The sequence below is a fragment of the Delphinus delphis genome, chromosome 10 (assembly GCF_949987515.2).
Source record: "Delphinus delphis chromosome 10, mDelDel1.2, whole genome shotgun sequence".
Taxonomy (NCBI): domain Eukaryota; kingdom Metazoa; phylum Chordata; class Mammalia; order Artiodactyla; family Delphinidae; genus Delphinus; species Delphinus delphis.
The window spans coordinates 33,827,721-33,970,218 of NC_082692.2; the positions used below are offsets into that span (position 1 = coordinate 33,827,721).

The window sequence follows — 142,498 nt, forward strand, 5'->3', positions numbered from 1 at the left end:
CCCCTGTCATTGTCACTGCCATCCTGACGGGTTGCAAGTTCCCTGCTTCAGTCAACTCTGGAGGAAAACCAGCCAGAGACAGTCCACGTGGGGGGTCAGCGCAATGCAGTCGGGAGGTGCAAGGAGGCCAGCCAGCCCTGTCACCAACCCTCCACCTGCCTCTCTTTTCCTGAAGCCTGCAATTTGGAGATAATAGTAATAATAACACCGCACATTTGGAGAGACCTCTTGTTAGCATTTCAATTCAATTCTGCAAATATTTACTGTGTGCTGACCACGTGAGGAGCCTTCACATCGATTACCTTCTCCTAACTGGCCAACCCCTCCCCTTGGCCCTGGCACACACGTGCATCCACACGCAAACCCATGTGTGTACGTGTGTGCACATGCACACGTGCACACGCACGCAGGTGTGAGCACAGGCACCTATCACATACATGAAGGGCTGCCGCTTGCCCTCTCCCTCCTCTCTCAGCCTTCATATACGTTTTACCCTTAATTTAGGACATTCGCCTTAAACTCTAAGACTCTCAGCAGGCTGGGACCCTGACCTCCTAAGTCACTCTGCAGAGGGTGGCTGGGCAGGATGGTAGGAAGGCACTGAGCTGGGTGATTAGCACATGGACTTGAGAGTCAACCAGCCCCAGTTCAGATCCCTTCTCTGCTGCTTAGCAGTTCAGTGTCTCCGGATGAGTTGCTTAATCTTTTTGTGCCTCAGCTTCCTTATCTGTAAGATGGGGAGGATGATAGTAGCCACCTCATAGGGTCATGGAGGAGTAACAGGACAGCACACCTGGCCGGTGCACCAGGGGTGATGGTGATGATGGTATGATGACAGATGTGTCACCTGGTCTAGTGGAGAGCTGATTCCTCAGATAATGACATCTGAGTATCATTGTGAGGGATCCCAGCTAAAATATATTTTCCCTTATCAGTCTGCGATCAATGCCACTATCAGTATTTTGGGTTAAGGTATTTATCCTTTATTTAACTATGCCTGGAATTCAATAGCTTATCATCATCAAGTGAATGAGTTTAGCAGATCCCTTATAATTTGACTCTAGTTATGGGATGGTGCCCCTTTCCTTCTTTAGAAAACATCTCTTTTTAAATTAAATTAATTTATTTTCGGCTGCACTGGGTCTTCATTGCTGCGCGTGGGCTTTTCTCTAGTTGTAGTGAGCGGGGGCTACTCTTTGCTGCGGTGCGCGGGCTACTTATTGTGGTGGCTTCTCTTGTTGCAGCGCGCGGGCTCTAGGGTGTGCGGGCTTCACTAGTTGTGGCTCGCGGACTCTAGAGTGCAGGCTCAGTAGTTGTGGCCACAGCATGTGGGATCTTCCCAGACACGGGCTAGAACCCGTGTCCCCTGCGTTGGTAGGCAAATTCTTAAACACTGCGAAACCAGGGAAGCCTGAAAACATCTATTTTTCTGTGCTTTTCTGTGCTTCCTATGTGCTGAGTGTCAAAGACACAAAGGTGAATAAGACACAGAACCTGCTCCCAAGAAGCTCCCTGCCTAGAGGTGGAACACACCATGGCAGCCAGTGAGAAGAGCTATGATGGCCGTAAACGCAGGAGTTGAGGTTGGGGGTGTGCTGGTTCCAGGAGATGGAGCGGAATGAGTCTGGGAGGAAATGAGTGCTCAGTCTCCCAAGGTGATGGTGGACATTCCCGGCTGAAGGGCAGTGGGACTTTGTAGACAGGGCCATGCTGGGGGGAGAGGAGCGGGGGCAAGACCATGGTGGGGACAAACTGCATCTACTCCGAAGTTTTCCAGAGGCCTCTCTGCTGCCCTGCATTCTCCACTCCATCCTGAAGTAGACAGTGAAGAAGCAGCTGGCTTCCTTTTAGGGACCTCGTGTATTGAAAAATACACCTCTTTTAAACATGAGACTCAGGGCTTCCCTGGTGGCACAGTGGTTAGGAATCCGCCTGCCAATGCAGGGGACACGGGTTCGAGCCCTGGTCTGGAAAGATCCCACATGCCGCAGAGCAGCTAAACCTGTGCACCACAACTACTGAGCCTGCGCTCTAGAGCCCGCGAACCACAACTCCTGAGCCCGCGAGCCACAACTACGGAAGCCTGCGTGCCTAGAGCTCATGCTCTGCAACAAGAGAATCCATGACAGTGAGAAGCCTAGGCACCGCAACAAGGAGTGGCCCCCGCTCACCACAACTAGAGAAAAGCCCGCACACAGCTACGAAGACCCAATGCAGCCAAAAAGAAATACATAAATAAATTTTTAAAAATAAAATAAACATAAGACTCTCCAGGAACAGTGAGATGATCCGGCCATGAGAGGTTTGCTGGGCTGATGGGGAAGGGCGATGGCTGTCAGATGATGTCCTGCTCACTGGGGCACATCCCACCTCCAGGTTAAAATTGTGTCTCTCTTTTTCTGCCGTTTGGATACTTTGGAGTAAATGCTCATGTGCTATGACTCCCCTGTCGCCCCCGTTGGTGCAGCCCTTACCAGTTGGCACCAGCTGGCTGCATGGTTCGTTCACCTGTGCTGTTGTAGTGCTCCTTGTAACAACCAGTGTAGCGTTCCCTTTATTTTCCTGAGGTTCAGAGAGGTGACGTGCTTTCTGGCAACAGCAGAGCTGGGCTTCCACCTCCATGACCGTGTTCCTGGCCTGCCCTTGTTGTGTTTCCATTATATGCATCTCAGCCCCAGGACCCAAGAATAGCTGCGATGCCCGAGGAGAAAGAGGTTTTACAAGAGAGGCAAGTCCAGAAGCCCACCCCACCATCCTTCTACCCTGCGCCATCCTCCCTCTCTGGGTTACTTGCCTCCAATGCTCCAGTTTTCCCCAGTTTAACCCTTCTTCTGTTAAAAATAATCCTCTTATTGATGTACAATACACATAGAGACGTACATAAATCATAAATGTAGAGCTTGATGAATTTTGCAAAGCCAACACAGCCATGGAACCAACACTCAGAGGAAGAAACAGAACATTTACTAACACCTTGGAACATCCCATGGTTCCCGTTGCCAGTTACTGCCCACCCACTGCCCCCCAAAAGTAACCACTCTTCTGTATGAGCTTCTAATACCATAGATTTGTTTTGCCTGCTTTAGAATTTGATATAGATGGAATCATTCGATATGTAAACTTTTTGCTTCTTCCTCCTTTCACTGAATATTATGTTTAGGAGATTCACTTACATTGTTGCGTGTATTTATAACACATTCTTTCTCATTCTTTTGTAGTATTCCATCGCTTGAATATACGTCAATTTATTCTGCATTCTAAAACTGTTGAGGTTTGGGACTTTCCTGGTGGCACAGTGCTTAAGAATCCGCCTGCCCATGCAGGGGACACGGGTTGGAGCCCTGGTCCGGGAAGATCCCACATGCCGCAGAGCAAGTAAGCCCATAGGCCAAAACCACTGAGCCTGCGCTCTAGAGCTCGCAAGCCACAACTACTGAGCCTGCGTGCCGCAACTACTGCAGCCTGAGCACTTAGAGCCCATGCTCCGCAACAAAGAGAAGTCACCGCAGTGAGAAGCCTGTGCGCCGCAACAAAGAGTAGTCCCCGCTCGCCGCAACTAGAGAAAGCCCACGCGTGCAGCAACAAAGGCCCAACATTGCTATGAACATTTGCCGGCAAGTAGAATTTCTGGGTCATAGAGAGTGCATGTGTTCAGTTTTATCAGATAATGCCAACGGTTCTCAGTAATTGATGAACCGATTTCTACTCCCACCAGCAATGCATCATAGTTCCATTTGCTCCACATCCTCATCAACACTTTATATTCTCTTTTTCTTTTAACCACTTTGCTGGATGTATGGTGGTGCTGCATTGCGCTTTTTTTTTTTGTGTAAATTTATTTATTCATTTATTTGGCTGCGTTGGGTCTTTGTTGCTGTGCGCAGGCTTTCTCTAGTTGCAGCAAGCGGGGGCTACTCTTCGTTGTGGTGCACAGGCTCTAGGCACTCAGGCTGCAGTAGTTGTGGCTCGCGGGCTCAGTAGTTGTGGCTTGTGGGCTCTGGAGCGCAGGCTCAGCAGCTGTGGTCCACAGGCTTAGTTGCTCTGTGACATGTGGGATCTTCCCAGCCCAGAGCTCGAACCTGTGTGCCCTGCATTGGCAGGCAGATTCTTAACCGCTGTGACACCAGGGAAGCCCAAGATTCATTTTTAAAACATGGGCTAGCACCATCTTGACCTTTGACCTCATCCACTCCCAAATGAAAGATCTACTTTAATGCAAAAGGGCTTTTGTGTCCAAATGTGTCCTTTGACAGCTAAATTCAGAAGCAGCCCTCTGGGTCCCTGTGCAGTGTCCAAGGCAGAGCTCTCAGTGTGTGAGGTCCTGAAATCTGCCTGGCCCACGTCTTCCTGGGAAGTGGTCTGGCACAGAAGGAAAATGAGGCAGAGGGATGAAGCAGCTCCCTTCACCTTTCAGCTGGGATTCTACGACCCACCAAACTCCAGTGACAGGATCTAATGATGCCCTGTGGAGTTCTGACTCTGGTGTTTCCGTTCAGAATTTGAGGACTTCCTGTTTCCTCTGCCCACATTTAGTCACTCAACAGACGTTTGGTTGCCTACTCTAGTCACTGGTCACTGGAGTTTCAGCCAGGGAGAAAACAGACAGCAAATCATGCCCTCATGGACCTCCTTTCTGATGGAGAAAGGCCATTAGAATAGAAATAAGTAAAATGCATAAAGAAAAGTATGAAGGAAGATAATCACGTTATGGAGAAAAATAAAGCAAGACAGAAGGAGAGTAAGTGCTAGGTGGTGTTTTTGGAACACAGGGATGGGGGTTATCCAGCAGAAGCTGCAACCATTGTGGTCTGTAGGCCAGGAGCTGGAGCCATGGAGGAGATGTGGCTGGAGACACAAGAGGGGATAAAAATACTCCAGCTTTTCTCTTCTTCCTGCCCTCCAGTCTCCTGCCAGTGCCTCCTATTGGCTGAACCTGGCCAGCAGCCAGCTGATACAGGAGCTGGTAAGAGCAGTCTAGGGGAGCAGCCCCCTGAGATAGAGAGCAGAGCAGGAGAGAGAAGAACTGGACCTGAAAATGGACCTTCCAACAATGAGACACTAAATGGCTAAAATGAAACACACTCACTAAATGGCTAAAATGAAACGGATGGACCCTACCAAATGTTGACAAGGATGGGGAGCAACTGAAACTCTCACCTTGCAGATGGTGTGTAAGATGGTAAAACCAGCTTGGAAAATTGTTCCAAAATTGTTCCAAATACTGAAGTTGTATATACACCTTCTCTCTGACCTAGCAGTTCTATTCCTAGGGACATACCTAAAGAGAAGTGAGCATCCTCGTCCACAAGGACTTGTACTAGATAGAATGTTCATGTCAGCACTGTCAGTAATAGCCCAAACACTGGAAAGAACCGGTCCGAATATCCACCAACAGGAAAAAGGATTAAATTGTGGTAAAATCATCCAATGGAATAGGCATTATAATTAAAAATTAACTACTGGGCTTCCCTGGTGGCGCAGTGGTTGAGAGTCTGCCTGCCGATGCAGGGGACACGGGTTCGTGCCCTGGTCCGGGGAGATCCCACATGTCTCAGAGCGGCTGGGCCCGTGAGCCATGGCCGCTAAGCCTGCGTGTCCAGAGCCTGTGCTCCACAACGGGAGAGGCCACAGGAGTGAGAGGCCCGTGTACCGCAAAAAAAAAATTAACTACTGCTACATGCAACAACATGGATGAATCTTCAAGACACTACATTGAGTGAAAGAAGCCAGACACAAAAGAGAATGTACCCTGGGATTCCATTTATATAAAGTACAGAGACGGGCAAAACTAATCTATGGTGATAAGGGATCCAAAAAATGTTGCCTGGGGGAAGGAGGATTGGCTGGAAAGGGGCACCAGGGAAACTGTCTGGGATTATGGAAAAGTTCTCTACCTCGACCTGGGGTGTTGATAACTCATTTATATTGGACAAAACTTATCAACCGCACACTTAAGATCTATGTGTTTTTCACTCTATGAAAATTATACCTCCATAAAGGAAGAAAATGCAAAAATAAACCAAAAAACCCCTTAGACCATCGTCTCCCCTCGTCTGCCTCCAGCCGAGCTAGGGCTCCTCACAGGGCTGGGACGGCCGTTTCATCTCTCAGCTGTCAGCCATCTGCAGCCTCTCCCAGCTCTCCCCATCCTGCACACAACAGCAGACCCATCTTTCTAAATCAGCAGTGGGGGTGGGGGTGGGGGTGGGGGTGGGGGGAGCACGCTTGGAGCCCAAAGATCCCAGTTTAAATCTCAGCTCCACGTCTTTCCAGCCGTGTCATCTGGCTGAGCCACAGTGCTTCTTTAAATCTTTCGTTGCCATCTGAAAAATGCGATGACATCACCTTCAGAGGATTGTTGGGAAGATGAAAATGAGGTAGTATCTGGGAAAGAGCTTCAGAAACTGAGGAATCCGGCACCCATAGGGTGTTACTCATACCGCTCCACTGCTTAGGCGCTTTCAGTGGCTGTTGCCTAGCAGCCGAGGCTGGATCACTGTCCCAATTCCTCACTCCCCGCAAAGGGGTTCTACAGCCACACCCTCTGTGACGCAACTCTACTTTCCCACCACCGTGAGGGTGGGCTTGGTCATCTGACTTGCTTTGGCCAATGGCATGTCAGTGGATGTGGCCAGGGTATAGGAATAAAAATGTGGGGTGGGCTTCCCTGGTGGCGCAGTGGTTGGGAGTCCGCCTGCCGATGCAGGGGACACGGGTTCGTGCCCCAGTCCGGGAAGATCCCACATGCCGCGGAGCGGCTGGGCCCGTGAGCCATGGCCGCTGAGCCTGCGCGTCCAGAGCCTGTGCTCCGCAACGGGAGAGGCCACAGCAGTGAGAGGCCCGCGTATTGAAAAAAAAAAAAAAAAAATGTGGGGTTAGGTTTGGTCTCTTGAATTCCTGTGATGGCCATGCTGGTCCAAGGAGACTATGGAGTCGTCTTGAGCCCCACCCACAATTTGTGAGTGAGAGAAACAAAGACTTCTTGATGTAAACCATGAGTGTTCATGTTCATGTGATTTGCTAGGCAGCATTACTGTGGTGATGGCTGACGAACACAGCCTCAAGGTCATCTCCAAGCGGGTCTCCATTCACCTACCTCTCCAGGCCCATTTCCAACAACTCGGGTCCAGTCAAACCAGTCTATCCAACATCCCTTGAAACTTAGCATTCCCTCTCATTCCCATTTGCCTAACTTAATGTTTTATTTTCCATCTCCATCCTTTCTGTTTCCTGAAGGCCAAAGTTTTTCTCCCTTCACTGTGCTAGTCTATATCAGTACCAGTCTGTACCAGCCATACCTATCCTTCAAAAGACAACTGAAGTACTACCTCCCCCCAGAAGCTTTCATTTGCCGCCCACCCTCAGCCCACATCAGCACAGCCTTCCTCTGCTGAGCTCCTGCAGCCCGGCCCTTCGCGGGATGCTGCGCACACTCTGACAAGCACCACCACTGGCTAAGTCTTTCCAAATGAATAGAGATGTCCTTCATCCGTCTGTGGCTTAGGAGTTTTCTGTTAAGCTGTGCTTGGGAAATACCTGTTGAATGAATGAAGCCATGAATCAACAATAGCCCCTGTGTAACTTGCTGCAGAACACCCCGCTTCCTGTGATTTGCAAGTCTAGCTTCAGGCCCAATCTAGCAGTTGCAACTGGGGTGGAGAAAAAGGCAATGAACATCAGCCATCCAGCAAGAGAGAGAGGGTATATCTGCCCCATGGGGTCAAGGGGAAGGGAAGGGCCAAAGCCTAACTCCACTTTTTTTTTTTTTTTTTTTTGTGGTACGCGGGCCTCTCACTGTTGTGGCCTCTCCCGTTGCGGAGCACAGGCTCCGGACGCGCCGGCTCAGCGGCCATGGCTCACGGGCCCAGCCGCTCCGCGGCGTGTGGGATCTTCCCGGACCGGGGCACGAACCCGCGTACCCTGCATCGGCAGGCGGACTCTCAACCACTGCGCTACCAGGGAAGCCCCTAGCTCCACTCTTATCCCTTCCCTGTCCCTATCCCATTCCTTTACCTGTCTCCATCTCTATCTCACTGAACAGCTATACTGACTTCCTATTCTGAGATGAAAACCATCATCTACAGCTGGAATCTCGATTGTCTTACTTATCTTGGTTTTGATCTTAGCGTGGGTGCCCAGTGCTTTGCATCTGTTGCTCAATAAATGTTTAATGCCCGAAGGAATGAATGACATGCTCTTTTCAAGTCTGATTGGAAAATGATTTTATATTCGGCAGTTTGGGGCCCAGTCTCCCTGAGTTTAGAAACATTTAAAAACTCCAACACCAACTATTTTGGGTTTGGGGTGATGACAGCAGAGAGCCCATTCTTCGGAAAGTTAAGGGGCCAACTGGTGGATATCTGTTGTTTGAAGGGGTCTTCCAAGACCAGGGGCCATCTGTTAGAAAGTCCCTCTCCAGAAATATCCCCCGTCTTCACACATCCACCTAATGACAAAACCTTTGGGTTAAAAAGTCCCTCTTTTAAAACTCAGACGCTCTCGATCTGTTTGCTCAAGGTCAAGCTCCCAGAGCAAGGCTGATGGCAGAGTGGGAGCCCCAGTCCAGGTCTAGAGACAGGCAATCAAAGGGCATAGGTTTCAAGACAAACATTCCACATTCTGCACTTTTATCTAAGACCCTGGGGCCAAGAGAGGTCCAGATACGGAAGGGTGGATTACCTTGAACCTCGCTGTAGAGTCCTAGGCCTGGGTCCACACGCCTTCGCGGTGCTGGGAAGGAGTAGGTGCGGGTGTAATCTTAGGTGGGAGAGACTTGCTTCTGGGGATTGGCTGTGAATGCTCTGTGGGGGGGGGTGGATGGGGGAGAAGGGAGTCCCGAACCGGGAGTCCAGGAGAGGAGTGTGGGGTACATGGGGCCCAAGAAAGAGTCTTGGCATCGCTGTGCTTCCAGCCCATTCTGCAAGCCTCCTAGGGCACAGGGCAGGGGTCCCCGGGATTCAACCTTCTCCGTGGGACGCAACCAGGCAGAAATAAAGGAGGAGGAGGCAAGTGTTGAATTAAGGCTTCATAACTCCCGGGGGCTGAACTGAGTGCTCTGTGGGGCCCACCTGAGCCCCGCATCTTCAGGATTTATGCAGTTGCTGCGTCTCCTTGGCGCTCTGCCTCCTAACTCAAGTCATGGGATTATTTATTCCTGCTAGTGTTGGCTGAGAGGGCTGAAGTCAACTCCAGCTCACCCAGAGCCCACAGGGAGCAAGCCGGGGGCTGGGGACAGGGCAAGAGCGCAGTGCACGTGTGCAGACAGACAGACACACAGGCCAGAATGGCCCACAACCCTACCCCCCCGCTCAGCCACGCTGCAAGCCCCAAGCTAGACCCCTGTGCCCACCCCACGGGTGCTTAGGGAATTGCTGAGGTTATTTTAAGGTTGTTTCCATGTCCTTATCTCCCCGCCCCCATCCAACAAACAGTCAGACAGAAAAACAAACAGGCCGGGGCCTGGGCTGTTCTCACGGAGAGGCAGATCCCCTCCTCCCTTCCCCCACTCCCAGACTCTTCCCAATGAAATTCCTCCAGGCAGGGCCCCTATGCTTCTGTTCAGCTCATTGAGCTCACCGAAGGGGAGGACGCTGATGTCCATTTTGAAAAGCTGTTTCCCCCAATTGCTTCTCCTCCCTCGTTTTCCAGGAAGGCACTACCAGGGCCTTGGATAGGACGGGATGGGGCACTTGCTGGCCAGGTGAGCCCCGGCGCTTTCTGGCCATTTGGGTCCGACATCCCAAGTGGAGCGTTTAATTTTGCTGCAGGATAATTTGTGGCCCCGTACGAGATCCTCCCAGAAACACTCAATTCCAGCCTCTGCAGGGAAGGAAACATCACAAAGAGTAGGAAGAGATAAAGCAGGACATTAGGGGTCCATAAGGGGAGAGCGTGCCAGGCCCAGCTAGGGGTGGGGGGCTGGCAGGAACAGAACTGTAAGACTGACTTAGTCAACAAATGTTTATTACTCGGTGGTTACCACGGGCTAGGCACCGTGCTAGGCTCTGCAGAATACAGGTGAACCTGACAGCCTGGCCTGGGCCTCATGGAGCTTAAATTCTAGTTGGAGGAGAGAGAGAAGGCCGGGAGGGATGGATGGAGCAGGGTGAGGACGGACCAGGGAGATGAGACTGAAGTAGGGAGGTAGGACCTGAGGCAGAGCAGGGCTTGGAAGTTCTTATCAGTTCAGATTTTATTCTAACCAAAATGGGAGGGGCAGGAGAGAGATTCCTGGAGCCCACAGCCTTGTAGAGGGAGGAAGGGAACACCTGACATGGAGGTACCACAAGAGGTCTCCTATGAGCTGGGCTTCTGTGAGGGATGCAGTGTCCCACATAGGGGGTGGGGACCGGGGCTCTCCCTGGCAGTCTCAGTGAAGGGGCTCAAAGGCGGCCTGTAGGCCTGGTCAGGCTTCCTCCTTCCCTCCTCCCTCCTCCCCCCTCTCTTCTCTATTCACCAACCCCTACTCCCCCTTTCTTGCCTCTTCACTTCCCACCTTCTTTCCACACTCCCCATCTGGCCTTCCGGGTGCCAGGCAGCCTCTGTCTTCCCATCTGACTCTGGTTAGGGCCAAAGGAGTCCTGCATTTGGGCTTTGGGGCCCTTAGGTCAGCCATACAGCAAAGGCAGTCCAGGTCACAACCAAGACATGACCCCAAGCCTCCTGGGCCAGCTGGAGCCCCGGTCTGAGGAGACGAACACTCTCCTCCATCTGGAACGCCTGTGCCTCTGCCTAGTCCCACCCCCAGCTCAGGCCACAGCTCCTCCTTTATCCCCAGGGCAGGCTGGACATTCTCAGGACAGAGGTCTGAGCTGCAAGAGAGACCAAAGAGACCCATTGCACTATCAATCAATCCATCAATCAATTAACCAGACAGGCAGGGACAAAGCTCCAACTGAGAGGTTCACTAATCTGGAGAATTTGTGGATGTCTAATCAAAATGGAAACTCCGCTTTGCTCTGCGGGATAAAAGTGCCCTATAGGTGACCATTCGGCACCTTTTGTGTTTTGCCCTGGGGGTGGGGCAGGAGGCAGGGTCCTGTAGCTTGACGATCTGGGTTGGGGGCTAGTGAATGAGTAGGAAGTTGGGGGGTGTCTCTGTCTTTCTCCTCATTCATACCTGTCTTCTTCTAACACAGATGGTGGGAGGAGGGAGCCGTGAACTTCAGGCCAGGCCTTAAAAGTTGGTGGCTTGGGTTCAGCCCAGTGCCTGGAGGACCCAGAAGCCCTTTGGAGGGTAAGGTAAGTCCCACCCTGCTGCACGTCTACAACTGCATCCCTTCTAGAGCGGGAGGGGATCGTGGGGTCACCACAGTCCCCGGGGGCCCAGGAAGCGGCAAGAGGGACCAGCATCTGGAAGCAGAGTAGTGACCCAGGTGTCCCAGCGCTGCACCCTGAGCCTTTCTTGGACCCACACCGGAATCAGCTCCCCCCCTCCCCCACTGTCCAGAACAAAGCTGGCAGCGGCCACTCTATCAAAGCGCTCCGCAAAAGCCCTGAGGGGCCCTCGGCGCTTGGATCCGCTCCGGCCTGGGCCTGGGCCGCATCTCCAATACCTCCTCCTCCTCCCCACAGGCTCTCCTGTCCTCCCCTCCCCTCTCCCTGCGCGGAAGCGTCCGTTCGCGGTTTTCCGACGGTCCTGCTCCTCCCGCCCAGTGGCTAATCCCGCAGGTTGAGCAACTAGCCGGCTCCGGCGCCCCGGAGACTGCGGGTCCTCCCCCTTCCGCGCCTCGCAGTGCCACGGCCTTGAACTTCGCCTGCCTGGCGCCGACCCCTCTCGCTCACGCTGTCCTGCAGGGCTTTGCACCCCGCGTCCCGGAGCCCCGCGCCTAGACACCGGCCCGAGGACACGCGGCCGGGCCCTGCTCGTCCCCCAGGACGCGGGCGCAACGAGGTGCTCGGGAACCCCCAGACTCTCCAGGTTATAGGAAGGGGGCGTCTCCTCTCGCTCAAGCTCGGTAGCGAGACTGTGGGGAGAGAGGCGTCCCACGAGGGCCTGGGCCGACTGAAATGCTTGGGTTTCTCTGCCTTCTAAGCTCAGCGTCTTTGCGAGATTCTCGAAGGTCGGGATGTATTTGTGGAATGCGGTCGGAGGTGAGGGTGCTCGGAGGCACTCGTCCCAGAACCCGCGTGTGTGTGCGCGCGCGCGCACACACACACACACACCCTCCCCAGGCTACTCTTAACTCTTGGCAATCTCACTTTTCTCTCTCTCACGTGACTCCCAGTTTTGCCCCTCTTAGCAGCGTTTTTCCCAGTATGATTCCCGCTCCCCGTCCTCTCCCATTGGTCAGCACCTACTGCTTTCTTTGTCTGTCTGTCTGTCTCTCTCTCTCTGTCACCGTCTCTCTCCCTCACTGGGGGTGTTTATGTAATTGTTTTCCTGAGCTCCACGGCAGGCTCTCCTGCCGTCAAACTCTGCCATCCCCACTCGGCCTGTGTAATTTAAAGCTATAGTTAAATTATGACTTCTCCGGACCTGTTGTGGCACCTACGCCTGAGCCTAATTAAATGATCACATCCATTCTGAAGGCAGCTCTCTTCTCCCCTCCAACGTTAATTACAACATAAGAGGCTTTAATGGCCCGCCTCACCTCCAGCTCCTGGAAAGAAAGGTCAGGCGATTAATTTTCGTCATTAATCTTTTCCCAATGTGGACACTGTGCTGTCACCGGAGCCTATTAACCCCCCTTTGTTCCCCCTTCCAGCCTCCCTCGCCCCTCACCCCCTCCTCCCTGAGTGACTGCAAAGAAGGAAAATATTTAAGAATCACTTTGTCTCTCTGGCTTTTTTTTTTTTTACCCTTTTCCTGGAGACAGCTTCTCCTTGGGGGGCTTGAGGGTGGGATACAGGGAGAGGGGCACCAAGTTCATTACCCGGCGGCTTCAAACTGCAGGCCCTTCATGTCTAAAATGTTATGAGTCCAGGAGTCAGGCTGGGGAGCAGAGAGGCTGGGTCCGTGGCATTCCATCACTCCTGGTGGTGGTGGTGGGGAGGGGAGGGGAGGGCCAGGGCCTGCCATCCTTGTGCGGAGGGAGAGATGAAGATGGTGCTGTCACTGGTCCATCCCCCACTTGGATCCTCACAATAAAAAAGAACCAATAAGGAATGTGTTGACACCTGGGTTTTACAGTCTGGTGTAGACAAGTTTGCTCTGTGGTGATCTAGATTTTTTCCGCCATCACCTCCCCTTGTGCTTTGCCCCTTCCTCCCTCACCCTGCAGCTTCAGCCCCATTAAATGGAGGATAATCTAGATTTCTGCAGTTGCAGAGGGCTGAGCAATGGCCACCCCGTCTGGAGAAGCCAGTCCTAGACCCATCCCTCAGGAACTGGGTGTCCGCCAGCCCTGATGGTGGTCCTGGGCTCTGAGTAAGGGGGAGTGAGTGGGGAGGGGCAGCAGGGTGGGCTAGCAGATAGGGAAGGACGGAGGCGGCCCTGAGGGTGTGCTTTCCCAGAACCCCGAATCCCAGTAGCAGGCCAAAAGGAGGGAAAGAAGGAGGGTGAATAAGTTCTCTGCAGACGGCTTTTATTCCAATCCCAGAATTTATTTGAATTAAAGTCCTAATCCAGGGCTTCCCTGGTGGCGCAGCGGTTGAGAGTCCGCCTGCCGATGCAGGGCACGTGGGTTCGTGCCCCGGTCCGGGAAGATCCCACATGCCGCGGAGCGGCTGGGCCCGTGAGCCATGGCCGCTGAGCCTGCGCGTCCGAAGCCTGTGCTCCGCAACGGGAGAGGCCACAGCAGTGAGAGGCCCGCGTACTGCAAAACAACAACAACAACAAAAACGGTACTTAAAGTTCTAATCCAGAAGAGAGTCCCTGGGAAGTGGAGGGGTGAGGCTGGGCCAGGCAGGAACCCAAGAGGTACGGGCAGGTGTGAGCAGTTCACAGCCTGGTTGTGTCACTGCTCTCTGGAGGGCCCCACTCTGTCCCCTGAGAGAGCGTACCCGGGCCAGTGGCGGTGATGATTAGAAAGTGACAAAACTGGAGGGGTGGGGTTTGCGCGAAGGGCGGGGGCCCATGCACCTGAACTCATGAGCCCAGATTGGCCATATTCCTCGTCCCCTCATAATCAGTGCCCGGCCCACACATTCCACGCCAGCTCCCTGCAAGGCTCCCAGGCACGTTCACACCATCTGTCCAAAAAGACCAAATGACACACACTTTCCATATCTGAGGAGATTCAAGAATCCCCAGGGGTGGCTCTGCTTGAAACACAGACCCATCACCACAACGAAGGCTAAATTAGCCATCCCTCAAACCCCGGAAACCCAGGGCTGCAGTGATTTCTAGAACTTATGTTCCCCTAGGTAGAAAGATGCTAAGTGTGTGTGTGGGGGGGGGTTGGGATGTCGTGGGAACCTGAGACTCCCCAGCAGGGAGGAAAGGGCAGCTTGGCCCCAGCACACACTGACCCTAATGTTGGAGTTAGGAGAGGCCCCTTTGGGAATCCAGCCAGACTTGTGCAAGGCCTCCCAGTTCTGGACTGGGGCAAGCAGGAGGGGGGGAATCCAGTTTGCAAAAGGGACTTGGAAGACCCCACCAGTGACCAGAATTGTCTCGTGTCCAGCAAGGCTGGTGGTGTCCAAATCACTGGCTTTTAGAAAGAAGAAACTTCTAGGAAACTCGAGAAGAGTTGGCCAGGACCCAGGAGGCTTAGATTCCTCTGACAGAGGCCTTCTTTCTAGGAAAGTGTCCCCTCTCCCCTCCACCTCCCCAAACCTGGCTCCTCCTGGCATCAGCCACAAGGTGGGCACCTGCGTCTTCCTGTGGCCCAAGAGCAAATCCCCCCATCCGGAGTCAGCCTCTCCCCTGACACCCCCCCAGCTCCACCCCAAGGACATTGGGTACATCACGTCCACAGAGCCCTGCACAGCCGGATAATAATAATTAATAACAATTAGGAACAATAAGGAATCCCGGTGCCCAGTCAGCCCAATGTGCAGCCTCGGCTTTTTTCTTTCTTCCCTTTTTTTTTTTTTTTTTTACTTTAATGAAAACAATGATTTGACTTTGAAGAGAGTGACTTTTTTAAAGTGAAAGCTGGATTGAGTTCCTCATCCGCCCCCCTCCCCCCTTGCCGTCCCCCTTCCCTTCCGAGCTCCTCCTCCCATCTTGCCCCCCCATTTTTCTCTCTCCCCTTTTTCTTTTTCTTTTAATACTCTGCGTTCTATCATGCAAATCCCCTTTCAAATTATGAGAGTATTAGAGCCATCAACGGTAATGTCACCGCCACAAAATGAGAGTGGGGACTTAAGCACCTAACGAACAATGAAATGTGTGAGCCCTGGGACAGGACAATTAAGAACTGGGCTTAGCCAGCCAGGGAAATTTATTGCTATCAAATCCATATTTCTATTTTCCCCCTGAACAGTAACCTATTTGAATATGATTAAAGGGTTTCATTACGGCAGAGAGAAAGGCCCATGTCCTGCAGTTCCTGGTGAGCTCGCAAACACAGGCTTGGAGCCGGGATGCCCCTGTGAGGAGATGGGTGGGGGTCGGGGGGAGGAAAGGAGTGGAAGACCCAGGGGTCCAGAAAGTGAACATTAGGGGGCTGACTCCCTGTAGAGATGAGGCTGGCCGAGGAAGGGGTTGGCTGGAAAGGAGGTCTGAGACGCTTTGGTTCTCTGACTCTTTGCAGAAGGTGCTGGAAGGATCATGAGCAGATGGGGAAACTGAGGCACTGAAAGGTTGAGCCACTCAGTGATGGCCACTCAAATTAGTGATAATGGGGGAGCCGGGACTGGATCCAAAGCCAATGCTGGTCTCCCTCTGCTTCCTCCCTCCCTCCCCATCGCCCTCCTTCCATTCCCTCCTCCCTCTATGCGTTCCCCCGACCCCACCCAGTGATAAATGCTATAAAGATACACTAGAAACGTGAGCAGCCGTCCCGGCGGGGGAAGATTTACAGTCCATCCGGGTGAGGAGATGAGACCAGTCAGAGGAGGCCGAAAGCAGATGGAGGTGGTGGACGGCTCACCGTTAGGACGAGCCGTGATGATGCCGCGTCCTGAAGGGGTTCAGGATGGGTTCAGAGGGGCCGGTGTGGGCTGGAGTGGCTGCAAAAGGCTCTGCTCTAACACAAACAGATGGCAGAGAATTTTTCTCCCCTAGAAGTCTGCATATTATCATTCTTCTCCATGGCAGAAGCTTAATAAGATCCGGCCATCGCTCCTTCCTGCTTTCTCAGCTGCAGGAACCAAACCAGTGATGATCATTAACAATGATTCCAATAAAACCACGTGGCTCCTGTGCATTTGTGTATCGTTTTAGTTGTAGGGAGCTTTCACACCCCTCCTCTCATTCAATCCTCAAGACAATCCTTTAAAGGGGGCAGGGCCGATGAGTGAGATTCAGAGGTTAAATAACTTGTCCAAAGTCACACAGGTAACAAATGACAGAGCTGGAATTTGAACCCGGGACAGTCTGACTCTAACATCCATGCTCACATACATGTGATGAATGGCAGGCCTACAGCCATGCTCACACTTTGGTCCAGCAAGCTGCTGTCCACCCCACAACTTTGGCGGCTTCATTCTCGCTGGAATCCCTGAAGGAGAGGATGGTGGCCCAGCCAGACAGATCACCTGTATCAGCCTGGCAGTCAGAGGGTGATGGATGTCGTGGGAGATTGCCCCCATGGGAAGTGCACACTCATGCCAGCAAATGGAGAATCAGGCCAGATGGGAAAGAATTAAGTGCTGCATTGTGTGGTCCTGAGCTGGGAGGAGGCTGAGATCATGCAGGGAGCTCTTCTCCAGAGTGTGGACCTTGAGATGGTGGGATTTGCAGGTAGAGCCCTGGCCTTCTGGACGGGCCCTGGACTTGAAGGGGAGGCCTTGGAAGAAGTGGCCGGCAGGCTTTGAGGATCTGAGAAGGGACAGACTGAGTGGCGTGATGAGGGCGGAGGGCAGGGTTTAAGTTCAAGGCTGGATGTGTTCCTTGGCCCTTCTGGCCTTTCTGGTTCCCTGTCTCACTCCCCTGACACTTCCCCTGTCCCCGCTGGGAAACCCGACGTCTCATACCTGGCTCTTCCAGAGGCTGCTGTCTTGCACCCTGGGAAGCTGGATAAAGTGACATTACTAACACTTGGATCTGCCCTGTGCCATCGGGGGCCCATTCTCTGCCAACATATGCTGCCCTGGTACACCTGAAAATTGGGCTTCACCAGGGCAGGCGGGTGGCATACGGGGGGTGGGCCAAAGGTGGGAGAGGATCCCTTCTTGTACCTGGCAGCACTATGCCAAAGTCTCCTTTCCCTCCTTCCCTATCCAGTTTGTACTAACTTCCCCCATTCGCAAGCCCCCTCCCATTACACCCTTCAGAGTCGGTTCCTTCTTGCGTTCACTCCTCCATTACTCCTGCATCCATCCGTTCAACAAATATTTACCAAGCACACGCTGGGATATAAAGATGTTGGCCCCAGCATCCTTGTTTTCAAGAAGCTCATCATCTATTAGAGAGAGGGGGAGGCACACAGCAAAGAATAATGAGCACAGGATTGAGGGAGAGGTTCCAACTGGACACACACACCCTCTAACGGAGCAGGGCAGACATTGTCCCCACTCAAGAGGTGAGCAAACTGAGGTTCAGAGAGCTCAAGTGACGAGCCCAAGGTGGTGGCCAGTGTGAGAACCAAAACCTGGCCACCCGCTAAGCTATTTGCCATTTCTGTCTCTCTCTATTTCCTTCCTGTCCTGCCTTCCCTCAAATCATCTAATCTTAATATTCAGTCTTGGCCTCTGTTCCTCCACCCACACAAGGGTGTTGGTTAAACTAATAAGCCCATATACTGACCCACTGGGATCAACGCTGGTCATAGCAATGGAGCAGGGTCCTGGAGGTCCCCTGCTGGGCCAGGTGCTAACGTTTAGCTGCTGAATCTTGGGGAAGTCCAGTAAGTCCCAGGGCAGTGGCTAGGATGGTGGGGAGTTGGGTGTTCAATGGGCTAGGGGCAGTGACTATTGACTAACCAGTATGGAAATGTTAACAACCAGTACAGGCACACTGGTATATAGCACCCAGCTCTCAGCATTATGTCCATCCATCCATCCATCCATAAGCCCATTCCACCCCACCCTCACCCACTAGTATACATGCTAGAGCACTGTAAGGGAGAATCTAGGAAGTAGAAGACGAGCTTCCTTCTCTCTAGGAGCTTACACTTGAGTTGGGGAGCCAGGACAGACCCACTCAAATGTTCAGCAATAGCCCAAGAGGTGTCTCGGGGTGGCCCGGGATGGGCTGCCTAGCACCTAGTTCACGCCTAAACGGCTCAGAGCAGACGAAGAGTACGTGTGTAGATGAGGCCAGGGAGGCTGCCACAGCATGACACGCCTTTGAGCTGGAGCTTTGAGTAAATGAGGATAAATCTCGCGGCTCCACCAGCCTCTTGGGGATGTCACCTGCTCCTTTCTCCATCCCCAATGTGCACGTCTAAATACCGGTTTGCCGTGGGCCTTGCCCACAATCCACCTCAGAAACTAGAGAGTGGGGACCCAGAGATGCCGCTTGCTCCCACCTTGACCTCTCTCTGCAGCAGGCACATTGCCTCCTGAGGGGAAGGAGCCAGCCTGTGGTTGGATTCACAGCTCACCACCCCCCCCACCTCCCTTTTCTCCCCATCTCTTTCCTTCCTGGGGCTGTCAGTTTAATGGACAGGTGTTTAATTCCAGCCTGTCAGGTGCCTGGAAATGCCAGCATCACTGCACATCAGTTTGTGGAGCCTGATCTTAAAAGAACAGCGAGAAGCTGAACTCTGCTATCTGCAGCTCGGTCCTCTCTGTCTGTGTCTCCATCTTATCGGGCAATGTAGTTGCGCCTTGCTCACTGGTGTTTTCCTCTGGGGCAGCTGGGCTCACAGAGCCTGTCAAAAAACGCGAAAAGCTTCTCCAAGTGCCTCCAATGGAGATCGGATTCCCAAGCACTAGGTATCATCAATTATGTCCCTGGAACGCACTGGGCCTGCTTTTTAACTATTAAAATCATGTAGTAGTTAAAGCACACTGCTCCTGCAGCCCCGGGGCAGAGAGGCAGCTGTCAGCTTCTCCAGCCAGCTTCTCTCTTCTGTACCAGCCCTACTCAGGCACAAGCCAGGAACGGCATGAGCCTGGGAAATACATAGAGGCAGCCCCGGGAATCTGCCCAGAAGCTTGGACGTGAGGGTCAGAGCATGGTCTGGGGTTCACTGTCTTGCTAACTCCAGCAGGACTTGCCACCCAGCTCCTCTATCAGTCTTTGGGAGAGTCTCAGGGCTGGGGGGTAGGGACAGATCAGAGATCAGAAAGGAGAACCCAGCTGTGGCGGTTAGGGATGAAGCTTGGGGAACTGGGTCAGGACTGGGGCCCTCTGGGGCGTATCAACTACCACCAGAGGACAGCAATGAAAGCACTTGCGTAGCATCGCGGAGGGTCATCGGGCTCACTCTGGCACACGGCTTCCCTTCTTCCTTTCCTGCCCACCTATACCCACTCCCCTCCTCGCTTATCTATTTCTTTCTGCTTTGACACCTCCTACCTGTCCCCCTACCAGACCTCCACCCACCCACATACCCCAACAAGGCATCACGGTTCCTAACGAAATGGAACCACTGCCAGATGAAATATATTACTATTAAATACTTAATTCTTCTAGTGAGCAGAGAGCAGGCAGTATGAATACAATTATTAAAGAAAATTACTTTGGCTGATCAGATATTTCTGCATACTAATTTCTGACCCCTCTTCCCTCACTCCCGCTTCGCATCCCTCAGAGACCAGTACAGATAAAATTCCATCACAAATAGCTGATTACCGAGGCTTGCATTAAAAATCACATTTCCCCCCTGCCTCTCTCTTTTCTGTGCCTTCTCTATGCTGACGTCCTTGCTGGAGAAGCGGTATCCCTAGACACCAGCAGCCACTGGAAAATATCTAGGGAGACCCTATTCCCTCTTCCTCTTCCTCTCTCTCCACATTTTCTCCAATGTCAGCAGATCCACTATTCCAACCAGTTCCCTAAATGGACAGAAGACCCTGTAAGCTCAAGGGACCCTGCTCTCAGCTCCTCAAACATCTCATCACAGCCTCATCCTCCCATGTTCTGTGCTTAAGGACATGGCGGTGCTCCCCACCAACCAAGATGGCTGACTTTGTACTGAATGGGGACATCCCGCTCTTAGACAGGAACAGGAAGTGTGATCAGAGGCCCCGCCCCAAAGGGTAGGGACTTCCTAACTTCAGAGCTTTCTGATTGGCTGAGATGTAGGCTTCTTTGTAAACATCTGGGGAATACAGAGTGAGGCGATTCATTCATTCATGGCTAAAGTCAGCAAACTTTTATGTGTGTATAGATGTGTATATGTATCTCCAATGTCTAACTCAAAATTATACTTGAACTTTCAGTGCCTTGGTTTTCTTATCTGCAAAATGGTAATAATAGCAGTACCTACTTCATATGATTATTGTGAGGAGTAATGAGTTAATACACAAAAAGCACTCAGAATACTGCCTGGGATGTAATAAGTACCATATAAGGGTTAGCCATCATTACTATTATTGTTACTATTATTACTATTGATGCATATATAATTTAAAAATGTACTCCCCACCCACTCATGAATGACTCCTCCCGTAATTTCCTCATCAGGGGGAGTTTCTCCAAGCTTCTTTCCCAGATTCTCACTGGGCTTAACTAGGTTCTCAGTGCCTCCCAGATCCCACTCACAACCATCCCTCAGCCCCACACTGAGCACTGGCAGCAGAGCAATTATCAGGGTTCTGGCAATCAGGGGTGGTGAGGGGAGCATGCTAAAAATACACCCAATCCCCACAATCCCATAAACCTTCAATTTACCTGCTTTTATAAAAAGATGCTTCCTTAGGTGTCACCCGTGGAAGGTATAATTACAGCTTGGGAACGTTAATTCCCTTGCTCCTGATACATAGATCACTGCTCTGCAGGGCTCCTGTCCTCCCCAGAGCCTTGGGAGGGGAGATGGGCAGGCGGCCTGGAGGGAGTCAGGTAGGAGGCAATGCCAGGCCTGGAGACCTGCAGGGATGTGCCCTTAAACCAGATCACCTTGGTGGGACCAGTGGAGCTGGATGAGGCTTGGAGGGAGTGCCCTCTCATACCTGGCTACCCACAGGAACCCCCTGGGGGGCTGGGGCTGGAGGGGGAGGACACCCAGGACAGAGGCCCTGACAGCCTTGTGAGGAAGTGGGAGCCCTGCTCTATCCCCCTTCATCCCACCCCCTCTTCAGTCTTTTCTCAATACGACAGCCAGAGGGATCCTTGTGAAACCTTAGAATGAGTTCCCCATCTCGCTCAGTCATCACAGTGGCCTCAAGGTCCGACCCATCCCCCTTCCCTGCTGTATTTTTCTCCTCAGCACTTAACAGCACCTACTATTTTTCCTTTTTTGTTTTCTTTTAGTGTAGATCGCTCACTAAGATATAAATTCCATGAGGACAAAGATCTTTGTCTGTTTTGTTCACTGTTTTGTTCCCAGGGCCCAGGACAGCACGAGGCACATAGTAGGTGCTCATTGGGAGTTTGTGAATGAAGGTGATTCTTCAGGATTTCCAAGCAGAGGGAAGAGGAAGGGCAAAGCACAAAGGCATGGAAGAGGAAGGGCAAAGCACAAACGCATTTGGCAAACTTGAGTGTTTCTATATGTTTGCTGCACGGGAACACTCATGGAAAAGAGGAAGAGATGACAGCAAAGCTGGTGTGACATCTGTCTACAGAGAGGGCAAGTAGGAGAGAGGCAACATAAGTAGATTTGTGTTTCTGGAAGATCCTGGGGGCTGGTAGAGAGTGGATTACAGCTGAGCACGACTGGAGGCAGGATGACCAGGAAGGGGGCCCCTTTAGATTTGCAGGAGGGAGAGGATGAGGTCCTGGCCCAAAGCAGGGGTGCTGTGGATGGAGGTGAGTTTCTAAGAGAGACATAGGGGTTTGGAGTGAAAAGCAAGGTAGCAGGCTTCTTCCTCCTTCTCCAAAGCTGGTCTTTCTGGTCCCCAACCCTAGCCAGGCTGTCCCCAGGTCTGCCCCTGGGAGACCCTGGCCTTGCCTCTGGCCTCTGTCTAAATTCTGCTCATCCTTCAAAGCTCAACCCAATGCCTGCCTCTGGCTCCAAGTCCTCTGTGTCACACTGGTGTTCTCTGAATGAATGACTGGTTTTCCTCATCGGCCCACTTGTCATTGCCTGTCCCCAGTGACACGGACACATTTCACGAGGGCGTTTCTTGAGGGTAGGGATTGTGGCACTTCTACTGCAAGCCTAACAGAATTACACAGTGATTTAGAGCCTGGGACTTTTGTCTCTGGCTCTCTTGGGTTTAAATCCTGAGTTTCCCACTTTGTAGCTAATTGACTTATTTATTTATTTATTTTTTTGGCGCATTGGGTCTCTGTCGCTGCCTGCGGGTTTTCTCTAGTTGCAGCGAGCGGGGGCTACTCTTCGTTGCGGCGCCCGGGCTTCTCATTGCGGTGGCTTCTCTTGCTGTGGAGCACGATCTCTAGGTGCGAGGGCTTCAGTAGCTGCAGTGAGTGGGCTCAGTAGTTGTGGCGCACGGGCTTAGTTGCTCCGCGGCATGTGGGATCTTCCCGGACCAGGGCTCGAACCCGTGTCCCTTGCATTGGCAGGCGGATTCTTAACCACTGCGCCACCAGGGAAGTCCCGCTCATTGACTTTAGGTAAGTTGCTTCCCCATTTGTAAAATGGGAATAAAAATATTATCCCCTCACAGGATTGTCCTGAGGATGAACTGAGTTAAAGCATGAAATAGGGATGAGCATGACGTAAAGTGGCTTTACACGCTTCCGCAGCACCAACACGTCTCCTGTGTTGCACGTCACACACCTGCAAACATTTAGCCAAGTGCCTCATGATGATGGCTGATGCTCTGTCTTCCCCACTGGGAAGCACCTTGAGGCCAACAACCAGTAGAGCCCAGCACAATCCCTTGACATAGTCATAGCTGTTAGATACATATGTGCTGAATGAGTGGATGGTTCTAGTGTTAAACACTTAACACATTGAATTCAACTGAAACTAAGATGCCAAAGAAGAGAGAAACCTACTCAAGCCAGATGAAGCCTGGCTCTTCCCAGGAATTCTGGTCTCCTGTGGGGGCTTCCCTGGAAGGGTCTGTTTCATCACACCCGTTCCTAGAAGGGATAAGTAGATGTCCAAGCCTTGACCCCTCGGCTGGGGCCTTGGCCTAGGGCAGGGTGGACACAGCCTGTGGAGGAGTGACCTGACTGAGTCTGGAGGGAGGTCCTGGGGTGCCTGGCCTCCCACCCCGCCTCAGAATGGAGGATTCTGGGATCAGAGGCAGGGGTGGGGCTCAGCCTGCCAGACCCTCTGGGGAGCTGGCAGACCCGAGCCTCTGCGGAGCACTAGTCCCAAGGCTGTATATACACAGGGCCAGGAATGTTTATTTTTCCTTATTGACTTTCTCCAAATAAACCCCTGGCCAGCAGAAAGGGGCTCCCGGCCGCAGCTGTTTACCCAGTGTTTGTGATAAAGAGGCTTCGCCATAGCAACAGGTAGCAACGTGCAGCCCTTAGAACATGGCCGGGCCTTGCAACCGGGCTGTGTTTACTCAAAGGGGAAGAGAAGGAGGCAGAGGGAGGGACGATGGAAGGAAGGGAGGAAGGAAGGAAGGAAGGAAGGACGGAAGGGAAGAAAGAAGCAGGAGACTGGAGGCTGGGAAGTGAACTGAGGGGACACCAGGGAGGAAGCCCCGGAAGGAGTGTGGTAGGTTTCTGTCCTCAGCGAGGCTTCCGCTGAGAGTTCCTGGTGGGCCCAGAGGAGGGAAAGCCATCAAGTGACATGCAGGGAAGCGTGTGCCCCGCCGGGTGTGGGGTAGCTGTGAGCACAGTGCCTGTGCACAGGAGACGCCCAACGTGGGCTTGTGTGTCCTGGTGAAAATGTGGGTCTCGGTAATTATGTATTTAAGTTACCCTGTGTGTGTGGGTGTGTGTGTACACACGTGTCCTTTCGCACTGGGACAGGAGGGTGGATTTGTCTCCTAGGGCTGCCGTATTACCACAGACTCGGTGGCTTACAACAACAGGAAGTTATTCTCTCATGGTTCAGAAGACCAGATGTCTGAGATCAAGGCTGAGGCAAGCCTGGTTGTGTCTGGAGACTGAGGGAGCGTCTGCTCCATGCTGCTCTCCCAGCTTCTAGGAACTGCCAGCCATCCTTTGTGCTCCTCGGCTGTGGAGGCATCGCTCCAACCTCTCCTCCCCCTGTCACATGGGCTTCTCCCCGTGTGTCTCTGCGTCTGAGGTTGTTTCCATCTTATAAGGATGCCAGTCATTGGACTAAGGGTCCACCCTAATCCAATGTGACCTCATCTGATCTTGACTAATCTGCAAAGACCTTATTTTCAAATAAAATTATATTCACGGGTATGAGGGGTTTGGACTTGAACATGCCTTTCGGGGGACACAATTGTACCTATGACAGGGTGGCTGCACGAGGGCAGGGGCGGCTGTCAGTAAAGCTTGGGTGATAAACCCACATGCAAGACTCTTAGAAAGCGGGCAGCTCCCTCACGCCCTCACCATCCTTCCTCTGTACAAGGGAGGTGTGGGTCCGGGGAAGGGCGAGGGCGCGCTGTCTCATCCGGGTGAAGTCCTCAGGCGGTGGGGAGAGAAGGGGATGTGAGGCATCAGCAGTGGTGCCCGGGGCCTTGTCCCCATTTCAGTTGTGCAACTCTGGACACATTACTTCTTCCCCCAGTGCCTCTGTTTCCTCATCTGTCCAACAATACCCACCCCACAGAACTGTGAGAATCAGAAGGCTGTTGGCACGATGCCTGGCACACAGCAGGCACTACTCAAAGTCGGAGCCATCTTTGTTATTTTCACGGGCCTTGGCTTTGCCATTGGGGCCCATGGAAACCCGCTTGGGAATGCCCCCCAGGACTGTGTCCCCTCCTGCAGACGGCAGCCTCTGCTCCAAAAGTTGGCACAGTGACCCCAGCACCCAGGGGGTCACGATTGGATGTGGGCACCCCTGGTGGAGTCTGTGCCAGAGACCTGGCGGGGGCGGGGGCATCAGCAGGGATCTTCCAGAGAGACATGGGGCGCATCACCTAAGCACACAGACGCACACCTGCGCCCCTCCGCTCCTCGAGCGTCGGCACCAAGGGGACCCAGGCCAGCACCTGGGTGTGTGCAGGGAGTCGGTGACCGGGTTGAAAGCCCCCCCTGCCACACACACATATGCTCCCCCACAGAGACATGTGTGCACTCTCAGACACATCCATATACACCTCTCACACACACACTTTACGGACATACACACCTCACAGACACACAGACACACACACACACCCCTTGTGGACTTCCTCCCACAGGCAGGCACAGCCCCAGACTTCAGCCCCAGGGAGCCCATCCCCAGTCCCATAGGTCTGGAGAGTCCACACAGCACGTGGAAACCCACATCTATTGGTTCACACACATCTTTCTTGAACACCTACTAAGCTCCAGGCACTGTTCTAGTCACTGGAGAGACGGCAGGAGACACTCCAAGGAGATTTCACTCTAGTCAGTAAGAAAAATGAATAAGGAACTTATTTCGTGGATGAGAAGGAATTTACTGCTGTGGACAAAAACGAAGGCGGAAAAGAAGCCAGAGGAGGACGATCTTAAATGCGTCCTCTGCTCCCGCCTGGGGCTCCCTCTTTCCCCCCAGTGCCAGGGCGTGAGCCAGAGCCCCTCAGGCCTGCCCCTCTGCCCTGGGGATGGTGATCAGTGAGACAGTGCCCAGGGGCTCCGGCCTGCAGCCAGCATTCCACCCCTCCGCCACCCGGGGTGGGCTGCGCTCGCTGAGCTCCCCTGCTCTCTTAGCTGCAGCGTGTCATCTTCCTCATTACTATTCTAATCCTCATTACAGGGACCTGTCCTCGAGCTCAAACACAACAACCACGCAGGCTGTTATACAGCTCCGTGGGGAGACAGGGCGTTTTTCTGGAGCTGTTGGGGAGAACAGTCAGAGTGGCACGGGGAGGAAGAGTTGATGCCGTCTGGAGTTTCTTGCGGGGGGCGGGGGGGGCGTGCAGTCCCTTCCGGATGTCAACTCTTTCTCTCCTCTGTCCTCCCAGCTCCTATTATCATCCTTACCAACGAGCGCACAGCTAATTGTTTCCTGCGGGCTTGTGCCTGCCACCAGCTAAGCCAGGAGGACCTCAGAGCCCGGCCTGCCCTCTGCCTTCTTTATCTTTGCGGCTGCGCACCTGCAGCAGTGCTGGGCACACAGTCGGTGCTCCATAAATGCATGGCAGGAGAGGAACAAAAATAAATGCAGGATTTGGTGGGGGAGAAGCATGGCCTGTTGCCTTAGGCCTCTGACTGGGACAACAGGACATGGGAAGGACAAGAGACAAGAAGCGTCCCCTTTCCTGCCTCCAAGGACCTGTGCTCTTCTAGAATCATAGTCCTTGAGCTTCCGCTGTCACAGTGATTCCTGCTGAATGTGACCTCCTCCTTCCAGGGTTCTCATTTACAAGGCAAATGTCCTCCCTGGGAAAATGAACGTATTTTGTGACCAGAGAGTGATATTGAATGACCTTGGGCAAGTCCCTTGAATTTTTCTGGGCCTCAGTGTTCTGGTCTGTAAAATGGGGCTATTTCTCACGCCTACTTCAGGGTTGTTGTGACGATTAAATGAGTGACTCTTTAGAAAGCACTCAGCATGGTGCCGGCACACGGTGACTGCAGGCTGTCCTAGTGTGTGAATCAGGGGTGTTGCTCCGACAGCACACGTCACTGGGGTGGGGGGGCAGGAAGGAGGATTTTGCTAGATGCATCATTTCCCCCAGGGCTGGCCGGCCTTGACGTTGCCCAAGAGACTGGGCATCACAGCGGGGGCCCAAGGGACTTAGAACCTCAGGCAACTGGGTGGGCTCAGGCCCCTGGGAACAGAGCACTGGGAAGACAAGGGACAGGGTCAGCGTTGGGGTCCTGGGCTGGGGAGAGGGGCACCTGGGAGGGAGGAGCGGGAGGTGAGGGACAGGGGACTAGCAGGTTGACTCCCAGCCCCGAGCGATGAGCACAGGGGAGACAGCTAGAGAACAGAGCCCTCAGAAAGTTTCCAGCACAATCCTGCTAAAATTAGCCTTGTCTTGCATACGCAACTCTATATTTAAACCAGCGGGCTGTCAGAGCCGCGGCGCAGCCGGCACACGGCAGTGGGTTTGGGGCCCAGCGTGGATGAAGGGGTGCAGACGGCAGCCTTGGGCATGGACGAGGCATCCAGGGTGTGGGGCGAGGCCACCACCCACCCGCACCTGTTTGTGCAGAGTTGCACGGGGGTGCGTGAATGTGCGGTACACACGTGTTCTTCCCAAGCAGCGCGCCAGGCCTTCTGCCTCTTGTCCTGGCCTCAGGGGACAGACTGCAGCAGGACAGACAGACAGAAACAGTCAACGATGCAGGCGCATGCAGGAGAGACGGGGTGGAGGAGGCAGACAGGTGGAAAGAACGCTGTGGGAGAAGAAAAGGAGGAGAAAAGAGCCAGTGAACGAGGGATGGGGGTGGTGGCAGAATGACTGAGGGAGGGGGCGTCCAGAGCTCCAGGCGCAGCTTGACATCCGGGCAGCACACCTTGAGTCCAGGGGATGGAGGGGGCGGGGTCACAACGGGAGCTCAGCCTCCTCTGACCACCAAGCCCCTCCACTCTGAGGATGAGGGGACCCCAGCTGTCCCCTCCTTTCCCGCAGCCGAGCGCGCTGGCTGATAAGAAGCCAGTTTTACCTGAGGCCTGGAACATTAACTTTGACACCCAGGAATATTTCTGCATCTCTTCAGAGACCTTCTCGCTCAACCCCCGCCCTCAGCAGCCAGCCTCTTTAGAAGATTAAAACCGACTCTCCAGTTAAGCCTACCGATCCGGCGTGCTACAGGCCCCACAGAGGGGGTTTCATGTGTGGTCAAGTGTCTCCTTTATCCTGTGAGGCTGACCACTCACCCTTGCCCTACTGTTGTGTGTAGGTGTGTGTGCGTGTGCGTGTGCATGCCTGGGGCAGGTGTGCTGACCCAGGAGGCTCTCCCACCAGGTCCTTCCTGCAGTCCCCGTCTCCTCCGATTGCAGACCTCCAAGGAGACCCTGAGAGCAATCCGTCCCATCTTAGGCTATAGATGGGACAGCTGAGTCTCTGGGAAGGGGTGTGACTAGCCCAGGGTCGCATAGGGAGCTCACGACTGATCTGGGCCTGAACCCCGGTTCCCTACCTTTCCATGTATCCTTTGCCTTCTGCTGAGCTAAGTCCCCGTCATCCTTAGTGCATGCCTGGCTCAGACGTCGCCTACGCTCTGAGATCCAGCTCTGGCATTCCAGGTAGTGTGGCCAATGGGCTATTTTTCCTGTGACTGTCCTGGTTTTAGCAGGGAATGTTTCCACAACCAAGCCAGGATGGTTGGTCACCCTATTTCCAGTTCAGAACGATTCCTCCTCTTTCTACACTTATTGACCCACTGTCCCATTGTCTTAAGCACTCCACATGGGGATTTACCCATTTTACCTTCATAATAACCCTCTGAAGTAGATAAGATTATCCCCATTTTACAGATGAAAAAAGAAAGGCACAGAGAGGTGAAAAGGCAAACCCAGCCTAGAAGGGCAGAGCTAGGATTTGAACATGCATACTCCGGCCCCAGAGCCAGGGCTCTTAGCCACTAGGCTACCCAATCCTCTCTTGGAGGGCTCCTCTTGTGGTTGGTATAAAAGGTTGTCTCCCAAACTCTCAGCAGAACAAAAGCCGAGTCTCCTTAACCCCGCATAGTGCTGGGCACATGACATGCACTGAGCAAAATTTCGCTGACTGAATCCACGCCCGGCCTGCCCTCCCTCAGCTGGCACTAACTCCTTCCCTTTCTCCCCTACCCCGGGCTTCCGGCCTTCCGAGCCATCTTCCCTGCTCCTGTTTTGTGTCTTTCTGGCTCTCGAGCCCTCTCTTCCAGAGTCTTGAGAGAAACTACTTTCTCATGAGCCAGCAAAGGCCAGAAGAAATCCGCACACATGTTCTGAGCAGTTCCAGACTCAGTCTTTGGCCCGAGGCCACCGCAGACCCACCTCTGCGTGGCTCCAAGATGGGAGCATGCAGACTCCGGAAGCTGGACCCTGTTGGTGGCCTCTGGCTTCTGGGGCCTCTGCTCCAGCCACCCCGCTCCTGAGCAGCTGTAATCCCCAATGAGGGGTACGGGTGGTACAACTCTTGCGGTTTACTCTGTTTCCAGAAACCCTTAGTGAAATTACAGCTTTAATTAAATACAGCTGGCTGTATGTTAGACTCCATATAATTATTGTGTTATTATTATTATCACTTAGACAAAAGTTCAAACAAAGTTTATTGTAAATGCTGTTTGACAGAAACAACTAAAGGAGCTGAGGGCTATTGGCCCCCCTGAGTGACAGAGGGGAGTGGCCGCTGCTGCTTGGTAGGCAAAGGAGAGAAGGGGCCCTTTGGGGGATGCAGGTGTGCATGAAGGCAACTGGGGAGGGAGGGCCCTGGGCCAGGATCAGGCTGGGGAGCTGTGTGACCTTGGGCAAGTCCCTGTCCCATCTCTAGGCCTCGGTTCCCTTCCCCGGGACAGAAAAGTTTCATTTATCCTACAAGTGTTGCTTGAGACCTACTATGCGTCAGGCCCTGTTCCAGGTCCCAGAGCTCCGTGGTCAACAGAGAAACAAAATTCCTACCCTCATGGAGCGTACATTCTAGTGGAAGGGAGAGACAGTACATGAATGCATAAATAAATGTGTACTGTTACAGCAGGTAGCAACAAGTAACCTGAGGAAAAATAAAGCAGGGAAGGGGAGAGAAAGGGATATTGGAAGGACTGGGGGGGGTCACTATTTCAGGAAAGAACCCCACCCCACAAAGGGCTTGACCTTTGATCAGGGACCTGCATAAAGTGAAGGAGCGAGCTGTGAGAAAATGAGGGGGAAAAGCGCTCCCAGCAGAGGGGCCAGCACTAGCAAAGGCCCTAAGGCAGGAGTCTATTTGGTGTGTTCAAGGAATGACTAGAAGGCCTGAGTCCTTTGGAGCAGAGGAAGGGAAGAAAAAAGTGACGGGAGACGAGGTCCCAGGGAGAGTGGGGGACATGTAGGGCTGCTAGGCCTTAGGGGGCACTTTGGATTTTACTCAAACATGACACAAAACCATTGTGAGGTTAAGGGAAGGCAAGTGACAAATTAATTTGATTGGGATTTGATTCAAATTAAGATCACCAGGGCTCCTTCCAACTCTGACTCAACCTGACTACAAGGTCCGTTCTTGTGAAATAAACCACCTCAAAACTCAGTTGCTTAAAATGAAGATTTATTTTTTTATCTGTCATAGTTCCATGGGCTGACTGGGCTCAGTGGGACGGTTCTTGCTTGGGGTTAACTGTGGGGTTTAATCAGGTGGCAGCTGGGACTGGGGTCATCTGAAGACTGGACGGGGGGATGCCCAAGCTGTCTGGCATCTCAGCTGCGTGCTTGGCCAGACACATCTTTTCTTTCTCCTTGTGGCCACTCCATGTGGCTAGCTTGGGCTTCCTCACAGCATGGTGGGCTAAGGGGAGCTGGACTTCTTACATGTTGCCCGACAGTGAACCTATCAAGAGGCCCAGGCAAAAAAGCTTTTTCTGGCCTAGCCTTGGAAGTCACTTTTGCCATATACTATTGGTTACCCTGGGCTGTCCCAGATTTAATATGACAGGGATCTATGCAAGAGTATGAATGCAGAGGGACTTCCCTGGTGGCGCAGTGATTAAGAATCCGCCTGCCAATGCAGTGGACATGGGTTCGAGCCCTGGTCCGGGAAGATCCCACATGCTGCGGAGCAATGAAGCCCGTGCGCCACAACTACTGAGCCTGTGCTCTACAGCCCGTGAGCCACAACTACTGAAGCCCACACACGTAGAGCCTGTGCTCTGCAACAAGAGAAGCCACCGCAATGAGAAGCCTGCGCACTGCAACAAAGAGTAGCCCCCGCTCACTGCAGCTAGAGAAAGCCCGCGCACAGCAACGAAGACCCAATGCAGCCAATAAATAAATAAATTTATAAAAAAAAAAAAAAGAAGAGTATGAATGTAGACAAGCATCGTTAATTGAGATGCCATCTTTAGAGCCAAGCTGCCATAGTTTCCCACTAGAAAAGCCACAGAAATAATAATAGCTACTATTCATTGAGTGCTTTCTATGAATTAGGCACTGTTCTGGTTTCCATATTTTATCTCATTTCATCTTTCTATCAACCCTAAGAGGTGGGTTCTATTGTTAACCCCACTTTACAGATGAGGAAACTGTGGCATAGGTTCAGCATCTTGCCCAAGGTCACATAGCTACTGAGTAGGGAGCTTGGATTGAACCCAGGCTGTCAGGCTTCAACAGACCCAAGCTTCCTTGGTAGTCTGGAGAGAGACATTTCAAAATAGCTGGAGACAGAGGGACCGTCTCTGGTTTCCTGACTTCCCGTGTCCAGGGCATGGCAAGCATCTGATTGAACTGGTTCGCTGAAATGCACAGCACAAGAGGAACTTTTCCACGCGTGGAAGGAGAGGGCTCTCTGAGCCTGCTATCTGAACACCTCCGTGGCCCTTGCAATTGGTACAGAAAACCAAAGAATGTATAAAGCATTCTTGAACTTGAAGAATCTTCAATATCAGGCCTAAATTGTATGGTATAGAAATGGGAACTGAGGTCCAGAGAGAGGCAGTTACTCTGCAACACATCAGTGAGATTCGTAGCCCAGATTTCACCCCATGAACATACTGAGGGTCCTCACTGAGGGCTGGGCAGGGTGGAAACTACACATTATGGGGCAGAGCTGGAGTGGTGGTCCAGCATCTCTCTGCTCCAAACTCGGCTGTGTGGTGTGCATGGCCCTGTGTGTGACTAGTGTCAGAGGGCTGAGCTGGAGGGGGTGGGCATGAGCCTGGGCTCTAGGAAGGGGGCACAGTGCACCAGGAATCAGGGAAACTTAACCTGTGACTTCGAGCACTTCCAGCCCCAGGCACAAGGGGCGCTGTGGCGTCCAGTGATCTTCATTCTAGGGCCTGGGGCTTCTGCAGATCGGCTGGTAAGAGCAGGGAATGAAAGGGGTTGGGGGTCTGGCATTTCAAAATCCTCATGCTTCTAAGGATGGGGGCAGGTTGTTCCTGGCGGCCAGGCCTCCACTGGGCCTGCTGTTATCCTCCTTCCCGGGAGACGCCCAGCCCATCACCTGGCTCGGAGCACAGAGCAGGTTGCTAACTTCTGCTGACACTGGCAGGGGCAACCGCTCCCAGCCTGATACCTCATGGCAGCCACACTTGCACAAATCTTAATTGTTTAGTTTAAAGAATTGTGTTTTGACCGCGAGGGGATTTTGGCTGGAGCTCAAGAAGTGATAATGATATTTCGCTGCCAAGACGTCTCCTTGGCGCTCTGCGTGTTAATGTGCACTTCCAAGACGCTCCAATTAACTGCATCAGCTCTCGGGGAGAGAAAGGAGAGGGAGAGGAGGCAGGCAGGGGAGAAGGGGAGGAGAAGGCTAGTCATCAGGAGAAGGCAGACAGGCCCCCCCCTCCATCTTTTTATTAGCAAACAAATGGAGGGTGGGTGACAAAGTTCTTGAAGACAAGCTCCAGGTGAAGCGGTGTCTCACGCTGTGGAGGGGAGATACTGGATAAGACCAGGAGGGCCCTTAAGTCAGATGCCCCAGCCCAAGCAGAGGCTCTCCTGGCCTGGAGTTCCCAGGGGCGGGCTGGCGTCACGGGCCCCCCACCGCTGTCTCCCACCTTTATCGTTTCCTCCGCGCTGGCCCCTGCCTACATGCTGTCCTCTGCCCATTACTCAGAGGGAGAAGACAGAGCTGACACAGACCCCGACTCTGATCTAAGCCTGACCCCAGCCTCTCGCCATTCTCGCCTCCTCGCTCCTGTTCCCCCGCACTCTACACCCCCCCCAACTTCCAGCCTCACTATCTCTGCTGTTCCTTGAACTGAACGTGCCGGGTGTACTTTACACGGCAGAGACTGTGCGTTTGCTGTTCCCTCTGCTTAGAATGCTCTTCACCAAGATATCTGCTTGGCTTGCTTCCCTGCCTCCTGGAGGTTTTGACACAAATGTCACCTTCTCAGTGAGGGCATATTAAAAACTGCAAGATGTGCCCCATCACTCCCTGTCCCCTTTCCCAGCTTTGTTTCTGAAGCTTTTACCACCATCTCACATATGACTTACCCACTTTTAAATTTTATTATCTGCCTCCACCACTGGCACGTAACCTCGGAGGGGGCCGAGTTTTGTGTTTTGCTATATATTTCCGGCAAGTAGAACAGTACCTGGCATATGGGAGATGCTCAATTAATGTTTGTTGGTTGGTAACGGCATGAATGAACTCTGTGCTTACCATCGTGCCTTGTCCCAGCACGGTTCCCTACTCTGAATCCTAATGCCAACTCTAGGTCCACCCCTCCAGTTAGACCTGCCACTACATGAAACCTCCCCCCTAACTATTTCTTGACTCTCAAATCTCACTCTTACTCTCTGACCCCTGATTCAACTGCAGCCCTAGCCCTGCCCTTCACCTCTGTTCTTACCCTTGCCCCCATCAATCAAATCTTGACCCTTTCCCCATCCAGTCTGCGCCTTCTTAATTAAATGTCCTCAGCTCTTCCCGGAAGCCTCCGGCTCCCCTGTGCTTTGAGAACCCACTCCACCCTGGGCCTTGAAATAGGCCCTCCCGCTGGAAATCCCAACGGGAGGGGGCGAGGCACACCTCTCCAGGTGAACACCCCTGCACCCGCTCAAAGAGGGGATAGGGCTTCCCCACGATTGCTTCCACAAGGCCAAACTCCCAGGCATGCTCACTTGTTCAAAGAGCCATGGAGGACTCTGGGCAGGCAGCAACGCCTTCAGCCCTGCCTCAGGTCAGGAGTGGCTGTGGGAGGCTCTTCCTGGGTTACTTCACTTTCCCCTAGGGGTGAAAGGAGGAGGAGGGGGAGGGGGGAGGAAGGAGAGGAGGGGGAGGGGAGGGGAGGAGGGGAGGGGAGGAGGGGAGGGGGAGGGGGAGGGGAGGGGAGGAGGGGGGAGGGGAGGAGGGGGAGGGGAGGAGGGGGGAGGGGAGGAGGGGGGAGGGAGGAGGGGAGGGGGAGGGGAGGAGGGGAGGGGAGGGGAGGGGAGGGGAGGGGAGGGGAGGAGGGGAGGGGAGGGGAGGGGAGGAGGGGAGGGGAGGGGAGGGGAGGAGGAGAGGGGGAGGGGAGGAGGAGAGGGGGAGGGGAGGAGGAGAGGGGGAGGGGAGGAGGAGAGGGGGAGGGGAGGAGGAGAGGGGGAGGGGAGGAGGAGAGGGGGACGGGGAGGAGGAGAGGGGACGGGGAGGAGGGGGGAGGGAGGAGGGGAGGGGGAGGGGAGGGGGAGGGGAGGAGGGGAGGGGGAAGGAACTCCTTGGTCTTTCCCATCTCTGTTCCCAACTCAAGCACAAAAATGACCTTTCCACATGCTGAGGTGTGAGCTCACAACAGCCTCCCCCATCCCCTCTCACACACAGACTCACACTCTGCTCACTGCTCAGAAGCATCTAGAATCGCAAACACAGGCCGAACCTGCAGTGTATGTGAAAGCAAAGGCTTACTCTAAAGCAACATCTGCCCCCCCCCCACAGCCGTCCCAAAGTGGAAGGATGGGGGCAGCTGGCCGGAGGTGGGGGCCCAGAGGTTGCCCATCCAGAAGGAATGGGTGAGGGCTGAGGCCCCAGCGGGACTGGTCGGCATCCTCCACCCCCTCCCCCTCTCCTCCCCTCTCCTCCTCGCCTTCTTCCCCTCCCCCCTCCTCCCACTGCCTTCCCCCCTCTCCCAGTACCCATCAGGCCCCCGAGAGAGGGTCAGCTCCGCTGGCTCAAGTTACCAGAAGTTGAAGACAGGAAGATTTAGCGAGGGAGCCGGGACCAGCACAGTGTGCTGTTTGTCCGCCTTTGAAACCGGAGGCTGAGCGGCGGGGGTGGGGAGCGGGCGGGAGGCCTCGGACACTCGGGTGAATTATCGCTCCGTTCGGGTTCTGACTTCCAAGGCTCTGGCCGCCCTCCCCCGGCCCCAGCTCCTGTTTCTCCAGGTGCCGGGGTGTTTTCCTACGTGTTAATTTGCCCCAGTTGACGCGCCCATTCTTGGCCCCCGGCCCCCCAAGGGGAAACCAGCCCACCCTGGGGTGGGTCAGGGGGGCCTGGGGGGCGGGGAGAGCTGGGAGGTGCGGCCCGAGTCTTGCCCTGGGCTGAGAGGAACAGGAGACAGGATGGGAGGTGCGTGTTTGGGGGTGGGTGGGTGTCAGCTCACAGACGCTCCATTGCCCTCTCCACACCCGGCACCCCCTCCCCACGGCCCCAGGAAGGTCCCGGTGGGCCTGCGCACTCACAGCGACCCCTGCTGGCCCCTCAGCCACCTCCAGGAAGTTCGCCAGGGCTTCCCCTCCCTGGAAAAGAGCCCCGTCGAGAATGCTGTGAGGTGCTTTTGGCTTCCCAGACATCCTGTCTCTGCGTCTTCCCTAAGACATCATGAGGTCAGTCTAGCTCCTACGTTCATGATTTTTAGAGATGACATTTTAGACACAGGGAAACTGAGGCTCTGAGAGACTAAGCGACTTGCTGAAGGCCACAGAGCTACTTAGAAGCAAGGTCAGGATTTGAACAGAGTTTTTCTGAGCCCAGTGTCCATGACCTTCCCCTTCATGCGTGTGGGAAGAGGGTGTGTGGAAAAGGAAGGAGAGAGGAGCACAGAAGGGGTTGGCATGGGATGATAAACCCATCCATGGGGCAGGAGAGGGGCCTAGCGGCAGGAAGGGCTCTCAGGGATGCCAGGGACCAGCCCGACCTAGCCCTTTGATCCCTGGCACTCCCCTCCCAGGCTGGAATGGGACCAGGGTCTGAAGTTGGGGCAAGAGTCTGCTGACACTCAGGGTGGCCCGTGTCGGGGTGGCCCACAGCTCCTACTGCCCCACCCTACAGGCCTGGGGCCCAGAGAGGGGGGTGAATTCCTATCGGGTCTGAGAGTGGGAGGCTGAGGATTAGAGAGGGGCTATTTCTGCTGCTAGAAGCTGGCAGTACAAAGGGTCTCCTGGTGACAGGGCCCCTTCCCCACTTCCCTTCCCAGGCTGGGCTGAACTGCATGGGAGAGGCACTTCTGACAGCTGTCCCCCTGGGCCTCTGCTCTCTCCCCCCCCCACCAGAGCCCCTCCTCACAGGACAGGCAGAGGGGCCAGGCCTCCGCCAGCCCAGGCCTCCGCCAGCCCAGGCTTCTCACTCCTAGTTTGCTGCCCCGTCCTGCTTCCCTCCTTCCCGGCTGCGGGGCCCCGCTCACCCCGCCTTCTCTCCCAAAGCTGAGCAGAACACCTCCATCCCACCTGCCCCTCCTCTTCTCTCCTCAGCTCCAGGGAGACTTTGGCCTATCAGGTGGGCTGTGGGAGGACTACAGGCAGGTAGGTCAAAGAGTGAGTAAGGGTCCCCTCCCTGCCCTGCCCAAGCGAAGGTGGCAAACCTCCAACCTCCTGAGCAGAGCTGTGTGACGGGCGATGCAAGGAGACAGACGCATTCAGAACTGGGGCGCTTAGACGTCCCATCAACCTCTCTGGCCGTCTTTCCCTTTTACCACCCCTCCTTTTACATGCCCCCCTGAAGCCAGAGCTCTGTTCCTACCCAAGACCAAACCTCACATGCCCCCACACCATCACCCTGCCCTTACCCTCCCAGGATTTCTAACTTTTGGGGTCCTGAATTCTTACCTTCTTCTCCTGGTGGAACCCCGGGGCTGAAGGGCAAGACGGGGTGTCGAAGGAGGCATGAGCAGGCTACAGGGAGGGTTTAAGCCCTTCTCACAGCCCTGCTCGCTAGCCGGGAACGTTGAAGCAAATCAGACCGTCCTGGATTTCAATGCATCTTTCACTGCTCACTAGTGTGGTCTTGGGCAAATGATTTAGCCTCTTTGGGCCATGTCTTTTCCTTTGGGAAAGATTCTAATCATTTTTTTTTTTTGCGGTACGCGGGCCTCTCACTGTTGTGGCCTCTCCCGTTGCGGAGCACAGGCTCCGGACGCGCAGGCTCAGCGGCCATGGCTCACGGGCCCAGCCGCTCCGCGGCATGTGGGATCTTCCCGGACTGGGGCACGAACCCGCGTCCCCTGCATCGGCAGGCGGACTCCCAACCACTGTGCCACCAGGGAAGCCCTCTAATCATTTTTTAATCCGTCCTCTGGAGCTGGTTGGGAGGACTAGCTGCACCTGGCCTGTAGTAGGTGTTTTAGAAATGAAGCTTTATTCCAGGCTTGTTGGTGAGTGAGTGTGTGTGTGTGTGTGTGTGCGTGGGGGTGAGGGTGTGCCTGGGGAGGGCAGAAGCGGGAGAGAAGGCCGAGGTGGCCAGATGGCAGGCAGCCTAGAGCAGGCTCAAAGAAAGCCCTGGCGCTGAGGCCTCTCAGAAAGTCTGGAAAGGTTCAGGGATGGATCAGGATGGTAACTAAATGGCCTGCAACGTCGTTACCGAGTTCCTGTCGTTGCCTTGGCTGTTGAGGGGTAATGGAGGGTAGACGAGGATTCATTTATTGATCCAGTGCAGAACTTTTGAACACCTTTTGTGTGCCAAGGCCAATGCTGGACCAATTGTGCTGAGGAGATCGTCACGTTTCCTGCCCTCATAGTGCTTACATTTTAGTGGAGTGACACAGACAAAAAGAAAATCAGGGCTTCCCTGGTGGCGCAGTGGTTAAGAATCCGCCTACCAATGCAGGGGACACAGATTCGAGCCCTGGGCTGGGAAGATCCATCCCGCATGCCACGGAGCAACTAAGCTCGTGCGCCACAACTACTGAGCCTGCACTCTAGAGCCCAAGAGCCACAACTACCGAGCCCGCGTGCCACAACTACTGGAGCCTGCACACCTAGAGCCCGTGCTCTGCACAACAAGAGAAGTCACTGCAATGAGAAGCCTGGGTACTGCAACGAAGAGTGGCCCCTGCTCACTGCAACTAGAGAAAGCCCGCGTGCAGCAACAAAGACCCAACTCAGCTATAAATAAATTAATTAATTAATTTAAAAAAAAAGAAAATCAATGGGTGCATAAAACAATTGCAAACGAATTGCAAGAAAATTTACAAAGGGCTAAGACATGTGGTCACCCAAAAGCATAGCATGGAAGTTGAACCTGCAGGATGAGAAGGAACTGAGGAAAGCACAGCAGGCAGAGGGACAGATCGTGCAGAGGAAATGGGAGCAGGGAAGAGAGCGGGGAATGAGAAGAGATGCAGGGGAGAGGCTGTCGAAAGGCCACACTGTGTATGTAGGATGCTGTCGGCCATGGTGAGGTATTGCAATTTCCTTGTATGTGCAGTTGGGGGCCGTTGGAAAGAGAAGGGTGACACCATTGGATTAATGCTCCTCTGAGAAGGGGTGCTGCTCTGAGAAGGGGTGGGTGAGGATGAGGGTGGGGGCAGGAGGTCAGTGAGGCTGAGCAGAGGTCAGGCTGGAGGGAAGATGGACTGGCCTCGTGGGTAGCAGTGAAAGTGGTGACAAAGGATGGATTTGACCCTGCAGGACTGGCTGATGGGTTGGAGAGGAGGGGTGAGGGTGAGGAGAAGGGAGAAATCAAGGAGGACGGCTGAGCTTTGGGCTCACTGGGAGATGTGAGCACCATTTTCTGAGTGGGAAAGCTTGGGGGAGGAGGTGTGGGAAGGCACACCAGAGCTCTGTTTTGGTTCTATTACATCTGAGATATCCGTGTGGATGGGAGGTGAACAGTTGGGGAAATGGATCGGGAGGGAAAGTTCTCTTAATCTATGTTTTCTCATCCGTAAACTCAGGGTAAGAAAAGCACATAGGCACAGAGGATGGGGGCAGCTCTTCCCTCTCTGAGGCCGAGCACCTTCACAGGGAGGATGCTGCAATGGTGACCACTCCGAGGATGTCTCCACAGGCTGGCTGTGAACAGAGGCCCAAGACACCTACAGAGCAGGAGCAGATACCAGGGGGGGTGTGAGAGCAATCAAGAACAGCTTCCAGGGCTTCCCTGGTGGCGCAGTGGTTGAGAGTCCGCCTGCCGATGCAGGGGACACGGGTTCGTGCCCCAGTCCGGGAAGATCCCACGTGCCGCGGAGCGGCTGGGCCCGTGAGCCATGGCCGCTGAGCCTGCGCGTCCGGAGCCTGTGCTCCGCAACGGGAGAGGCCACAGCAGTGAGAAGCCCGCGTACCGCAAAAAAAAAAAAAAAGAAAAAGAAAAAGAACAGCTTCCAGATGGGGTGACTGGGACTGAGTCTTGTTTTATTATTATTATTATTTTTAAAGTGTTTTCAGCCATTCTCTAATGTGGTTTAATTAATTAATTTATTTTTGCTGTGTTGGGTGTTCGTTTCTGTGCGAGGGCTTTCTCTACTTGTGGCAAGCGGGGGCCACTCTTCATCACGGTGCGTGGGCCCCTCACTATCGCGGCTTCTCTTGTTGTGGAGCACAGCCTCCAGACGCGCAGGCTCAGTAGTTGTGGCTCACGGGCCTAGCTGCTCCGTGGCATGTGGGATCCTCCCAGACCAGGGCTTGAACCCGTGTCCCCTGCATTAGCAGGCAGATTCTCAACCACTGCGCCACCGGGGAAGCCCTGTTTTGTTATTTTTAAACTTTTACTCCAGATGTTTCAAACATACATTAGACAGAATAGTGTAAGAGCCCCTCTGTATCCCATCACTCTGCCTCAACAACAAGAAATTCATGGCCAATTTTGTCCCATCTCTACCCATATTATGTCTGAGGCAAATCACAGACATACCACTTCAGCCATAAATATTTCTTATGTATCAAAAAAAGATACGGACTCTCCAAAAAGTAATTTTAATACCAATATCACGTAAAACATTAAAATTAGGTCTTTAACCCCAGTAGCAATAAGTAGCATCCCCATCTAGGTTATGGAAGCCACCCCACTCCATCCTACCCTCTCTGGGGTGGGAGAGGGGCCTGGGAGGGAAGAGGTACCCCCTTCTCAGTGCTTCAAGGTCCCAAAAGAAATGAGCTCAAAGGTGCCAGCCATGCCTCCAAATCTCATTGGGACAACGTATTTGTAGGTAATACACCCCAAGAAGCCGTCATGGCTTCACCAAGCCTGGCCTGGGCAGACTTTCTGGGAGTCCACTGTACCCCAATCTCTCCCAGGTCCTGTGCCACAGACGGCCCCTCAGATGGCCCTCAGCTCATTGAAGGACATCTTTCCTGCCCTGAGGGATGAGGCAGTCACCCACATCTTAATTCTTGTGATGAGCTCTGGGAAGAAGGATGTTAGGACCCTGAGTTAGGCAGAGGCATGGGCAGGAAGGGGCATCCTTCATACACCCCTGGGCCCCAAAACCCATGTCCAGGCCTCACAGAGCTGGGAGGAGGAAGGACCCTCACCTGAACACAACACACTCAAGGGCCCACTTGAGCAGGAAGCAAGGCTGAAGGCAGGAAATCTAGAGGGCTGTGATGAGCTCCCAGGGGGAGGGAGCCCTCCAGGGACCCCCGCTAGGCCCTGGGGACTTTAGGTACTGGCTTTCTCTTCTACTTCCTCATGCTAGAGTCTTCTGCTGCTTACCCCTTCCCTCCCCTAGAATCCACTAGACACTATTTTCCATTTTCTCTTTCAAGGATGCCCCATCTTCTCAAGGACCCCCTCCCCAACACAATGGACTTCTCAAGGACTGCCACCACAACGTATCCCTTCTCACCCCCAGAAGCTTTCCTCCCACCTGAGGTTCCTTCTTCCTTCTCCCATTGATATCGGCCACCTCGATGGTATTTCAAATCAGAGATCGAAGAGAAACTTACACACTAACTCTGAATTCAATCTGATTACAAGTAGGACCTGTATTTGTACAGTAATGTAGCTGGAATCCTAGCTTTGCATCTATTTCCGAGCAAACAAGCCGAGGAGGATTCAGGAATTTCTTTGGCAGCACCGTTGGGCTGGGGACCTCCAGCCTCTGCTGAGACATTTGTAGTGACAGGAGGCTCAGTGCCTCACAAGGCTGCCCATTCTGCTGCAAAATAATCCCGAATGACCAGAAATATTTTCCTTCTTTTGAACCACAACCGAGACTCCTGTTTTTGGTGTGTGTGTGTGTGTGTGTGTGTGTGTGTGCATGGAGGGGTCACTACTAAAGCACACAGCCAGTTTTCTTGGGAAAAGAAATTTTGTTGTCTTTATGCAAAGAGCTTCATAACCTGATTTCCTTTACCTGCCTGAGTTGCTGGTCTAAGAGCAGCATTGCACAGAGTTTATCTACGCAGATATTCCTCAGCCTCTGGGGCTGAGGGGCCTAGGGTTTGAAGAAGGGGAGGCGATGGAGAACACTGAGAACAGGAGGGAGGAGGAACATTCAGGATAAGGAGGTAGCCTGCACAAAGGTTTGCAGGGGTAAATGGAGGGAGGCAGGACGAGGCTGGGCCGGTATGAAAACCTTGGGGTTGGTGAAGGAAACCCAGATGTCCTCCATTCACAAAAATCCCCAGAAAAAGGGCTTTCCTTACTGGCAACCTTGGGCAAGTGACTTAATCTCTCAGAGCCTCAGTATCTTCGTCTGGAAAGTTGGTATAATATTGATAGCCACCTGCTAGACTTGTGGGGATTACATGAGACACACTGTGCAGTAGTGCCTGGTACATATTAAGTGTCAATACAATACAGCAATAATATATATAATACAATATTATATTACAAATAGTATACTATTATTTACTCTTTTCTGAGCCCCAATTCTCCTTCCAGCTTCAGAATCTGGGCTCCCTTTCAGCATCTGTTTAAGAAATCCATTCTTCCCACGTGTGTGGTTCTCCCTACTGCAGACAGCAGCCATCGCTGGGTGGGGCAGGGCAGAGGCTCCCCTGTCCATTACTCAGGGTTTCCAAGGCTCTGGCAGGGACTACCTCCCCCTCCTCCCCTCCAGGCAGCTCCCGGCTCCTGAGGGATGGGAAGTATGTTGGGAGAGGGAGGGTGTTATTGCACCCAGAGTCAGCATCCCAGAGCCAGGCCCTGGGGCTCAGTATGCTGGCTGCACTGGGCACCTGCACCAGCCTCCCCCTCTTCCCAGCACTACAGGGGTCCTGATGGCTGGGCAGTCAGGCAATCTATGTGCTAGCCCGGGCTCTTGCACAAACGTGCTGTGTGACGTTGGGCAAATCCCTTCCCCTCTCTGAGCCTCAGTTTGCTCCTGTGATTTAAAAAAAGGAGAAAAGAATTACGATTCCATGATTTGATGTTAAGTTATTCAGATAGGAAAGGGGAAGGGGAAGTTAAGGAAACCAGGGATTTTAACCAATAGAGTCTAGTCACTGGTACTCAAGGCAAAGAGATTGGGGAGGATTATCTGAATAACTCTCCCCAATTACCAGGTCACCACAGGAATGGAGACCTAGTTTGACCAACTCCCAGGCTCGGGAACACAACCCTCTGCTTTTCCTCTCTGGTTCCAGCCAACCTCTTCCTGAGGATTTAACCCTGTTTACAGAAATGCGAATTTGCATGATGAAAATAACCGTAGCCGGACTGTGATTTTACTGAGCTTGGCACAAGGCTCGGAAAAAGCGGCTGCATAGCCAATTACTGGAATTTTTAAACACAAATAATATTTTATGGGATCAGTGGGCTGGCGCGGGGCCGCCGCACCCGGCGCGGCTCCTCCGCCCACAAACAAGCTCCGATTGTGCGGCGGGCGAGCGCGCCAGCCCGGGGCTGGGAGGTGGGGTGGGGGTCCGCGGGCGGGCCGGGGTCCGCGGGCGGGCAGGTGCAGCGCGGGGCTCGACAGCCCGGGCTCCGGCGGGTGGGGAGCGTCGGCGAGGCCCGGGCCGGGTGGGGAGCGCCAGGCGCCCAGCTCACCTGCAGCGCCGCGCCAGGAAGCGTTTAGCGCCAGAGGGCGCGCCGAGCGCTACGCTCCCCCGCCCGGCAGCCGCCCGCTGGGCCTGGCCCGAGCCCCGCGCCCTTGGCACGGCCGTGGCCGCCGCGCCGCCTCCGGAAGGCCGGCTTCCCGGAACGGCCCGAGGGCGGCGGGGAATCCGCGCCGAGGCCCTGGAGCCACCCCTCGCCTTCCCGATCCCGCCCGAGGCGTGCTGGCGCGCTGGAGGCCGACGCCGGAGCCGCGGGCTGCGCGCGAGGCCAATGCCGGTCGATGGCACAGTCCAGGGCACCGGGACCTCCCTGCTGTCCCGCCACGGGTCCCCGTCCCTGCGCTCCCCGAGCCCGCAGGGCCTGGCCCGGGACCCCGGGAGGCTGGCCGTCCTGGCAGCCGCGCACTCCCTGCCCGGGTCTCGTCCCCCGTCGTCCGCCCGCCTTCCCCGCGGAGCGCCCGGCCCCAGCACGCAAGGGTTAAGAAGGGGCAGGTGTGTCGCCAGATGCCGCTCACCACCCCTCTCCCCGCAGTCCCGTCGGCCTCCCCCTCCTCCGCCCACCCGCTCAGAACCAAACAGTCCCAAATAAAAGTGCTATTGTTGCCTTTCCCCACCCCCGTCGCTGCCCCGCCACCTGGAGCGGAGCCCGGTCCCCTCTTCACCTGCCCCGGGGCCGGTCGGGGGGAGGGGAAGTGGGGCCTCCGAGCGGGGACTTCCGCTCCGTCTCAGCCTCCAGCTTCCCCTCCCCTAGTGCCCCCAGCACTGATCCCTAGGCCAGTGGCGGGCGCCGTGGCTTGGGGGGTGGGGGGCTCCTTGCTGCCTGAGAGCTGGGTTCGGGCCTCCCCGCGCCCCTCTCTCTAGCCCCTCATCCTCACTGGCTAGACCAGTGGCGGAGTGTGCAGAGCTGGAGACGAGTAGGCCCCGTCGAGACGCCCAGGACAGTGCCAGCCTCGCTCGGCAAATGGCAGCTGGCATTTTTAAAACATTATTTTAAAACATCCCTCGACAAGTCAGGGAAGGGGGTGTAAGAGTGATGACTCCCTTTTTACAGACCGAGAAGCGGAGGCACGCTGAGAGGAAGTGTCTCGCCCAAAGTCAGGAGGCTGGTCAGAACTCAGGTCTGTCGGCTCCCCTGGCACCGCGGGGCCTCGGGTGCTCATTTGAAGGATCCCAGAGACTCGCAGCCTGGCACGACCTCGGACTCACTGTAGGACCTTGGACTAGTTACTACCCCTCCCCAGGTTTCCTCCGTTCTTAAAACGATAGGGGTGGACTAGCGTGATTCCTGAATTCCCGTAACTCCAAGGGGCTGGCAGATCCCCCGGAGGTCTGGGGGCCCAAAGTGGGACCCCACGAGTGAACGAGGCAGCCGCGGCCTGTGCAGAGGGAAGAAAATGTTTCCCCGCTTGCTCCCCATCTCCGCCAGCCTCTCCCGCCCTGCCTCCATCCCTCCTGCCGGCCCCAGGGAGGCTGAACTACGAGGTTAAATAAATATCTGACGGTGACTCAAGGAAACGAGTCAAGACCGTTGCCGGGAGAAGAAACCCAGACCTCGGGGAAGATCCGCCCCCGAGTCCGAGCAGCCCCCGCCCCGCCCCTGAGGCGTGTGTGCGGAGCCCTGGCCCCCTCGGGCCTCGCCCAAGTGCCCCAGGATAGCCAGCCCCCTCCCCTCGACCTGCTCTTGCTTGGTGCTTTGGGACGGCTGGGGCTGGGGGCGTGCGCTCAGGGTTACCGTATTTCCTCTCTTTGCGCCCTCGGTTTTGAGAGCAGGTATTTTAACTTCTCCAAGTCACGGGAGAGTCTTTTCTGTACTGTGGAAAGTCGGGAGGCGTGAGATTTTGTTTTTGTTCTCTTAGCTCTCTCATAACCTCTCTCCTGATCTGCCGACCTGTCAGTCCTGTTTCCTGTCTCCACCTGAACGTGTAGCAGGCATCTCGAACAAAACTTGTCCAACTTTGAAATTCTGATCTTCTCCCCCCAGACCTGCTCCTTTCTGTCTTCTCCATCTCCGAAAAGGGCAACTTCATCTTTCCAGTTGCTCAGAAAGAAAATCTTAGAGTTATTTTCAACCCCTCTCTTTTTCTGTCATCATTCATCCAAATGCTTTAGGGAATCTTGTTCACTTTGCCTTCAAAATATGTCCAGATTCTGCTACCCTTCACCACTTCCCCATTTACCCCCCTGTTCCGACCCACCATCTTCTCTTGCCTGGAATATTACAACACCTCTTAACTTGTCACTCTGCATCCCTTGTCCTCCTTAGTCTGTTCTCAACAGAGCAGCCAGGGTTATCTTTTTAAAACCAAAGTCAGATCCTGTCCCTCTTCTGCTCAAAAACCTAATGGCTGCACATCTCACTCAGAGAAAAGGGTCCTTCCAAGACCCTAGATGATCTGATCACCACTCTGCCCTTCCCTCCCACTCCTCTCCCCCTCACTCTACTCCAGTCACACTGGCCTTCTCACTGTTCTACAGGCAGGACAGCACACTTCTGCCTCAGGGCCTTTGCACTTACTATTCCCTTTGCCTGGAATAATCTTTTCCCAGATTCCTATAGTGCTTTCTTGCTCACTTTGTTAAGGCTTTTTCTACCTCCCACCAATACACACAGCCTCCCCATCTCCCTTCCTCTGCTTTACACATCTCAGTAACTTTTATCACCATCTAACATATGCTACATATTTACCTGCTAATTTGTTTGTCTATCTCCTCCCACTAGATTGTAGACGCTGTGAAGGCAGAGGCTTTTTAAAGAGTCTCCGCCTGAGAACAGAGCTTCACACATAGTGGGCACTCAGTAAATATTTGTTGAATGAATGAATAAATGAAGGAATGACCTAGTCATCTTCCTTTCCTGGGCCTTCCTTTTCTCACCTGCACAAGTGAGTTGGATCCAGTGAAAGTCCCCTCAGCTTTGAGAGTCCTGTGGGGGACTCCAGCTGGGCCTGGGGGATGCCGGTGTATATCCCCATGAGGAATGGAGGACTGGTGGTTTAGAGGGGCTGAAGGTGGGCTGAGGAGGGTTCTGAAGGATCTTCAGAAATCTGAAATTGTCACCTTTCCTGATACTTGAGGAGTCAGGAGAGGTGAGAGGTGAGGGGTGTGCTAATCAATCATTAATTCGTTCAGGCCAAATAGGCTTCAAATGCCTTTACACAAGGGTGCCCAGGGCAGAGGCGCTGCTGTAGAGGGGAGAAGGGAGCGGTACCCAAGATTAGCCTTTGATGGCTGAGCTGAGCTCCTGATAGGTAGTGGGAGTCCAAGATGAATAAGACTCAGTTCTCTCTCTGGGGAAGCTCAGACTAGTATCTAATAATTTTTAATATATATAAAAATTTATTTATTTATTTTTGGCTGCGTTCGGTCTTCACTGCTGCGTGGGCTTTCTCTAGTTGTGGTGAGCGGGCACTATTCTTTGTTGCGGTGCACGGGCTTCTCATTGTGGTGGCTTCTCTTTGTTGCAGAGCATGGGCTCTAGGCGCGTGGGCTTCAGTAGTTGTGGCACGCGGGCTCTAGAGCGCAGGCTCAGGAGTTGTGGCACACGAGCTTAGTGGCTCTGCGGCATGTGGGATCTTCCGGGACCAGGGCTCGAACCACGTCCCCTGCATTGTCAGGCGGATTCTTTTTTTTTTTTCAGGCGGATTCTTAACCACTGCACCACCAGGGAAGTCCCAGTATCTAATAATTTTTAAGCAATGATTGATGTGTTATAATCAGGAAACTTATTTGGGGGGCAGGAAGGGAAATGATCCCAACTCTTCCCACGGTGGAGGGGATGTCAAAGGAGGCCTTCTGGAGGAGGCAACACACCTGAGCAAGATTTGAAAGATAAAGAAAGGAGAGCAGGGCTTTTGTCGAGGGCATGACTGTAGTGCCAGTACTTCCTGATCATGGGAGTGATGTGGTAAGGACGCTATGATTTGGGAAGGTGAGAGTGAGGGGTAGAAAGGGGAACCAAGCTGTCAACTTGCTCTGTGCATGTGCCACCAGTGCAAGGCAGAGGAGGCTTATGCTACGGAGGTTGCAGCCTAGTCCAGGGGGCCCACTCATTCATTCAAGAAGCATCCCTGAAGGTACCCCATGTGTCCAGCCTGGGGCAAGACCCTGTAGGAGGCAGGGACATGCAGAGTGAGACCCGGGCCAGTGGTCAGGACACTAGGGCCATCAACAGCTCTGGTCCAGGTTGGCTGTGTGACCCTGGGTGAGCCTGGAACCTCTCTGAGCTTTAGTTCTCCCAACTGTGGAGGCAATAGATAATTCCACCTGCACCACATGACTCATGGATTACACTGAGGGTCAAATGAGATAATCTCACCATATGCACTTAAAAGTGTATGACAGAGGGACAAGAATTAACACAAAGCAAGGTCTCAGTCCTTCAAGAGCTTGGAGTATGGTCTCTGTAGCTTAGAACCCCCTCCCTTGGTCTCCCAACTTTCCATTTCAGTCTGGATCTTGGAGCCCCTTGGGACTGGCTGACTCCCTCCCTAGCCTTGCACTTGAGTTGGCTTCCTTCCTGACCCCAGGACTTCCAAAGGAGGTCTCCCCCTCGTGGCACTTCCTGGAATAACAGAACAGGTCTCTGAGCAAGAAGCGATGGGGCCAGACTAACCACAAAAAGGGAGCGGGAAGAGCCCAGAAGAGGAAGAACCTGACGACTGGGGAAAGGAACAGGGCAAACGTGCAAAGGAAGTAAAGCCTGAAACAGAATGTTACACTGGAAGGGGCCTGGGACCTCCTCCCACACCCCATTTTACAGATGAGGGAACGGAGGTTTGGGGAAAGGGAAGTTAGAGGCAGGACCATGACTCAGGTGTCCATACACCCCATTCCATTACACCAAGTACCACATGCATTTATACAACTCATGAACAGTGTACATTGCGAATTCCCTCTACATCTGGCAGCACCCCCCTGAGGGCCTCAGGCTATGTAGCAGTCTCTCCCAGGGCAAAGATTGCCAAATGCCAAAGACCCTGCAGCCGGAGTGGCTGGTATAACCTCAGAGTTAATATATTGTAGATCCAGAGATCAGAGATAGATAACTCGCCTGGATTTTTTTCTTTTTATTGGGCTATGGGTATAGGGATAAGGATGGGGACACAATTAAATCCACATCTAAATGACCAACTCAGCCTGCGGGTGTGTGTGTGTGTGTGTGTGTGTGTGTGTGTGTGTGTGTGTGTGTGTGTGTTGCACTTGCAAGCATGGAGTGCTTTATCCAAAAAAATGTTTAAACCTACATCCTCTAATTTAGTTCTTGCTGCTATTATTAGCCCACTTTAGAGATGAGAACAATGAGCCACCAAAGGACCAAGTGATTTGTCAAGGTCAAGAACATTAGGGAAGGACCAATGTGGTGCATACAGAAGGCACCGATAGATGCCATCACTCGCCCGTGAGACGGCCTCGTTATTATTGAGCGGATTTCAGGAGGAATGCTTCCCAGCCTGCAGTCCTCTCCTACCACAGAGGAGGTTTCTGGCTTCCTCGGATCCTGGCAGCCTGGATGGGCCTCTGGCTTTACGTTTAAGGTAAGGGGTGAGGTGGGGGATGGGCACAAAGGATGCAGCAGCAGAAGAGGGGCTGCCTGCCTGCACTGAGCTGGGGCGCTTTCAAAATAGCTTCATTTGGCTCATTGGCTGGCTGAGGGGAGGCCTCGCTTTCTGATCGCCCCAGGGATCGGAAAGCAAAGGTGGGCTCGAGGGCCACCGTGAAAATGTACTAGGATCCAGGAGAAGACCCTGTTGCTGTGTCCCGTTGCTATGGCAGCAGGGTGTTCAGTGGAGAGAGAAAATCCTGGGATTGGGCGTGGAGCACACTGGGTCCTGGGTTCAAGTGCTGTAGGACCCTGCATAGTGTAGAGCAGTGGCTGGGAATGGAGGCTCTGGAGCCAGGCTGCCTGGGTTCTCATCCCAGGGTCCCCACTTAATAGATCTCTGGCCTCGACTTCACCTCTCTGAGCCTGTTTTCTTATCAGCAAAATGGGGAATGATAGTTCCTACCCAAAGATTGTTGGAAGCATTAAATGTATGAATCACGTGGAGTACTTAGGAAATTGCCTGGCATATAGTAAGTGCTCAATAAACATAATCTATTACTAGGAAACACCCATCTGAGTTACAAGATCATCACCTGTGCAGTGAAAGGGGTTGTGTTAGATGAGTGATTTCCAGTTATGGGGGCCACAGCTCTCCGGGGAAGGTTTTTTTCCAAGAAGGGACAAAACTGTAGAAAATAAAACTTGGTACAACATTCTGTGGTGTGGCTTACAGAAGATTTGAATGTTTCCCTGAGGGCACAGTTTACAGAGTTGAGTCACGGGACTAGAGCATCCTTAGATTCCTGGACCCATTATTCTGTGGCTCTGGGGTTATCTTCTCAGTCTGGAGGGTGTAAAGTCCAGGATAGTCCCATGCTGGATGCCTGGGGACCCTGATCCCAAGCCTGGCAGCTTAAGCCTTGGTGCCCAGAGGGTATCTTGGGGTGAGTCCCAGGGAGCTGAGGGTCCTGGATTGTCCTGCATCCAGCCTGTCCTTGGGAGGGGGTGGATTTGGGGGATGAGGAAAGAGAGGCCTTCATAGAAGAAGGCAGGCAGGAAAAGCTCCTTGCCCGTCATGTTTACTGAACTGCACTGAATTATGACTAAATGCCAAGATCTGGCTTCAGGCAATTGCCCAAATCATTTAGGGGTTGACAGAGGAGGGCGAGAGGGGACATGGGGAGCTTGGGGGAGAATGTTCCTGTAATTCTTCAGTCTGAGGTACATTAAGCGGCCATAAGCCATGTCGAGAGCTTGAATTACATTAGAGAGATTATCCTGTTACAGTTCATAATCCTGGATAATATACCGTCTTGGAGCACACCTGCCCATGATAAATCTCACCCCATAATCGCCTGACCCTGGGGACCCAGGGAGGCTGGGGCAGCAGGTGAAGGCTAGCGTCATGGACACAGCCTTGGCAGGGGTACCTGTGAGACCTCCTGACTCATCCTTGTGCCCCCTCCCCCTGCCTCAGCCCAGAGGGAGTGGATGTAGCTGGGAGCTTCAAACTTCTCCATCTCCACTCAAGGCGTTTGGCTCCCTAGCGCCCCTCTAGCCTTAACCCCTACTCCATGAGCCCTCCTTCTGATCCGGCGGGGGACGACAGGCCCTCGGCATCCCTGTCTCCAGGCTCTCCTCTCCCTGAATGTCTTCCCCTTAATCTCTCCAAACCCAACTGGCATTTCATGGTCTGTGAAGACCCCACAGAGAACACACACTGACATCCCCTTTCGCTCCAGCTCATGGCACTGACCCACCCTGGTGAATGGGTGTGACCCCTGCCACCTACCTGTTTCTGAGCATCTGTCTCCCCAGCGAGAGCACAAGTACCACGGAACCAGGAACCATGACTACGGCCACAGCACTTAGCACAGAGAGGCTAGGTAACTTGTCCAAGTTCATGCAACTAGTTAGTGGCAGAATCAGGGTTTGAACCCCGCTTGCCTGGCTCCAGAGTCTCTGCTTTTGGCCATCAGGGAACACTGTCTCTCTAACCTGAAAGCTCTGTCCTGTGTCATGCGGAGGCCTGGCCCCTCTTTCCATGAGCTGCCACATCCTTACTAGGGTCTATTTGCCTTACACCGGGGACCCTCACGAGCCAGAGGGATGACTCTTGTGGTCGATCTTAGGGCGGGATGGCACCTGAGCCTCCTAGCTTCACCCCCAGCCTTTTCAAGTGGCCCCACCCCACCATGTGACCTCACTAACATCCCCATTAACTTGGCAGCCCTGTCCCAGTCCTAACACCCTCTCTTCTGCTGGTCATTGCTTGGCCCCCAGCTCCTGGCAGGCCTGGAAGTGTCTGGGAGCCTGCTACCTGTCCCTGCTCTCTCTCTGCATGACACCCCAAGCCCCTTCAGCCTCAGGTTCTGCTTTACTCCTCCCACCTCCCTTCCCCAGACACACATTCCACGTGTACCTCTACCTGAGGGAATGGGAAGGGCACCTTTCTGGGTCTCCTGGGGTTAGCTATGCTACAGGGGCTTCAGCTAATGCCAGTCACTCCGGGTCTCCTGAAAAGAAGCCACAGCTGCTGTAGAGCAAGTGCTAAGTGCCAAGCATCGGATTATGCTTTTCACCTGCATCTCTCATCTGCCCCAGGCCAGCTCTATGAGACAGGCACTATATAATTTCTATTTTATGTAATTTCTCCAGATGACAAAGTTGAGGCTTAGAGCAGTTAAAAATAGTGTCCTAGGTCAACACCCAGTAAAGGGCAGAGCTGGAATTCAAACCTACGCCTGCTGGTTCCAGAGTGCGTGCGCTTAACCCTTGATGCCACACTGCCTCTTTATGGTGAGCGCCAGACACCCTGGGCTGCCTCCCCAGCCCTATCCACACCCCCAGTCTCACCTTTCTCCATCGCTTCTCACCCCTGCAGGCATCTCTAGCACCTGCCTCCCTACCTTTCTCTTGCCAGGCTCCAGAACTCCCCTGCATTCCAAGTCACTCAGTGTGTCAACGATTCATCCCCTCTCTGGGTACCTCCACATCATTCATCCAGCGATGGAACATGACGGTTGGACCATCCACCCATCCATTCATTCCCATCATTCATTCATGGCATCCTGGAATGTCGGGGCTAGAAGGGGCTTTGGAGATTATCTGGTCCAGCGGCTTTTAAACCAGAATGCATTTTTCACAGAAAGCCTTCTGTGGAAGTTCTGTAGAGATCAATGAGGGTTGCGGGGTGTGTGTGTATGTGTGTGTTGGGAGGTTGGAGGTGGTCCAGAGCCCTGCCTTCTCACCCCCACCCCCCTGCTCTATACTCCCAGAGTGCAATTAGCCCAGGGCTGTGTCCAGACACCCCCAGTCCATAAGAACCTGTTGCTTTCAGTCACTAACCAAGGGATGGCTGGGCTCCTTGCTCTCCGTGGACCCTCAGGACCTCTCCTCTCCACATGAGCTCTCCAGCTGGACAACCAGACTTCTTACACAGCAGCTCAGAGCTCCCTGAAGCACACAAGTGGAAGATTCCAGGCCTTCTTAAGGCTAAAGCTCAGAAGTGGAATGACCTCACTTCTGCCGCACCCTCTTGGCTAAATTCAGGGGGAAAAGAAAGAAACTCCACCTCTTAGTGGAGGAGTGACAAAGAATTTGCAGTCCGCTTTAACCCACCGCCATCTGTGTGACCTGAGCAAGAAAATGACTGAACCTTCCCCATTTTCCATCTGTGTTCTCATCTGTGAAGAATAAATACATGGAATCCGTGGAAAGTACTTAGAACAGTGCCTGGCGCAGAGTAAGGACGCGCTACGTGTTAGCTGGTGCTGTTTTTACTTCTCACCCACGTGCCTAGCACCGTGCTGGGTAACTGGTGAGGCTGGGGGAGATCTACTAGAGTAAATGGCAACAACAGTTTATACTCCTGATAATCAATAATCTAGTTCATGAGATAAAATTAACACACGCCGAGATCAAAGTACTAATTCAAGGCACTGTGTAATTCAGGAGCCCATGAGAGGTACAGATAACATACTTGAGGAAGCTGGAGGACAAAGAGACTGGACATGGGGGCTGGGTGGCCAGTCAAGGCTTCAAGGAGGGAGGGGCCCCCCTGGAGGGGAGGGCAGTCCAATGGTTCAGCACAGACTCAGTCCAGCTCCCTGCTTTCAAATCTTAGCTCTGCCACTTTCTGGATGTGTCTCTGTGGTCTTGCAAGATGCTTAGCCTCTCTCTGTGGCAGTTTCCTTTCTGTACCATGTATCTATCTTCTAGGGCTCCAGTGAGGAGTAACTGATTTTTTTCCTATAAAGGGCAGCAGTGTCTGACATGGGATAGGTGCTCAGCAAGTTGAGTTAATCTCATCATCCCTCACGAGAGGAGACTTTGGCTTGGTGGCGAGAAGGGACAGAGGTCTCCAGGTGGATGGAAACAGTGACTGCATGTGTAAAGCGTGACTATGCCTGTGTCGTGCTCAGGGATGGAGAGAGAGCGCCTCTGCACGGGTGGAGACGTTTTGCGGCTGGGGAGGGGACTGGGGGTCGTGGGCAGCTGGGGCCAAGGCCGAGAAAAGGGCAGACTGTGGGAGCCTTCAAGCCCAGCTAGGGTAGTCTGGACTTGGTCCTTACAGCCTTCTAACAACGGAGGGCTGCCATCTGGGCTGTGTGCGAAAGGGCCCTCCAGCAGTGGTGTACAGGTGGATTAAAGACAGAGAGATGGCTTAGGAGACCATGGCCACAATTCAGGCATGAAATGGGCACGTCCTGGACTTGGGTGGAGGTGGAGGGAAAGGGAGGGACTGGCCGCCTGGAGAGGGAGTCACTGCAGTTCTGGGGAGCCCCTGCCTCCAGCCCATTCACCCACCACGCCCGGCTGCTGGCTTCTGCCCTGGCTTCCTCCCTTCCGGGCCGGGCTTGAAGGCTGCATTCAGGAAGGGGGAAGCACAGGGCCAGCTCGACCCCCCAGAGAAACGACTGGACCCCATCTGGCCTCACAGTGCGGACTTGGACCAAAAGGAGCAATTCTGGGAGGGGGAACCCAGCACTGGCTCTGTGTGTGTGTGTGTGAGAGAGAGAGAGAGAGAGAGAGAGAGAGATTGTGTGTGTGTAAGAGAGTGTGTATTTGTTGTCTCTCTGTGTGAGAGTGTGTGTATTTGTTGTGTATGCCTGTGTGTGAGAGAGACTGTGAGTGTATGACAAAGAGAGAAGAGGGAGGACCATATGTCTATTTTCTCTGGGAAACAGATGTCTCCTCAAGTGGGTGAGAGAGTCAGTAAGGCAAGAAGAGAAGTGGGGTTAGAGGATCAGCTCCACATGAGCAAATAAATTGTCCCACGCACAGGGCCCCTGTGTATGTCGATTTTTCAGATATTTTCCTTTTCTCGCTCTCTCTAAATCTTTCCTTTTCCAGTGTTTCTTCTTTCTCTCTCCCCAGGCTCGCACACCCACGCACAGCCGTAGGCGGTATTCCCTCCGTCTGGTGGCTCACATGGCGAGGAGCTGGGGATGCCCCCTTCCCTTGCTCAGGCTTCTCCTGGGCGGGGGCGGCGGTCAGAGCCCGACCAGCAGCGGGCTAGGGTAAGAGACCAGGTCATTTTCCCCATCTTGTCTCTGCCCAGCTTGCCTTGTGGCCGCACCCTTCCCTCCGCCTCTTCCCCAACAAACACTTAAGCACCAATGATGCGCAAGGCCCTGGTCCAGGCCCCGGGGGCCCAGGGGCCAGCCGATTCTGAAGTCCTGCTTGCCCAGCACCCTTGCCTTGGGAGAGGGGGATGGGAAGGGAACATCTCTTGCTTACTATCCAGGCATGACGTGCCAGAACGGAAATCCCCCTCTTCGCTCCTTTCTCTGGTTTGTCCTGGTGCTTCCCGGTTTGGTTCTCTGCTCTTCTACCGGCCTTCCTGGTGAAAAACGCAGAGACCTGGGTTTACATGCCAGCTCTGCCTCTTTCAAGCTGTGGGATCTGCAGCAAGAAGAGGCTTCACCTCTCTGGCCTCTGGATTTCCTCGTCCAGATTGTAACGTTTATTGCTGAGTTGTTGGGAGAATGAAATTAGAAAATGAGCCAGAGTGCCTAGCAAAGCCATTTTCTCCCTTTTTGGTCTTGTTTCTTTTTCCTTGTCCCTTTTCTTTTATTTATTTAGGAAAAATGTACTGAGCCTTCAATATTGCTGGAACTGTGGGACGGGGAGAGGGCGGGAGTCCTGGTATCCGCTCTCCAGGAAACAAGATTCCAGCCAGAGCCTGGCAGCCCATCCCTTGGCCTCTGCTTCCTCACAGCCCATCTTCATCCCTTGGGAAGTGGGGAGCACCGAGGGCTTCTGAGCAGGGCAGTGACACCTGTGCTTTAGGACGGGGACCCGGGGTTAGTGCCGAGAGATGCGGAGGAAGGGGGGCAGCCGACGGGGCACTGCCAAAGCCCTCCCGCCCCTGTCACTCCTCTTTCTCTCCATCTTCCCTTCTCCCTCCCTGTGACACTCTTCTCTCTCTCCCTCCCTCTCTCTTCTCCTCTCCCTCCATTCCTCTCTCCCCTTCGGCTCCCCCTGCGGCTTGCCAGCTGCCAGCAGATGACATCTCCTTTCATGTTTGGGGCTGAGCACGGCTTTGAATGTTCGTTTGATTCCGTTAAGATAATAGCTGGTTCACTGTCAGATGCAGACTGATCAGTTAAAACCTTAATCACTGCCTGTCTCCTCACATGGCTCTTACTTTTTAAGAGATTAATCCCCTCAGCCCTGCTCCAGCTCACATACGCCTTGGGGGAAAAGAAGGCAAGGTTTGTGCTATCCTTGTTATTATTATTGTTATTGTTGTCACTCATTACTCTGCACGGTAACTCCCTCCCTCTGTTCTTTCAACTGTTCCTTTCTTTCTCTTTTAACCCCCTTTGGGACCCCAATCTTCCCCCAGCTCACTTGTGTTCTCTCTCTCTCTCTCTCTCTCTCTCTCACACACACACACTCAGCTGTGGCTCTCCAGACAGAGTGTGAGCACGGGGACAGGACACGGTCCAGGCACACGCAGACCGGCGTGGCTGGAGGATGCAGCTCTGTGCCACGGGCAGAGCCCAATCTTTGGAGTCAGACAGACCTGCCCCACCCCTCCCTCAAGTATTCACATGCTATGTGACCTTGGAGAGGAGCCTCAGTTTCCTCATCTGTAAAATGGGCATGAGAACACTCCCTTTGGGGACGCTGTGAGCACTGAATACAAGAAAACATGTAGGGTACCCACAGCAGGGCCTGGCACAGGGCAGGGGTGCAGTGTCTTTCTCATTCTTCGTTCCTGCCTCCCCGATTCTACGGAAAGATCCTTCCCAGAGGTTGCTCTGTCCCTCCCAGAAGATGACGTCTCTTCTCTAGGCTCTTTTGCAGACGCTCCTCATGGGATCACCTGTCTCAGTCGACAGGTCTTACCCGGGATCCGAGAAGGAGATTCTGCTCGATGCCGACCCGTAAAGGGAATGTTAGGGACCCGAGGGGTCTGGCCTGCCCATCGTTGGTGTCATTCTGTCATTCCTTCACAGCAAGGCATTAGGAGTTTGGGGTCTGGAGGCAGAATGCCTGGGTTTGAATTGCTTGCTAGTTGGATACCTTGGATGAGTCCGGGACTCAGTTTCCTTTTCTAAAACAGGAGTAACGATAGCACTTAGCTCTTAGTGCCTGGCACAGTAAGTGCTATATAAGTGTTAGTCATGCCTGTTCGGTAAAGATGCCTGGGAGCGCTAAGGATGCAGAGTTGAACAGGACATGGTCCTGTTGCCAGGATGAGCCTGGCCTCGTGCAGAGGCTGACAAGTCAGCCGCAATTATGGTCCCATGTGGAGGACAAGTGGCCCAACCTCAGGGGTGAGGGGCAGCCTCCTGGCAGAAGTAGATGGTGAGCTCCATGGCGGTAGGACTTTGTTTTTCCCACTGCTGTGTCCCCAGTGCCTAGAATGGGGCCTGGCGCAGAGTAAGAGCTGTCAGTCTTTGCTGGATGGACAAGCGAAGAGCCAGCTGAGCTACTCCTAAAGGAAGAGTAGGTGACAGCCCTCCCCTCCCTGGGTCTCAGTCTTCTCATATGTGAAAAAAGGGCTTGGACTGGAGTCCAGAGGTCTTGCTGGCTCTCCTAGAAATCCATGCCCACTGACAGGGGTGGGCTGCGGATGAGGGTGATGAAGGTGGGGGTAGAGGTGGGGGATGGGAAGAATGAGGAGGATGGGGTAGTGGTGGAGGTGGGGATGGGGGATGGGCAAGTACAGGGGAGGCTGGTGGGTTCTGCTCCTGTTTAGAGACGGGGCTGGAAAGAGTTGGGGGCCTGAAACATCCTCCTCCACTTGCCGACACCAGCAGTAGGCGGCCTGGGGTTAATGGCATGACACTCCTGCGGCAGTCGGTCCGATGGGCTTGTGATGCCTTTTCTAATTTGGTGAGCGCTGAAGATTAGAAGGCAGGGAGAAGAGTTTTCCTCTCGCAGGTTATTATCCTGCCAACTCCCTGGGCGCCCAAGGGAGGGAGTCAGCGTGTTCCAGGAGAAAAGGAAGCAGGTCCTGGCATTCTGGATCGAGTGCCCCTGGGGAGCGGGGAGGGAGCCAAGGCTGGTGCAAATAAAATTGATGCTATTAATGGATCTGGTGCTGGTTGAAATGGGAGCAGCAGCTGTCTCAGCAGCAGCAGAACCGGTGGGAGGAGGGAAGGGGGCTTCTTGGAAGTAGAACTTACAGATGCTAAGCATCTTTGGCTTGAAGGGACCCCGGATTTGCCTTTTCCTGAAAAAGAGGGGCATCCTCACTGTGCGGGTCACATGGTCCTTCTCCCCCGACTCCGCCCCTCCTCAGTCTAGGCCAAGGGTCCGGAGGTCTGTGTTGAGGCCAATCCCAGTTCCTTGGGGAAAGACCAGTGCCTCCGGGTTGCAGGTCACATGGACGTGGATCTAGAGAATTCCATCACACACCTGGCTCTGCTCTCAGCTCACACTAGGGGAGGGAAAGGCAGGCTGGGGGTGAGGGGCTGGCCAGTCTGGACTCAGTAGAGGGCCCAGGATGGCCCTCCTGGCCAGAAAGAGCAGCCACTGAGGCCTGTGTCTGATGACTGAAGTCCCCCTTAGCCCATCCCAGCTGGGCTAAGGCTGAGTGGTGTCATGGAAGGGCGCCAGCCTGGAGGCCAGGAACGCTGAGTCCTAGCTCTCCCCTGACCCACTGACAAGCTGGGTGACCTCAGCCTGGAGACCACGTCTCTTCGGGCTTCGCTTTCCCCAACGTGCTGAGGCTCTGCACACGCTGTTGTTTTGGGTCCTGGCGGAGGCTGTGGCCTGCGTTAAAGTGTGCCTGCCCTTCAGGTCTCACATCAGTTCCTCTGGGAGCTTCTCTACTCAGTCACAGCTGAGACTTCTGGGCTTAGGGGACAGGGCAGCGGGGAAGGGAGCGGGGGTGGGGTGGGGCTGCCGTGGGAGGGACATAGCACAGGAGGAGCCTTGGGAAGGCAGGTGGGAGAGAAGCACAGTCCACGCTGCCCACTCGGCTGTCTGCCAGCCCCCTGGGTGAGGAGGGGTCCTCATCTGCCTGGTGGGCAGCCATGAAGGTCTGGCCAGTGGTGGCCTCATGAGGTGCCCTTTCCAGACCAGTGGAATACCTAATTATTAGACACCCCAAGTGAACCTTTCAAATATCCCCACATGTGACAAAATTATTGTCATAATAAATAATAATAATGGTTGGAAAATACCAGACAGTGAAAGTGTTCTTTCATTAAACCGTATATAAGCCTACCAAACAATAAGTAATAAATAACATGAATATTACACTACAGAAAAGATGAAAGTGATTAATACATTAAAATTATATTAACGGCTTTTTTTGGGGGGGAGAAGAAAACACTTGAAGAAAAGCTCCCCAAAGGGTGACGCTTCAAAGTTGCAGAGAATGATTTGCATAGAGAATGACAGGACCAAGTCTGTGACTTTGTAATCACTGCACATCATGGTTTATTTCTGAATCTACTGTTTAAACGCAGGGGTGTGTGGAACTCTGGGAACTGAGACGTCGGTGACTGAAGCCAGGCTAATGACCCTGAATTGTTACAAACTTACTCTGGAAGTGAAGAGTGTAGTGAGTCCTGTGTGCTCCAGGCTGACTGTATGCAGGAGAGTTCTTCAAAGGAACTACCCTGTACAATATTTATGAAAGAATAAGTAACAGAGATGCACTCATTTGAAGCTCATATCTATATCATTGAAACTCAACAGTAACCGCAGTAATTGCTAAGAACATAGCACAACAGAAGAATTTCTTTTTCCAAGGGAGCAATATTTTATCACTGACACAGAATTGCTGGCGCTTGGTGATAAGAAAAAAGCAGACCGACTTTTAGTCGATTTTATTATTGTTTTAAAGTTCTCTACACACAATGAACCTCTTCTTTCCCTGCACCTGAGGCAGACTGTTCCCTCTGCCCCCAACCTCGGTTCTCCACTGGGCTTTGCACATTCAAGCCCCTTATTCCAGAAATCTTGGCTCCAAACCCTTCCCAATCAGGGCAAGTTAAGAAAACAGAGGCAAATAGCAATACATGTTAATCACCATCATCGTTGTTATTTTTAAAAAGTAAAGAACCTAGCAAATTTCACAGGACCCATACCATGGTCTAAGCATTACGTTTAGTACGTCACATCCATTAGCTCATCTGAGCCTCACCATCATCTTGGGAGGTAGGTTTTATTAAGCCCATTTTATTGATGAGGAAACTGAGGCTTATGGGGATTGCATACTTCAGTTTACATAGATGGCAAGCGTCAGAGATGAATTCAAACTCCAAAGCCCACGCTCTTACCCTCTATGCAACGGACAATACAAGGCTTCATTTGATTACACATCCAATGAGTAAAGCCAGCAATGTTGCAGACACTCAGAGGACAGGGGGTCATTTTGAAAGGCTGAGGGGGTCAGAGAAGACTTCCTGGAGGAGGCTGCTCTTCATTTAGGCTTTTTTTTTTCTTTTTTTTTTTTTTTTTTGTTGTTTGTTTTTGCGGTACGTGGGCCTCTCACTGTTGTGGCCTCTCCCGTTGCGGAGCACAGGCTCCGGACGCGCAGGCTCAGCGGCCATGGCTCACGGGCCCAGCCGCTCCGCGGCATGTGGGATCTTCCCGGACCGGGGCACGAACCCGCGTCCCCTGCATCGGCAGGCGGACTCCCAACCACTGCGCCACCAGGGAAGCCCTTTTTTTTCATTTTTCATTTTAAAAAAATTTTTTGGCTGTGCTGTGCGGCTTGCGGGATCTTAGTTCCCTGACCAGAGATCGAACTGGAGCCCTCAGCAGTGAAAGCTTGGAGTCCTAACCACTGAACCACCAGGGAATTCCTTCCACTTATGCTTTAAAGCAGATTGCCCTCAGGAGCAACACCTTCCCTGCTCATCCAGGTAAAACATGCTTTGTCTTGGTGACTGGTCAGGACGGAGCTCCTAGTGCCATCCCAGGCCCAAATCTTTTCCTTCTCTCTGAAGACTCAGTCTCCCGCCCCTCTGTCTCCCAGTCAGTCTCGCTTCCTCCACCCCTCCTGCCTCTGGTTAACCCTTACCTGATTCTGCCCTGCATTGCACTCACTTGTAGACACCAAGCAATCCCTCCCGCCCCCCACCCCACACAGACAGAAGGGCTTTATTTCTATTTTATTTTATTTATCAAACACTTATTGAGTGCTTACTGTGTTCCAGGCCTCTTCTAGATAATTTCAAACATCAGCTATTAAATCCTCATCATAAGACTATGAGGTAGTTACGATTACTGCCTCCATTTTACAGATGGGGAAACTGAGGCACAGATATTCACTTACTAAATAGCAGTTGAGATTTAAACCCAGGCAGTCTGACAGCAAACTGTGTATTTAACTACCAAGGTAAGCTTTGAGAGTAGGAAGTGTTCCTTAGTCTTTTCTGCAGACTGGACAAACCTGGGCCTCAGGTCTTCTTCCTATAGTGTCAGATGATATGGAAATTTTCCTTTGAATGAATTGAACCAGGTGAGTCTGACACCTGGTTCCTGACACCGTGGGGGTCCAACTGGAAGCGGTGGTTCTCAGCTGGGGATGGTTTGTCTCCCTCCTCCTTGGGGACATTTGGCAATTTCTGGAGGCATCTGTGGGAAGAGGAGTGTGTGTGGGATGCCAGCACCTAGTGAGTAGAGGCCAGAGATGCTGCTAAACAGCCTGTAATGCACAGACCAGCCCCTGGGTCTCAGTTTTCTCATCTCTAAAGCAGGTTTTGGTCAGGGTCAACCAAGATAATGGCTAGGAAGGTAATTGTTATTGTGACCATTATGGGGCGGGACTTGGGGTGAATCCTGCAGGCTTAAGTCTGCCTGTTCCTGATCCCTGCAGGAGTTGCTGCTTGTGTTGGTGGTGGGTGGGGAGGGGGACAGACCTTGCTCCTCCCTCTCAGGAAAAGGGAAGGAGGGATGGGGAGTCCCACAGGTGTCCCAGGCCTGCAGGCCTTTAGGAACAGTAGGCAGAGGAGCCAGGGGTCCGGGAGGCGCTCAGAGGCCAGCAGCAAACCGAGCTCTGTCCCACCGGGGCCTGGAAGCCACTTCCCCAGACAGGGGCAATTATCACAATCAAACAGTTGACACCAATTACGCACCAGGCCGAGAGGCGATGGCGGCTGTGCGGCAGCCTCGACTTTGCATTTCTTAATGCGGACTGACAGACGCTGACCCTAGGGGGCACCGAGCTTGCCAGCTCTCAGCTGTTTCTGAGGCACCAATTTTGAGAGCCAAATTACTGCCAGGGCCCGCCCATTCGCAGCACAGACCTGCCTCTGGGAGGCAGAAGCATTCGCGCCTCCAGGGTCCCCATAATCGGCAGCAGCGCAGGGCTCACGGGGCTTGGCTGGAACTGCCCTTCCCGGGAGGGCTGAGGGCGCGCAGTGGGCCTGGTGTGCTGGGTCCTGAGGGAAGCGTCCACCAGGTCCCTGCCGCCCCACTTAGGGAACCCACCGAGCACCGTGGAGGGGGCGCTCAGCTTCACTCTGTGTGTCTACACTGTGAGGGCTCACTCTTCATCCCGCATCCCCTAGAGAGGAGAGAGCAGGAGGGTCTTTTAGGAAGTGGAGCTCTCCCCATCGGAAGCTGGTCCTGGACAGTTTCTTTTCTTTTGGGTGGCAGGGAGGGCGGGTATTAAGCAGTGCTTACCATGCTGTTGTGCTGGGCACACAGGAGTGTCAGCCATGCACCGAGGGGCTCGGCTACAGGCGGCAGAGGCCACAAACCCAGCCTGCAGGGTGAGGGTGTGAGGATGGACAGGCCTGCGTTCATGTCATGCTGTAGGTCAGTCAGGGACCTGTGGAGCTGTAGTTTTCTGACCTGTAAGGGCCTTCCAGTTTTAGGATTCCCCAAAGCAGGAGTTACCTCCTGATAAGGCCACAGGGAAGTCTGGGTCAGGATTCCTCGAACTTCAAGCATTGAGATGATCAGGGTAACATGCTTTCCCTCCGTTTACTTCCAACTTCATCCACCTCCCCCTTATGGGGTGCAAATTCCTGTTTGTCCCCCCACCTCTGCTCAGTCCCCCCACCTCTGCTCAGTCCCAGGCACTCCGGAAGACTACTGGGTGGTGAAGGAGAAATGAATCCAGTTCAGGGCTGGTCTTTTAAGTCCCCCGCTTTGACAAAGTAAGCCCTCTGCCCATCAGTGCCTCTCAGCCTCCCCAAGGCTGGTTGCCCTCTGTGCACCTGAGACACACAGTGCTAGGAGGCACTAGGCTCTGTGAGAGGGGGTGCCTGGCCGTCTAACATGTCTCCTCTTTGCCCCCAGACCCTCCCTGGGCCCCATGCCAGCCAACCATCAGGCCTGCCTGAAAGTCAAGGACTGCGATGGGAGGGGTGCCTTCAGGGGTAGGAAGACTCCCCATCCGTGCCCAGCGGCCTCTTTGCCACTGGGGTAGGAGGCGGATCACCTTACAAGAGGACCTTCCCAGGCGAAGAGTGCGCGTGCCCCCCAACCCCCAGAGTCCCCAACACGCCCCTTGAGCTTCCCACTACCCTCTCTGGACTGCCAGCCCAGTCTCTTAGATGCACATCCATCCTATTTTCCGATCTTGTGAAAAAGAACCCTTTTTGGAAAACCGAGCATTCCTCCCTCCCCCAACGGTGTTTGGACTTCCCCACTGTTCAAACGGAAAAACAGAGGATTCAGCAGGGGCAGGGCGCCACTGATGGGAGAACTCCAACTCGGCACATCAAGGGCACCTCCTGCGTGCTCGAGTAGGGTTCCGTCCTTGGGCTGGCCATCCTCTGCCCAGTCATGAGGATGGAGTAGCGCCAGGGTAACTGCCCTACTTCCGAGACGTGGCCTGGGGACCCCATTGAAGTCCCAGCGGCTCTCCTGGCCTGGGCGTCTGGGCTGAAAGCACAGTTTCCGCGCGGGTATCCGGGGCCACTCTCCTGAGTCCGGCTCAGACCCGGCGGCCCAGGGATCCCGATTCTAGGCCTTCAACTTGGAGCCGCCAGAGTCGAGTCGTTGGCGCTGGAGCATTCAGGGCTTTGCCCCGAGATCAGGGCAGCCGGGGCGTGGCGGCGTCCCCTCGGGCCCTCGCCGCCACATGCGCGTTCCGTCGGGCAGCCGCATTAGTCACCGTCCCCGCCTCGTGTGGCGCCCGGCCCAGGAGGCCGGGCCTGGGTGCCAAGCGGAAGCGGGTGAGATCCCGCCGTGCGCCGCCGGGAGGAAAGGAGCCCGAGCCCCTGTGCCGGGTGGGACACCCCGGCCACAGCGCGCCCGCCCCCAAAGCTGGGCGACATTAAACCCAGCGCGTGGCGATTCCCTGGGCCTCCGCGACGGCGGGCGACGCCCCTGACAAGGACCGGGAGTGTTTCTCTGGATATCGAGTCAGCAAGTGCATCGGCTTTAAAAGGCCAAGCGGGGTTCCTGGGGATTGAGGATCAGACACAGGGAGCCCTGTTCTCTCTGTCTCCGCCCTCTTTCCCACCCCAGGAACAAGAAAAAGAAAAATCTGTTGGAAGTGCACTTTTCCCCCCCACCACTCCACCCACCCCTTTCCTCTGCTTTCACCGACTTAAAAGAAAAATAAAATACATTCCAGGAACTGGGACGGCTGCGGAGCAAACTCAAACCAGAAAATGCTTAAAGATGTTTTAATGACTTAAACACAGGGCCGGTTTGTGTCTAAAAGTTTCCACATTAAAAAAAAAAATAGAAAAGAAAAAGAAAGAAAAGAAAATTCAATATTAAATATCCTTCCACCACCTCCTGGGCCCCTCCACCAGGCCCTCCTGGTTCCCCTCGCCTTCTGGGGGCTCCACGTCCCCATTTTCCTCTGCATCTTTGCCTTCAGCTGTGGGCTATTAGCACCCGGTGTGAACAGAGACCAGGCCCCTCTATAAACTTTATATTCACATTCCAAAAACGAAAAAACAAGGAAAAGGGAGAAAAACAACACCCTTAGGTACAGGCCCAAATGCTCCTGCGAGCTGAGGCCTTCCCCTCCCCCCAGGCTCAGGGTCGGAACTGTTAACTAGCAGCTGACAGATTTTTACAACACGAATTAGACCCTCGTTTGACTCAGGATTAGCTCTATCTTCCATCTCATTACTGCTCTGCCTTGTTGGAGCCCCCTTTCTTGGAGGTGGGGAGTTGCAGATAGGTCTTTGGGGTCCCGGTCAGAATTCTCGCTCTCTGAGCTGGGGTGGGATGGGATGAGAAGACAGGGAGACACAGGTAACTGGTGAGACTTGGCATCCTGGATGGGGCTGGGGGTGGCTAGCTGGAGGGCCTGAATGAGTTTCTTGAGGCATTTGTCAGGTGGAGTGAACCAGACACCTGCCTCGTGATACAGGTAAGTTATGTGGTGGTTAAGGCAGGTGCTGGCTTAGAGATTGATCTTCTCATTATTCCCAGGGATCACAAGCCTTGGGAACAACAATAGTGATTGCAATATTTACTGAGCACTTGCTATATGCCGTTTTGTATTTAATCCTCAAATTAAACCCATGATGTGGGCACTAGCGTTATTATGCCCATTTTACAGATGAGGATGCTGAGGCTTAGAGAGGGTAGGAAATTTACCCGAGGACCCCGCCAGTAAGTAGGAGAGTCAGGATTCAAATCTGGCACTGGACGAGTCTAGAGCCTGAGCCTTCAGGTCAAACTGCCTCTATTGCCAAGATCACAGTGGGTGCCTACTACGTAAACATCTATCTCTAATCGCTTTGTTTTCATTTCACTCACTAACTGAATTTTAGGAACTTTAAGCCTGAATTCCTGCTGGTAGAGTTCTGACCATCTCCTGTTATCTAGTGTGAGACGAAGACCAGCAATCATCCTCTCATCCTGGATCTACCTCTGGGATTCAAGAGCTCTGTTAGGATAGGATCCTGGTGGGGTGACTGGCTTCTCTCTTATTCTTCCTGGACCCAAAGAAGCACTTTACAGGGTGTAATTTCTAATGAAGGCAGTTAGGCATTTGCCAAGAGGCCTGGGGAGAGAGAGGGGCTTTCGTGTCACCAGGATGGAGAAGGGCTGGAGGAGCTGGAGCCCTGGGCAGCTGCCCAGATGTTTGGCCTCTGGGAGCTTGACTGCAGAGGTAGTTCCAGCTGTTTCCGCCGTCTTCTCCTCGTGAAGGTCAGCGCAGGGTGGGGAGAGGGGAGGGTGGTGGAGCTACTGGTGTCTGGACACAAAGGACACAGTGACACTTTAGTATTCTCAGCTCAAGGGCTCGTCATGGGAAAAGCTGCTTTATGGACACAGCTTACTACTCAAGGGTCAGCCCAGAGCAGAAAAATGTCTGGAGCCATTCAGAGTCTTTTTTTTTTTTTTTTTAGTGGAAATTTGAGGAAATTTTGAAGCATATGTAATACTTTGACTTTAAGTGCCTTAACAAAGTTAAATCACTTTGTCAGTTTAGGAATGTAAAAATGCTTTATGTATAACTTGGTTTGCTCATAAAATCTTCATTTGGGTGTATTTAGAAACACGAGGCCAGAGAAAGGAAAGTTGAAATTTGAGGAAAAACCTCCAACCCTCTGACATGGAGTGAGAAAACAAATAGAAGTTTCTTTATACATTTTGTTTGTCTCCTCGTGTGGTTAGGCACATGTGTGGTGCTGGAGGTTGGGGGTCAGAGACTGCCCCCCATATCTCAGGAGGGAGTCATCTAAGGAAGAGGGCAGGGAGAAGGAGAAACATACAGAGAACTGACAAGGGCAGCAGAGCCAGGGAGGCTGGAACTGAGTTTTCCTAGGGGTTTTGGAGGAGGAGGAGCATGGCTCTGTGCAAAGGGTAGGTCATTGCCCTCATGGCAAAGTCACCCCATTCCCAGCTGAGACTGAAGTTTCAATGTCTTCCTATCATATTAGTCCACCCCCGACAACGTTTTCTTCTTCTCCTAGTCTTCCTTTTTTCTAGTCTTCTTGCTACCCTCTGACTTCTAACCTTTTCCCCCTGGAGCAGAGTCTCCCTGAAGTTCTCCAAAAGCTCCCAAACTTGGTTCATTCCAAGCAACATTTATTAGGATCCTTCAGGGATAGGGACGTGAATTAGACCCTGTCTTTGTCCTTGGGTGCCAGGCGCAGGCCGAGTCAGAAGAGGATAACTGCTATTTATTGAGTACTTTCTATGTGCCAGGTACTGTATTAAGTGATATATGTATTACATTAACACAGTTAAACTCAAGAGTTGAGTCTCATTAAATCCATTTTACAGATAGTGAAACTGAGGCACAGATTGATTAAGTAACTTGCTCAAGGTCAACTGGGGTTTGAACTCAGACAGTCTGGGCTCCACATCTGTGCCCTTAACCATGCCAGTATCCCAAGGCCAGGGGTGTTCCCAGGATGCTTGATGACCACTGGGGATAGCACTGTCCCTGTCCTTGGGCATCTCAAAAGGCCTCTTTGAGGAGATGACCCCTGGGTGGCTGCAGAGACAAAGGAAATGGGATAGAACATTCCAGGCTGAAAGGATGGCAGAGAGAGGCATCACAGTATAAAGTCCAGTATCGCATGTCAGGAGATAAACCATTTTTGGAATTTCTAGAATGTAAATAAAGTGTGAGGTCAGAGCACACAGGGGAGGAGGCTGGGGAGACAGGTAGGAGAAGGACCAGACCATGGTGCGCGTGTCCCATGCTTGGAGTTGAAGGTATCTTCTGTAGGGGATGAACAGCCATCCAAGGGTTTATGCCAGGGAATGAGGCAAGAAATGTGCATTCTTTTTTTTTTTTTTTTTGGAAATGTGCATTCTTGATAGAATTATCTGGGGGAGGGGAACATTGTGGAGAAAGGACTGGATAGAGGTGAGACTGGAGGCATGAACACCAACTGGGAGTTGAATGGGGAATCTGAATAGACAACTTGACATTGGGAATGGAGAAATGGTTTGAACTAGAGGCAAGAACATTTCTTCTCCTTTCATTTACTTCTTATAGTCTGCCTTATTCCATTAAAGATTCTCAGCTAGACCTCTGACTTCCTAAATTCTTCCCAGAATGTTTCCTTATTTTTCCCCCACTAATTGCTCACCGCTGGGTAAGTTGGCCCGGTTCACATCACTCAGTTTCTTCTCTGAAAACTGGCCTATTTATTAGAGCGAGGTGACCATGCAAGCTGGTGGCTGAGTTCAGTCCTGATTCCCACCTGTTACACAACTATTAATAGCACTCCCTTTTACTCTGCAGTGTTCTGCTTTGAACTATGTGGTCAGCCTAGTTAAAGCACATACATGAAAAACAACTGCGACAAAGCCTTGAACCTAGATGGCATTAAATTATGTGTAGGTACATTCAAATGATCTTACTTGCTCAGTGATAACTCTGAGAAGTAGGCAGGATAAAGGTTATTGCCACTCCTTTTTTTTTCTTCCTTCCTTCCTCCCTCCCTCCTTCTTTTTCTCTCTTTCTTTCCTTATTTCTTGTTGTTGTTTAAGACACAAAGAAAAGGAAGTTCAAGTACATTAAATGACTTGCTGAAAGCACACATGTAGTAAGAAGTAGAGGTAGGGTTTGGATTTGAATCTTCTCATTCTGCTACACCACAGTTTCTCTTTTATGCTGTGGTAGATGAAAGATGGCCACATGCTCTTTGCAACCCTCCCATTCAAAGGTAGAGTCTAATCTCTTTCCTTGAATCTGGGTTGGTCTTAGTGATTTGCATAACCAGTAGAACGTGGGAGAAGTGACAAGGGTTGAGTGAGTAACAGAATTAGGTCCTGAGCCCAGGTTTCCTGACTCCTAGTTCAAAGCTCCCTTCACTTCCCCATGTCTCATCCCCAGTCTTCCCCTTTTCCTAGGGAGCATCTTCTCAGCCCTTCCACTCATCACTGATGCCCCGCACCCCTAACCAGCAACAGAAAGGAGTGGGGAGAGGCATGTCTTTCATCCACAAATACAGATCTGAAGATGGAAAAAGTTTAAGTTTCACAGCCCTGGAGAAAAAGAGAATCAGAGAGTGAATGCTGGGAAAACATGGGGGGAAGCAGCGTGGTGTGAGAGGGAGACCCTGGAGGATGTTTCAGTAGGTTAATAACCTAAGCTGTTGCCAAGTTGAAATTAGAAAGAGGAAGGCTCTGCCTTCCGAATGTGGAGGAGGGGGGCTAATCCTGTCCTTTGATAAATGGATCACATTCTAGCCAAATGAGATGCTCCGCCCCAGTGGCTGCAGTGGGACATTGGGCTGGGGAGGCGGGGGGTCGGTAGGGGGCCTCCGGAGCCCCAGCAATGAGGTTAAGACGCAGAACTGTGAGGCATGGGTACATTAGCGATGAAACTGCAGTCACTTTGGCGGCTCTTTATTAAATAACCTGCAATAGAGACGATGGGCAGAGGTACCAGGCTCAGTTTGGACTATTCACCTCCCCACCAGCCTTTCTGGAGACCTGTCCCCTCCCCCTGCCTTCCTGGGCCCTCTCTGATCATTCCCCAGCTCTGCCCTTTCCCCTTGTCACTCATTTCTTTGGTTCAGACCTGGACTGGTACGGCCTTAAGCAGCTGCAGCTTTCAGTGCCTCTGCATGTGTGATGCCTTTGAGGCTCCCAGGGAGAGTTCAGGGACTCTTCTCCCTACCTCTCCCTTCCCAGTGTCCTCCATCTCTGGGTAGCAGCCTGGAGTGAAGAAGTCACTTGCCTTTTGTACATTTCAGGAAGGGCCAGTGCTGGCTGGGTCTCCCCAAAGAGGGGGTGGCCTCCTGGGAGCCCCTGGGTATGCCAAATGTTCAACCACTCCCAGCTCTCCAGGGATGTATTTTTAAAAATCTCTTTAATTCATAGACTTTTACACCTCCAGAGGTCTCAGAGACAGGAACTGGCCCGTGCAAGCTTAAAACGAGCTCCCTTCCTCCCAATTACTCCCCCACCCCCACCTTCAAGTCTACCAAATGCTGAGTGAAAGGCCAGACATGATTTGGTGGAATGATTTTCTGAAAGGGAAGACAGCTCGAGGAGGTTAGGCAAAGCTCTTGAAACCTAGCTCAAATGATGCAAAGACAGTTTATCCCAATTCTCTCCATCTTTCATTGGGCAAAAAATTACTGAGCTTTTTATACATGCTGGGCAAAATCCTAGGCATTGGGGATTTACAGAGAAAGGGGATATAGCCCTGTTTCTCAAATCGCTCAGTTTGGTGGAGGAAACTAATGATAATAATTACGTGCTTATTAGAGCTGTGACAGAACACTTCATACATATCACAACATATGAATATGTGTAACATATGCATCATTTAATTCTCACAACAACCCTATGAAACCACTACTATTACTGTCTACCATTGAATAGTGAGAAAATGAGGCACAGAGAGGTTTTGGAACTTATTCAAGGTCACACAGCTAGTAAGTGGTAGAGCTGGGATTTGAACCCAGGCTGTTTGTCTCTAGCTCCAGAATTTGTGCTCTTAAAAACTAAATTACAGGGGCTTCCCTTGTGGCACAGTGGTTGGGAGTCCGCCTGCCGATGCAGGGGACACAGGTTCATGCCCCGGTCCGGGAAGATCCCACATGCCGCGGAGCGGCTGGGCCCGTGAGCCATGGCCACTGAGCCTGTGCGTCCGGAGCCTGTGCTCCGCAGCGGGAGAGGCCACGACAGTGAGAGGCCCGCGTACCGCAAAACAAAAAACAAAAAAAACTAAATCACAATTCAGTATAATTTTCATGGCAAGGGAGGGGAGGTGGCTAGTATTAGACCAGAAGGAGATGTTAAAGATAATCCAGACAAACCCAATACCAGCTGAGAAACTGAGGCTCTGAGAAGCTGAGTGACTTTCCCAACGTTAGCATTACTAAGTGGGTGTTGAACTCACACCACCCATTCTAATGGGCCTCTTTCCCTTCCTCTATTGCTGCCAGGAATCTGAGAGAGCTGCACCCAGCAGGGGAAGGACATTCTAGTAAAGGGGCCCGGCAGGGACCAAGATGGAGACCCAAGATCCTGGCAGGTTCTGGAAACAGCAAGTAGAGTGGGTGCGGCGGGAGCACCTGAACGTGGGGGCAGGGAAGGATGAGGGTGGAAAGGGGGGGTGGGGACAGATTGGAAAGGGCCAGGATATTTTGCTAAGGCAAAGGGGAGTTATGAAGGATGCCATGATCAAATGCACTTCACTTATGTTCTCTCTGGCCATTGTGTGGAGGGAAACAAGGAGACATCCAGAGGATTGGCTTGGGGGTGTCGCTGGGGATGCTCTGGTGTGAACAGGACATTCACAAAGGTGGTAAGAAGAGCAGGTAACAAGAACAAAAAGGGGGACATAGAAATTCCTCGTAGGTTAGAGCCCTAAGTTAAAATTTTCAAAAAGAAAGTTAAAGAGAAGAAAGTGTCAGGACGAGTTGAAAAGCCTTGGACTAATGGGGGTTTGCTAATAGATAAGAGCAAGAGTGAGAGCTTTCAACCTGTATCTTGCACTCATCTTCACAAGGAGAAGAATCTTTGGATCGAGGAGTGGAAGGTAAACAGTAGTAAGAGAGAGCAGAAGCTTGAGAAGGGCTAAGAGGCTGTGAGGCAGCACTTGGGCTCTCTAAGCAAATTCAAGTCTCCTGCGAGAGACCCAGGGAAAGAGCTCGACCAAGGCACGTCAGTATCCTTGGAGTGATCAGGGAGGATGGGGATTCCGCAAACCACTGACCAGTTGTCTGACACTGACCTCAGTTATGATTCCAGATAGGGTTCCTGAGGGCATGCTTGTGACAGTCTCCCTGGCTTCTGTCATAATTGTTCAAGCAACTTTAAAAAATAAGTTATATATAGTTTAACAAAAACAATACATGTGGATAGTTTAAAAAGTCAAGCAATGCTCCAAAGCTCACCACACAACCCAGCGGTCTCCTGTGCTTCACTCCCCATGCTGGTTACTTTCCAGGCTCACTAGAGGCACCATCCTCAAACCTTTTCGTTTTTTCTTTTAGCTTTTCAACATGTTCTGGTATTTACTTCTATATTTTAAAGTAACATGCCTATGATGCTGTCTCTTGATTCATTCCTTTTAGATTGTTTTGTAAACTTCACCCGGTGAACGGTTCAGAGCTCATGGAAGAGTGCACTTCTGACACGCCTTCCGGTGAGAGAGGGACACGTGGTTGTTTCTGGCCAATGAGAGTGCAAGAGGAAGTGATAAGTATCACTTTTGAGAAGGGAAAAGCTCAAATGCGCTTCTTTAGTCTCTGCCCTGCCGTGGGACTGAGGATGCCGTGTATGCCAGATGGGGTAGCTGCAAATTGGTAGAGCCACTCACTGAGTCTCTGAATGACCGAATGGAGCAGAACCCCTGACAGCCCACGTGAGAATAATGTGAGAAAGACATACACTTTTATTATGTTATGTCATTTAGATGTTGGAGTTGTTACTATAGAATAACTTCATCCAACCTGACTAATAGATAGCTTATGAGTTTAGCTCACTTCTACCCCTTCTCCAAAGCCTGCTAATGACATTTCAATTTTCAACAACTTTGCATGAGATATACCCTATTACATTTTTCTACTCTGTCACACTGTAATCGATCAGTCCCATTCTTCTTTTTTCTTGGAGAGAGATCTCCTGGAGCGCTTCAAACTTCTGCTGTAACATGGACTGAAGGCTCTCGAGATCTATACAATTGTTCTTCCCTGTATTCTGCATTCCATGTTGTCTTCTTTTCTGGTTTAATTTCTCTTTTGGGTGGAGCACATTTTCCAGTAGCTTTCTGACAAAGGGTCATTGGAAGATGTATTTTTTAGATTTTGTGTGTTTGGAAATGTCTTTTTGCCATCCACATACACGATCTGGGTATAAATTGGCTGGGTATAGAAGCCTAGGGTGAAAATAACCACGGCACAGACTACTAGCTATCCACCAAAATCTTGGGCACGCAGTTTGAGTGCGTTTTCCAGCTTCCTTTGCAATAAGGTTTGGTCGTGAGATTAAGTTCCCTTTAACGGAAATTAAAATTCCAGACCTGGCTCATTCAAACTCTCCTGTGTATGCTCTTCCATGCTTTTCTCCTTCCTGGCAAGATGGATGGAGGTGATGAAAATGAAATTCTATGGGTTTGCAAAGCCATGAGTTGAAAAGAATGTCAGTTCCTGAATAACCACCTAGAGAACTGTCCTGCCCTGAACAGTGCACCCAGGTATGTTACGTGAGCTAAAAATAAATATCTATTGTGTTAAAAATAAACACCTATTAAGCCAGTGAAATTTTAAGGTCTATTTGTTCTAACCTGCTAAGGTTAGTCCTTAGCAGTCTAACCTACTCTAATTAGTACAGAAATTGATTCTAGGAGTGGGGTGATGCCACTCGAAAAACGAAAATAGTGGCTTTGTCTAGGGGTAGGTGGTGAGGAAACACATAACAGGATGGAGAGAAGGAGATACCGCTTATGCTGGGACAAGAGCATTTGGTAAAACTGATACCAGAGATAATTTAATATCCTACTGAGACTGTACTTACAGTGGAAGAGGTTAGAAAAGACAGATGGGCTTTGTTGTCAGTTACTTACTTCACTTAGGTTGTCACCAGGCAGAGATGAGCTCAGGAAAGCAAGTAGAGACTAAAGTTTGAAGAAACAGTTTCTGGACCTAACAAAGGAGTTGATAAGACTAAATAAGTCTTTAAGTCACAAAGACCATGAAGTCATCTCAGTTAAACAAAGGAACTCGGGCTTCCCTGGTGGCGCAGTGGTTAAGAATCTGCCTGCCAATGCAGGGGACACGGGTTTGAGCCCTGGTCCGGGAAGATCCCACATGCCACGGAGCAACTAAGCCTGTGTGCCACAGCTACTGAGCCTGCACTCTAGAGCCCGCGAGCCACAACTACTGAGCCCGTGTGCTGCAACTACTGAAGCCTGCATGCCTAGAGCCTGTGCTCCGCAACAAGAGAAGCCACCACAATGAAAAGCCCGCACCCGCAACAAAGAGTAGCCCCCGCTCGCCGCAACTAGAGAAAGCCTGCGTGCAGCAGCAAAGACCCAATGCAGCCAAAAATAAAATAAAATAAGTAAACTTATAAAAAACAAACAAACAAACGGGAACTCATCCCTGCAGCGGGATAAAGTTAAGGACATTGTCTCTCTAATAAGCCTCTTGCTACAGATGGCTTTACAGTAGCTGGTATTAATTTGACAGCTAAATTGGCATAAGGACAAAGCAGCAAAAAACAAACAAATAGATTTAAGAACCATGTCTAGGAAACTTTGGATGTGGTTACAGCATATGTAACCAATGGGAAGCAGATAGATCAGAAATCTATTTGAAGGAAGAAATTACATTCCGAAGGAAACCATAAACATAGCCTAAAAAAACTTTACGACAACATTGGACTCCCAAGTTTCCATGAGCAACAAGTGGGCTGTGAAAGCAGTGGGACCCCAGAAAGGGGAATCCTCCCAATACCCACTTCAGGTGTGGACAGAGGAGATAACAGAGAATTTCCCAGAGGGACGATCAGGGGCTATGGAAGACAACGGACAGTGCCTCCAAGAGAGAAGGTACAGGCTCCCACGAAGTAATCACCTCCGTTGGCAAGGCTGGGGATCCCAGCAGGGTGCCACCATTGTTATGGACCAGGGACGGTCTGTGTTTCCCAATCTTAACTGCAATCATCCTATATATTGGGTGTGTGCAGGGTTGGAGTGTGGAGCACAGTTCCTAACTCTTTGGACCAAGAGAAATTCCATCAGACTTGTTAGAAAAGACTGCACGTCACCTCGAGGACCTGGACATGAAGCAGAATGCAGAGGCTGCATGGGGCTCTGCTTTGACTCCCTTGGAAGGGGACTGAGTGTGTCCTATGGGAGGCAAGAAGGCCACACATGCCACTGACTATGGAAGACTGCTAGCTGGGCACCCAAATCTGTTCTCTTCTCTCTGGGTACACAGATGGGCTTATATTTCCCAGTATCCCTTGTTGGGAGGTGTAGCCATGTAGCTAAATTCTCTCCAGTGGAATATGAATGGAAATGACGTGTGCCAGTTTCAGGCTTGGCCTGTGCAGACTTAACGTGTGCAACGTCGCATGTTCCTCCCTTTCTAACGGCTGGCTGCAGACAAGAGGGCTCCAGAGCAAGTGTCCTAACCTGGGGTTCATGGACCCAAAGGTCAAGGGGTTCTATGAACTTGGATGGGAAAAGTAGATCTTCATTTTCCCTATCTTTGAACTGAAATTTAGCATTTCTTCCTATGACGAATGCAGATGACAAACTACAGTAGTATTATCAGTACCTGCGATTTTGTCACCAGTAGAAATCACAGATAATTTCATATCATGTTACAGTTGTTGCAGATATCTCAAAATATCATTACAGTCATCACTACTAGGAAATTACGGTGCTTATTAGACCTGCCACTAGATTGCACATAATTGCAGCCTTCCTGTTGACAGACAGTCATGTAACACAAATGGCCGGTACTGAGCAGAGGAGGCATTCAGCCACCGAATGGGGAAGTCACATATTCTCACTGGTAAAGCAGAGATCTGTGCAGTCTTCTGGTAGTCCCTGCCTGCCATCGTTGGTCAGTTAATATGTGAAGGTAGGTGAGTGGTTTTCACTGTTTTTTTAAAGGTCTGCAAAACCAGATGATTCAAATAAGAATTCTTCACTTTCCTTAATATTGAGAGGTATGCAGACCACAAATGTCGTCAGCCTGCCCATTGATAAGGTTTTTTTAAAAATAAATGCAACTTTAAATCACCTGTGCTTTAATTGTACTGTCTTGTTAGCTATTGAATTAATATGGAAGCACATGTATTATTATATTACAGATTGTCTTTTTATATTTTGATAGCTATATGTCCATATAATTGGTTTGCTTTTTACTACTATGAGTTTTGTGTTACAGATTTAAAAATATTCTGAGAATGGGGCCACAGGCTTCACCAGACAGCCAAAGGGGACCAGGGCACAAAAAAGTTTGGGAGGGAGCCTGTGGTATGGCTGAGCCACAATGTGGAAGGAGCTTGGGTCCCATGAAAGAAAGCCTGCCCATTACCTGAACATCCATCCAGAACTATTATGTGAGCAAAAAATAAACTTCTGCTGTGTTAATTTGGGATTTGTTTTTACCAGAGCACATCCCACCTCAAGCAAAGACATTGGTCCATTGTAGCTTTTGTTGTTATTTTTGAGCAGTTCAGTGCCATATGGATATCGGTTCTTCTGTGTCATTTCTCTGCTTGGTGTAACCCTCACTCCTACTGTTAAAAATATATTTTTTACTTAATCTTTTTGTTCTGAAATTTCACTTGTGCCCTAGAGTGGCTCCATTAATTTTGCCAGGCCCTCAGTGGGCTTTTTTATTTTTTTAATTACTTTATTATTTAAAAAAAATTTTTGGCTGCACTGCATAGCATGTGGGATCTTAGTTCCCCGACCGGGGATCAAACCTGTGCCCCCTGCAGTGGAAGCATGGAGTCTTAACCACTGGACCGCCAGGGAAGTCCCCTCAGCAGGCCTTTTAAATGTGGCAACTTGTATCTTTCAATCTGGGAAATTTCGTTATCTCTTAGTCAGTGTTCTGGTTAGCTATAGCCTTGTAACAAATCACTCCCAAAACTTAGTGACCTAAAGCCACAGCAATCATTTTATAACCTCTGATAGATCTGGGAAAAGCTCAGCTAGGTAGTCCTCTCTCATGAGATTATAGTCCTATGGTAGCTGGAGCTGGAACAGTGGGGACTGAAGCATCTACAGCCTTACTGGGCGCCCCTCTCTCTTCTCAGGGTAGCCTATGTGATCTCTCCACATGGCCTTGCTTGGGCTTCCTGGCAGCATTGTGCCTTGGGGCAATAGGACGGCTTACCTGGTGGCTCAGGGCTCCAGGACAATTCTTCCAGCAGCAAAGCAGGAGGAGAATTGCCTTTGATGACCTAGCTTTAGATTTCACATAGGCTACCCTCCACTACATTATACTGGTAAATACAGTCACAAAAACCTTTCAAGATTCAAGGGTAAGAGAGTTAGACACCACCTCTTGACGGGGGCAAAGTTCTAGAAAAGTGTGTAGGATAGGAAATATTGCAGCCGTCTTTAGAAAATACAACCTGCTACAATTTCCTCTTCCTTTTATTTCTTTCATTAGATTTCTCCTAATAGTAAGTTTTGATCCTCTGGACTAATCCTTTAATTTTCTTATCTATTCTCTGTTATTATCCTTTACTTTATCTTTTTGTTCTACTTTCGAGGAGATTTCATTGACTTTTTCATCAACCCTACCACCGACTTTTACATTTTGACTGCCGTTTTTAATTTGTTCTTTTTTTTTTTAATACTGCATCCTGTTTTCGTCTCATGGATGTATCAATAATATCTTCTGTTATCTTTCTGAGGCTATAAATTATAATTTCTTTGAATTGTTCTGCTTTCTACCATTCCCTCTTTTCTTTATGAATTCCTTTCTCCCTCCCTCTTTTTTTTCTTTAATGTTTTCTCAAATACTCGATTAATCTTGGATGTTTCTGTTGGAAGCACAGTGGGCTTGTGGACTGGCATGTCTTGATCAGGTGGACAGGTGGCTGCTTTTACTGGGAGTTCCAAATCTAGTATCTGTTGGTCTTTTCTGTGGGGTCATTTGGTTTCACTGGAGAAGACTTCTTCCATCTCCCGTGTGGGAGCCCAGCCACTGGCATCCGGAGCTCAGTGGGGAAGTGTCTAGGGAGCTCTTTACCAGGCGGACTCTGGTTTGATTTTCTTGGGCCTTCTGACGTTCTCATTTTTGGAGTCTCCCTGCTTTACTTATTTCATAACTCCCTGACTCCGGAACAAACGTCAGGTCTCCTGCAGGGTTTGGGAGTTCCCTGGAGTGGTCTCACTACTCCTTTACACAGGGTTTCAAATAATCCCCATGTCTAGCCCTCTGCCTCACTTTGGTTTTCTGCTGTATCTGGTGGCTCCCATTTCTGAATGTTTCCTAGGTTTTCTGTAACCCATAGGTTTTCCTCTTCGTGATGCCTCCCGCAGATACTCAGTTAGACGCTCCTCCTCTTTGCTCGGTCCTGGGCCATTCTGCCATTTGCTTTGTTTCTTATGTGCTTCGGGGATTTAGATGTCTCCTAAGTCTACTGATGATGGAGTTGTGTTTCTGTTTCTTGCTTTCTTTTATATTTTGGGTGACATTCAAGAGGAGAAGGGGGGAAACCTGGAATCCCTCCCTGCCTCCAAGGTCACAGCAGGCTTCATGGATGAGTTCCCACAGGCCCCATGCTTAGAAGGGCCCTGTACTTGGTTTCATGCTCTTCTGTCACCATCTTGAAATTTGAACTTATTTTCATTTTGCACTGGGCCCTGCAAACTATGTAGCCAGTCCAGCCCATTGTGGATCTCCTAATCCACCTTCCATGCTGCCCAAGTGACTATTTTGAAACAGATACCGAGTCATGTCATATTCCTGCTCAAAAGACTTCGGTGGCCCCCAAACCTTCAGGATGAAGTCCAAATCCCCCAGTGTGGCATCTAAGCGACCGTGAGCACGAGTAGACCACCGTAGGGCTTAATAACTGGTCTCAGTTTCTATTTTTACCTCCCTACAGTGCAAAGAGGCCTCTGTAAGAGATAGGCTGGGGACTTCCCTGGCGGTCCAGTAGTTAAGACTTCATCTTCCAATGCAGGGGGTGTGGGTTCAATCCCTGGTCGGGGAGCTAAGATCCCACATGCCTCGGGGCCAAAAAACCAAAACATAAAACAGAAGCAATATTGTAACAAATTCAATAAAGACTTTAAAAGTGGTCCACGTCAAAAAAAAAAAAAAAAGGCAGACTGGAGCAGGCCACTCCCTTGTTCAAATCTGTTCACACTTAAAATACAGTGTGAGTCCTCCTTTGGGCTCTCAAAGCCTTCTCACCCTCTGATCTTGTCACACCCATCACCCCCTCGACTCCCCCACTGGCCTCCTTGCTATTCGTTCTGTCTGGAAAATCGTTCTCCCAGGAAACTGTACCCTCTCCCCTCATGCAGGTCCCCACTCAAATGTCACCTTCTCTGAGGGCTTCACAGATGACTCCAGCTAAAATGTACTTCTCAGGAATTCTCTGGTGGTCCAGGTTGGACTGTGCACTCTCACTGCTGAGAGTACGAGTTCAATCCCTGGCCAAAGATCCCACAAGCCGCGTGGCCAAAAAAAAAAAAAAAAAAAAAAGGTACCTTGCGTCATCCTCTCTCCCCTTACCTGGCTTTAATTTTGTTCATCATTGGCCATGCTAAAGTCACATTTGCTTATCTGTTAATTACCTGTCTTTCCCAATAGAACATAAGTCCCCAGAAGGTAGGACTTTTGCTTGTTCACTGTTTTATCCCCAGGACTTCACTCACTAAGTATTTGTTGAATAAAAAAAAAATTTTTTTTGGAATGGATACATTTCAAGAAACATGCAGTAATCCTCACCGCTGGGTAAAATGCACAGAGGTAGCAGGATCTCAGCAGGGGTGTGTTTGGGTTGAAAGAAGCTCTGGGTGGGCTTCCCTGGTGGCGCAGTGGTTGAGAATCCGCCTGCCGTAGCAGGGGACACCGGTTTGTGCCCCAGTCTGGGAGGATCCCGCGTGCCGCGGAGCGGCTGGGCCCGTGAGCCATGGCCGCTGAGCCTGCGCGTCCGGAGCCCGTGCTCCGCAACGGGAGAGGTCACAGCAGTGAGAGGCCCGCGTACCGCAAAAAAAAAAAAAAAAAAAAAAAGAAGCTCTGGGTGACTATGGCGTGGCAGGAGGGAAGGAGGGGGAACCTGACGGCACAGTACTCCGTGGGGTTGGAGCCATCTTCTCTGATATCCCAAGGGGCCAATTTAGGCATCCCCTTCCTTGGGGCTCAAGAAGATATGTCCCCTGTGCATAGGTCGTATGTTTACCTGTCCATTTCCTACTTGATTAGGAACACGCAGAGTAGAGGCTATTTCTTATTTACTTTTATTTTTCTAGATCCTAGGAAGACATCTGACACATAAGAGGTTCTCAATAAGTGTCAACCGATAGTGAATAGATAAAGCAATTCCAAGATCACAAATGGTATCAGGAGCAGAAGAAACCCCTGAGAGAAGTTATTCGACTGTTGAGAATTCTCCTAAGGCTGGGGCCGAATGACATGACTCTTTGCATGTCCCTTAAATGTGACTGCAGAGGCAGTCACATCCTTGCGAGAGTAAATTCAGATTGTCAGTTGGTGGGAGACATTGCAATGAGCAGAGTGATGGAAGATGAGGTCAGAAGTTGATGACAGTTGATGGTGGCTTGGACTAGGATGGTCCATGGTGGAGGCCACCAGATGTGACTGGATTTTGGATGTAGTTTGAAATTAGAGCCAATGTAATTTGCTGGTGAACTGCATTTGATGGGTAGAGCAAGAGGGGAGTGAGGGATAGCTCCAGAGTTTTTGGCCTGGACAACTTGTTGTTAAATGTCCACTTACAGAGAAAGGGGAGGACCAGGGTTGCAGAGCACAGTTCATTCAGAACATGGTACGTCCGAAGGGATGGCTGGGCATGTGAGCAGAGGTGTGAAGAGGGCAGCAGATATGAGGCAGGAAAAACAGGAACAAACTGTGGGCTGGAGATGTGTATTTGGGAGTCAATGTATAGATGGTATTCAAAACCATGAGACCACGTCAGATCACTGTACTGAGTTGAATAGCATCTCTCACCCCATTTATGTCCACCATGAACTGGGGGTGTGATCTTATTTGGAAATAGGGTTTCGAAGATTTAATCAATTTAAGATGAGGTAATTCTGGATTAGGATGGTGTCCTTTTAAGAAGGGGAAAATCTGGACACAGACACACATAGAGGGAAGACTCCATGTGAAGGTGGAGGCAGAGATTGGAATTTTGCTGTGAAAGCGAAGGATTGCATGCAACCACCAGAAAGTAGGAGAGGCTAGGGAAGAGTCTTCCCTAGAGCCCTTGGAGGGAGCATGGTGCCTGGATTTCAGACTTTTAGCCTCCAGAATTGTGAGAAAATACATCTCTGTTGTTTAAAGCCGCCCGGTTTAAGGTCCTTTGTTACTGCAGCCCCAGGAAACTACTACAATCACCAAGGATATGTGTGTAGGTTGCGGGCAAGGGACTCCCAAGGATGGAGCCCTGCGAAACTGACTCAAATGAGGTCAGGAAGAGGAAGGTGAACCTGCAAGAGACTGAAGAGGCACGGCCAGGGAGGCAGGAAGTCGAGCAGGAGAGCATGACGTTCTAGAGCAAATGTGGAGAAAGTATTTCAAGAAGATAGAAAACCCAAGATGCTCCAGATACACTGATAACAATGAGGACTGAGAACTGGTCATTGAACTTGGCCATGAGGAGGTCACTGGTGACCTTGACTTGCCCAGTTTTGGTGGAATGATTGATGTGAACTGGAGGACGGGAGAGGAGGAATCGCAGGTAGCAAGTAGATAATAACTACCATTGCCCTTGATTTTATAGCCAGCAAAGAGAATTTTCTCATCTCATCCTTATAGCAAAGCTATGAGATGTGCATCATTATTTATAGAAAGGGAAACCAAGGCTCAGTATCAGAGAATTTGTCCAAGGTCCCTGCCAGACAGGAAGTGTAGAAACCCAGACCTTCAGAAACAAAAATCCAAGCTATTCCCATACTTCCAAGTGGTAGTTGATCTGATAAATAAACTTGGAGAGGGTTGGGAAAAAAAAAACCCTAGCTTTTGCCTGTACCCAAACGGCTCCAGGGCCTTCCTGGGTGACACTTCCATTTAAAGAGACCTTTTCCCCAGCCCCTCACCTGGGCTGCACTCTCACCTGGCCTCTCCCCTCCTCCGGGTATCTTTGCCTGGTGGGGGAGGAGTTGCACAGGGATGGGAACCTTGCCCTAAATGGCTGGTCCGTTTCCCATTCTCCACTCTTGGTCCTCAGGTAGAGGCTGGGCACTCAAATGCCTCCTGGGGCTGGGCAGGTAATGGACAGCAGTAAGGTGGGCCCTGGACAGAACAATGGGGGAGTGGTTGAGGCTGAGGGTGAATCTGAGCATGAAGGCCCTACCTGAAGGTGTTCAAATTCAAGTTTCAAAACCTTGGAGTCCGCCAACGAACATAACCAGGCCTAAGTTTGATCCTGGGCCAGTGTGTGGACTCAGACGCCTTAAGTGCTCCCATCATACTTCTTTTACAGGATCTGGGATCCATCCTTCTACCCCAAGGCTCCCTGCCCTGATACAGATGGGTACCCAGAGCTCACCCACACGACTGAGGTCTAAAGGACACCAGACACGGGGTCTGGGGAGACACCCTCACTCTACAGTCTCTGTACAGATCTTCATCTTACAGGCCCTTCCAGGGCCTTCATCTGTATCCTCTCAGTCTTGCCGACTGTCAACCCCTTGCTGGCTAACTTCCGTCCGCCTCTCCAGAACCCCTTCTTGGCCACCTTGGGACGGTGATCTGTATGGGCTGCCTCAATGGCCCCCTTGCCTCTGGTTTCCTGTTGGGTGGGAAGCATGACTGAAGGTGTGAGGGAGGGAGCAGAGGGCAGAACACGTGTTGCCCTGCTGCTTTCCACCAAAGGTCACAGCTCTCCTCCGAGTGGCCTTCTTTGTCTGACTTTCCTTCCTCTCGCCTTTAAGAGGTGCTCACTGCTCTCTCCTTTTATAGCCCTGGATGCTGCACTATCCCTTGGGGTTTCCCTCCGCCTATCTATACCTTTGTAAATACTAGTCCCTTTGTGCTGAGTTGAATTGTGTCTCCCCCCTCCCAAATTCATGTCTACCTAGAATCTCAGAATGTGACCTTATCTGGAAAGAGGGTCTTTGTAGATGTAATTAGTTAAGATCATACTGATTTGGGGTGGGCCCTAACTCCAATGAGTGGTATCCTTCCTTATAAGAGGCCATGTGAAGACAACTAGGGAAGAAGCCCATGTGATGACGGAGGCAGAGCTTGGAGTGATGCAAGCCACGGAACGCCAAGGATTGCCCGCAACCACCAGAAGCTGGGAGAGGCACGTGAGAGTTTTCTCTGAGTCTCTAGAAAGAACCAACCTCGCCGACACCTTGGTTTCAGACATCTGGCTTCCAAAACTGGGAGAGAAGGAAATTTCTGTTGTTTTAGCATCCAGTTTGTGGTAATTCATTACAGAAACCCTAGTAAACAAGTACACACTTTATCAAACTTTCTTTCAATTCTCCAAACTTGAGTGTACCATCTGTTTCCTGTGAGGACCCTGCCTCTAGCTCACCTCATTTCCTTGGGGCTTTCCATTACCCTCAGTAAGCCCCAAGTCCTCACCTTGGCACCCAACCTCCCCAGTAGGGTTCCACGCTCTTTTTCCTCCCCTCTTATTGCCTGGTTCCCACGAATGTGAATCCCTGCCCCACCTGAGCTGGTCTTTCGGCTCCTGACCCTGCTTTGCAGTTGTCCTGGTTACCTTTTCTGGGTTCCTCCACTCAAATCTCATCCATCCTTAAGCCCAGCTCCACACTTTCTCCTCCAGCAGGAAGATTTCTGGACTCCCCAACCCGCAGAAATGGACCTTATTAGCTCTTGGTGCCGACACTCTTGGTCCAGCGTACACACCAGTGGGACCCACAGAGTGTCCTTTGTGAGCTTCTCTCCAGCTAGACTGCAAGTCCCAGGAGATCAGGGAGACTGGCACGTTCTTAGGGTCAGGTCCCATGGTGCGGGCACACGGTAATGCATCTGAGTGTTTCTGGAAAGGATGCTCCTAGTGTACCAGCAGGGGAAGAGGCAGAACCTTCCAGGCTCCAGGGAGAACCTGGGGTTCACAGCTCTTACCAGCTGGAACCCTTCTGTGACATCATAGTAGGGACAGGGGCCCTACTATGATGCATACCAAGTAGACTTCTGTGGAGTCAAAAAGACACTTCAGTAGGTGGGAAAAGAGAATTCCCCCTCTGTCCCCAGTTACATCTTTCCTCTCTTCCCCTCTCACTTTTCAGTTCCAGACTATATAACAGTGAGTCTGACTGATTCCCCTACTGGAGGTGTGTGTTGGGACAGAGGGTTTGGGGGTGTTCTAATCCTCCACCCTGAAGGTACCACGCTTCTCCTTGCCCTTTGCCCCCCATCCCTCCTCTGAAAGCTCCTCTGGCTCACTGCTATTCTGAGCCCTCAGTTCGCTCCCCGCCAGCTCTCAATTCCACTCTCTTTTCAGAGAGAATGAAGAGAAACTCTGTTGTAGAATCTGTCAAGTCCTCAATCCAGGAGGAAGAGAGCTTTCTTCAGAAAGAGGCAGAGTGAGTACTGTATTGAGGTAGGGAAGCACTGTGCCCGCATTAAAAAAAAAAAATTCTTCTAAGTCTCTTTTCAACTGATCTGCAATTTCCCCCTTTTAGGAAAGCCTGGCACCCCAAGGAGTCGAGATGGGAGGCAGAGGGCAGCCCGGGGGCTCTGCCCTGTCACTCATCAGGGAATAGGCTCTGCTTCTCTGTGCCCCACGCCTCTGACTCCTGCCTCTGTGGGTGCAGCCTGAGGACCAAGGCCGTGTTACACCCCCGGCCCCCTCCAGTCTCCCTAGCCTCTCAGGCGCTCCCCAACTTGTCATCAGGAAGGAAGCAGCTGCCTTCTCCGGGGATTGTCTCATTCAAATCTCAACTCTCCCGGAGTTGTCCAAAGCCCAAGGCCAAGGCTAAGTCCCAGCTGCTCTCTCGGGACAGGTCAAGAGCTTCCTGCAGTGCCACGCCACTACGCAGGCCGGTACCCATGGGCGTGTGGCCTCAGGGATTTCTTAGCCCATTCTCCAAGTGCTGGCCAGAGGAGCCCCTGCACACCTATATCCCACCGGGAGGGAGCCACTTCCCAAGCCAGGAAGCCATAGCCCCAGTGATGTCACTTGTGGAGGGTGGCAAACCCCAGTTCTCTCTACCATTCTGGTTTAAATAAAAATACATGTAGTCACTTATGGTCTTTCTCTTGTGTCTGCTGAAAGCATGGTAAGGATCTGTTTTAACTGAAAATATATTTTATCTTCTCATTCTACTCCCGATTGGGTTTTCCAGGGTCCTGATCTTCTGATTGAGGGTCTTGATGGTCTTTCAGTTATGGCTGCCTGTAACCCTGTGTATGCGGGACACTGTGACCCTTGGATTTTATTCTATAGTGTCCAGTTCCAGCGGGCCATGGAGTCAGGTCCACTTGAGTTCAATTTCCATAAACCTGATGATGGGATTTTGATTGGAACTGTATTGAATCTATAGATCTGTTGGTGAGAACTGATATCATTAAATTATGAATCTTCACATTCATGAACAGGGTATATCTCTCCATTTATTTAGGTCTTTAAATTCTCTCAATAATGTCTTATAGTTTCAGGGTAGAGGTCTTATACATTTTGCATTAGATTTATTCCTAGGCATTGGATGGTTTTTGTTGCTGTTGAAAATTTTATTCTTTATACAGAATTTTTCTAAATATCGGTGATGGGTAGTATAGGAAGGGGAGCCTCTGTAATACCTACTCTTAATTTTTTTTAAGAATAGCTTTACTGAGGTACAGTTCATATACTGCATTCACCCATTTAAAGCATACAATTCAATGGTTTTTAGTATATTCATAAATATGTGTAACCATCACAATCAACTTTAAAACATTTTATCACTTCAAAAAGAAACCTCAGGACTTCCCTGGTGGTCCAGGGGTTAAGACTCTGCGTTCCCAATGCAGGCGGCCTGGGTTCAATCCCTGGTCGGGGAATTAAATCCCACGTGCCGCAATGAAGATCCCACAGGCTGCAACTAAGACCCGGCTCAGCCAAACAAATAAATAAAAATAAATATTAAAAAAAACCCTCATGGGCTTCCCTGGTGGCGCAGTGGTTGAGAGTCCGCCTGCCGATGCAGGGGACGCGGGTTCGTGCCCCGGTGCAGGAGGATCCCACATGCCGCGGAGCGGCTGGGCCCCTGAGCTATGGCCGCTGAGCCTGCGCGTCCGGAGCCTGTGCTCCGCAACGGGAGAGGCCACAACAGTGAGAGGCCCGCGTACCGCAAAACAAAACAAAACCCCTCATACTCTTTAGCTATTTACCTGCCAACTGTATTCTTTTTATAATATTATTTTCTATTTTTTGTTGCTGGTATAGATTTATCTAAGTGTATCACTTGTATTCAGTGATGGCTAAGTACAAATATTAATTCTTGTAGTTTGTAGAGTGTTTTGGATTTTCTATGTATGACATGTCATCTATGAATAATAATATTTCAACTTTCCCTTTTCAGTTCTAAGTCTTTTATTTCTTTTTCTTGTCTCATCTTGGCTAGGACATCTAATACAATGTTGAATAGAACATTGTTGTGAATGGACATCTGTATCTTATACTGATCCAAAGGAGGAAACTTTCACTATTTTGTCTTTAAACACGATGATTGCTGTAAGGTTTTGTTTGTAGACAGTCTTTATCAGATTAAGGAAGTTCCCTATACATTTACTAAGTGTTTTTTTTTTTTTTATCATGGATTGGTCACCTGGTTTCAAATCCTGAATCTTCCACTTATTAGTCATTCTACTCTGAAGAAATCACTGACTTTCTCTGAGACACAGTTTCTCCATCTTAAATTGGGGGAAGGAATTCCTATCTTGAAGCTTCTTGTGGGGCTTCTTGCAGTCCAGTGGTTAAGACTCCATGCTTCCACTGCAGGGGGCATGGGTTTGATCCCTGGTTGGGGAACTAAGATCTCACATGCCAGTGGGTGTGGCAAAAAAAAAAAAAAAAAAACAACTTCTTGTGAAATTGAGAATATTTATGAAGAACACCCAACCCATAGTAGGTGCTCAATTAAATACCTAACATTACATTATATATTGTTTTATTTATCATCCTCCTGCCCACCCCCGCCCCATCCCATACATATGCCCCATGAAGTGTTGCTTTGCCTCTCTTATTCAGTGCTGTTTCCCTGGGGTTGAGAACAATGACTGGCATATAGAAATTGCTTCAGGAAAGAAAATTTTTGATTAACCAATGTCTATTTCCTCTTTTCTGGAAGCCTATGGCTATAAAGCATGGTTTTAGAGCCCAGAATTATATTTGTCCTTAGAGAATCACATAATTCTCTTGGGAATTTCCAAAGTTCAGTCCCAACTCTCCTTCTGGCTTTTAAAAAGTTCATATTTTCTGCTTCTAGATTATTTAATCAATTTCTGCAATCCCTTCTCCCTTAACTTGTTGTACATCAAGAAGAGCTTGGGCTTCCCTGGTGGCACAGTGGTTGGGAGTCCGCCTGCCGATGCAGGGGACACGGGGACACGGGTTCGTGCCCCGGTCCGGGAAGATCCCACATGCCGCGGGGGGGCTGGGCCCGTAGGCCACGGCCGCTGAGCCTGCGCGTGCGGAGCCTGTGCTCCACAACGGGAGAGGCCACAACAGTGAGAGGCCCGCATACCGCAAAAACAAAAAAAAAAGAGAATAGAGCTTGAGGATCAAGTCCCAGCATCCCCAGCTGCACTGCATGATGGTGGACAAGTCCCTCCCCCTCTGACCCCTGAGACCTTAGGGGTTTCCTCCAATAGTGGTTCCAACGAGGCTTGTGGCCTCACAAATTTCCTGAGAATCTGCTCTGCTTTATCCAAGTCTCTCCTAAGAGCAGCAAAGAAACCGGATCCAGGATGAGCCTTCTAAACCCTCAGCAAGTTCTGAACTCAGGGAGGTGGACAAGCACTTGCAGCCTGAGGGATGAAGGTTGGAACAAGGGCACCTCTGGACATTCCCCAATGCTGCTTGGCCGCAGTTGTATCAGGACTTCCTTTTCCCTGCTGGAATGCTTTCCCATTGCCACCAAATCCTATCCTCCAGATCAAGGTTTCTCAACAATGGTGCCATTGACATTGTGGACCAGATCATTCTTTGTTGTGAGGGCTGCCCTGTGTATGGGAGGATGTTTAGCAGCATCTCCGACCTCTACCTTCTAGATGCTAGGAGCACTGCCCACGCCACCTCACTGTGAGTTGTGACAACTAAAAATGTCTCCAGACAATGCCAATGGCCCTTGCTGAGAACCACTGCCCCAGATGATCTTTGTAAAGCCCCCCTTTCATCAGCCTCTCCCAGTTCAAACTGCCTCTTACTCAGTAGGCCTTTCCTGCCTCCCCCAACTTAAACTCATCCCCCTCTTCTCAGAACTCTGAGCAGCCCAAGCCAGAGCTGCCACCACCCCAGGTGAGAACAGTGTCTAACATCTATGGAGCACTTAGCCCATGCTGTTGCCCAGACTATCTGAAGGAATCCTCACAACAGACCCATGAGTAAATACATGTATGGTTCGCTCCATATTTCAGATACTGGAGCCCAGAGAGGTGAAGTCACTTGTCCAAGGTCACACAGCTGGTGAGTGGTGGATCTGGGATTCAAATTCGGACTCACAACGATCATAAACCACTCACTTTATGCCACTGGATATTCCTCATTTGTTTCTTATGTGTTCATCTGCCTCCAAATCCAACAGCAAACGCTTTGAGGGTAGGGACTAAACTACATTTGTGGATTTTCTGCTGTGCTCAGCACAGGGCAGGAGGGCCAAATACAACTTTAGTGATTGATCTCCTGCCGGTATGGAGTTTGACGCATTAGAAGGCACGAGTATGTGATAGAGACACAGATGTAGAGAACAAACGTATAGACACCAAGGGGGGAAAGGAGGGTGGGATGAACTGGGAGATTGGGATTGACATATATACACTACTATGTATAAAATAGATAACTAATGAGAACCTACTATATAACACAGGGAAATCTACTCAATGCTCTGTGACCTAAATGGGAAGGATATCCAAAAAAGAGGTGATATATGTATACGTATAGCTGATTCACTTTGTTGTACAGCAGAAACTAACACAACATTGAAAAGCAACGGTACTCCGATAAAAAAAAAAAAAGGCATGAGTATGTGGATGAGACTGAGGATTGGGAAGAAGAAACTTTCAATTTTAGGCTTAAATAAATATATTCACGAAATGCATTGAACAGAGATGCACATCTCAATGAATTTTCACAAACTAAACACATTGTGGAACCATATCAAGAATCAGAGCATCATCAGCTCAGACTCCTCCCTCATACTCCCTCCCATTCATCCGCTCCTGAAGTATCCACCATCTTGCCTTCTAATAACAAAGGTTCATTTTGCCTCTTTCTGTACTTTGAATGAGTGGGACCATGTATCCCTTTGTGTCTGGTTTGTTTTGCCCAGCATTGTTGAGAATCATCCATGGTGTTGTATGTAGCAATATTTCATTCTTTCTCTTTTCTCTAGAGTGTTCCATGTGTGACTATACCACAGTTTGTTTACTGTTAATGGACATTTGGAAGTTTCCAGTTTGGAGCTATTGTGAAGAGCGCTATGTGACATTAGTGTACGTGTCCTTTGGTGAACACAGTATGCATTTCTGTTGGGGCAAAGCTTACCTATGGAAGCGCTGGGCCATAGGTATGCATCATGCTTCAGCTGTAGTAGATACTGAAAGGTTCTCAAAGTTTTTTATATTTGGAGGTTTTTAAAGCGTAATTGATGTGCCCTTCCCCCACCCCGGGTGTTTTTCTGAAGAGATGGGAGGAGAGGAGTAGTACGACGACCTCCCTGGAATCTTCCAGATGACTACGCCTGTACTAAGAACTTTCTTTATAGGAAAATTATGTCAGAGATGAAAGGGACCATATAGATCTCAAGTCCAAGGCTTTCATTATGCACAGGGAAAAACTGAGGCTCAGAGACAAGGGTTGACTGGTCCAAGGTGGTGTGGCTCTAGCCTGGTCTAGAAGCCAAGTTTCTGGATTCTAGATCCTCATTTTGCTACCTGAGTACTTGAATAGACTGCTCATCTGGAAGGTGATGGGGTGGAACTAGATGCTGGATTGGACCCACCAGGATTATATGTGATGCGTGAGAGGTGGGGGTGGGGAGGTGGGACTGGGGACTTGTCTTGCCCCCTACATTTTCCTTGAGTCTGGGCTGAAGCCAAGGAAAACACAAGCCTGGCGGCTCCTCCCACCAGGGGAAGTCAAAGTGAGGGGCTTTACAATTAGAGCCTGTGAGCCTTCCACCTCACAGCCTCCTCCCCTCTCCCCTCTCCCCTCCGCAGTCCAGGGAGAGGATGGGGTGGGGGAGGGCTCTGCTGGCAGTAGGGGCAGGGGTTCCAAGGTCTGGAAACAAGATGGGCTTCCCCCTCAAAGGGCTCACAGTCTTCGGAAAAGCCAGACAGACTCTGGGCATAGAGCAAAACCCCACTTATTACGTACTGAAGTTCCATCCACTAGGAACCTGACCAGAGCCTTGAGCCAACTTCCAGCGGAAACGGCTAAGCCCACGAGACCAACAGCTGCAGCCTCAGTCCTTACCTGGCGCCCCAAACCCACCCCTATTCCTGCAGCCCTCAGACTTCCGCATCCAAGTCCCCGCCCCACGGTCCACATCCGCCCCGCCTGAAATTCACTTTCCATTTTCATTAAAGTAGTTTAAGCCAACCATCCGGAGGGAATAGAAGACGTCCCCCTACCTTGCCCCAACTTCTCTTATCTCATACCTCCTTCCCAGATCCAGAGGTCCCCACCAGGTAGATGAGACCTAAGGGAAGGATAAAAGAGAGGGGTTGTTTCTCTGTGCAAACTCTTTTGGCGTCCCCTCTTCCCTCCCCATCTGCCTTCCCTCCCTGGCTCCCGCGCCGGGCTGGGGCGCCAACTAAATCTGATCAAAATGCAATTGCCAAGTCGTTAAGGTATTTGAATTAAAAAAAAAAACTCCCGAGAAAGAAAGTATTTGATGGCTAATAATCTCATTTCAATATAATGGGACCTTCTTCTGCAGAGAGCAAGACAGGTTAAGAGATATAATTATGACTTTGCAAACTCTCTCCCAAGCGCGGGAGACGCACTGACAGGTCTGCGCGCGGCTGCGCCCGACTCCGCTCGCTCCGAGGGGAGACGCTTTGTCTGCAGGGCCCGTTAAAGAGACACGGTCCCTTTTCCCCCCTCGGCCTACATTACAATTTAACTGTCAGCCGCGTCTTCACCCCAGGATCGGCTCTGAGTCCCACGCGAGGATCGGGGGTGGGATGGAAGAGGAAAACCGGACTAGGGGGAGGGGGAAGGAGAACGAGGGCTGACCTGTCAAACGCTGGCCCCTGGAACTGCGAGCTGGGCTGTCAAACCCGCTCCCTTAGTGGTCTCTTTAAGGTCACATTTACACTGTAGGGTTCCGGTGCAGCAATGATTGGGCGGGGCGCTGGTCGTGGTGGTAATTCAGGAAGCTCAGATTTATCTACCGCCCGTCTCCAAAGTAGCCCTTTCTGAAGGACCCCAAAGGAACAGATTCCTTCCTGGCAGAATTGCTCGGTTTCAGATGGCGGAAAGAAACCGAATTCGGAAACTGGGGAGAGATGGCAGTGGTGCTGTTCATGCCTACCTTTCCCTTTTTCCTACACTCTAAACAAACTTTTTTCCTCCCCTTTACTATAACGGGAGAAAAATACTCATTTGAAGCCCAGATAGGAAATCCTTGAAGAAAGAGAGATTTTCTCGGTTTCACATCTCGACCCTTCAAGAAAGTGCGAGAAAGAACATCTCTAATTCGGTGTATACGTGTGTGCCGGGTGTGTGGGGAGGAGGCAAACGACCGGCCCAGCACAGTTAGAGTATTGATTGCAGTTCGGGTCAAGAGACCGGGGGAGAGTCAATGCCAGAAGCGCGAGAGGTGTTTGAGCCGCGGCAGCCAACGAGCTCAGCGGCACAGCGGCGCCGAGCGACCCGGGGCCCCGACTTGGACGTGTGGGCGAGCGTCTGTGCGAGCAAGTGCGCACGTGGGTGAGCACTGCTTCCAGGAGAGCTCTCCGCTCCCAACCCAGCCAATAGTTGGAGCCGGAAATCGAACGCAGGGACGCAGTAAAGACAGACCGACAGACTAACACGCCTGTCCAGAGAAAAGGAGCCAGGGCTAAAGGGGACCGGAAGCCCGTGGGGTCCCTGTCTTCGCTTGTCCGCGACTCTCTCAAAGCAGAAGGGAGATTTACCCTGGGTGTTTCCCGCCGATCTCGGCGCCGCCCAGTTTTGCGCTGAAAGAATTCGGAGGAAGCGGGTGCGCCACCACCTCTCCCCAACACTCCAGGCCCCTCGAAGAGTGGCCGGGGGGACGCCGGCCATGTGGCCGCGAGGCGTGAGGCTCCGGCGAATCCCTAGGCCACTATGATGGCGGGGCCGGTAGGCCCAGAGGCGCCGCGACCCCTTCTCGAGTTGATGAGGCCGTGGGGCCGGGATCCCAGGATTCCCTCCGATCCTCGCGCCCGGCCCCGAGGACTGTTCGCGACGCCTTGTCGCACATCAGCCACAGCGACTCCCTAGAGTCATTCGCGCGGCAGTAAAAATGAGGTTGGCACTGTCGTGTCCTGCGTGGACAGCACACCTGGCTGCGTATCCTTAAAGTGCGGCTTGTACGCAAGCGGGGTCACCCTCACTCGCCAGACAGCTCCCCCTGGCGGCCCGGGACGCAGATTTCCGAGGCCGCGGAGGACTTGGGGAGAACCAGGCCCCCGAGAAAGAGAGAAGCGATGCTCACCTGGTTGGTTCGGGCTGAGCACCCGCCCCAGCTTATGCTGCCCCTTCGGCTTTGTCGGGCCCGGGGGGGCCTTACCCTGCTGTGGCGACCCTAGCTTCTCCCGCCGCGCACCGTAGGATGGAGAGGGGACGTATCTGGAAGCAGCCCCCCAACCCTGCTCAACTCACTAGTGAATACTTTGCTAGGCGGGTTTCTGACACCCCTGCCCCCCCCTTTTTTTTTCTTTTGGTGTTCAGTGATCCTATACGACAGAGGCCTGGCGCGCGGCCGCCGCAGGGGAGCGTGGCTGACGGGAGCCATGTGGCTGCGAGGGCGGGGGACTCGGCTGGGATTCCCCCGGGTGGCGGGTCGGCACTGGGGATCAAGCCGATGGCTCTGGGGGTGGGGGCTAGTTCGGGGCGCCGAGGACTGCGGGCCGGGGTCCTGGCCCGGTGGGGGGCGCCGGGGAAGGCGGGCGCGGGCGGGGCGCGCCGCCGGCGGGGTCAGGGGCGAAGGGGCAGGCGGAGGGCAGCGCGCGGGGAGCCGGCGCTGCGTCTCGGGTTACGCGGCCCGGCCCTCCCACCCGCAGCTCGGGCGCGGGGGCCCGGGCGGACTCGGGCCGTCCCCCGCTGTTTGCATTTCTCTGGCAGGCGGCGGAGCTTGGGTTGAAAGGAATCGCCTCCATTTGGAACGTTGTTTATTTTTCTTAACTAGCCAGCGCCGACAGACGACCCCGAAAGCACGGCGGCCGGACCCGGCCGAGCCCTCGCTGGGAAGGGGGTCAGGACCGCAGGCGGCCCGACGAGGGGGGCTCTGCGAGCCCCCGCCCGGGGAGTGCGCCCGGGTGCCCTCGCGGCCGGATTGGGGGAAGGGTCGCGGTAGAGCAGAGAACGACTTTCTTCCATGTAGGAAAACCTACTTTATCCTGTCGCAGTTACCTTAGCTTTGACCTTGCTCGAGGCGGGGCGGCGAAGTGGTTAAGCTTTCCGGCTTGGGCGTCCCGCCGCCTTGGATTTCAATTCCGCTGCCTCCTTTTTTTTTTTAACCTCCGTGACCTTGAGCAAGCCGTCTTTGTGCCTCAGTTTCCTCAGTTTTTAAATGGGTATAACGTAGTGCTTAGCTCTTCGCGTTGTTGTAAGGACTAAATGAGCTCCTTCACATAAGCCCTTAGCGCTGGGCCTGGAACTTGCCAGGAGCTCAGGAGACGTTAGCCCCTCTCGTCGGGGCTGCGGACGGTTGTTGGTTCTCTGGCCACGCGAGGGTGAGTGGGGTGGGGGCCGCCAGCAAATGTGCGGCCCACCGGGAAGAGGCTCGAGCTGGAGGCCCACGGCTCTCAAGCCCCGGGAGAGGTGCGGGCTAGGGAGAGTTCTGAGCGGTTTGACATGAAATGAATAAAATGCAAATGATATTCCAAGACAGATGCTAATGAGGATCTATGCTTTGAGCGTCCACAGCCCCGGCAGTGCCCAGAACAGTGGCGGAGCTGGTGTGAACTCAGAGATGGACAGGGTCCAGCAGCCCGGGGCTCGTGTGTGTGTGTGTGTGTGTGTGTGTGTGTGTGTGTGTGTGGCGCGCGCCTGCTCCGGAATGTGCGTAGCCGGCTCCGGGTGTGCTCGCGCCGTCATGAAAATGAGGTCAGGGAAGGTCGTTCCACTCTGCAGCATAAATCAAGGAGGAAAGGAGAATGGATGTGAGAGACAGTCCCTGGAGACCGCCCCGAGAGAGGCTGAGCGAGGGAAGCGGGAGGGGGAAAAGTTCTGCGGAGAATGGGCAAGAAGCGGGCCCAGGCGCTCGCCCTCCCCGCGCTTCCCGCCCGGCGGGTCCCTTCGCCGAGCAGCGGCGCCCCAGACTCAGGCGAGATCGTGCCTTTAACCCCCGCATCCTCCTCCGCAGGCTCCCAACACCTTTCTCTCCTTTCCTCCAACCCCCTAATTTAAATGGTTCTCATCAAAGCGCCCTTTGTGTGGACGGTGAAGCGCCTTACGCCCAGCCTCCTCAGGAGCAGATCAGTGCTCCCGCGCACACGCCAATTGCACTCGCAATCGCACACTTGTTACTCCCGCGCACAACCTCCGGGGCTCCCGGGGACGCCCTGCGGGGATCGGAATCCAACGTCCCGGAGCGGGCTGCTCTCCGCTGTCCTCGTGCCGCGCGACTCCAGCCCCGTGTCCTTTCTCCACGCAGCCCGCCTCCCCGGTCTCCCTGACACTCACTACCACCGTCCTCCAGCCCCTCTGGCTCTCCGCTTTCCACCAGCCCCTGGGGGAGCGCGATGCTCCAGGCCGGTGTTTCCCTGCGCGCTGTCCTGTGACCCCAACCGGGAATCTCCGGAGCCTCGGTCTGTCCTGGGCCGGAACCGAGGCACAAGTCCCGGGCAACCTGGCTCTCAGGGAAAGGGGGACCAGTGTGGGGCAGTTCGGTATGGGGGAGGGGGAGAGGGGGTTAGCTCTCCCTTCTTTCTTCAAGCTCCAGGCCTAGAGGGCTGAAAGTGGGACAGGGCACAGTGCAGAAGGACCGCAGCCCGAAGCGCCCCTGTGGACCCCGGAGTGCTTTGCTCTCCGCTGGCACAATGGGTACCCGCCGCTCCAAGAACGCGAAGAGAGCAAGAAGGAGGATGGACTGGACGGCACCCACAGTCGGAGCTTTGGGCCTGCATCAGATTTATTTCCCACTGCATTCTTTTTATGAAAATAACAACAATGATGTCTAAAGCCTGTACGGTAGGCACAAAATCGGCACACAATAATATATATTGAATTAAATTTACATAGAGCTGTTAGCCATCATGATTCTTCCTGAGCTTCCACATTTTGTAGATTAATTCATTAAGTCATGCATTCATTCAACAAATATTTAGTGAGCTCCTACTAAGTGACAGAGAAACAGAATGCCAAGAGCCTGGCCCTCCCGGCACTTACATTCTCCTGGGACAGAAAGACAGTAAAAAAACTCGGACACATAATACGACTGGGTATTAGGCTGGGTAGCCCTGTGTGCTGTGAAGCAAAGATTAAGGTGGGTTAGAGAGGGCCTCTCTGGGGAGAAGACAGAGACCTGAATGAAGTCAGGAAATGAGCCATGCAAACTTCTGGAGGGAGAGGGTCCAGGCAGAGGTACCTGCCAGTGCCGAGATGGAGAGTTGGAAAGTGCCTGGGGTGCAGCCTGACAGGGAGGGGAGAGGAAGGAAGTGAGATGGAAGGTCAGGCCTGGCTTTGTAGGTCTTGGAGGGGAGTTTGGGATTATATATACTTGGTGTGATTGGGAAGCCACTTGAGAAGTTTTTTAAAAAAGGACTGACACAACTTGTGTTTTATAAAATTATAAACAAAGACAGAATTTAACTACCTTGTCCATGGTTTCCAGGTTTGTGAGTTTCTTAACCCAGACCTCCAGCTTTGTCTCAGTCTGACATGTCAGAGATGCATGCCTAGGCGAGACTGCCCCAGAAGGAGCCCAGGAGACATCTTGAACGGTACTCCGTTCCTCCCACCCATACTTTTAGGAAGGTATCCAGAGTGGGGCAGTGGGTAGGGTCTCTAGATCTGCCAGCCCGGGAATCTGGGCTGTGGGCGAGGACTCCCGGGCCTCCGGCTTGAGGATTCCTGGCTCCCCACCCCACCTGTTGCCTCTGCTCTGCCTACCCTGGGCGTTTTCCGGGCTGTGGAGACTGCGAGGGCCACTCTGACGCGAGAAGGTAAGATCCGGTCTCTCCGCGACGCTCCAATTCCTCTGCTCCGGCTGCAGAAATCTTTCTCCCAGAGCGAGCGAGTCCGCCTTTGCGCACAGCCAGCACCGTGGTCCCACACCGCCTCCGGGTGGCGAACAGGGGTACTGCAGCCGGCGTCGGTATAGGGTGCAGAACAGTAACCAGAGACCGCAGGGGGCGCCGGAACAGGCTTACTGATGGCCTACCAGGTGCCAGGTGTTGTGCAAGGCGCTTCGCTTACTCTATTTAACCATCAGAGTAACCCCGGGAGAGAGACCTAGCACTTCCCTCACTCTACAGTTAAGGAAATTGAGGCCAAGAGAGGCAGTGTGCTTTGTCTGAGAACATATAGCTAGTAAATGGCAGAGTGATTTACTCACTTTTGCACTGGCTCTTGGTGCACATAGGGTGTGTGAGAAGAGGCAAATATTGGCCTCCATCCTAGGAAGCTCTCCCTCCCTTTGGCCTTGTAGAATCAGCTAGAAGTCTTTAGCAGGTGCACTGAGCTTCCAGATCCGTCCCTGGGAATGTCCCAAGGTCTTTTCACCTTCTCCCTCCGAGCCCATTTCAGATGGGTCCATAGTCTGCAGGTTGAGATCAGTTCAGGCACAGCTGCACAACTCCGTCTTGCTTGCTGCATGACTGAGTGGTGGTCAGGGTCTCTGTCCCCTCTCTGAGATTCAGGCTGGTCGAGCACCCTTGTCCCTCGCGGGGAAGAGCAAGGTGCACTGAGTGGGGAGTTCTTGAACCTTAGATAGCACGATGGAAGGGAAGGCAGAGGTTGACCACACTGAGCCCACTCAGTGCTCCTTTTCTATCTTGAGTCCCAAGGTCGGGAGATCTCTGATTGGCATTGGGGGTCCCTCTTATCAGGCCCTGGGACTGCTCAGGCTGGTTTTGCACCTGCAACCTGTGGGGAGAGGACGCCTGGGCAGAGAGAGGCTGCCGCTCCAGCGCGGACGTGGGCGCCGTTCTCCATCCTCTGCTGCCCCCTGGTGGTCTAGGATATGGCTGCCGCCTCCAGCCTCCTGCCCACCCAGCGGAACAACCTTCTCGTCTTCTCACCTTCCTTGCCTGGACAAACAAAGGCTCCTTCCCAGAAGCCAAAGGTATGCTGGGAGAGAGATGTGAAATTTCTGGGAAGCTTAGTCTGCACAACATCCCCGAGCTGTGTCCACATAACACCAGGATTATTACCCCCAACAAATGTTTAAGAAGAGGCTACGGTGCACTACCCTCACAGGGCTCACAGTTTAACAGAGAAGACAGACCCCAAATGACTCCTACAATCTTTATTATTATTAATTTTTTTTAGCTTTTAACTTTATTTATTAAAACAATTCTTTTTTGGGGGGGGGCACGCTGTGTGGCATGCGGGATCTTAGATCCCTGACCAGGGATTGAACCTGTGCTCCCTGCAGTGGAAGCGGGGAGTCTTAACCACTGGACCGCTAGCTAAGTCCCAGCTTTTAACTTTTTTTTTTAACATCTTTTTTGGGGTACAATTGCTTTACAATGTTGTGTTAGTTTCCGCTGTATAACAAAGTGAATCAGCTATATGCGCATATGTATCCCCATATCCCCTCCCTCTTGCATCTCCCTCCCACCCTCCGTATCCTACCCCTCTAGGTGGTCACAAAGCACTGAGCTGATACCACACGGAAGATGAGCCTCCAGAGAGGACACTGAGACTTCCTGCCACCAGGAGACTAAGCCAGGACCAGACACACACAGCCTTCCACTGCTGTCCTGGGGCAGGGGGAGGGGTGGAGGGAGCAAGGCTGCTGGGAGCTCTGACGTCCTCACAATCCACTCACTTCAACAGTCATGAAAATATTGCCATCTTATTTTACCCAAGTGCATTTTATTGTAAAAATATTCCAACAATGCAGAACACGGAGTAAAATGTGAAAGTTCCCCTTCGCACACACCCCCACCCCTACCCAGACTTAGCTCCTGTTAGCATCATGAGGCAATCCTTACACACTCTCCCGTTTTTACACACACACACACACACACACACACTGTATCTATGGATATAGATTTATCTTCATTTTAACTCGTATTAATGAGGTACTATGACTATATGTGTCACTCAACAGCTTGACTTTTTTTTGCACCTAAATGTTTTGGTAAGCTGATCTATGTACATCAGTACACACAGATCTGCCTCATTCTTTCCAACCTGTTGCACAGTGCCCTGTACTAGTGAGGAAACATCACTTACTTAGCTCCTTTCCTTGTCATGGTCAGTTGATTTGTTTCTCAGTTTCATTATTATGTAAAATGTTGTGACACATAGCCTTTTATTTCCCTCGCTGTGCACATGTGACTGTGTTCTCTCATGTAGACCCCAGGAATGATTGAATTGTTTGCAGGAAGGGGATGCCTGTTTAATAGTTGATAAATCTGGACAAATTGATTTCCTAAAAGGATGCGCTAATTTATATGTCCGCCAACAGCTTTTGAGACTGCCCATTTTCTCACAACCTTATCACCACTGGAAATGACCAATCTTTCAAATTCTTATTAATTTAATGGGTGCAAAAATGATCCCCTCTCTCAATTGTTTTAATTTGCATTTTCCTATTTACTAATAAAATGGACCCTGTCTTCTGTATAACTTTTCCATGGGTGTTTTTTGGATTGCAATTTCTGTCCTTTTTTTTTTAAAATTTCTGTCCTTTTCTGTTTCTTCTGTAGAGTTGTTGCCCTACTTATAAAGTAATTCAGACCAGTAAATTTGCAGATCTAACTGGCTTTATTCAGGGGTTCATGAATTGTCAGCATTCCATCTAGAAGGGCACTCCAAGGAGTTGCACAGAATGGAAGGTCGTTATAGGAAGAAGGGTGGGGGGCAAGGGAGCTGTTAGCAAAAGAAAATAAAGTATTATCTTAAGTCCTGGACATCTTTTTTGGGGGGAGGGGAGAAAGGGTTTTATCATGCAGACGGCCTCTTCTTCCTCTGAGGGATTAGCTCATTAGTGCTGACCAGAACATTCCAGACTGGCTGACTGTTCCTGGGGGAGGTTGAGACTGCAATTAGGTACTACGTCTAGGTTAGTTGTCATGGCCTTTAGCACAAGTGGTGCCGATTTGGGCCTGTGGTTTTTCTCTTTAACACCCTTTACTTACTGATTTTATGAGCTCCTTATACATTCTGTATATTTTTTGTTTTTGTTTTTTTTAAGATTTATTTATTTATTTATTTAGGCTGCGCCAGGTCTTCGATATGGCATGCGGGATCTTTTAGTTGCGGCATGCAGACTCTTAATTGCAGCAGGCATGGGGGATCTAGTTCCCCGACCAGGGATCGAACCCGGGCCTCCTGCATTGCGAGTGCAGAGTCTCACCCACTGGACCACCAGGGAAGTCCCCAGATATTTATTTTTTGTATAACATATATTATTTTTCTATCCTGTCACTTTTTAAAGACAGTGTTTATAGCATCTTTTGTCATACGTAAGAATTGGTTTTCTAAGTAGAAAATCTGTAAGGCTTTTCCTCCCTGGCTTCTGTGTGGGGAGCTGTTTGCATGGAGGGGCCAGTCCTCTGTGGCAAGGGTGAGGGGCATTCCTCCTGGAAGCCTGATGCAAGCGGAGACCCATTTCCTCAGGGAAGGACTTCACTAGGGACACCGTGGGCAATTGTGAAATTTTAGCAGCTGCAGGGAGCCCTGTGTTTCCCACCAGTGCGCCTGAGCTCGCCTCTCGGAGCCAGTTAGGGTGACAGTGAAGCCAGACCTGGGCCGAGTGTGGGGAGGACATAGTCTTGCTGTATACCTGGGCCCAGGGACTGGCAGGTCACAGTGATTTGCTGAGACTCCCTCCTTTACCCCGTGAACAAAGAACAAAGAACTTTGCTCACCATCCAGTTCTGCAAGGGTTAAGTCATAACCCACTGCAGTGGCCCATGACTGCACCCTGAGAGGAATTCGGGGTGCAAAGCAGCATAAGGCACAATGAGCTGTGGACAAACGGGCCCCTAGAGAGTTAGACGCGTATCCCAGGAAGAACTCCAACCACCCCAGATTCTTGCATCTTCCCGTTCACAGGAAAGCACTAAAATCGTTAACTCAAAATATCCGTTCTTTGTGATAAGCAGTGATGTTTTACCAAGATGTAAGCTTGACTGCACATACACCCTGGCCCAAAAAATCACATACAAACTGGCTCCTCCTCTTCCTTCTTCGGAGCAGTCTCCTCAGGGCTGCTGAGCAGCTGTCTCTCGGGCTATAGTCCTCAGTAAGTGTCCCTGAATAAAACTTAAACTCACGACTCTTATGTTGTGTGTTTTTCTTTAAGTTCAACAGCCCTTCTTCTGGGGGTAGGCATGGCCCTGCCCAGAGAAACCCTTCCCATTCCCTCGGGCTTGGGTGTCTCTCCCCAGGAGCCTGGGATAGCTACATGGTCTCAGGTCCAGAGGGCCCTCAGACTGGGGGAGGGGAGTGGTCTCCCATGTGCCACACTGAAACACGCCTCCTGGCTGGCCCGCTGGCGCAGGGCCTCGTCTCTCTGGCCCACCCCTTCCATCTCCTACCATCTCCCCCACCCTCCCCCTCAACCCCTCATCTGAAGTCAAGGGCACGTGCAGGCCAGGTGGAGGTGGTGGTAGCAGAAGGGGTCCTCTCAGCCAATCCACCCCCTGCCTTGAGCCCTTGGGTGGGGTTGGAGGGTCTGAGGAATGATGTGGTCCCTGGGGAAGGGGCCTGATTCATCAGGGCTCCCCCAGCACCTTTGAGAAGAAAGAATTGAGAAGGATAAAGGCCTCCTTAAGAAAGTGGGAGGCCTGGGGTGATGGGCTCTAAGGGCCCAGGAGAGAAAGGAAACAGAGCCAGGAGAAGCCCCTGTCCCCCAGGTGCACAGAACATCTCTGGGCCCTTAGAGACCTCAGCTCTGCCCGCCCTACCCCACCCCATGGCAGCCACAGGAAACTGTTGTGCTCTTGGCTCTCCTTGCCTAGCTACCCCTCCCCCCATTCAGGTGGGGCAGGGGTGGGGTGGGCAGGCAGGGGAGGAGTTGAGAAGTCCCCGGAGGACACTGTGGTCATCTCAAGGCTGTCCACTCTCCCCCGCCCCCAGCACTTTCTACACGGTGTCTCTCATTTCCTGGGTTCTGGTTTTATCCCCCCCACCCCCCAAAAGTTGGGCTAAAGACAGTTGACAAGGTCAGAGCGTCATTTGGATCCTGACCACTGTTCTGAGCCCCATTGGACCTCAGAGGCCTCACACTCAGGTCTAACTGGTGGGTCAGTGATGTGTTTCCACCCTGGGAGGTTTTGTGGGTATTGGAGGGGAGAAAAGAAAAGAGCTGGGAGCAAAGGAGGGGGGGCGTGCTTAGCAGGGGTCCCCAGGGGGGCTGGGGCTGGCTCAGGAGGAAGGCTGGGAGGAGGGGAGAGGCAGCCTGGGTGCTGGGGGTACCACTGAACCTCAGCTACCCCGCCAGAGGACATGAGGTTGGTGAAATGCTGCTTGAAAAAATAAGTAGACGAAAGAATCCAACCTACTTTCCTTTAATGAATCTGAGGATATTTAGAATCAGGAAAACATTGGTGTTTATATGTAATTTACAAAGAAAAGAGCAAAAAACCAAAAAACCTAGTGAGGTAGGTGCAATTCGAGGTGTGGCCATTGCAGACAGCAGCCGACCAGTGCTGAGTTCAGGGCTTCACTGAAACGGGGCACGTTGCTAGGACTGTGGCTGTGATGGTGGCAGCATTTACTGTCATCATCTGTTGATACCAGGTGGGACTCCCCAGCTGTGCCAGTCATCGGGCCTGTCCAGGGGGCACAGATGAGGCTGGAATCCCACGAGGTGCTGCCTGAGTAACCCCCTAAGAAGGGGATGCAGTTTTCTAATCAGCAGGCCCAGAGAGGTGCCTTTTTGTAACCTCCCCACAGGAAGGGGGGACCATTTGTCTTATTTCCAGAGAGGAGCATGATGTGCCTGCCGTTGGCACTGTCATCGGAACTCAGGGCCCAGATATGCCACTCTGTTTCTTTATTTTTAACTCACTGTATTTTTTATGAGGAAGTATTTAAAAATAAATTGCAGATATCCTGACATTTCACCTTTAAATAATTCAGTAGGCATCTCTAAAAAAAGAGCTTCTTGCTACATAGGAAATTAATATTATCACAGCCAATGCAATTAAAAATCATTTCTTAATAGCCTGCGTTCACTAGTCCATATTCAGATTTCCCCAGTAAATTCAGCACTTTAACTTTGAGCAGGAACCCATCTGCCTGAGACCTCTGGCTTCTCCAGAATCCCCTGCCTGGGACCTGGAGCAGAACCTGGTCCCCAGAGGAGCCCAGAAAGAAGGCAGAGAACTGGAAAGAGGAAGTGAAAGACTGGGGTTTCTGAGGAAAAGACCCCAAACCTGGGAGCCCAAGGACACCAGCATATTGCCAGACTCTTAGAGGTGAGTGTCAATGGAATGGGGGCTTCGGCACTTTCCTGGGTGCCAACAGGAAACTGTTAAAAGAAAAAGACATATTACAATGTTTAAGAGTTCATTTGAACAAAAACAAATTTGAATTGGGCAGCATCCAATCTAGCAGATAAAGAAGAGCTCTGAGCTTTTCATAAAATGAAAGACTTTTATAGGGGAGTGGAAACAAAGAAGTTATACTGGCAAAAAAGCAGGTTGGTTATTGCAAAGTTGCTTTCCTTTAGGGGATGGCAGGGGTCTATCAGGCAGATAGCTTAACTAGGGGTGATCAGGTGATTCCTGATGGACTGGCTTAAGATTTCATTTCTGGGAGAGCTGAAACCGTAGATTAAGTTTTGGTTTGGTGACGTGGGGCTTAGCATAAGTGACTCCATTTTGGGTCTGTTGTCTTGTTTTAACAGAGCTCATGTGAAGTCATGGCTATTCTGACTCATCCTCATCCCCTCCATTTTCTAGAGAAAGAAACAGAGGTTCAGAGAGGGGCAGTGACCTACCCAAGCCCACACAGGGAGAAACTAACCCGGGTCTTGGTTCCAAGCCTTGTTTACCCTGGACCCCTCCACTCACTGGGCTTATGTGCAGAGCCCTTCCCCGCTTCCAACAGCACCCAAGGGGCTCCCAGGCTTCCGGTTGGCCCACAAGAGAACTGAGGATCTGAAAGGGTGATGATGGAAAAACAGAGGGCAAAGTGGAGAAGGTGGCCCCCTAGAGATCAAAGGTGGGCATACAGGGCAGAGTTTTAGAGCTTGAAGGAAATGTAGGAAAAAATATATATTCACGTAATTTTATAATCTACAAGGCTTGTTCATTTGCACCGTTTATCTTAATCCTCACAACAGTGTGGAGGTAATATGCATCTCCCTACGGGTGAGGAAACAGGTCCAGAGAAGGTCAGTGACCTGCTGAAAGTGGCAGGTGGCTTTATTGGCCTCCGAGACTCCTGAGTTCCATCAGGATTTTCCGTTGCGGCTCCCCCTGCAGTCAGAACAGGAAGCCAGGAGGGGCTCACGGGCTGCTGCAGAATGGCACAAAGACGCAGAGGCAACCCCGTCCCCATCCAATCGTATATCAGGTTGGTGGCCCCAGCCTCCTGGTGAGAAGGAAGGCTGCCCCTGGCTGCTGCTGACCAGAAAGGGGTATCGGTGAGGATGCGTGTGCTCTGGACCCAGGTTGGTCAGTTTCTCGCCCTGATTCTTTCCTATGTCCCCTCTGCTATCCACAGAGAAGAGGAGCTGACTTCCTGTAGGTCTGCAAGTTCACCATCTGCCCACACATTACCTGTCCCTCCAGCTGAGATCAGCTCTTTTGTCTCTGCTGTGTCACAGGCCAGTCCTCTCTCTGCTATACCTCACTCTCTCTAAAGCTCCGCATTTGTTCTGATGCTTCATGAATAGATGATCCTACTTAGTAATCCAAGTAGCTTGGCAATGTGGCTATTTTCAGTTCTGTTTCTAAGCAATGAGGAGATTGGAGGTAGAGACCGTAAGAACGTAGACCAGGTTCACTTAGCCAGTAGGTGAGGAGGAAAGGGGTCCCTGTCACGTGGTGGCAAAAAGTTTGGCAGCACTGCCACCTGCAGTAATGTGGAAAGTGGAAAATGTACCTGATGAACTGGGTGGTATAGCTGAGATCTCCAGGCAAAGTGATGAGGGCGCTGCCTCGTTTTTCTTGTGGCTTATTATGAAATGTGAGAGGAGAGAGAGAAACTACAGGCAGGGCTATTAAATGTGAAGGGAGCTGGGACTTGATGGCTTCGAAAATTCTCAGCCTCTCCAGACAGTAAATGTTGCTAAAATCAAATCCAGAGCACTCTCGGGAAAATATGGTCTAAAGATGAAACCAAGGGTATGATTGTAAAATCCTTTGTGAAGACCTCAGAAAGATCAAAGGTAGTGCCTCAGACCGAAGGCCCTTAATGAGTTTAAGGGCATGTGCCTCACAGATTCTTTCAATCAAACATGAGGTCTTCTAAGAAGCTTAAAGACAGTATGGAGGTTTCTAAAAAACTAAAAATAAAACTGCCCTATGACCCAGCAATTCCACTCCTGGGTATATATCTGAAAAAAACAAAAACACTAATTCGAAAAGATACATGCACCCCAATGTTCATAGCAGCAGTATTTAGAATTGCCAAGATATGGAAGCAACCTAAGTGTCCATCAACAAATGGACAGATATATACATATATATACACATACATACAATGGGATACTACTCAGCCATAAAAAAGAATGAATTTTACCATTTGCAACATGGATGGACTTGGAGGGCATTAGGCTAAGTGAAATAAGTCAGACAGAGAAAGACAAATACTGTATAACATCACTTATATGTGGAATCTGAAAAACACAACAAACTAGTGAATATGACAAAAAAGCAAAGTCACAGATATAGAGAACAAACTAGTGGTTACCAGAGGGGAGAGGGAAGGGAGGAGGGGCAACATAGGGGTAGGGGAGTAAGAGGTACAAATTATTCTGCACAAAATAAGCTACAAGGATATTGCCCAACATAGGGAATATAGCCAATATTTTACAATAACTATAAATGGAGTATAACCTTTAAATATTGTGAATCACTATATTGTACACCTGTAACTTATATAATATTGTTCATCAACTATACTTCAATTAAAAAAAGAAAGAAAAGCACTATTCCTCAGCAGCAGAAGCCCAAGGTACAGAAGAGGTCTTATCTTGAAGAGATTTGTGGGGGTGGCTTTTGTCTAATTGAGTGAATCCCAGTAAGATACACAGGCGACCCACAGTTTTGTTTTTTTTTTAGGAGAATAACATTCACAGAACACTGCCAGCTTGGACTGAAAGGCACAAGGGAGCATAACATTTAAAAAGGCCTTTGTGAAGATATACAGATTGCCAACAAACACATGAAAGAATGCTCAACATCACTAATCATTAGAGAAATGCAAATCAAAATCACAATGAGGTATCACCTCACACCAGTCAGAATGGCCATCATCAAAAAATCTACAAACAATAAACGCTGGAGAGGGTGTGGAGAAAAGGGAACCCTCCTGCACTGTTGGTGGGAATGTAAATTGATACAGCCACTATGGAGAACAGTAGGGAGGTTCCTTAAAAAACTACAAATAGAACTACCATATGATCCAGCAATCCCACTACTGGGCATATACCCTGAGAAAACCATAATTCAAAAAGAGTCATGTACCAAAATGTTCATTGCAGCTCTATTTACAATAACCAGGACATGGAAGCAACTAAGTGTCCATCAGCAGATGAGTGGATAAAGAAGATGTGGCACATATATACAATGGAATATTACTCAGCCATAAAAAGAAACAGAATTGAGTTATTTGTAGTGAGGTGGAAGGACCTAGAGTCTGTCATACAGAGTGAAGTAAGTCAGAAAGAGAAAAACAAATACCATATGCTAACACATATATACGGAATCTAAAAAAAAATCATAGTTATGGGGCTTCCCTGGTGGCGCAGTGGTTGAGAGTCCGCTTGCCGATGCAGGGGACATGGGTTCGTGCCCCAGTCCGGGAAGATCCCACGTGCCGCGGAGCAGCTGGGCCCGTAAGCCATGGCCACTGAGCCTGCGCGTCCGGAGCCTGTGCTCCGCAATGGGAGAGGCCCCAACAGTGAGAGGCCCGAGTACCGCAAAAAAAAAAAAAAAAAAAAAAGATTCTCACACCCAGTGTCGGCGAGGGTGTGGGGAAGAACCTATTATCTATGTTTATAGTGGCATATAAGTTGTTCAGCATTTTTGAAGGTGAATAGGAAGGATCTATGAAGTTTAATGTGCATATTCTTTGGCTTGCCCATTCTACTTCTGGGTCTTCATCCCTGAGAAATACACACACACACACACACACACACACACACACACACACACACACACAGAAGGACCTGGACAAAGATGTTCATCACACATTGCTTTTAGTAATTGTGAGCCCCTGTCGAGGGTTTATCTAAACTCCCTGGTGGTCTTGCTGCCTGGACACCCATGTTGTTTGGCCAGGAGGCCTGTAGGGACCTTAAACTGATGCCAGCCCCTCCTAGAAAGCAGTCCACAGAGTCACAAACAAACCTAAGTTCCCCATCTGACTTCCCTAATAGCCCTGTGGTCAAGAGCCTCCCTGCAGCCCTGGGCCTTCCCTTTACCAAAACCCCACTCATTTTGGTTCGGGCTCAGCCTGGGTGCCCCGAAGCACTCCATCCACAGACCCTAATAAAGGCTTGGGCCCCAAGGTCTGTGCTCGCCTTGACCTCCCTGTGTGGCCCCTCGAGGCACCTGTGAGTGATAACTTCTCTATTTCAATTTCCCTTGTGGCCTTTTGTTGAACACTAACTCACTATCCAGCATCCTTAACAATTGTTAATTTAACAAAGTCACAGCAGCCCCATGAGGCAGTAATAAGATAACCTGTGGTGCACCTCTTCCATTTGGTACCACGGAGCAGTTCAAAAAGAATGGGGTTCCCCTTAGATGTGAACATAGCTCCATCTCTAAACCTCGTGTTGGATTTAACGGTTGTTGCAGAATGGCATGGAGAGTATAATCCCATATCTGTAAAGTAGAATCAACTCAGACTCTATATTTATTTGCTCATGCAAGCCTGTAGCTGTAGAAACTCAGAAATTGTCTGGAAAGCTACACATTCATCAAACAATGGGGGTACCTTTTGAGGGAAGGAGCTTGGTTAGTGTTGGGGAAGGAGTGGAGAAGGGAACTTTATCTGTTTACTACTGTGGTGCTTGTTTTTAAGAAAGAATCTTTATGTACATGGGGACTTCCCTGGTGGTGCAGTGGTTGAGGATCCACCTGCCAATGCAGGGGACATAGGTTCGATCCCTGGTCCAGGAAGATCCCACATGCCACGGAGCAAGTAAGCCCAGGCACCACAACTACTGAGCCTGCGCTCTAGAGTCTGTGCTCTAGAGCCTGTGAGCCACAACTACAGAGCCAGCGTGCTGCAATGACTGAAGCCCGCGCACCTAGAGCCCACGCTCTGCAACAAGAGAAGCCACTGCAATGAGAAGTCCGTGCACTGCAACGAAGAGTAGCCCCCGCTGGCTGCAACTAGAGAAAGCCCACGCGCGGCAAAGAAGACCCAACGCAGCCAAAAAAAAAAAAAAGGGACCTTTATGTACATAATTTCATAGGTCGCTGTGTAATAAAGATAATGTTTTACATGTTATATTGTGTTATATTTTAAATGGTAAAGGAAGTGGGATGGGGAAAATGGGCATTTGCAGAGGACCCAGGAGCCTGTGCTCCCGGAGGCCAGTGCAGGAGGGGTGGGTGGTGACAGCCCCAGGGCAGGACACCCCGCCGAGGTGAGAGGCTTGTCTGAAAGTCCAAGAAGAAGGTATAAATTGAACAAAAGCACAGGAGAACCAGTGAGAACACAGTGCTCAGGAGATAGCCAGCAGAGAGGGGCTTTAGACAAACTTGAGACCAGGAAGTGTCATGGAGACTGGAGCCCTTGATGACCAGAAGAGGGGCTGGTGAAGGGCATGGTCAGTAGTGATGGGGTTCAGGGCAGGCCACCCCAAAATATGCCACTTTGGTATGATCATTTTGAATGAAAGTTACTTGGGAAACAGCTGGTACAAGAACACTCTGACTGGCCTTTGTCTCCCTGAAAGCAGGAAATTAATCTCCCATGTGAAGGTACCCTCCCTGTAGCAGGAGGATAGGAAGCATGCTTATTGCTAGAGACAGGGAGTTCAAGGCTGAGAAAGCTGTAGAAACAAACTTTGTTACTCCTTCATTATTTGCAACCTCAAGCCCAAACCCCTTTGTTTTGTCAAACCTTCACAACTAATTGTTTCTTTGTCTAAAAGGTATAAAAGCTGCCTGCTTTGGTCGCTTCTTTGAACCTCATGTCTTTGGAGTTCCCATACGTATGAAATCAAATTTGATTGTTTTCTCTTGTTGATCTGGCTTCTGTCAATTTAATTATTAGATCTGCCAAAAAGAACCTATAGGCCCTGCCCCAGGCCCTGGGGAATCTTTCCAAGTACCTTGAAGAGCCTCTGACTTGAGCCTGGCCTTGTCCCGAGTCCTCAGGTGCGTCCTGTGCTGTCCAGGTATCCTGAGTGAGAGGAGGTGACAGCGGGGGCATGGGGGGCACAAGGTCCACAATCTGGGACCAGAGGGGACAGTGCCCCTCAGCAGATGGCAGCCTGAGAGAGAGAGAGAGGGAAGAGTGAGGAGTGAAAGCCTGAGCTGGTGTTAAGCTAACCATGCCAGAGTGACAGTCCCTTATTCTGCCTGTGCCAGGCTTGTCTTGGTGGTTTCACAGACAAGGAACTCACGTGCTTTTCGGAGTCAAAGTCACGGGCAATTTTGGTTTTCTAAATGACTGCTCAGGGTTCCCCATGCAAATGGTTTAAACCCTTGCAATGGTCAAGATGGAAAAATTTTTAAAAAACCAAATAAAATTATCTAATTAAAGAAAAAACCCCTTCAAGTACTTGTATGTTCCTCTGTCGTAGAATATTGGAAAACTTTGATAAATATGCAATTTGAATCAATTGTGTTAGAGCTTCAGGTCTGTCCCAATTTGTGTCAAACTTCAAAACTGCTTTCAAATACTCAGTTTCCTTAAGGAAATCTTTTTCAGTTTCTAGAATCCTTTTTCCGGTCTTCCCAGTTTCTAGAATCCTTGCTGCGTTGCCCAGGTCTTATCTCCTTCCACCTGGTTGACAGCAAGAGTCACCCAACTGGACTCCCTCCCTGCAGTGTGGGCTGTACCTCCTGTACCTGGTCTCTGGAGGTCACAGAACTAATGGTGAGCTTTAGAAGGAGCATGGAGGAGTGGAAAGAGCCCTGGCTCTCAGTCTGATCGTGTGTGTGTGTGTGTGTGTGTGTGTGTGTGTGTGTGTGTGTGCGCGCGCGCGCGTGCGTGGAGAGGTATTGAGAAGATCTGGTCCTGAGCCCACTCCTCTGTGGGGGACCAGAGCAGAGGGCCCCAGGCAGGAAGACTCCAGGAAAAAAACCTCTAAGGGAAGGCCACTAGAAGTCTAGCCAGAGCTATGGACCTCACAGACTTGATGGGAGAGAAAGTGTAATATTCCTATTTTACAGACAGGGAAATTGAGTCCCCTCTGTCCCTGCAGCCTCACTAAGAGGGAGGAGCGGCAGGTGGAGCTGCCTTTCCTCAGCCCTCCTGGGACTGCTGTGGTCTCAGCTTCTCCCAGATTCCTCTTGTGTCCTGAATCTTGGGGTTGGAGGAAGAGGTTACAGGTACTCCCTAGGTGAACAGAGTGGGTATGGGGGCCATCCTGGGCTGTTTCCTCTAACAGGGCCACAGACTATGCCACTGCTGGCAGTGACCCTGAGTGCCCCATTTCCCAGGCACCTCCCAGAACCCAGTTCCCACAGAGCCACCTGCCCCCAGCTCCTCCTGGGGGAGCTGCACCTGTGAAGAGGAGATGGACCTCAGGACTGGGGACAGAGACTGATTTGGGCCATTCTCTCTCTGCAGCCTCCATTCGCAGAGATCACACTGAGCTTCCAACAAAGGCCCAGATATTCAGCAGAGTCTGCACCCATGGGGGCTCTGAGACCTCGGCTCTGCATGAAGGATGCTCACCCCATTCATATCGGTGGGGAGACCACAGCTCAGAGAAATGGTGACTCCACCTTCCAAGCGCTCACTGTCTGTGGTGGAGGGAGGACCCCTTGTCACACAGCAAAGAGCAAGTCGGAAGGACAGAGGGCCACAGGGAGTAGGGTGTGGGGAGAAGGTGATCTTGGGACCCTGCTGGGAGGAGGGAAAGGAGGGATCGGTGGGAAGCTGCGGCGCTGTGTGACACACACACACACACACACACACACACACACACACACACACACACACACGCACGATGGCTGTCGTCGCGCGCTTTGGCCAGCAGGGGGCGGGGCAGCCCGTCCATCACGCCAAGCGCACCCCAGGCTCCCTGGCGCTCCCCTGCTCTGCTGCAGACCAGCCCTGGCTGAGCTCCCTGTCCGGCCCGGGGAGGTACCGGCATCAGAAGGAGCTCTGAGCTCGGAGGACTGGGCCCTGGTGATGCCACTAATTCTCTGGGAAACCTTAAGAGAATCAACGAGACTCCTCGTGCCTCAGTTTCCTCACCGTGAAAGGGGATAGTGACAACCGCTTCACAAGGATTTTGTGGAAATCAGATTAGATCAGTGGTAAAATAGATAGCTAGTGGGAAGCAGCCGAATAGCACAGGGAGATCAGCTCGGTGCTTTGTGACCATCTAGAGGGGTGGGATAGGGAGGGTGGGAGGGAGGGAGATGCAAGAGGGAAGAAATATGGGGACATATGTATATGTATAACTGATTCACTTTGTTATAAAGCAGAAACTACTAACACACCATTGTAAAGCAATTATACTCCAATAGAGATGTTTAAAAAAATGAAAAACAAAACAGAACAGAAAGAAAAACAAAAAACACTGATGTCTGGTTCCCACCCCACTGGGATCATTTCATTGGTCTGGGTCTGGTGTGGGCATTGGCGTCTTCTCACACCGCCCAGGTGATTCTAAGGTGAAGGTAAGTTTGGGAATTCCAGAGTTAGATACTCAGGTGACCAGGCTTTGGAAACTCTAAGTTGAAAGTTTGTTTTTAACTCATTCTCCTAAGGTCCCTTTTTTTACTACCTTATTTTCATAAAATTCAAATTCCATCTTCTCTTTTTATCTTCATAGCTACTGCATAACCTCTCGAAATGGAAAATGTAGATTTTCCTAACAATCTGAACTCAAATTACTCAACTATGCACTCCTACCACCTATGATGTAAATAAACCTGTGATGTAAAGACACATGAAATCATTAGTTAGCCTGAGCTGAGGGCTTGTTTCCTAGGCCAGATAGTTGTGAAATACCAGTTCTCTTCCCAGGAAGGTGAGTATAAGAACAAAAACCGGGGTAAAGAAGTGGTTCCAGGTCATTGTTCCAGGTTAGTCACCAGCTCCAGGCCCCAGGAATGGCTCAGAACTCTCCATATTTTATCTCGGACAACCCTGCTGCTGAGGAAGATGACAGACTCCAGTGGGAAGGAGAGACTTCAAGGAATGAAAAGGGACCTGGGCCAGGAAGAGGGTCTGATGGAGGAGAAGGCATGGAACAGGGAGTGAATGAACTTCACATCCTGAATTTCCCCCTCCTTCCCCTGCTCAAAAATAAACAAATGAGGGGCTTCCCTGGTGGCGCAGTGGTTGGGAGTCCGCCTGCCGAGGCAGGGGACACAGGTTCGTGCCCCGGTCCGGGAAGATCCCACATGCTGCGGAGTGGCTGGGCCCGTGAGCCATGGCCGCTGAGCCAGCGCGTCCAGAACCTGTGCTCCGCAACGGGAGAGGCCACAACAGTGAGAGGCCCGCGTACCGCAAAAAAACAAAAACAAAAAAAACAAAAACAAAAACAAATGAGACCTAATGAAACTTAAAAGCTTTTGCAAAGCAAAGATAACTACCAACAAGACAAAAAGACAACCCTCAGAATGTGAGAAAATATTTGCAAATGAAACAACAGACAAAGGATTATTTCCAAAATATACAAACAGCCCATGGAGCTCAATATCAAAAAAACAAACAGTCCAGTTAAAAAATGGGCAGAAGACCTAAATAGACATTTCACCAAGGAAGACATACAGATGGCCAAAAGGCACATGAAAAGATGCTCAACATCACTAATTATTAGAGAAATGCAAATCAAAACTACAATGAGGTATCACCTCATGCTGGTCAGAATGGCCATTATCAAAATATCTAGAAAAAATAAAGGCTGGAAAGGGTGTGGCAAAGAGGGAACCCTCCTGCACTGTTGGTGGGAATGTAAATTGATACAGCCACTATGGACAACAGTAGGGAGGTTCCTTAAAAAACTACAAATAGAACTACCATATGACCCAGCAATCCCACTACTGGGCATATACCCTGAGAAAACCGTAATTCAAAAAGAGACATGTACCACAATGTTCATTGCAGCACTATTTACCAGTCAGGACATGGAACCAACCTAAATGTCCATTGACAGATGAATGGATAAAGAAGATGTGGCACATATATACAATGGAATATTACTCAGCCATAAAAAGAAACGAAATTGGGTCATTTGTAGAGACGTGGATGAATCTAGAGACTGTCATACAGAGTGAAGTAAGTCAGAAAGAGAAAAACAAATATCGTATATTAACGCATATACGTGGAACCTAGAAAGATGGTACAGATGAACCAGTTTGCAGGGCAGAAACTGAGACACAGATGTAGAGAACAAACGTATGGACATCAAGGGGGGAAAGCAGCGGGGGGTGGGGGTGTGATGAATTGGGAGATTGGGATTGACATGAATACACTAACATGTATAAAATGGATAACTAATAAGAACCTGCTGTATAGAAAAATAAATAAAATAAAATTCATGAGCAGTCAAAAAAAAAAAAAGGCACTAATCCCATTCCTGAGGGCAGAGCCCTCATGACCTAATCATCTCCCAAAGACCCCCCACCTCCTAATACCATCACCTTGGAGGTTAGGATTTCAACATATGGATTTTGGGGGGACACAAATATTCAGGTTAATAATAGTAGCAATAGTTGTAGGTAGTGGTAGCCTGACCTTGGTAGTGGTAGGTAGTTTGACCCAGCATTACTGTCTAGCCCATTATTTGGTATTCCATGGAGGAAGGTATCCCAGGCCTGGGTGGATATACTGTAGTCTCTCAGTAAAGTTATAGAGCCCTGCTGTGTCCTGCTGAAAACACAGACCTGGATCTTCTTACTTCCATTCTACTTGGTCCTCCCATCAGCAAGGCTCCATTGGACCAGACCAGAAAGTCATTCCAATTCTAGGTTCAACATCCAAGAGCGTGATTAAAACTTTTGTCCCTGTAATCCAAGGGTTCTCAGCCTCGGCACTATTGACATTTTGGGTGGGATAAATTTTTGTCATGGCGGCCGTCCTGTGCATTGGAGGATGTTTACCAGCATCCCTGGCCTCTACCCATTCGATGCCATTAGCACCCCCCTGCTCCCAGTTATAACAACAGAAAATGTCTCCAAGCATTGCCCAATGTCCGCAGGGGGAAAATTGTCCCCAGTAGAGGACCACTGCTGTGACTCCTTGACATCCCATAATATTTAGAACTCTTTTGGATGCAAGCAACATAAACCCCACTAAAGTAAAAATAGGAGGGGGGATTTCTTGGCTCAGGCAACTGGGAAGTATGAGGGGTGCTGGTTTGGAGCACAGCTGAATTCCTGCCTCAGATAATGTTGCCAGGTCTCTCTCTGTCTTTCTCTCTCTCTTTTTCCCTTTCTTTCTTTGCCTCTGCTTGGCCTCATTCTCAGGCAGACTATTTCCTCACAGTGGAAATGTAGCAATTGAAGTTTCACATCCCACTGACCAATCAACACAGCCAGAAAGAGCTTTCTTCTCAATAGCTGCAGCAGTCTCAGGGAGGATTCTGATTGGCCCAGCCTCAGTCATGTGCTCATTTCTAGGCCAATCAGCATGGCCAGGATGATGAACTTCTTTGATTGGCTAAACCTGTGTCTGTGTGTCCATCCTGGAGAATAGGGTCAGCCCCATCAGTAAAGCTACATAGGATGAGAAGGATGAGCACCCTGAGAAAGAGGTGCTCTGCTACCCAAGGAAGGGAGAGGGGAGAACCACACAGCCAGACATCAATGTCCACCATGTCCTTGAGATGGCTTCCTCACCATTTTTCCAATAGTCTCTTGAACTGATCTCTCTCCCCTGACTTAGATGAAGTTCCTCTAACTGTTCAGTGGAATCACTCTCTGCTAGTAGCATGTCTTCACATCCACTCTGCACCCTGCACATCCTTCTCTATAATCTTTCCCTCCCATCAAGCCCCTGTTACTCATGGTCTTAGCATGCAACCCAAGCTCTGCCTTTATTCAGGCAATTTCTTCCTCTCAAAAACAAACATTTATAAAAGTTGATTTGCACAAACCACATGCGGTCTAGCTCTTGTAGTAGAAAAAAAAAAAACTCCATAAAACTACTCACAGTGATAAGATCTGGGGTCTGGTGCTAACTTGCAGGGAAAGTTGCATCTTCTCCGGACACCTTGAGGATCTTGTCTGAAAATTGGATGATTGAACAAGTAAAAGAGGTGGCTCCTCTTTCTTTTTTCCAAAGAGAGAAAAGCTATTCCTCACAGAGCCTAACTCTAATTCTCTACTTACAGAAATCCAAACTGCATCTGAACTGCCCGAGGAAAAGTGTACCCTAGCAGAGGAGCAGACCTTGAAAGTGGACGGTCCCATCACCCACGACACGGACTCCAACAGCCGGAAGGCTTGGCAGAGTCTGAAAGATAAAGGGGAGGTCCAGACGCTGGCAATCACAGAGAGAGTCTCGGGGGAGTTTAGTCAAGTCCAGGTGGGGAGGTACTTCCTAAAAGACGTCCCCAGTGAGAGCATGCTGCACGTCCGAATGACCAACCTTCGAGTGGAGGACACAGGACTGTACCGATGTGTGATCTACCAGCCTCCCAAGGACCCCATCATCCTGTTCTACCCTGTCCACCTGGTGGACCAAGAGTGAGTAACCTGGGGGTGGGGGGTTGAGGGTGGGGAGAGCCAGGACGGGTGGGGGTGGAGCAGTGGTGGTAGCACGAACGGGGCTGTGGCTCAGGATTCCTAGAAGCCTGTGCTCCCCCAGAAGCTCCTTGTCTCTCATTTGAGGTCCTTCAGAGACATTTGGTCCAACAGTAAGAAGGGGCTTCTTTGTATGGGATTCTTCTTGGGGAGTAGAGCCTAACGTGCTATGCTGTTGTAGGAAGTGGGTGAAAGGTGAGCGGTGGACTTGGGACAATTTAGTCTCATTCTTCAGGTCTTCATGTAGTAGTCAATTCCTTGGGAAGCCTCTGTGAGTCCCCTCCCCCTCCTAGGGATGCATCTGAGGGCCCTCCTGTGTGCTTCCAAAGCAGTTCTCCCCAGACCTTACTGTGGGCATGAATCACCTGGGGATCTTATTTCAAATGCAGACCCCGATGCAATAGGTCTTGGGTGGGACCTAGATTCTGCATTTCTGATCTCTTTGATAGACAGCACTATTTCACTGGATTAAGTAGTGGCCAGTTTCCTTATCTGTCTCCCCTATTCATATCTGAGAACCTTGAGGGCAAGACCTGAGCCTTGTTCGGCTCTATATCCCTAGCAACTAATCAAGTGCCTGGCACACAGTAGGGCTTCCGTACATGTTGATCGGATGAATTAAGGAAAGCAGATTAGAGGGAGGCAGGTTCAAATTCCTAGCACCTGTGGAATTCTAAGCCGAAGGAAGACAAGATACATATGCAATATATTAATAAAGATAACTTGTAAAGCAATATGCCACAGGTACAGGTGAGTGCAAGGCAGAGAGAATGGTATAAAGTAATCAGGGAATTATTCTTGAAGAAGGTGGGGGCATATGGATTGGTGAAGAATAGTAGGCAAGTGCATTTCTAAGGACATGAATAGCTTGGAAATTCCTTCCTTGTTCCCTATCCCCCTCCCTCCATCTTTCCCACTCTTCTTCCCTTCTTCCCTCTCTCCTTCTCTCCCTCTCTTCCTTCTTTCCTTTTCATTGTCTCTGACCCAGACAGATGCCACACTATTTCTTTAATTTTAGCAAAAGGAAACCTTGCTTCATGAATGGCCATGTTCATTTCCCTCCTGAGTTCCATTTACCCTACCACTCATCCATCCATTTGTCCAACCACCCAATGTGCCTTCTTACAGATCCTTCGGGTACCCCTGCCTCAGGTGAGAATCCTACCCAGAACTTTGCTCAGATTCCCACCCTTCCTCCTATCACCACCAACTACTGAAGCAAACTCCATCCCAGCCCCAGGACTGTGACCCAACCCCTCCCCACGTCAGCTACCAGCGTCTCCTCTCCTGGCCTCGAAGTCACCCCCCCACAAATGTGACAGATGTCACCAGGCATGGTTTCCAGGTCTCTGGGCCCCTGGTTTGGACACCAAGCCCTTTGATTCCCAGTCCATGTGCTGAGAGTGAGGGATGGGAAGGGTGCAGCAAGGCAGGGGTGGACTTGAGTCACCTCAGTTGGGTGGACCTTCCCAGGGGAGGAAGGAGGTCGGGCTGGAGTGAGGAGGCAATGGTGAGGCTGCCACTCTCCCCATGGTTCCCCTCTGTTTTGCTTCTTGCACACCAGAGGAGTAAGAGAGGAAAATGGCATCTTTGCTGAATTCCAGTGGCTCAGCCAACCCCTGATGGTGTAGTGGAAAAAGAGATCCTGGATTCTAATGTCAGTCAGACCGAGTGAAAGTGTAACTCTGGGCCAGTCAGGAGCCCTCTCTGGCTTCAGTTTCCTTGTCTCTGCAGTAGGGTGGGGTGGAGCTCGAAAAACCAGAGCTGGAAGTGACAATCTAGCCAAACAGCTCTGAGCAGCTGCTACATGTTAAGATTTCCTGGACTGTTAGCTTTGGCTTTTTTTTTTTTTTCAATACTGATGCATGTGACCTACTGCAGACCAACAGAATTAGAATTTCTGGAGGTGGGGCTGGTCTTAGTATTTTTTCTGAGATCTTCAGGAGACATTTTTAATGTGCAGGCAAAGCTAAGAATCACTACCTTTGCATGCACACCCCTCCATACAGCTTATTATTAAATGTTGATTTATGTTAGAACATATTTATCATTAAATATTGAATGAACAGAGAAAGAAATATTCTTCCATAGTCCCACTAATCTATCATGTCTTTTTTTCTCCGTCTTCTAGTTTTTATTCATGCTTATACATATTTTAACATAGCAATAATTCTAATTATACACATTTTCATTATTTTTCTGTGCTAAAACTGTTCTCCAATGTTGCTACCTAGTCTTTGTAATTAGAACTTCAGCATACTTTTTTATCAATAGAAAGCCATATATAATCATTTGCCTTAGACATTAGATTATTTTAGACATTGAGATTATTTTCATTTTTTGTAGCACTGATAACTCTGAGATGAACATATATTTGCAGATGTCTTTTTCTTTTTTCTTTTTAAAAATATTTATTTATTTTGGCTGCACCGTGTCTTCGTTGCGACATGTGGGATCTTTAGTTGCAGCACGTGGGATCTTTAGTTGCGGTATGAGGACTTCTCAGCTACAGTATGCAAACTCTTTGTTGCGGCAAGCATGCAGGATCTAGTTCCCCTGCATTGGGAGCTCGGAGTCTTACCCACTGGACCACCAGGGAAGTCCCCTCTTCTTCTTCTTTTAAATTGTTTATTCAAAAGAAATTCCCTTAAGAGAATTTGAACATTTATATTGTTCTGTATACATATTGCCAAATGGTTTTCCAAAGATTGGAAACAATTTGCAGTGGGATCCCTAATGCATAAGGGAAGCAGCATCACTGCAGGCTTGTCTACACGGATTTGGTATTTAAAAAATATACCTGTCAAAATAGATGTGAGCTGGGACCTGCTTTAATTTCTCTATTACTGTGGACTCTGAGCTCCATAGCGTAGAGGCAGCACCCTTTCCTCCTTATGTTGTGCCTAAGTGCCTGCTACCTAGAAGGTGCTCATTAAATCTTGAAAATAAATGATCTAGTGAGAGTCAATGTTTTTCTTTTTTCACTAATTTTCCAGCATGTAAATTGAGAGCGCAAACCTTCGCCCACATTCCTACTAAAGGCTGCATCTCCTTCATCTATTTATCTGTTAATTAACAGGAACTATTCTATGAGTCATATTCCAGTCAGGGAAGCAGAAGCCACTGAGCTGTTTGAAAAAGAGAGAATTTAGTGGAGGGAGCCGTTTGTCCAGGTGATGGAAGAGCTGAGACACCAATCAGGGGATGGAGGGTGTGGTGCCCCTGAGGAAGCCACTGTCTCCCTGTCTTAGGAGGGTTCTGCTGAGGCAGGCCATGGGGAAATTCTTGTGCAAATGGTTTAGGAAGTGATCTCAGGTAAAGCCGTTCGGGAAGTGGGACCGGGGAGGGAAGGAAACCTAGCAAACGGTGTCATAACCAAGGCGAGTCACACAGGAAGAACCTTTGTTCAGTCCTGCAGGGGGTTCTGGGGACCACGGGAGTTGTTTGTATGTGGGGGCCTGGGGAGCTGGAGTGTTTGTACTCCCAGAACTCAGTGAGGGGCCATCCCAGAGGCACAGGAATTCCCAGGCACTGTGGCTGGGGTAGAGGTGGGATGGGGTGGGATGGAGTGCGGGTGTCTGGCCACCTGCGTGCAACCTCAGAAAGGGATGCAGTTCTGGCCCTTGAGAGTGGACACGTTGTAGGAGCTCCGTGCAAGAAAATGTTCAAGGGCTGGGAGGGGATAAGGCAGGGCACCGGCAGGAGAGACTTGGAGAGGATGGAGTTAGCGGGGCTGGGACCTTTAGGCAGCAGGGCTGGAACCGGGCACAGGCTGGCAACGCAGAGGGCACAGCTGCAAGCTTGAGGGTCCCGAGAGGCGCTGCCTTCCAGGCCGTGCCCCAGTCCCCAGCCAGCGCTGCCAGCGGCTGAACTTGGCTGGGCTGCCTCAGACATCTAGTTCCCGGAGATGCAAGGCAATGCCGCAGGCTGGGGGTGGATTTTAGCGCAAAAGGACCTTTGCTGCTTTCTATCGCCATTCTGTCATTTCTCCCTTTGCTGGTTTGCACATTCAGTTTTAAGTTTTGCATAGGCAAATGTGTTGATTTTTGAATTATTTTGTGTTGATATTTTGAATTGCTTTTATTCCTTAATTGTGCTTGATTCTATTTCCTGGTTACTTCTCTATTTTTTCCACTTATTTTAATCTTAATCCATGGAGGGGGGGTGTTACTTTACTTTATGGTACAAATTACAGAACAAATACCTTTTTCTTCATCTTGTTATCCAGATACCACAAGACTATTTACTAGACAATTCTTGCTTACTTACTGGGCTACCAATTTCCTTAGATGCTAAATTCTTAGATACCCTTAGATCTATATCTGGACTTCTATTTGTTGCCCTGCTGCCGATTTCTCTTTTGGACCCTGTGTCTCTATAGATTAATTGTGCTCGAACCTATTTCCACATCTGCTGAGTCTAGATAGGCCAAGTTTCCTCACTCATTTGCATCTCTTTCTTATGGTACCTACTGACGTTTACCCAGGACTTTTAGAATCATGTTGCTAAAGTCTATAAAAATTCATGATGGGATTTTTCTCAGTTTATAGATGAGGAGACTGAGGCCAAAGAGGTGAGGTGACTCTCCTAGGAAGTAGGTCCTGATGCTGAGAATGGAAACCAGGTTTCCTTGCTCTGGGAGCCCTCGCTCTCTCTGCTGCATCACAGCAGGAAGGAGCCTCGTCAGCCTGCCCTTTCTCCCTGATGCCTCTCTGGACATGGACCCTATGCTCTCTACTAAGTATATTTCTAATCAGTAGTTTTAAGCAATGGAACAAGCTAAATGCACAGGACAATCCCAGTTAGTATGGGGAAAGGAAGGATGAGAGCAGATGAACTAAGGGGCGTGAAGGACTTTTGCAAACGCTCAAGTGTGCAACAGCATGCGTGCCAACAGCAGCACTGAATCTCCTCTCTTCCCCAGGGCCCCTGAGCCCAGCACTGTCATTCCCGTGGCACGTGGACTCCTGAGTAAGAGCCTGGTCTTCATTGCTCTGTTTGCTGTCACGCAGAGGTCATTTGCATCCTAGGCGCTGGAACCCACGAGAATGAACTCTGACCTCCATCCACGTCCATCTGGCAGTTGTGTCCAAAGAGGAGTGTGAGGGGCAGTGGATGGGGTAGGGGGTCAATGACATGAATTGAAGCTGTAGCACAGGTACTTTCTAAAGCTCAGGATCCCACCTTCTTGGCCCCGCTAACTCCCCTCACTTCACTGATAACCTTGGGTGTGTGCTTTGCCCCCTCACAAAAGAAGCTACTGCCCCAAACGTGCCATTCCACCAGCAGCTCAGGGTGTGCATTAAATACACTGTCAGTGCTTTTCACTGTCAATGTCTTATGGGGGTCGTGAGGCACAGGGGGCACAGCTGCTCACTCTGCCCTGGTCCTTGCCCTGGACCACAACATTTTGGCCTGAATTGGACAGAATTCCCACTAGAGAGCATCCCGTTCGCCCGACTGCCAGGGCCGTCCTCTCCTCTACAATCAGATGTTTCCGTTTCTCCCCTTAATTTATGGCCCTTTCCAACACTCCCAGAAAAGACTGTTGAAGACCACGGAACGAAGAGAAGATGAGATCCACGGTGAGGATTCCACATTTGGGAGGATGAGCTGGGATCCAGGGCACAGGACGGAAAGGAGGATATCATCATTTGACTACTGCGTGCGTTTATTGTGTGCATCATCAGGGATGCACTTTGCCACTGGATCCTCAGAACAGCCCCATGAAGGCAGAGAAGTGCGTGGCTGGAAGGAGACCACGTGAGAAGTAAATCTCCTCTTACTGGCAGGAACAAAAACTAGAGCTCCTTTACTGAAGACCACGCACCTAAAAGCCATACAGAATGGAATAACCGGGAGCCTGCTCTATCTAAATGCTTCTTCCTTGTACCACACGAGGGGCAGGGATGGTGGGTGACCGGCTCTCACCAGTTAGGCTCCTGAAGGCTGTCCCCCATGTGCACTTTCCCCCTCCTCTCTCTCTGTTCCTTTAACTCCCCTTTCACTCCCAAGCTCTTCCATAAAATAGGCATCCAGGGCCACCAACAGATTTAAATCACTAGTTTCCGATTTTCTACCCCTTCTGACTCTAAAGGGGAAGGGGTCTCATTAGTGGGGAAGAGATGATAGGTCCTTCCATTCCCATTCAGGAACGGCCAAGGCCAATGTCATCCTAAATTCCCCAAGAGAAAACACACTCTATCACCCACAATCCACCTCGTGTTAGGAAAACACATCCTTACCATCAGGTTGCCCTTCCCCTACTCCTGTGAGCTAAGGTACAGTCTTCCCCTCCCTGGCCCCACTGCCATCATATGAGGACTTCCTCACCAACCTGGGGCCTGAGCCCTCCAAGAGGATGGCACTGACCCCACACAGATTATCTCTGATCATCCAGCTGAGTCCATTAGAAGGTGATGAAGGGAACTCATGTCATCCTGGTGCCGTGGTGAGAGTCTTCTGAGAGGCACTGCATCCAGAAGCTGTTCTGCTCAGCACATCTATTGATATTTTCCTGGCCAAGAGAACCCAGCCACACGGAGGCTGTAAGTGCATGGCATGCAGTGTTTGCTTTCTCAGGTGGCTTGTTTGGGACCTGCATTTCAGCAGTTTCAATGTTTCCTCTGTTTGTGAAGTTGACAAAAAAGGCGAGGGCAAGGGAGGAGCCACCGTTAAATGCTCTCTAGGAGAGGCAGAGCACTTTAGGGCAGTCTCTTTCAAACAGTAGTCCTTAGGCCACCCGCATCAGATACTCCTGGAGCATTTGTTTAAAATGCAGATGCCTGGGGTCCCCCCCCGCCAGACACCCACTGAATCATAGCACGGGCTGTCTCTTGGTGGTTCTCAAGCTTGTTTGGGAGATAGGGTTCTAAGGAGTCATCGTGCTCCTTTCCAAACACCACGACACATTTATATATTCATCCTGAGTTAACCAACTGCATGATTTGTGTGCTTGTGTGATTAATTTAATTATAGATGAAATAATACTTCAGTTCAATATATTAAACTCGCCTGAGGAATTACACACACTAAATTGGAAGGCAAATGGTTGTACTGGACGCTCTCCCACTTGCACCATCAGGCCCACTCTCCATCCTTTTCCTCCCTCGTCTGTTCCTGGGAACTGACCAGGCTCCCTTTCCCACCAGCTTCTGGCTGGGTTTGGCCGGTAGGCAGCAAGAAAGAAGGGCAGGAGATGGAAAGAGAATGAGGTCAGAGTTTTTATCCTCTGGGTTCCTTCTCCGTGGAGAGGCACGAGGGGCCCTCAAGGCCCCTTCAAGCCTTGCATCAAACAGCTGTTATCTTCAAGTTTGGGCAACTGCTCCGGTCCCTTGATTTTAGGCCACGGCAAGTAGTCACTCACCACTGCTCCAGCCCCAGGGTACTGCAGCCTCCCTTAGTGGTTTCCCCGAATTCTACCCACACTTTCATTAAACACTTCTCAGTCACCTGTTTCAGTGAGCCACCTCTTTCTTGCTGGGACCTTGACCTACACAACAGTGTTATGTGGTTAATTACACAGGCCTTGGAATTAAACAGGACCCAGGTTTGAATCTCAGCTCTGTCACATCCTTGATGTATGTCTGATCTTGAGTAACTCCATTAATCTTGCTAGGCCTCAGCCTGAAGATATTCCTCACTGCCTCAAAGGGCATAATAACCAGGGCTTCCCTGGTGGCGTGGTGGTTGAGAGTCCGCCTGCCGATGCAGGGGACACGGGTTCGTGCCCCAGTCCGGGAAGATCCCACATGCCGCGGAGCGACTGGGCCCGTGAGCCATGGCCGCTGAGCCTGCGCGTCCGGAGCCTCTGCTCCGCAACGGGAGAGGCCACAGCGGTGAGAGGCCCGCGTACCGCCAAAAAAAAAAAAAGGGCATAATAACCAATACGAGTCATGATTCTTGATGCTACCAACTGAATCCAATCCTGGCTAGCAAAGGAGTTTACAAAGATATTGGTAGCTCACAGAGTCGATGAGAAGGCTGAAGGACCCGTTTTAGAAAATGGCAGAAACCAAGTTATAACTTGAGACAGTCCAGTGGTGTTGCCGTTGTCACTGCCCCTGTACACTTGAAGCCACCAAGTACTTGCCACCATACTATTCCTGGACTCTCAGTGCTTCAAGTGCCTCTAAGTCACTTACAACTGGCCCTGCATCTTGTATCACACGCCTAGGATCCAGAATCCTGGGCAGAATCATGTATTTGCCCATACTTAGGTCAAGTCACATGTCTGTACCATAGGTGCCAGGGAGAAGGGGCAGAAGAAGTATCTGCCTCCATGCTCAAGGGAAGGGGGCCTCGTGAGACCCACACACTGGGGCATATCCCCCAAACGGGAAAGCTATTGGGTGCTGGAGAGCCAAAAGATGACAAGTATTCATTACACAATCCCAAAGCGGACAGAATTAAACGAGATAACCTGCGTAAAGCACCTGGCACACAGTAGAACTTCAGTCCATGGAGGTCACTCCTAGTGCTGTTATAATTGTGGTCTCCAAGCTCATGCCTAGACTAGGAGCTCAGGGAAGCACACACCTCAGACATAGGGAGAGCACCTGAGGAATGCTTTGGGGCCCACCTGACTCATACACAGCCTTTACAGGTATCCTCTGTTTGAACCACTTGCTTCAGAATCACCTGGGCTGCTTGTTGAAGTGCAGGCTCCTGGGCCCTCTCCAGACTTACCACATCAGTATGTCTGGGGTGGAGCCCAGGCACGTGTATGTTTGCTAAGCTCCCCGAGTGATTCAGCCACACGCCCATCCTTGAGAACTGTGGTGTGGCATAACGTGAAAGATGGTGGGTCATCAGGAAGGCTTGACTCGGGCCTCAAAAGGCAAGTCACATCTGGATGCACAGTGTCAGGCAGGCAGGGATAATGGTGGGAGGGGCTGTGGAATGCAGCGGTCAGTGGTCAATGATGAGAATGTCTTGGTGGCCTGAGGAAGTGAGTGGAGCAGAGGTGGGACATCAGATGGGGGGGTCTAGACTTGCTCCGGTGGAGAATGGGGAGCTACTGAGTGTTGCCCAATTGGGCTGTGACAAAATGAAAGCAGGAAGGAAGATGTCACAAGGGCAGTGATCTCTCTTTTCTCCTTCTTCTTCTGCATTTTCCTGAGCTGCCCTCTCTCATCACATTTTCCTCAGGGTTTCTCAACTGCAAACTGACAACCAAGCCTCTCAGGGAAGATGGAAAACACCCAAGTGGGGCAACATCCTCCAGTAAATGGAAAAGGCACTGAAGCGACTGGCACACAGTGGGTCCAGGGAGCAGGATGGAGTGAGGGGAAGGGCTCTGGGGGTGGCCGTGGCTACCGCTGCTGCTCTAGGTCTCAGGTAAGGAGAGGCAGGGAGAGGGATGTAGATGGCCAAGGGGAGATAACTACTAAGAGGGGTTTTCTCTCATTTCTTAAGGAGGGACTGGAATGAGATCAGGGTATGTACATGTTAGAGACAGGAAAGCAAGAAAGGAAGGTCATGAATGCGGACTGTGCTGGTTGACCCCGTCCCATCAGGGATTGGATGATGAAATAGAAGGTGGAGGTTCTTCTAGAGCATCTTGAGGTTGAGAAAATTATGTGAAGTCAAACAAACAATCTCTCATCGCTGTGCTGATATCCTGGGAGATGTCAAGAAGTGTAAGGCAGTCTCCCCCTAAAGGAATCAGGCGCTAAGGCATAGGAGCCTTAATAGAGGAAAAGGCAAATGATGACAAAAGGGTCAAGCAGCAACGTGAAGGCAAAACTACGGTGGAAGTCACTCTAGCAAGCCACAGAGAGGGGATGTGGAAAGAAGGTAAGGGCAGACAGAGCTGGGTTCAAATCCTATCTCTGCCATTTTCTACCTCTGTGACCTTAGGAAGTCCTCTCTCCTCTTTGAACTTCATTTTCGTCATTTGTAAAGAGTACCTACTCAGAAATATTCATTTGTAAATGGTACCTACTTCAGAGGGTGTCCTGAGAGTTTAAAAGCAGACTGATGGAAACTACTGGCTCAGGACTTATAGCACAGTCGGTGCCCAGTAAAAGTTATAGTGGATGGTGATGATGTACCCAGGTGTAGGGTGATCAGTGGTATTGAGGGTTGAGAGGAGAAAGGGATTAGTGCCAGCGGACCTGTTCAGGTAGACTCCCCGTGCTTTTCTTCTGTCTGTATCTGAATATGGTATTTAAGCCAGAGTTCTAAACTTCTTGGGGAGCTCCTCATTTTACCCTGGGTATTTCCCACATATACATGAGGTATACACGTTTAAAAGCTTGTTTGCTTTTCTCTTATTAATCTTCTTTTATTACAGGGATCTCAGCTGAGAACTCAGAGGGTAGAGGGAAAATGATTTTTCCTCCCCTACATCTGTCAACCTCTAGCTTCCTTCCTCCACTGAGGTCTCTCCAACTTCAGGCAGCCTTTTTGGACCAGATCTATGAAACCTATGCTGGTGGTTTCACGTATGTGCAGCCCACATCTGGTCCATGGGACGTACCCATTTCATTCACCCCAGCAAACTCATGGAGCCCTGGTGGATCCCCATACAGCCATCTTTTCTTCACTCTACCGTGGGGACAGCTAGTCATTGGCAGTCTCTGCCCATTGTAGTTCTCAGGTTTGAGTCAGACTCCAGTCTGCTGTGTCTCCCAAACTCCAGGGGACGCTTAACAAGCTCTCCAAGTTGTGACCCTGAAGCCCCTCTCCCTAAGCTTGTGGTAAGGGGCAGGTGTCCACTCCCTTCTGTGCCCAGGGTCACAGGACACCAAAACTGTCTCCAAAAATCCTCTCCTAATCTTCAAAATCCCCACAACTTTATATCCTTGATATGGGGAAGGTTTAGATACCTTTTTGCGTGTGTTACACTGGTCTCCCAGCTCACTCTGGAATGGGGCATCTATTTCCTTGGGACTTGCATTAGTCAAGGTTCAGTTGCAGACAACAAAATCCAATGTACCTATGTTAAGTAGAAAGGGATCCTTTTAAAATAGAATATTAAATGGTTTACGGAATCAGATCCTACTCTGAGCTTCTGGGAATGACTGTCAAAGCCACACTACAGGGTGGGGAGATTAAGGGGCCACTGCTCTTCCCACAGTCAGGACTCTGAAGAATCAGCAAACTTTGCAAATCAGGAAGCTACTGGCATAGTTTCTCCAGACCCACCCCATGTCGGCCACACTCTATACCACCAAAGTGGATGCCTTTTTTCCTACTTAACTCAGTTCCAAATTTGTTTCATACAAATGCCTTTGATTGGTAAAGCCTAAATTATCTCTGGAGCCCTAGGTGCCAAAAACCTGAGAAATGATTGTGCAGACCTTTCACAATAAAGAGGCCCACGAGAAGGAGGTGGGAGTGGAATTTCATTCCACAGCATCTGCCCAAACAATCTCAGCGAAAACTGAGATGAAAACAGTTCAAATTTTAAAGATTTTCTTCCTTGCTGTCAGTGAAAGACAAATTGAGTGGAAAACAAACACCCACTCTTTGTTGTGTTATGGCAAATACATTCTTTGATCTATTATAGAGTTATGTTATAACAGCAAGTTCCTATTCACCAAAAATAATATTTTGGATATTATTATATGCTATATATCACCCTCAAGCCATAAAAAGATACAGACCCAGAGAACAAATTCCATAATTTATGGTACTTTTCTTGGAAACTTCAGTGTGTTCTAAAAAATGAATCCTATTTCCCATCCATCTACTTTATTCTATTCCTGGGATACTGACATGATCACTCATTGTGCAGTGACATTTGGAAAATTCACCTTCCACGGCAGTCACGAAAGTAAAAATAGTTCCACTTTAGCATCCTGTAAATTGAGAGTTTTCAGAACTTCATAAAATCAGAAACGAGTACTTTAGGAACCAAGTGCAGGTCTTTTGGGGTAGGGGTTGCTGTTTCTACCAATTGGGGCTATTATATTGGGATCCTTCCTCAATCTTAATCCAGCCCCGTCTTTGAAAGACTTGCCTTGAACCAAACTTCCCAGTACATTCGGACCTTGCCTTATCTAAGCCGCTCTCAGAGCTGTGTTGAGGCTGAGTTCTCCTTGGCCTCCAATAAGCTCAGCTTTCTCTTATTAACACGTTGTGCTGGGGATATTTGAGAAGCCAGCACTGGACAATGTAATTAAATCCATCCATTTCCCCCTTATGACTTATGCTTTGGGATCTTATTTAAGATGTCCTTCCCAATCTGAAGCACAATCATATTCTGAATATTGTCTTTTAGACAATGTATGAAGATATTCTCACACATTATCTTCTATCAGCTTTACAGTTTTGACACAAACAGGACACAACAAAGAAATCTGCCCCTTAGGATGGTGGCAGGGTCTTGTTGAAGTCCACCTCCGTCGTTTAGAGCTGTGCTAGTACTCTAGCCATTAACCTCATGTGCCTGTTTGTATTTAAGTTAATTAAAATTCAACGAAAAATAAGAAATCAGCTCCTCAGTTGCACTTGCCTCATGTCAGAGCTGAGCAACCACACGTGGCGAGCGGCTACTGTGCTGGATGGGCAGGTACAGAACACCTCCATTATTGCAGGAAATTGTGTCAGACAGCGCTGCTTTCTGTATTTCTGTTTCGACAGAACTGGCCGGCTAACACAGCTTTCAGTTCCTTGTTATAGATTTAGCGTCTTACTAATACAGATGAAAACTTTTTATAGCACACTGTACTTTCACACCTGGGTGGTTTGCTTTCGCATTTCCATTTAACTAAAGCAGATTTTCCTCTTAGAGAATCACACTTCTGATTTTGTACTTTCCATTCTCGGAGAAAGGGTTTATATTATTTTGGTGCTTCAGTCCTTTTGCCCTATTCCCCTCAAGTCTCCTCCAAAGCCTTCTTGCCCTCGCACAAAGCAAGTGCAAGTGTGGCCCATTTGGATGGATGAGGGGGATACACTGCCGGAAGCCAGGGTGCATGGGGGCTGCTCGGCAGTGGGCAAAGCGCTGGGGGGCCGGGTGTTGGAGGACAGGGTCCAAGTGACCAGCTCGGCTTTGATATCTGTCTGTGAAGTCTGTGAAACGTGGGCAAGTCACTGGCCTGCTCTTCAGCTCAGCCTCCAAAAGAAAAAAGGCTGGAGACCCGCTCTGGGGTCCCCTCTGCACGCGATCAAGGCACATGCGTGAACAGCGATGCAGAGTTGAGCAAAGCAGGGCTCACGCGGTTAAGTTAAGCCCGCTTGGCCCTCGGGGGACTCGCAGGCTGTCTAGAGAGGATGGAAGAATGTCCACAACAGGGTGGTGACAGAACACAGCACAGAATCAGGGCCAGAGTGCAGCCAGACGCTACGTGCTCAGGGCAGGGTCGGATGGTGGCTGCAGGCTGGAGTCGTCTGCACCAGCTTCTTGCAAGAGGGCCCCCTTGTGGCCCAACACAAGTGAGGCTAGTTGGGGAGTAGCCCGCAGAGGCATTCCAGGGGCTGGAGAAGGGGACAAGCTCCAGCAGCCTGAGGCACGACCAGCATGGAGTGGTACCATAAGGCGACTGGACACCCCGGGGGCTAGAGACAGGGTGGGCACAGATAATGGGGTCTTAACGCAGACCCAGGCCTCTAACTGAGCAGTGAAGTCCAGTTAATGTAGGGGAGCTGAGCACTCTCGTGAGCTCAGTAAGCAAGACACACAGTCAGGGACAAGTAGCTGTAGACCCCTCCCCAATTTGTCCCCTCTTCTCTGGGTGCCTAGTGACCACTTGGCCTCCAGGTCTCTTCGTTACTTTCCTCAGAAACTCCAGCTTCCCAACTCCTCTCTCCTGTTGTCACCCTTCTCCCTGGGGCTCCTGGAGGCCCAGCTCCGCAGCAGGACCAGGGCAGGGAGACTTCTGCTCATTTTAGGGAGCTGAGATAATTACGTTACCTGAACAGGACACTGTGAATACCAAACACACCCAGGGAGGGCTGGGTTATAACCAACTGGGAAAAACAGTGAATTCAACACCCACCGGAATGTATGCCTGACCGGTGTGCAGTGCAGCAAACCCACCTCAGGTAAACTAGTCACTTAAAATGACCCTACTCGGTGTTCTTTAAGCCTAATCAAACTAAGTGTTTTAAAAACGTTTTCTTTGTTAGTTATCAAGTACTTATAAATATTTTGTGCAAATAGTCTCTCTCCCTTTTTAAGTGAAATTTTTTGTTTTAGAGTAGTTTTAGGGTTCAGAAAAATGAGGATATTACACAGAGTTCCCATATATCCCACACCCAGTTTCCCTTATTGCTAATATCTTACATTAATATGGTACATTTGTCATAATTACTGAACCAATAATGATATATTATTATTGACTGAAGTTCGTACTTCATTCATTATTTCCTTAGCTTTTACCTAATGTCCTTTTTCTGCTCCAGGGTCCCACCCAGGACACCTCATCTGCATGTCTCCTTAGATTCTTCTTGTCTGTGACCATTTCTTAAAATTTCCTTATTTTTGATGGTTTTGACAGTTTTGAGGAGTACTGGCCAGGTATTTCATAAAGTCTTTCATTTGAGAGTTGTTTGATGTTTTTTCTCATGGGGTTAGGGGTTTGGGGGAGGAAGACTGCAGGGGTAAAATGCTGTTCTCATCACATCTGATCAAGGGTTCATGCTATCAATGTGATTATCACTCTTGATCTTAACCTTGATCACCAGGCTGAGGTGGTGACCGTCAGTCTCGTCTACCATAAAGTTACTCTTCCCCCCTTCTCCATGCTGTCCTCTTTGGACACTATGGATGGCCCACACTTAGGGGGTGGGGAGTTATGCTTTCCCTCCTTGAGGGCAGAGTATCTACATAAATTATTTGGAATTCTTCTGCATGGGAGATTTGTCTGTTCTCCCCCATTTATTTATTTATTCAATCATTTCCTAGGAACCATCTTTATAGTTCCTTGAATTAAAACCTTGCCCCCCCCCAAACCTCCCAGGGTGGAAACACATCATTGACCTCCCCCATGCCTGGAACTCAGGACCCAGCTCAGGCCACCAAGGGCCCCCTGACCACTCACAGGCAGAACACAAAGTGAAAGAAAAGAGGAACAGCCTCTTACTTCACCACGGTTTCATTTTGGGCATCCTCAGGCTCCCCCAGCAACAGTGAAGGAGTGTGACGGGGTGGAAGGTGGGAGCTGTGGAGATGGGGAGGAGTTGGGCCACAGGGAGCAAGTGAGGCTTTTTTCTTTTTTTAAAATTTTTTGGTCACGCCATGTGGCATGTGAGATCTTGGCTCCCCGACCAGGGATTGAACCTGCACTCCCTGCAGTGGAAGCATGGAGTCTTAACCTCTGGACCCCCAGGGAGGGCCCAGCTTTTTGCTTCAAAAGCATATTTTTTTTGAAGTATAGTTGATTTACAATGTTGTGTTAGTTTCAGGTATACAGCAAAGTTATTTATATATGCTGGATTCAAGTTCTTTCTCCCAATCCATAGCTGGCCTTTTTGTTTCCTTAAATAGGTGTTTGATGGGCAAAATTTTCATTTCTCATTAAGTCTAGCTAATCAAAATTTGAAATTTTGTGCTTAGCGTTTTTTGTGTCCTATCTAGAAAACATTTGACTAGCCCAAAGTCATGAAGATACTCTCTAATGTGAGGCTTTTTTCTTTTTTTAAATTTTTTAAAAGAGGAACAGCCTCTTATTTTCCTCTACAATGACATTCTAGAAGCTTTATCGTTTTAGTCTTTACATTTAGGTTTATGGTCCATTTTAAACTAATTTTCATATATTATATGAGGCAAGACTTGAGGTTCACTTTTGTCCTTGATCCAGTTGTTTAAGCATCAATTTTTTAAAAAGACTTTTTTTCTTATTTAATTACCTTTAGCAAACACTGATTTACTGTATATGTGGGCCTATTTCTGGATCCTCTATTTTATTCTATTGATCTATTTGTCCTTACACGAATACCACGCTGTCTTGATTACTGTAGCAAATATTTACATCAGATAATGTAAGTATTTCAACCTGTTTTTCTTTTTCAAGATTGTTTTGGCTATTCCATAACCTTTGCATCTCTGGCTAAATTTTAGGATCATATTGTTAATTTCAACAAATAAAATGTCTATTGACTGATGAGTGGAAAAACAAAATGTATATCCATACAATGGAATATTATTCAGCTATTTAAAGCAGTGAAGTACTGATATAACGTTGCAGAAAGTACTGCTACAACATGGCCAAATCTCAAAAACACTACCTTAAAGGAGCCGATCACAAAGCACCAATACTGTATGATTTCGTTTTCTTGAATTGTCCAGAAGAGGCAAATCTATAAAGATAGAAAGTAGTGGTCACCTGGGGCTGCAGTGTGGGGAGAGGCAGGAAAAGGGAGAGTGATAAGCTGGAAAGTGGCCTCCCCAAGGATATCCATATCCTAATCCCCAGAACCTGTGAATGTTACCTCATATGGCAAACCAAGGGGCTTTGCAGATGTGGTAAGTTAAGGATTTTGAGATGGGGAGATTATCCTGGATTATGTGGCTGGCACTAAACGCATTCACATGTATCCTTATAACAGGAGACAGAGGGAGGTCTGAACACACACAGAAGAGAAGGTGATGCGGAGATGGAACAGAGAGATTTGAAGATGCTGGCTTTGAAGACTGGAGTGATACAGTCACAAGCCAAAGAATGTTGGCACCCACTGGAAGCTGGAGGAAGCAAGGGCTAGATTCTTCCCTAGAGTCTCTGAAGGGATCACAGCCTCTCCAATACCTTGATCCTGGGTCAGTGATACTGACTTCAGACTTCTGGCCTCCAGAACTGTGAGAGAATACATTTCTATTGTCTTAAGCCACCACATTTGCAGTAATAGGAAACTAATGCAGGATGTGACTGCTAATGGGCATGGGGCTTCATTTTGGGGTGACGAAATGTTCTAAAACTGGACTGTGGTGACGAAATGTTCTAAAATTGGACTGTGATACACTTTAGTGTATACTTTAAATGGGTCAATTTTATATTATGTGAATTATATCTCAATAAGGCTGATATACGATGTTTGTGGGGACTCCCCTGGTGGTGCAGGGGTTAAGAATTCGCCTGCCAATTCAGGGGACACGGGTTCGGTCCCTGGTCCGATAAGATCCCACATGCCGCAGAGCAACTAAGCCTGTGTGCCACAACTACTGAGCCTGCGCTCTAGAGCCCGTGAGCCACAACTACTGAGCCTGTGTGCCATAACTGCTGAAGCTCGTGAGCCTAGAGCCTGTGCTTTACAAGAGAAGCCACCGCAATGAGACGCCCACGCACCGCAACTAGAGAAAGCCTGCGTGCAGCAACGGAGACCCAATGCAGCCAAAAATAAATAAATAAATAAAATAAATAAATTTATTTAAAAAAGACATATTAGACTAAAGAGCCCTCAAACTCATTAAGAAGAAAACAAACAAATAAAAATGAAAAAAATCTGAAGAGACCCATCTCAAAGAAGATATGTTGATGGCAAATAGATACAATAAAATATACTCAGTATCGTTAGTTATTGGAGAAATGCAAACTAAAATCACAATGAATACTACTGCACACTATTAGAATGGGAGAAAAAATACCTGGCAACAGTAAAATGCTAGGAAGGATAGGGAGCAACAGGAACATCAATGCAAATGCAAAACGGTGCAGCCACTTTGAAAAACAATTAGTCAGTTTCTTTAAAATTAAACATAATCTTACCATACAACGCAGCAATTTCACTGTAGGTATTTACCCAAGTGAAATGTAAACCTATGTTCACACAAAAACCTGTGTATAAATATTTGTAGTAGTTAAAAAAAATTATTTATTTATTTATTTATTACACAGCAGGTTCTTATTAGTTATCTATTTTATACATGTTAGTGTCAATCCCAGTCTCCAAATCCATCCCCCCCCACCCCCCTGCTTCCCCCACTTGGTGTCCATATGTTTGTTCTCTACATCTGTGTCTCTACTTCTGCCTTGCAAACCAGTTCATCTGTACCATTTTTCTAGATTCCACATATATGCGTTAATATATGATATTTATTTTTCTCTTTCTAACTTATTTGGAATAACCCCAAACTGGAAACCAAATCTGATTGTCCCTGACCTGGGAGGGATATGTATAAACAATTGTGATACATCCATACAATGGGGTCCTGCTTTGAAGTAAAAAGAAACAAAGTACTGATATACTCAACACACAACATCTCAAATGCCTCATACTAAGTGAAAGAAGCCAACTTAATATGCTTGGCTGGAGAAAAGGGAACCCTCCTACACTGTTGGTGGGAATGTAAGTTGGTGCAGCCATTATGGAAAACAGTATGGAGGGTCCTCAGAAAACTAGAGTTGCTACATGATCCAGCAATCCCACTCCTGGGCATATATCTGGACAAAACTATAATTCAAAAAGATACATGCACCCCTATGTTCATAGTAGCACTATTTACAATAGCCAGGACATGGAAACAACCTAAATGTCCATTGACAGATGAAAGGATAAAGAAGGTGTGGTACATATATACAATAGAATATTACTCAGCCATAAAAAAGAATGAAATAATGCCATTTGTAGCAACATGGATGGAACTAGAGATTATCATACTAAAATAAAGTAAGTCAGAAAGACAAATACCATATATCACTTATATGTGGAATCTAAAATATGACACAAATGAACTTATCAACCAAACAGAAACAGACTCACAGACAGAGAACAGACTTGTGGTTGCCAAGGGAGAGGGGGTTGGGGGAGGGATGGATTGGGAGTTGGGGATTAGCAGATGTAAGCTATTATATATAGAATGGATAAACAACAAGGTCTTACTGTATAGCACAGGGAACTATATTTAATATCCTGTGATAAACCATAATGGAAAAGAATATAAAAAATGTACATATGTATAACTGAATCACTTTGCTATACAGCAGAAATTAACACAACATTGTAAATCAACTATACTTCAATAAAAATATATGCTACACACTGTACCAGTCCATTTTTATAACATTCTGGAAAGGGCAAAACTATAGAGGGAAAAAAAAAAACCAGATCAGTTTCCTAGGAACTGAGGGTGGAGCAAGGGGAGAACTAAGAAAGGACACGAGAAAACTTTGGCGGGTAATGAAACACTTCTATATCTTGATTATGGTGGTGGTTACAAGTTCCCATGGGTTTCTCAAACTCCCAGAACTTTCTACTGAAAAGGGTGAATTTTACTCTATGTAAATTAGAACTTAATTTTTTAAAATCCAAAATAGAAAGACACAAAAATATCTTGCTATGTTAAATTATTTTGTACATAAAAGCCTAATTAACGTATACCCATTTTTAGAGATTTTGATAAATCCTTCCAAATTTCCCTCAGAAACATTGGATCCAGTTTATACCTGTCTGTCAATGGAATGAGAGCATTTGGGTTTTTATATCCTTGTCAGCACAACTATCAGTGATTGCACTTTTCACAAGGCCTCACTCAGGGCTAGGGACACAGCAGGGATTTAATAGAAACATTTATTCCAAGCACATGAAGTCCCCACAAGAGATAAATGAGATTTTCCCTGAGTCCTGAAGCCATTTACTGTTCTGATGGAGGAAAGAAAGGAAGGAAGATACCATGTGTGTTGGGAGGAGAGACAGCCTCTGAACTCAGGGGTCTGAGGAGCAGTGTTAAACTGGGGGAGAATATGAAAAAGGAAGGGTGAATAAGGAAAGCATACTGTCTTATGGGGGCTGAGAGGTCTGAAGTGACAACTGTATCTCATTTCTATATGCTGGTGCCCAGCACCAGGCATAGCACATAAGGCTGTAAGAACAAACAAACTGATGAGCGAATGAATGAATGTTGAGACTAAAATTTGGGATCAGCAAAGATAAAACTTCCTTGCTTTGGGAATTGGGGGTTCAAGCTCAGTTTAAGACTGTGGCCATGCAAACTTGAGGACGTTTTACTCTGAGTTGAGTCCTATCTAAGGAGAAGAAAGTCAGCATAGGTGAGTAGGGGGAGGGCACATAGTCATGAGGGTCCACCTGGGTCCCCACGCGCATAGGAGCCTACGACACAACTCCTGGATGTCAGAAGTCTATCCTTCTGATTCTCGGCCCTGGGGACTGAGTGAAGGGTGGGGTCTTGGGCCAAATGCTGGGTCATTTTAGCTGGAGCTGGGCGGCTGTATAGGAGAGATAGGGTTGGTTGAGAGGAAGTTGAGTGCGCATGCCTGTGTGCTGGCTGGGGGCTGGAGCAGGGGAAGAAGGGGCAGGGGGCGTGGTTTCTGGAGAAGAGGTGGGGGAGGGGAACATTGGGGCTGCTTTAGGAAGGCTGCAGCAGGGAGCCGGAGTCTGGACAGAGCTGATGGGTGATTAGAGGTGTTGGTAGGAGAGGCAGAGAGAGGGATAAAGGTAAGGAGATGTGAGCATTGAAAAGGAGAGGCAGCTGCCGCTGTGTAAGTATGAGACAGTGCATGAGTGTGTGTGTGTGTGTGTGTGTGTGTATGAGAGAGTGTGTGAGTGTATGTGTGTGAGTATGAGAGTGTGTGTATGTGTGTGTGTGTGTGTGCGTGCGCAGGCATACGTGAGAGCACAGGGGCTCCTCCCTGAACCCAAACTTTATGCTCCGAGTCTTACAATTCGCATCTTCTTTTCTCCTGTCACTCTAACCATGACAAAAATAAGGTTGCATCTGAGCATGTAAGGGGTTATTTGCAAGTGTGAGCATGAGTGACTGTTCTGACCAGCCAGGAGCCTGGGAGAGAGAGAGGCAGAGTGCCAGAACGAACACACATATGCACGAATGAGTGCATGAATAAGCAAATGGGCGTTTACAAGAAGCTCCCCGTGAATGTGGGTTCGTGAAAAACGTTGGGTCTGAGATGCCCCACCCAAGCCCCATAGCCTATATCTCTGGGTCTCTGAGCACAGAGAATTCCAGGGACGTCTGTGCCTGAGGTTCTAGAAACCTCACACTAGCCCACTAGATGAATAACTGGCTTCAAAGGATGGCATTCCTAATGGACCAGATTCCAGGAGGGAATCCAAAGAGGGTGAGCAGTCTTCTGACCCCGAGAGCCCTCCCTGGACTGGGAGGCCCCGGCCGGGTGGAGCAGCCACACCTGCCTGAAGTTTTGAGTAAGAGGGGGTGGAAACTGCACCAGCACCGCCCTCTCACAGGCCCTGCGGGCCCCTGCGGTCTGCCGGTCACAGTGGGTCCCACAACTTCCTCACTTCCCTAAATGGGCAACTTCATATTTAGAACCCCAGGTCTTCCCTGGCAGCCCCAAGTGGTACGTCCAGCATAGGCCTGGGGCCCTGACCTCGGATCCCTGCCCCCTGCTGGACTTGTGCCCGTCCCCACTGCTCGGAGCCATGGCTCCCGCCTTGCTGCTGCTGCTGTGGCTCCAGGGCCCTGTCGCAGGTGAGAGGGTGGGCGGGTGGCTTACGGGGGAGGGAATGGTCTGCTCCTGGACCCCCTTCCTGCTTTTCCTTTGCTCAGTGATCTTGTGGGGTTGGAGGAGGAGGAGACGGTCTGGCTGACCTCGTAGCTCCCCAGCAGAGACCGGTGAGAAGGTGCCCTCCTAGTATCTGGCCCCGGGCAAAGCTAACCCAGGCCTCACAAACTAAGATAAAGCTCTGGACCCTCTCTGCATGGGCCCCTTTATCTGCCTGTCTTCCTCAGGACCTCTGACCAGGGCCACCCCACTTCCTCACACACAACAAGCCCTCATCCCTTGGCCTCTGTCGGGAGAGCCCTGTTTGGTGCCTATGGGAATCATTACCTTACGTGTGTGCGCTTTGAATTTGCTTTTTCTTGGAACGTTGATGCCACGCCCTCTGTCCTTACCCCCTGTCCTGGGGTGGGGGTAGGGAAGCAATCCCTGAAGCAATCTCTCCCACCCCACATCTACTAAATGCTCCTTGAGGGGGCCTCACCCAATCCTGCCTTGCTTGCTGCCATGACAACCAAGTCACCATTTCCTGTTCAGTTCTGGGCACCTCCTGTGTGAGGGGTGGAAGGTGGGCACATGTAAACACAGTGCCCTGGAGACCCATTCCAAGGTCACCCTATCTGTACGCCTCTCCCAGAGACACCCGCTTTTCCAGGGCAGAAGAGTGTCCCCTGGGGTCCCCCAAACCTGCCACCTGCCAAATAATTGAGTTGGATCATTCTGTTTAACTTGCATGGGACAAAGTGATACGAGAGAGGGCGTTACCTTACTCCAAGCCTCAACTCTAGTGGCAGCTGGGTTGGAAACTAAGGTGGATGTCTGGGGTGGTGGGCCCTTGGCTGTCACAGCTCTGGGTTCCATTGGGAAAGTCTGGAGCAACCTGCATTTGGGAGAAGGAGACGTGCACTGAGCATGGACTACATTCGAGGCACTGTCCTGGGGCGCAGTTCTCAGAGCCAGCCAGAGACAGATAAGAAACAGAGACATTAAGTGATCTGCTCACATGGTTAGTCAGTGGTAGAACCCGAGTTTTAACCTATGTTTATTTAGACTCCAAAATGCTGTCCACTCTGTCCTACTGGGGAGAACTGTGTGCGTGTTTGCAGAAGGCTCGGAGGGTGTTAGAGGAGGAAGTGCCAAGCTGAGGGTGGGTGGAGGGCTGGAGGCCCCTCACTGCAGCTTTCTCTCTCCCTGTCCCCTGATTCACCACCCCAGCCTTAGTTTCACCCCCTCCCCATCAGACCACGGGTTATGAAGCTCACTGACCACATCTTCCTAGGCATAGAAGGCAACATATGAACAGTGAATCACTGTAGAATTCTTTGGTTTACACTCCATTGGGAGTGTATACAAATGTCTGGGCATATCGGATCTATGGGTTTTAGGTAACTAGAATATTTTATTTTATTTTTTCTTTTTTTTGTGGTACGCGGGCCTCTCACTGCTGTGGCCTCTCCCGTTGCGGAGCACAGGCTCCGGACACGCAGGCTCAGCGGCCATGGCTCACGGGCCCAGCCGCTCCGCGGCATGTGGGATCTTCCCGGGCCGGGGCATGAACCCGTGTCCCCTGCATCGGCAGGTGGATTCTCAACCACTGCGCCACTAGGGAAGCCCATAGAATATTTTAAAATTAAACATCACCTAGAATGAACTCAGACAACTTGCTATTTAAAAGGTGACTAGAGTAAACCTGTTTTTGAAACAAATAACTACTCTTAATATTTTCAAAGATTGAATTTTCTTATCTACCTAAGTTCATTGTGCTCTGGAATTTCAGAATGGTGACTTGCGTTTCTGTCTGTGTCTCTGTCTTATTGAGGGCAGGACCTGACTCTTTCCCACAAGACCCTGAAGACAGGGCTTATTACTCTCCCATCAGACTAGAAAATGCCGCAAAGAAAACGGCTGCGTCTGCTGAAGTCCCCTGAGTGTAAGGGCTGAGTTTCCTTCATTAGACTAGGGGCTCCCTGTGGGCTAGGCCTGTGTCTCCACCATCAGACTGGGCGTCCCCGTAGCGCTAGCCCTGTATCTTCCTCATCATTTCAGGATTCCCCAAGGGCACAGGACTACTGTCTCCCCCATCAGTCTGGGAACTACAGGGCAGGGCTAGTGTCTCCTCCAACAGACCAAGAGCTCCCTGGGGGAGGAGCCTGTGTCCCCCTCCATTGGAGTTGGGCTGTATTTCTTCTTCACACTCTTGAGTTCCATGACAGCAGAGCAATATCCACCTCCTCTCCCTTCACCATGAGCTTTGAGTTTCAAGATGCTTCCTTCCTCCTTTCTCAACAAGTTGTGTCTCCCCAGGTGCCCCTGTCGAGAGCGTGTACTCCAAAGTGCGGCACTTCGAAGGGGAGACTCTGTCTGTGCAGTGCTCCTACAAGAGCCGCAAAAACCACACAGAGGGTAAGGTTTGGTGCAAAATCAGGAGGAAGAAGTGCGAGACTGTGTTCACCCGTGTTGGGGTGCAGGGGCCGCGCTATTTGCTGCAGGACGATACCCAGGCCAAGGTGGTCAGTATCACCATGGCGGCCCTGAGGCGCCAGGACTCGGGCCGGTACTGGTGCATGCGCAACAGCTCTGGCGTCCTCTACCCTCTGATGGGCTTCCTGCTGGAAGTGTCTCCAGGTGAGCAGGCCTGCTGGGGCACTGGGATGCTGGGGGGGTGTCCTCCCCGCCCTGTACTCCACTGACATCAAATATAACAATAATAATCCAGCAATAGGCATGATGTACAGTGGGGTTTTCACCGTTCCTTTACAGACAGCTTCATGGGCATGCTTGTCGCCCTTTTACAGATGAAGGAAATGAGATCTAAAAAGTCCCTGTGGCTCTGACTTTGTCCAGGGTCACAGAACTAGCAAGTGGACGAGATGAGATTAGAACTCAGGACTCTGTGCTTGTTTTATTCAATCATCTGTTCCATATATATTCACTGAGCCCTGATTCTGTGCCAGGCACTATTCTAGGCTCTGAGGATACAGTGGTGAGCAAAACCGGACCCATTCCTACCCTATGGGAGGTGACAGGCAATAGCACATTGTCAGATAAACAGTTGCAGATAACAATAAATGTTCTTAAGAAAATAAAACAATGTGATGAACTAGAAAGTTCAGTGGTGGGGGGAGCTACTGAATTACTGGGGAATCAGAGAAGACCCCCTGAGCAGATGACATCAAGCAGAGCCTGCGTGTGATGAGAGCTTTCTAGCCCTGTTGAAAGTGGGTGATTCAAAGGGCTTTCCAGGCGGGCAGAACTGCATGTGCAAAGTCCCTGAGGTGAGAAGAAGCTGGTCCATATTGAGGGTGGGGCAGAGTGATAGAAGATGAGGTTGGACAGGCAAACAGCAGCCCTACAGTCCCTGATTTGGGGTTTGAGTTTTATCCTAGGTAGAATCGGAAGCTATGGGAGAGTTTAGAGGAGGTGATATGGTGCCTTGTCTTTAAGGTTATCAAAACTCTCCTTTGAGTGTAGAAAAAGAGAGGAGGGCCAAGAATGTAGCCCTGTGCTCCTTCCACAGTTATAAGATGGGAAAGGGTGAGGAGCCAGACAAAGAGCAGCCAGTGACTGTGAAACTTATTATCCACCCTTCCCTGTTCCCCTAACCCAACTGCATCCCCTTCTTCTGTTGGGTCTGAGCTAGGGTAACTGCTGTCTCTAAGATATGGAGCAAATCTCATTCCTTCCCTCTCCGGGTTCTGATTTAGCCCTAGGGAAGTAGTCGAAACCAATTTATTGAAGTCTTAATTTGCAGGGATACAAACATGAAATGGTTTTATTTTTCCCTTAGTGTATCCCTCTGTTGTACTATGTCAGATCTCACTTTCCACCTCTTAACCACAGTTTGGGGAGATTCCAACTTTGCAGACCTTTTCAATTATTAGGAAATAAAAAATGCACAGGCAATTAAAAAGGCGAATCTTCTAGCAATATATACTCTTCCAGTCCCCCTTGAAAACCAGGTTTATGGCCCCAGGCACTTGAAGTGGAGAAGGGGGACTGCTGCTGTCCAGCTCCCCCTCCTTGATCTCAGGAGGTAGGGAAGGGGTACCCCTCTCCATCACCTCCTCCTGACCCTGCCCCTCCCAACCCCTTGGTATATTGAGGCAGGGATGAAGGAGAGGGAAACGGTTGTGTGACTTCACTGACCCTTGTAGGAGGTCTCTCTCTGTTGGATGTCACTCCTTTTCTGCCCACTCTTAGATCCTCTGTGGCCAAATGCCGGCTCTCCCAAGGCACCTGTGTATGAGTTCTTTGAAAGGTCCTTTGGGGGTCTCTTCACACTGCTGAGTAGGATGATGTGGGAGATCTGGCTCCAGATCAGCCCCTCCCCGCATCCCCACCCTCACCAATGCCACTTGTTCTGGTTCCCTTGCCCAGAAAAATGGGCGCCTTCCACGGTGACCACCTGGCTCTCAGGAGTGCATCCTTGCATGCATAGCAGTGGGATGCAGCAGCAGCCAGCAGCAGCCCTCTCCCCCTCACCATCCCTCTCCCCCTCACCATCCCTCTCCCCCTCACCATCCCTCTCCCCCTCACCATCCCTCTCTCTTTATTTTCCTGTTCCCTGATGAGAAAGAGTCAACACTGCCTTCTAGACTGAGCCCTCACAGCTCCTACCACTCCCTCCTCTTCCACCATCCAAAGTCCAACCTTCTTCTAGAAAATGGGATGATAAGGGCCTGAACTGATGCATGAAGGTGGCAGGACCAGTTCCTGTGTCTCTTAATAAGCCCCCAAGGAAGGCACCTGGTCCTGCTGCTCATGGCGCTCTTTGGGGTCTGGACCTTTGATGCTTCCTTGTCTTCATCTCTGGATCCCAGTCACCAATCATGGAGCAACTGGGAAAGTTCATGTTCAACATCAGAGCAGAGAAATCTCTGACTTACAGGAATGAGGAAGGTCCAGGAAGTGACAAGAGAGATGGGGGTGGGGAGGGAAGTGTCCTCTTGGCCCAGGTGGCCTGACAGGGGACACTAAAAATTTTGTGAAAGGCTCTTCCTTCTTTCCTGTGCCTACTTCCTCCTCCCTGACCTCACCCTCTGAACAAGCACGCACCTGGTCCCTCAGCAGAGCAGAATCCTAGGTCCAAGGTCAAGGAGCAAAAGACAAGGACAGGTCCGACCCAGACAAGTGTGTGGGCTGCCGAGAGCTGCTTCCAGCACCAAGGCCCCCGACTCAGTCTCACCTTCCTCCCTCTCTGGTCCCTCAGCCTCCACAACCAAGAGAAACACTCCTCTTACGAAGCTGCCCACCATCCTCCAGAGTGGAACTGTCGTCACAGCAGGCCCAGCCCTCACCTCAGGCCCTGATGCCCCTTTCACCACCAGCACGACGGTGTTCACACCTGGACTTCTCACCTTGGCTAGACTCTTGCCCTTCCCTGCCTCAGGGAGCATCAGACTGACCTCTGTGACGGGCTACGGCTTCACTGGCACCAGCCCTTCCACCATGGGGCCCAGTAGGACCATGGGGTCCCAGACAGTGACTGCGTCTCTCAGCAATGCCGGAGCCTCCGCTGCTGGCCCAGCCTCCACCCCCACTAAGGCTGGGCACCTGTGCACCATGGGATCGCCCACCACGGGAATGTGCCCCACTGGCAGGTCTCTCCTCAACCTATTATCCCCCAGCAGGTACCCGGGGGGCCTGGGTTGAATGCCATTTTCCCAGACATGGCAACAGTTCTTGGTGCCTGGACAGACCCCAAGGTGAAATGTTGCAGCAGACCAGCCCCTTTCACCCACCGGGAACTCAGTTTGGCCTGTTGCTGAATGGGACGTGGGAGAGGGAAGCTGGGATGGACATGGGACAGAAATGATGGCAGTGGGAAACGAGGGCAGGGGCTGGGTCAGCAAAGGAGTCTGTGGATGAAGAGGAGAGGGTAGGGACCAGACAAGGGGAGCAGCCTGGGCAGTAGGAAGTGGGAAATGGGGACACTTTAATTTGGGTTCCCTGAGGAGTGGACTCTGAGACCAGGATTCACATTGTATTTGGAACACTGGAAAGAGCATGGGGAAGTGAGACAGGGAAGGGAAGGCAGCAGATAGAGAACTTACTGAGGCTGGTTATCACTGTGGGCAGCAAGAGCTCAATCCCATTGGGGAGACTCTAGGGTCCAGTGTCTAGCAGCCACCTGGAGAGCAAGGGAGCTGGGGTATTTATACACCCACTCTGTTGGTTATTGGAATATAGGCAGGGCACCCACAGCATCTGTTCCAGAGGACAGAGGTGGCAAGTACCATTCTCAGTCACCACGAGGACAGTACAAACGTTGGTCTCTCCTGTCACAAATGCGGGTCTCTTAGAGCCTTGTCCTCAGCAGATTTGGGGGAATAATGGAGGAGAGGTACTAAAGTGGAGACGCTTCCCTTTGCTGGGGGCAGGGGGCTTCATCCCCTGACCTCTGAGCACCTCACTTCCCACAGCTGGGTCCCCAAGGAAGAGAGGCCATCACTCCCCGCGGGGACTGGCAGGTTTCCCCTGGTCCCACTCCTCTCCCGTGGTGTGCAGAAAGACGTGGGCCAGGGTGGGGCACCCTGGTACTCACCTCCTCCGCACTCTGTCCTGTCTCCGCAGGCACCAGGACTTCTATCCTGCTGTGCTCGTGGCGGTGCTGGCCTTGCTCCCAGTGCCTGTGATGCTGATCGTGGTCTATGGGTTCTGGAAGAAGAGACACATGGGAAGTGAGTAGAGCCCACCCTCCTGGCCCCCCGAGGACAGAGCGCTGGGGGGTTTGACACCCTTTCCAAAGTGCCCGACTCCCCTCGGTCCCCAGACGGTGTGTCCTCACCTGTGTCCAGTCAGGAGGACCATACAGCACCCAGGTGAGGGAGGTGGGTGGGCAGGCGGTGACAGCTCAGCGTAGCCTTCTGGGGCTGAGCCAACAGCAAGCGGAGGGCAGAGGCAGAGAGGCTGGGCTGGTCCAGGAGCTGTGGGTGGTGGGCAGGAGGACCGCCCTCTTCATCTCTGTCCCCATCCTCGCAGGCTACAGCATGTGCCGTGATCCTGCCAGATCCTGGAGGGACCCATCCACAAGACCAGAGCCTCCGTGGAAGCCTGCTTGGTCTGAAGCCACTTAACTGTATGGTGGGGGGGAGCTTCTCCCAGAGGGGTCCCGGGAGACCA

General features: G+C 50.7%; 2 protein-coding genes and 1 long non-coding RNA gene across 3 annotated transcripts; 2 read left to right on the forward strand and 1 right to left on the reverse strand.

Moving 5' to 3' along the window:
- Positions 1 to 13,543: 13,543 nt before the first annotated feature.
- On the reverse strand, positions 13,544 to 91,069 carry LOC132431531 (uncharacterized). Its single transcript, XR_009520768.1, has 3 exons — positions 90,699 to 91,069; positions 89,217 to 89,257; positions 13,544 to 13,757 (listed from the first exon to the last, which is right to left on the reverse strand). It is a non-coding gene; the product is annotated as an uncharacterized lncRNA (long non-coding RNA).
- A 1,916-nt stretch (positions 91,070 to 92,985) lies between these two features.
- On the forward strand, positions 92,986 to 119,023 carry TREM1 (triggering receptor expressed on myeloid cells 1). The gene is given in 7 exon segments (XM_060021633.1): positions 92,986 to 93,073; positions 93,476 to 93,638; positions 94,964 to 95,082; positions 113,582 to 113,938; positions 115,122 to 115,297; positions 115,300 to 115,325; positions 118,918 to 119,023. Coding segments are annotated over 7 exon segments (1,035 nt in total).
- A 16,116-nt stretch (positions 119,024 to 135,139) lies between these two features.
- On the forward strand, positions 135,140 to 142,452 carry LOC132431532 (trem-like transcript 2 protein). Its single transcript, XM_060021283.1, has 5 exons — positions 135,140 to 135,345; positions 137,681 to 138,001; positions 140,586 to 141,006; positions 141,950 to 142,056; positions 142,358 to 142,452. Exons 1-5 carry the CDS (start codon positions 135,297 to 135,299, stop codon positions 142,450 to 142,452), a joined length of 993 nt encoding a protein of 330 aa, XP_059877266.1. The 5' UTR covers positions 135,140 to 135,296.
- The last annotated feature ends 46 nt before the right edge of the window (positions 142,453 to 142,498 follow it).

Excerpts from the sequence above, each read along its gene's own strand:
- LOC132431532 (XM_060021283.1), top strand. The coding sequence starts at position 135,297 with ATGGCTCCCGCCTTGCTGCTGCTGCTGTGGCTCCAGGGCCCTGTCGCA. Across the intron at positions 135,346-137,680 it reads GCTCCAGGGCCCTGTCGCAG|GTGCCCCTGTCGAGAGCGTG; the intron begins GTGAGAGGGTGG and ends GTGTCTCCCCAG. Across the intron at positions 142,057-142,357 it reads GAAGAAGAGACACATGGGAA|GCTACAGCATGTGCCGTGAT; the intron begins GTGAGTAGAGCC and ends CCATCCTCGCAG.